The sequence below is a fragment of the Ambystoma mexicanum genome, chromosome 7p (assembly GCF_040938575.1).
Source record: "Ambystoma mexicanum isolate Mex_15411 chromosome 7p, UKY_AmexF1_1, whole genome shotgun sequence".
Classification (NCBI taxonomy): Eukaryota; Metazoa; Chordata; class Amphibia; order Caudata; family Ambystomatidae; genus Ambystoma; species Ambystoma mexicanum.
This window is the reverse complement of record NC_090939.1, coordinates 218730027-218874205: the sequence shown is the minus strand read 5'-3', so window position 1 is coordinate 218874205 and position 144179 is coordinate 218730027. Positions and strand designations below refer to the sequence as shown.

At 47.5% G+C, this 144179-nt stretch overlaps 1 protein-coding gene across 3 annotated transcripts in view; it reads left to right on the top strand.

Annotated features, from left to right (window-relative positions):
* The first annotated feature begins 135800 nt into the window (after positions 1-135800).
* Positions 135801-144179, top strand: part of DYRK1A (dual specificity tyrosine phosphorylation regulated kinase 1A) — a 1390196-nt gene continuing 1381817 nt past the window's right edge. Inside the window, exon 1 of one of the 3 annotated variants that reach the window (XM_069636083.1) lies at positions 135801-135890. The gene's annotated coding sequence lies outside the window, so the exon portion shown is untranslated. Of the gene's footprint in view, positions 136348-136454; positions 136477-144179 lie in introns of those variants that run through there. The other 2 variants (XM_069636082.1, XM_069636084.1) reach the window with 2 other exon arrangements.

Genomic DNA, 144179 nt, shown 5'->3' with positions numbered 1-144179 from the left:
TTCACGTGTCACTATTAAAACCAGCACACCCAGGAACCCGAACTGCCACACCTCCCGCACCCATACAAGTGGGTGAAGAAGCACCAGAATATGAAGTAAAGAACATATTAGATTCCAAACAAGTACGAAAGACCCTGTATTATTTGATTGACTGGAAGGGGTACGGACCCCAAAAACATCATGGGGACCCAGCACGCACGTGCATGCCCCCCGATTGGTGCAGAAATTCCATCGGGAACATCCTGAGAAACCAAAGCCCTCATACAGACCATTGGGAGGGGTCTTGAGGGGGAAGACGGTCATGGGTATCAGGCAGGTAGTTGGGGCAAACTGGGTGGAGGCTTGGCAGGCCTGGCATAGGCACACAAAGAACCCATAACAAATTCCTCCTTTCATTCCTTCCTAGTGTTTGTAGTAACTTCCTGCTTACCACTTCCTGTTGCCAAACAGGAAGTGCATGATAACTCATGAGCTCTCTAGTGTTTGGGTGTGGCTGGCTATATAAGCCACACCCAAGATTCGTTCAGTGCTTCGTGTTGCTTACTGTGAGCTGTATCAGCAATACACTTGCTGTGCTCTGGATCAGCCAGCATCTGATTACCTGCTCTGGATCATCCTGCTTCTGCTTACCTGCTCCGGATCATCCTGCTTCTGCTTACCTGCTCCGGATCATCCTACTTCTGCTTACCCGCTCTGGATCATTCAGCTTCAGCTTACCTGGTTCTTACTCCACGCCGCAGCTATCTCCAGTCAAGAGGGGACTTCTACACCGGCACCTGTAAGAACAAAGAAGAACAGCGTTAACACTCGCACATCAGTAACACTGCGCATACTCACCGAATCTTCCCACGACGCTGGAATCCAGTTTAGTTGCACGAGCGCACAAACCCCTGTAAGAAAGAAGAGACATTATTCATTGCACTTGTTCCAATAACGCAGACACTTATTTCACTGCGCTCTCTCTCTACGCGGTGCATACTTACCAAAAGCCTCTGTGCAAACTTACCTAACCACCAAGTCTCCAGTAGCGCTGAACCCGGACTCGAGGCACTAATACCACATATTTTCTCCTGCAAGGGAAAGGGAGAGACATTACCAGGCGTGCTCGAATTGAAGGTGCTGCGCAAACCTACCAGCAGCTAGCTTCTACATGCAGCGCTACTCACCCACAAAAATACCGGCAAACAAAGACAAAACAGACAATTTTGGACACTCAACATTCTCCGCGCAACGTTCACTTGTGGGAAGGACTTTCTAACAAGTGAAGAAACTGGCGCCTTGAACTCTCGGCCTCGCTGTGAAGGCATAAAACAGCGTGGCATCTGAACTCAGCCTACAGACATTGGCACCAATCACAGGAGTGAATCGCGCCCCTGCGAATGCAGGATGGAGTGCACACCCTACTAAAGATCAAGGTATTCCTCAGGGTGAAACAGGGGAAGTGAAGACTCAGTGTCAAGGGAGGCTTGTCCATCGCTCCTGCAGAGACACAGGTGAGTGTGACACAGTGTGACATAAGGTGAGGGCACAGTGTCTGAAAAAAAGGTGGCCGTCATGGTTAGGGGCATATGTATTTTTTTTCCAATAACTTTTTATTATCATTTTTTAAACAACCAAACTTCTTACAAACTATGGTTTCTCCCCTCTATCCCCCTGCCCCTTCCCCCCTCCGATCCGAGAGCTGTCTTTGCCATAGTCCTCTCCACCAGGGCCTTCGGTTTCAATGGTGAGATCACTATTGCCATCTCTTATGGAGTCCCCCTTTGTGTTGCTGCCACTGTGTGAGCCTTTTATAGCTCGCGCTCTCTTTGCGGATGAGTTATACCCAAATTATCCATGTCCCTGGGACACCAGGCGCGGCGTGCTCCGTCCTTTAGGTTTCTCAGTAAGCTTGACCAGTCTGAACTGAACCTTAAGTGTTCAACCTTGGAACGAGTATGTAAGCCACTCCATAGCCACTATTGACAACATTTTTACAATCCATTCGTGTTCTTGTGGGGGATCTTTATATTTCCATTTACGCGCAAGCACCAGTGCTGCCGACATCATTATGATATAAAGCTTACAGCTTGGCTTTGATGTCAAGCTCTCTAGGACCCCATTCAGTCCTATCATTTCTAGGCCACTGTTCCCACCAGACGTGATTCCCAGGACCTGGCCTCTTGCTTCTTATATTCCTTTCCAGTACTGATCTATTTTTGGGCATTCCCACCAGATGTGGGCCCTGGTGCCTTCCTCCCACGCTCCCACCAGCAATAGCGCAAAATCTCTGGGTACAGTCTATGTAGCCTGATCGGAGTTAAGTGCCACTGAAGCCTCCGCTTCAGCCAAGTCACTCTGATTTGGAGCGATCTGGATAGTTTGGGGATCTGCACCCATAGATTCTTCCACTCCGCCTTCCCTATTGAGCACCCTGTATCCGATTCCCATCTTTCCATATATTCTCTGGTCGGAGGAGCTTCTCCCTCCTTAATGAGTTTGTATACGGATGCCACCACTCTCCTGTCTCTCAAGTCTGTATTGGGTGAGCGGGCGGCACCCCGCTTGCTTCATAGTGGGGTGTAAGAGCCTGTGCCTCAGTTGGACATAGCCGTACCTTTGCTTTTCCCCCAGATCCAAATCTGTTTTGCACTGCTCAAATAATTTGACATGGTCTCCGAACGACATGTCTCTTACCATATGACAACCCCCTTGTTGCCAGACCTCAAAAGTGAATGTTTTGTGCCCTGGGGTAAATTGCGGGTTGCCAAAGAGGGGCGTGTATGGTGAGGGATTTGTAGTGATATATGACCTTGCTACTACGTGGTCCCAGACATCCCCTACTGTCGGGAGTATTTGGCTACTATACATTTGGGGGGTTCTGTCTGCTCTCAGTTTCCACAGAATTCCCTCTAGGTTCCTTCCCACTACTGCCTTGTCAATTGGCCTCCATATCGTCCCCCTTTCATCCCTTTGCCAGTCCCTGATGACTCTTGTGCAGCAATGTAATATGCCCTGAAGCAGGGGCGTTGCTAGGGGGGGGCTAAGGGGGATATAGCACCTGATCTTTTGGTTGTAGCCCCGGATAGAATCTCAGGAGCTACAGCCAAAAGACTAGATAGCCCCCAGTCCCAACAGTTCTGACATCAGCTTAGCCCCGGGTCTTTTCCAGACCTAGCAACTCCCCTGCCCTGAAGTCTGGCTCCCGCATAACCCCACGGGAGGTTGGTGTTCTGATTAGCTTTGTGGCTACGCTTGGGTGTTTTTGGTTCCAGACAAATTGGTTTGTGATTTTTTTGGAGACATCTAAAGAAGGCGGGTGGGATGCCTATTGGGAGCACCGTAAAGTAGTAAAACAGTTGCGGCAAAACCACCATCTTTAGGGCATTGATCCTACCTAGCCATGTTATGGTTAGTGGTTCCTAGTCGATCATTTTAGTTTTAAGTTTCTCGAAGAGGGGTGGATAGTTTGCTTGGTAAAGTTCCCCCACATTTTTGGTCAGTTGTATCCCTAGATACTTTATGGCTTTGTCAACCTATCTGTATTTATAGGCCCCTCTAAGATCCTGCTCTGCCTTTTCTGATTGGGTGAGGCTGATAATTTCGGATTTATTTGCGTTGCCTTTTAAACCCGCCACCTGTCCGAAGCGGGCGAGTTCCCTGCCCACCGTCCTCAGAGAATTCAGGTTGGGTCAAAGTCAAATGCATGTCGTCCGCGAAGGCGGCTATTTTATGGGTGTTCCCGCCGAATGGTATCCCTTTTATATCTTCGCTCGATCTTATTGTTGCCAGAAATGGCTCTAAATGTAGTGCGTATAACAGGGGATACATGGGGCAGCCCTGCTTTGTGCCCCTCTCGACTGGGACCGGCTCTGAGATCTGACCATTTATAGCTAGCCAGAGGAGCGGGTGCTGATAATTAGCCGTGTCCCGATCCAGGTATTTGGGGGCAAAGCCCATCTTGGTCATGGTGGCAAACAGAAATCCCCACTCCGCCCGCTCGAAAGCTTTTTCAGCATCGATTACCAGTAGAAGTGCGGGTATCTCTCTTTTATGAGCTTTCTCGATTAGGTGAACTAACCTTCTTACATTGTCTCCTGTTTGTCTGCTTCTGATAAACCCAGACTGATCGGGTTGTATTATTTTGGGGAGGATCTTGTCCAGCCTGGACGCTAAGATTTTTGTGTGTATTTTCGCATCAACATTTATCAACGCTATGGGGCGATAGGACCCACACTCCATAGGGTCTTTGCCTTTCTTGTGTATTAGTATTACTTTCACCTCCTCCATTTGTGAGGTGAGGAATTAGAATTTCTTTGTGTATTTTATAGAATTTTGCTACATATCCGTCTGGGCCCAGGGATTTATTCGATGGAAGGGAGTTTATTGCCATCCTGACCTCATCTCTTGTGATATCCCCTTTCAAGATTTCTCTCTCCTCATCGGAGATACTTTGTAGATTGATCTTGTCTAGGTAGGTTTTCTGACTAGTGAATGACGGTTTACTCGAGTTGTATAATTTGATGTAAAATTGAACAAACTCCCTTTCTATGTCTTTGTTGCTGGTACTTGTCATGCCACCATCCACCTTCATTTTCAAGATTGTTTTTCTGCTTTCTTCCTTCCTCCACATTCTAGCTAGGAGGCAGTCAGATTTATTGCCTTTGCAGTAATATTTTTGCCTGAGGCACAATAGGTTGCGTCCGGCTGCCCTAGTCTGTATGAGATCTAGCTGCCCTCTTACTGCCCTATACTCTCTTTTAATGGCTGCGGACAGTTTCGTTCCCATCTGTGCCATTATGCCTTTAAGTCTATTCTTTAATTGACTTTCCTCCTGCCTCAGTTCTTTTTCCCTTCTCGCCTTTATAGCTATAATTTTCCCTCTTAATTTGGCTTTTAGTGCATCCCACCATATCCAAGGCGTAGTGTCTTCCCATTTGTTATGTTCTGAAAACGCCTTCACTTCCTCTTCTATTTCGCAGAATGAGTATTACATCTTTAAAGAGCGGGTAGGGTATCGCCACTTCCACAGGTCCGGAGGGCCTCGTGATCTTTTTAAAGAAAGGGTCATTGGGGGATGGTCAGCGATCACGATCGTCCCTAGTGCGATGTCATTCACTTTGCCTATCAGGGCTTTGGGGATCCATATGTAATCGATACGTGAGTGTGATCGATGTGCATGTGAATAAAAGGTGTACCCATCTGTGTTCCCCTGCAGGTCCCTGCATACGTCCTCTATGGCCAGCTCCTGGGTCTTTCTCCTAAGGTCCCCTGAGCACCACATAAGTGGCCCCTGGGATGCCTTGCTCCTATCTTTTGTGGGGTCCCAGGCCATATTGAAATCCCCCGTTTGTATGATGCGAGCCCTGGCAAATTTCTCCAGGCGGGTGAGGTTTTTTTGGATGAAGGCATCCTGACCTATATTTGGTGCGTAGAGTGTCGCAACCGTGTATGTCTCGCCCCTCCCCTCCCCTCCAACGCCACCACTACGTACCTACCCTGGTCATCCTTCTGCTTCCCTTTGATTGTGAGGTCCAATCCGTCTTTTAAGGCTATGAGTGTTCCCCCTTTTTTGCTGGGTTGTGTGGCCTGAAGGATTCTAGAATATCCTCAGAGCTTTATCCTTTGCGTGTCCTGGGTCTGTATGTGGGTCTCTTGGAGTGTCACTATATGCGGTTGTTCCCTCCTTAGCAACCTCTCCACCTTCTTTCTTTTAATCTGAGAGTTTAACCCGTTGATGTTTAATGATAGGAGTCTCACGTTCAGTCTTAGACATTTATGTGACCTTTGTTTAGATCCCTCCGCCTGGTGGCTACAGGGACCCCTGCCCTCCACTCATGAGCTTGTTTGTGCTATCTGCCATGGCATCTCCCTTCCAATGTACTGCTCCCGGATCTCCCTCTTCCTCCACTGGAGCCGCCCCCCGCTTTCCACTTTCCCCCCTGGGTGAGCTTAGCTGGCCCTCGGTCCCACTCGTTTTGTGTTGACGAGAGCTGAGCCCTATGGCATCCCCAGTCTTCCCCCCACGTGGGATCTCCTATTCCCATTCCAAGTTCACGTCCCTCCTCCTCCCCGCCGTTAGATATCTCCATTCTTAATGATATCCTGAAGCACTGAACTTATCTTGTTTTAGCGAGTGCCCACCTCGTCGAGGCTGAACCTCCAGGGGTTTGGTTTCAGTTGGTGCTTTCTGACGGGGTATTTTGGTGTTCTGTCCCAGCTTTCTTGGGTTTGTTCCTGAGTATGGGGTAGTGCTCCCCCTTCTTCGACCATTTGGACCTCCCTGTAGACCATTGCCATGGTTTGTGAGCGGTGAGTTGGTTGGATGAGGGGCTTGTTGTATGAAGATCTTCCAGACCCAACAGGGCCAACCCTTGGTCACAGGTCGTGACTTTGTGTTGTCTGCCCTGCCAGTTAAAGCTCAGAACGAATTGGTGGTGTCACACTCACCTGTGTCTCTGCAGGAGCGATGGACGAGCCTCCCTTGACCCCGAGTCTTCACTTCCCCTGTTTCACCCGGAGGAATACCTGTCAAATACAAGGTGTACACTCAGACCTGAATTCACCCGATTCCCCTGGGCCCTTCCCTTCTCTTTACTGTGTGCTGTGATGTCCACCTATGGGCTTACCTTGATCTTTAGTAGGGTGTGCACTCCATCCTGCATTCGCAGCGGCGCAAGTCACTCATGTGATTGGTGCCAATGTCTGTAGGCTGAGTTCAGATGCCAAACGCTGTTTTATGCCTTCACAGCGAGGACGAGTGTTCAAGGCACCAGTTTCTTCACTGGCTAGAAAGTCCTGCCCACAAGTGAAAGTTGCGCGGAGAATGTTGAGTGTCCAAAATTGTCCGTATTGTCTTTGTTTGCCGGTATTTTTGTGGGTGAGTAGCGCTGCGTGTAGAAGCTAGCTGCTGGTAGGTTTGCGCAGCGCCTTCAATTCGAGCGCGCCTGGTAATGGCTCTCTCTTTCCCTTGCAGGAGAAATTATGTGGTATTAGCGCCTTGAGTCCAGGTTCAGCGCCACTGGAGACTTGGTGGTTAGGTAAGTTTGCACGGAGGCTTTTGGTAAGTAGGCACCGCATAGAGAGGGAGAGAGCGCAGTGAAATAAGTGTCCGCAATATTGGGGTGAGCCCAATGAATAATGTCTCTTTTTTCTTTTACAGGGGTTTGTGCGCTCGTACAACTGACCTGGATTCCAGCGTCGCGGGAAGATTTGGTGAGTATGCACAGCATTACTGATGTGCGCGTGTTAACGCAGTTCTTCTTTGTTCTTACAGGTGCCGGTATAGAAGTCCCCTCTTGACTGGAGATAGCTGCGGTGTGGAGTAAGAACAGAGGTTCTTCCGGAGCAGGTAAGCAGAAGCAGGATGATGCAAAGCAGGTAAGCAGAAGCAGGATGATCCGGAGCAGGTGAGCAGAAGCAGGATGATCCGGAGCAGGTAAGCAGATGCTGGCTGATCCAGAGCACGGCAAGTGTGTTGCTGATACAGCTCACAGTAAGCAGCACAAAGCACTGGAAGAATCTTGGGTGTGGCTTATATAGCCAGCCACACCCAAACACTAGAGAGCTCATGAATTATCATGCACTTCCTGTTTGGCAACAGGAAGTGGTAACCAGGAGGTTACTACAAACACTAGGAAGGAATGAAAGGAGGGATTTGTTATGGGTTCTTTGTGTGCCTATGCCAGGCCTGCCAAGCCTCCACCCAGCTTGCCCCAACTACCTGCCTGATGCCCATGACAGGTGGGTCCATCTGTAACAGATCTGTTGGGCCCTCAAATATGCCAGTAGCGGACCCATTCGCCTCCTTTTAATGAGGGTTAGTTGTGCTAGGTTTTGGTACAAAAATATTTCCGCGCCATTATAGGTAATGTGCTCTGCTTTCCTGGCTTTCTCTAGTATTCGATCTTTGGTCACGTAGCTATGGAAGGCCACCAGGACGCCTCTCTGTCTTGCCCCTGGTTCGAGCCAGCGCGGGCCCACCCTGTGGATCCTATTGAATTGGAGATCTGCTCCTGAGTCCGAGTCAAGGAAGTATCCAAAGATGCTCTTAAGAGTTTCTGCCAGGTCCTGGTCTGGTATGTCCTCTGGTAGAGATTTGACCCATATATTGGCTCTCCTGGATCTATTCTCCAAGTGCTCGACTTGGAGTTCTAAGTTCTGGGTGGCCACAGCAAGAGTTTACAGAAGGGTATTTGCTTTCCTCGTGTCCTCGGTCAGTTCCTGTATGGCCTCTCGTTGGTGTCGACACACTCCTCTATTTTGTTGATGTTCCTTTTTATTTCCTTTATTTGCTCGCTAAATCTTCCCTTAAAGTGTCCATCTGTTTCTGACCCGGCGCTGTGATCTTGTCCACCAGCTCGCCCCATGAATTGCTTAATTAAGGAGTGAGTGACCAGTCTGTCCTGATCGTCTTGGATAGACTCTGCGGCAGGATCGATAGACCAATCTCCCGTGGCTTGGTCTCCGGCTGGCTCGGCCTCCTTTGCCCACATCTTTGTGAGGGGACCTTCCTGCACTTTTTTGGAATTTTTAAGTGTAGCCGGAACTTCTTTCATTCTATTTACTGACATTTCCAGGCTGGATTTATGGATTGTATACTGTGTGCGCTGGGTAGATCTCCACCCCGTTCTGGCTTGATGCTTAAGTGTGTGATGGATCACTTCCAATTAAAGGGCAAGGGGTATCCTCACTATTGCTTGTGCTTGTTCTCCTGTCTCTGATGTACTCTTGTTCTGCACTCCTGCGCCGGGTTCTAGATTTGGTTGGATTCCGCGGTCGCTTCTGATGGGTGGTGGTGCTTAGGCCGGTCTGAGTTGATCTGTGCCCTGCTTGGCGGGTCCTTTGTTGGGGGGGGTCCCCCCTGCGCTACGTTGTTACCTTCTGTGGGTTTTGTTGTCCATGGATGGGTGTCCTCCCGCTCTGCCTCCCCTCCTCGGAAAAGCTGCCGCTGACTACTTCTGGCCGGTCCCGGGTTGTTCCGTTGGGTCTACAAAGGTCTTAGGAGCTGTGCTTTCCCAGGCCACTGTTCTGTTGCAGCAAACCTATTTGCGAATGAGCATGGTAGCCCCGTTCGGTGTCACCTTTTTGATGCTTTCTATTACTAGGGGCTTAAAGCGAGAGGGTCTCCCTGCACCACCGGTTCCTTCTCCTATGTGTTGGCTGGCTTGTGGGGAGAGGGAGGCAGCTCGGGTCCCCTGCCTCTGCTCCTGCATGCCTTGGATCCTTGGCGCGGTTTGTGGCTCGTGATCCCTATGGGGCGGCTGGGAGGTCCGTCGCCGTTGTCTCCGGGCAGACCAAGTCCAGAGAGCTGCTCAGGGGGGACGGATCGTCCGTGGGATTAGGGTGTCCCTATAAGCCCAGGTCTGAGTCTGGCCTCGTTACGCCGCCAGTGTACTGGCCTTTTTCCTTGCCGCTCCGGATCTCCTTTTGAATCGACGAGCTCTGCGGTGCCTTCCCCACTGCGGTTTCGGGGCGCCGCAGTGCCTACCTTTCTCGGGGGGGGGGGGGGACCGGCCTCCCATCCTCTCTTGGTCAATCTGGCTGGTGTGGCGTTCTTGCACCCGGGAATGGAGTATGAGGGGTTCTGGTGTGAGGCAGCAGGCCTCCGCGCAGTGTCCGGATCTATTGGGTGCCGGGCTGTTACTACATGCTTCCACAATGGGAGAAGGACTTCCAGATATGGCGGGCCTCAATGCATGTATAGGTCGGATGGGTCCGTTATGTTGCAGCCTTGTGGGGGAAAAGCGGCTGTTGAGGTTATGGTGGTGTTCGCAGCTTACCCGCTTCCTCTGGCTGTGTCGGCTAGAGCGCCGTCGAGGGCCCCTCTCCCTTCTTATTTGCCGGGGCAACCTCTACTTCTGATCTGAGATGGCTGCTCGTCCTCCTGCTGCCCGGGGTTACCGGCTTGGTCTCGCGTCGCCTGCATTTGTAGCTGTCTCTGAGGAGCAGCGCCTGCCACAGGAGGAGGGGCGGCTGGGTCGTAGGGGGTTCCCGAAGAGACCCTCCCGGTATGGGGTGCTGGAGCCGGGGATTGTTGCAGCTTGGTCGCTGAGCGAATTTCCCTCTGCCCGCTTTCTTCCTTTGAGCGTGGGTCTGTGCCTAGACAGCGCTGTGTGTCTTCACAGCCCTTCGTCTGGTGGGGCGTGGGAAACCCACCTGCCTCTTCTCTCTGCAGTCTTCCCAGGGCCGCCGCGTCTGGTGGGCAATGACTGTCTGGACCAGTTGCACATTTGTTGGCGGGGATAGGCTCCCACGCACTGCTCTGTGTTGCCTCCTCCGAGCCCACTTCGCTCCGCTGTAGTATTCCGTGCTTAGTAGGACCCGGGGATGGCTAATTTCACTGCTTTTGAGGCTTCAGGAGCGACTCAGGGTTCGCCATGCTCAAAGATATGAGGCCATCTTGTTATCTAGGGGCATATGTATTAAACAAATGTCTACGTTCTCCAAGAGCCCCCTTACCAGCACCAATCTGCCTTTATTGTCCTACTTCTGCAGGGTCATCGTGAAGAGCACAGACGAGACTATCCAAATGAGCACCACTCTGGCATAGGCTGAGAAGGGGGCTCTCACAGTGCGCCCACCCCATTTTCGGGCGATTACCGCTTGTTTGTCTGCCGTAAAATGGGTCTACTGGAGTAGGGATATGTCTATTTTGTGTATGCGGAGGTATGCATGGACACGGTTCCTTTTCCCGAAGTTATTCAGCCCGCGACATTCCAAGTCTCCAGCCATGTTGGGCTATTAGTCTGGACGGGATTCCCAATGTTATTCACTCCGGCTCTGTGATGGGTGTGTAGGTGGCGTTCCTTGTGAGTTGACTGGGCTCAGTGCATCAGGCGTGTGGGCGTCTCTCTCTTCCTATGCAATAAAAGCTGGGTGGACATCGCTGTACAGCGTGGTGGTTCCATTTCTGATACAGGCAAGACGGAATAAACTATAACTTCTCCAACTAAGTTAACTAAGAAAAATCGCCCAGCATTGTTGCCTATGCTCAGGCGCAACCGCGTTTCGCGTCTGCCCTCAGTGATAGTACCTGGGGTTTGCGCACTGCAGGTGGGCGCAAAACCAAGTGTCCCAGAAAGAAGAACTTTGTGGGGGGGTTGGCAGCAGCCCGGAATCGGGCCTCTACCTCCTGGCATTGTGGCTGTGTGTTCCGAGTAGGTCCTGCTATTCTTGGCATAGCTGTAATCTCGAATGCCTTCCAGTGTGGTGGGCTATCTGGCCGACACCCGGTGTACCAGAGTTTCCAGCAAAATCCAGATGGTAGTTATTAGGTCGCTGGCAGACGCGGCGGCCTCGGTACTATTGTTAGCCCGTATGAGCTACATCAACTGAGACATTGTCAAGCTACAGCGAGGCGGTGCATGGTTCAGGAAGAGGACTGATTCTTTTCTTGTCCATCCATGTGTGCCGCTTCTGGGAGGTCAAAGAACAGGGCACGGTTCTTGTATAGGCTCTTTAAGCATGCAGGGTATAGCAGCATGTATCTTAAGTCTGCCTTCTGGACTTGTAGAGTATAGTCTGGGTATACCGCAAGAGTCGCTGACGCTCTTTTTATCGTGCCTCCCTGTCTTGAATGGGATAGTATTTTTTCAGTCTTTATAGTTAAGGATTTTCGCTATGATTGGCCTCGGGGGAGCTCCTGGTGGTTGTTTCCGGGTAAAGGTGTCAAAGCTGTCGCTATGGATATCAGAACCGTCGGTCCCACTTCCCTCCTCCGACTCCTCACTTGATGAACTGGAGTCCGTGGCGTATCTGGGAGATTCTCGGTATTGAAGACAGTTGGAAGTTATATCCCTTCTGCGGTGAGAAGCCACAGCGGCCGCTTGTTAACAGTGGCCACTGCGGCCTATCACCGAAGGCGGGTGAATAGGGGAAACAGCCAAATGGCAAAAAAAAAAAACTCTGTAGAGTTCGATGTGCTGAAGAATCGCTGGATGGATTCTGAAGTCCAGGAGCAGTCTGGAGCGGCCAATGATGGAAATCCAACGAGGCAAAGTATACGGAATGAGTGGAGCAGGAAGTATGGGTGGAGAGCACAGGTAAGCCGGGAAACATGGGAAAGTGTGGATGGGGAAAGAAAATGTGATCGAGACCCGAGGAGAGCAGCGAGCGACGCAGCATCGCTAGATAAGTAAGAGAGGAAAAAATAACAGGGAGTGGAAAGAGCTCTGAAAGAGAAAAATAGAGCGATAGAACACAAGCATACCGCAACAAAGTAAGCAAGCGAAAGCTCAAAGTTGCAACGCGCCGTCTGCTGGGAAGACGCTGAGTAAGTCTTCCGGAGACGGTGACGTCACAACGTGAAAAAGACTATACCGCCACCTATGCGAGAGCAGAAAGGCGTGATTCAACCTAATGGCCACTCCACCGGAACCGTCTCCACAGTCTCCATGCAGGCGGGCGCCTTTCCACTGTAAAGGCTTGTTAAGAGGTTCCCTGGACCGGCTTCCTGCAAAAACATATTCTCCACATAAGCTGTGGGGTCAGGTCCCTCTTCGCCTTCTGGCAGGCCGATAATGCAGATGTTGTAGCGTCTGGGCTCTCCCCTCTGCATCCTCGGCTCTGTCTTCAGCAGCTTAACTTTCTGTTGCAAAATGTGAACTTCAGGTTGAATTTCGTGGATCTTGGCAGTGTTTTCTGTCAGTTGAGTTTCCAAGGTAGTGGTCCTTTCAGCCAGTTTTCTGACGTCCTGGCGGAGTAGACCCACATCAACCATCACTGCATCAATTTTGGCGCACAGGGAGGTTTTCAATTCAGCAATTGCTTGTAGTAGTTGGTTGTTAGGCTCATCTGCTGCCATCTTATTGTCCTGTGTGGACGCCATTTGTGCAGTGGGTGGCTGCTGCTAGGCTTTGGCGAAGCTGTCAATGGTAGCTTGACCTCCCTTGGTTTAAGGCGCTTTGGGAGGCATTCAGCCCACTTCAGTGTGCCGTATTTACGTAATGTGGGTTAGCACACATTGCCTCCAGATATTGCTGGTGTATAGGGGTTGAGCCATGGCTCTTCATAGGGTGCGGGGCTTATGGCTCCTGATATTCTAGGTATCACTGGCTCACTAGAGCGGAGACCCTTAAGCTCTTGCGTGGCAGCTGTCTTGCTTTTCTGTAGGTGTAGGGCATCTGAGCTTACCTCCAGTGTCCTCAGATTGGCTCTGTGGGCATTGAGCGAGTTAGTTATTTCCACGTTCTGTGGGTGGATATCCAGGGATTTAGGTGTGAAGTATTCATGCCTTGGACAAGGCTAGTGTTCGCTATACGCTGCAGTCTGGGCCTAGGCAGCTGGTAGTGCGACACGCTCCGCAGTACCCTGCGGGCCGCCGTGCTGTGGCGTGAGCCTGAGCAACTGGTGCTTGACGTGGTGCAGTGCGCTTCAGGTGCAGTGGGGGGACTTAAGTACAGTTTGTAATGTGTCACGTAGGTTCTCCGGGGTCCTCCAGTAAGCACCACAGGCACAGCAGGCGGTGCGCGGGAGTCCGCAAACCTCGCGTTTCACAAACAGTAGCCCGGAGGCTGAATGAAATGGGGTTGCGCTTCTGTCCACCGCGCAACCCCAAGCCCCCAATTATAGAGGTCAGGGAGTGCTCGGAGGGGCTCCCTATGCTCGTGGTCAGGGCAGCCTGCAGGGGGAATCTTCAGGCCGGTGAGCCGACAAGAAGCTCTATTGGCAGGGTAAGAGTTGGGCTTGCTGCAACTCAGGCCATCCGCCGGCAGCATGCACACAACCAGTGTCCATCTGGCATGTGCGTTGTCACCGGACTGATATGGGGCTCAATGCTGCAGGTAGGCCTGCTGAGGAGGGCCCCAGAGCATGCAACACATCCAGGCTACTCAGGCGTTCTGATTTGTGTCCCAGTGCCAGTTCTGGGGGTCGTGGTGATTCGGCTACAGTTCGGCATCCACTCAGTCTCTTTCATTTTGTTGCGCACCGTGACCTCTCTCATGGGCGCCCGGTGCTGAGGAGTGTGGGCACGGGCGCCATCTTTCTCGCACTGCATCAGACTTCAGGCAAGCTCCCAAAGCATCGATCTTGCATACACGTGAAGCAGGGTATTTCTCAGTCTGCCAGCATACGCAGTATATGTTCCGACAGAAGTGCGTTTATTCTTTTGTAAAAACGGTGCGGCAAAGCAGTGATTTCTCCCCGGATCGTTACAGATCAAGCAGGAGCTCTCAGTTAATCTTCCTCACTCCATGGCTGCTGGCCACGCCCTGGCTGTCTTCTTCAATCTTTTTTGACCCCTCCCTCCTGTTGTGGATCTGTTGAGAAATGAAAGAAACACTAGTGGTCATATTTGTGACATAACCATGCATCTCATCACCTAATGTTTTTGCTACACTGTGGGCATCAGTTTCTACTCTAGTAGGAGGAGCAAGGGGTTTGCTCATACGGCATCCAGTCATCAACTCATGAGCAGTCAGATGGTAATCTGAGCCAGACTCGTTTCGTAGTGTGAATAATGAAAGGGGTAAGGAATCTAACCACCCCCTTTTCAAAGTGATTTTAATCTTAGCTATCCTCTCTTTAAGGAGTTCATTTAAACACTCACAGATACTAGTCACCTATGGGTGATAGGCAGAGGAAAATGTATGCCTTACGCCTAATAAAAGAGTAACCTACCATATCTCTGGATGCCTCAGAAACTTCGGAAGTAGAATCATGCCTATTTTGTGTAGTCAAGGGCCATGTTATAGAGATCTGCCCTGAAGCTATAGAGGAAGAGTTGGTGACAGCTCAAGAAAGGGAAAGGAAAATAGAGAGAAAGAAAAGAGAGAACTCTTAAAACCACTCCCTCTGCACGACCTGAACAACCAGACAAGGGTGGAAAGCCCCAGCCATAATAATCTTCAGATACTCAAGGGGAAGACCAACTCGGGGTCTATGCCGGAAGGCTTGGACCTGCAATCTGGATGTTCCACAGAGAAGTCTCTCAGTGAAACACCTCTGCAACCAGCATAGGGGAAGGGTATGTGGGAAGCCTAAGGGTATTCTCCTGAGTAGATCCCGGGAATCCCTTATTCAGGTGGCCAAATGACGAATTGGCCCTCTTTTATCCCAACCCTAGGGTAGACGAGTGGGGAAGGGTCACCTGGATAGGGGAACCCAGGGTTGTGATGGGGGGAATACTCCAGGTGGGGCGCCGTATTTTACCGAAGAAAGGACAGAGGAAAACAAGGTCCTTGAGACTTTGATAGGATGTAACAACTCGACCTGCCTTCCTCCTAAAGAATATCCCCTATTTGAATCCCCTTTGAACCCAAACCCAGTTAAATTTGAAAACCACAAACCCCAGAATCCCTGTTTCCCAGTGGTTTTCTACTAAAATACTCCCAGTCATTCTCCTTCCCATCCCTATGATTATTATTTCCTGCACTCCCAATCTGCTCAGACAAAACCCTACCAATCTCCCCCTTCTGAATTTACCAAATGTGATCACTTGTGTCTGTCCTTCCTGTTGCCACCATGAGTTCCTTACATATGGCGTGAAGTTTGGGATGTGACTCAATTGAAACAAATTGGGAAACCCTACAATTTCAAAAACTCAGCCTCTAACCCTTCCATCCCCACCAAGGAATCAATAGGGTTTGATATCTGCAGGAGTAGGAAAGCTATTATCCCGCCTGGGAAAAGAGGAAAGATTCCTGCAGTCTTGGTCCTGATACCCCCTCTGGGGTGTACGATTGGCCCCAAAATCTGGCCTAGCATGGAAGTTCGGGATAGATGCCCTAGCAGATGTTATTGATTCCGACTTCCGGGGAGATGTGAACGTTTTCTTCCAGAATCATGGTGAGATCCCTTTTGAGGCGTTTTTCCAACCCACATATATAGTTTAATAAACACCTGTGAACTGTGATCACTTGTGTCTGTCTTTACTGTTGTCACCATGAGTTCCTTACATCACCCACTTGCAACTGCCTGGTATGCTCTCCTGCCAGGGCTTTTCACTGGTGAGCTTTTGCTCACACTTCCAGACTTGATAGTCCTCTACGTTTGCCTTATTGGGCAATATATTCTGCTTGATCTATATTGGGCCTCATTACAAGGTGGGTGGTCCGGTAATAATGATGTAAGGGAATACCGGCATCGTTGACCGGATCATTACGACCCTTTAGGGAGTTGTTACCGGCACCGGCACTGGCCCCTCCGTGAGCGGCATCCCTGATACCGGCAGGAGCCTTGGCAGACGCCTGGCATGCCCTCGACACCAGCATGCCGCAGAGCAGTACACATTCCGAGGTGGACAGACATGCAAATACCGGCATGGACATACCGGTAATAAGGCCATAAATGATGCCTTAAATACCGGCATCGCGGGACTGGCGTTAACAGGGATCAGGTGTGCAGAAACTAGCCACAGGAGCACAAAATCAGCCCAGGTGGACACCATTGAAACCTAGGCACAGCATAAAGGCAGCACACCCACACACCACAACCCTCCCAAAGGAAAAGTGCTAGCACTAGCACTGCTGGAGCAGGAGTACATGCAGGAACAGCTACTCTATGAGGAGGCAGTGGGGCAGGCCACGCAACAAATGCGCAGGAGGAGACGGATGGCGAGATGGGCACAGCACATGCCCAATGTGCAGGCCATTGTGCCCTGCAGGCAGCCAACAATACCCCGGCAACGTGTGAGCCGATTTACCCTAACCCCAGCACAAATCCACACCCTCTACTGGCTGGACAGGGACAACATCACGGCAATAGTGGACCTCATACACAATGACCTCGTGAGTGTCATCAACATATGCACAGCCATTCCCCCCCCCTTGCTGAAGGTAGTGTGTGTGCTCCACTTTTTGGCGACAGGAAGCTACCAGCATACAGTCGGCCAACTGCACAGGATATCACAACCCTGCTTCTCCCGTGTGCTGATGCAGGTACTTCAGGCACTCCTCAAACATGTACGTGACCACATCAGCATGCCAAGGACTGCAGCAGAGGTAAACGCTACCAAAGTTGCATTCCATGCGATAGCAGGCATGCCGAATGTAATTGGTGTGATAGACTGCACACATGTGGACCTAGTGGTGCGGCATGCCGTTGAGGCCGTATACCGCAATCGGAAGCAGTACCATTCGCTAAACGTCCAGATGGTGTGTGATGCCATCCAATTAATAACACACTGCTGTGCCAGGTACTCAGGCTCCACACACTACACAGTGGTCCTGCGGAACTCGACGCTGCCCCGCTACATGAAACAACATGCTCGACCCCATAACTGGCTGTTGGGTGAGCCTGACTACAGTGCCACAAGCATTGACGAGGGGGGGTATGTTGCCAGTGCTGGGAACCTGCCTGCTGGGTGGGCCATGTGGGGTAATGATTGGGGGGGTATGTTGCCAGTGCTGGGAACCTGCCTGCTGGGTGGGCCATGTAAGGTAATGATTGGGGGGGGCTATGTTGCCAGTGCTGGGAACCTGCCTGCTGGCTGGGCCATGTGGGGTAATGATTTGGGGGGTATGTTCCCAGTGCTGGGAACCTGCCTGCTGGGTGGGCCATGTGGGGTAATGATTGGGGGGGTATGTTGCCAATGCTGGGAACCTTCCTGCTGGGTGGGCCATGTTGGGCATGTCTACATATCGCATCATTGCACCATCCCGGGGTACAGGTGCACCCTGCACGATTAGAAACCCTGTGCATCCTGGCAAGACACAATTGTTACAACCATGTTGGTCAAAAGATGCAAAACATCACAGCTACCCTTTCTCATGCCAACATGCAGGTGATGCTGGGTATCCGGTATCAGGCGTCCACATAACCGACATGAAGAGGCATACAATCGAACCCATACAAAGACTTGCGTGACTATAGAACAGACATTTGGACTACTGAAGAGTCGTTTCCGCTGCTTAAGCAGGTCTGGGGGTGCACTCATCTATGGTCCCGAAAGGGTGGGCCATATCATGATGGTCTGTGCAATGTTGCACAACATGTGCATCCGTCGCAATGTACCCCTGCCCCCGGACATGGACATGATGCCACAGGATGATGATGATGATGAGGATGCTGGGATCCCTTAACATCACCATGGCCATGATGGACAGGCTACATGACAAGCATTGGTTGCAAATTATTTCTAATGAATTCATCACGCATGGGAATGGAGGTGGTCACACTGGGTGGTGTGCAATGTATAACATTAAATACTTAAACACTCCAGAAAAGAATGGCCAGACAACTGTATTTTTTTGGCTACACAAGTGTATTCATGTAAAGTGAACTATGTACTTTTTTTATTTTTTATTTCATTTAGTTTATAAAAAACTTTTTGAAAAGAGCAGACAAAATCCCATCCTCCTCCCACAGTGTGTCAGAGAAGTCCAGTAGGATCGAATTGCTACCAAGTGACACTGCACTTTGACCACTACTTAGGTACAAGTAACAGCCTCTTCGCAAACTTATTGGTTTTGTTTCCCAGACAAAGTTCAGCTAGGAGGATTTGATTCTTTCATGCAGATCCTTTCCACGATGCCTCTTTGTCCTGTATTCGCATCACAGCTTCCCTGACACACCGATATCTTACTTCCCACTGTTTTTCGTCTTGCCTATCCTACTTTGAGCAAAATTTCCAGATCTTGCAAGAAATTTGTTAGCCCAAAGATGTCTTTCTCCCTTGGGTTGTAAAATTTTCGCCATAAATCTTCTCCACATAAGGTGGTGTACTGTCGTACCAGGTTTCCTAAGTACAGGGATCTCAGATCTTTCAGGCTTTCACAATACAGTGTTAGATGTTTAAGAGTCTTGTGCTGTTTATTACAGAAGCGACAGCTGAGTATTGCTGTCGTTTTCCGTGCTCTTATCGCTTGACTCACTCTTGTGTTGATTAAGTTTAGTTGAAATTTCATATAAATCGTCTAGCGCTGGGAGCCTTGATCAGGTATTGCAGCATTTTCTTCCGATCTTTAGCTTCCGTATGTGTGCGTCCTCTATAAGCTTGTGACGATTTCGATCGTCCACTGTCGTACACCAGTCCTGTTCCCATAACTTTTTCTTGACGTAGGTTGGATTGTTTTGCAGTGTGGCTTGATCAGTGCCGAGTTGCGTTAGCTGGTTTCTGCAGCCGGTTGCCCATTTGCACAATAGGTTATCTGTGTTGCTCTTAAGCGCATCTTGTAAGATCTTGAACTGGGGAGTGCAGTCATCTGTGATTATTTTCCGGTAAATGGATAACATGTTCCATAACACTCGGGTCTGCATAGAGATGAGATTTAATTTGTATCTCACACACACACTCGAGATTCCTTTTTGTATGTGCAGAACTTGCCTCCAATATTGGTTTTCCAATTCTGGCCACAGAGATGCAGACACTCCTAGGGCATTTTCCGCGCCATAGATCAGCGTTGGTATAACTTTTTGGTTATAATGAGCTAGCACTGGTAACAAGGAAAATTTTCCAAACTTTTTATTTATGATTACACCTTGACATGCTAGTTGCCTGCATTTTTGTTTAACATTCTCAGTCCAGGGTGCGTCATTTATGTCACTGTTAATCCACACTCCTAGATACTTCGCCTTTTTCACACATCTCAAGTTATCATTGCACAGTCTCCATTTCGGCTCACTTCTTGCGTTTCGTTTATTATTTCTACTTAGATCTTGGAAAATTATTATTTCAGACTTTGCAGGATTGATTTTCAGTTTGTTTTCTCCCACGTATCCCTCTAACACAGCTAGCTTTCGTGATAATCCAATTGGGGTTTGATCTAGTATTGCAATATTGTCTGCATATAGCAGACAATTTACAGTCAGCCCGTTGATTTTCAGTGGAAATGATTTTACAGCTTCTAGACTATCTCCAATATCTGACAAAAATAGGCCAAACAACGTTGCTGCCAACGGGCAGCCTTGTTTCACGCCTTGATTTGTTTTTATTGGTTGACTCAGTGTTCCACTGGAATCCAGCCTTACTTTAAATTCTGTATCAGTGTGCAGTTCTTTTATAGGTTGAAGTAAATTTTCAGGACAATTCCATTTCTTCAGCTTATTCCAGAGCATCTCTCGGTCAATAGTGTCAAAAGCGCTGGACAGATCGATAAACGCTGCATATATCTTGCGGTTTTGGTGAATTGCTTCCATCTTCATGAAATTCAGAATAGTCAAATTCAGCCCACACCCAACTCCTTTTACAAATCCTGTTTGGCGACTATCATATCTTTTGGAGTCTTCAATCCATTTAAGTAGTTGGGTTTGGAGCTGAGACGCAAAGAATTTCCCAACCACAGCAAGCAGGGCTATGGGCCGATAGTTCTTAGGGTCTGTTCGATCTCCCTTTTTAAAAATCGGTACCACAATAGCGCTCTGCCAAGAAGTGGGTATCTTTCTCGCCTGTAAAATTGATGTAAATAATGAGTAGCAAAATTCTGCCCATAAGTCTGGGTGTTGTTTTACTTGTTGGTTGGTTAAGCCATCTGGCCCAGGAGCTCTTGATGTACTTAATCTAATGATGTTCCTATATATGTCTTCTTTCTTTATTTCAATTGACCATTCCTGCTCTTGAGCTGGTGATGTTGTTGCTTTTATGGAGTTATTGAAGAATGCTTTTGCATAGTGCCTTACCCATGTTTCTTCTGGAATCATGGATTTTATAATTGCGCCTTGAGGGGTTGAGATGTTGTTCAAGTAGGCCCAAAGTCACTAGAATTTCTGTTTGCAAGCGCTTTCATCATATGTTCGGCGTCTCTTTGCAACATTATATGTTTGTGGCTGATTAACCAATTCTTATAGGTTTGTTTCAGTTGCTTTGCCTTGTCTTGATTGCTCACAGCCAACTTGTTCTTGAGCATTCTTAATGATTTGTTCAGGTTTTTTTCCCTTAGATTAAGCTCTGCGTCCCATACATGGACCTGTGTAAAGTCCACTTTAGCTTTACCAGATCTTTTTACTCTATAGGTCTCTAATAGAGTTGTATATTCAATTTGTTCCTTCTCTGATTTTTCTCCCAATAGTTTACACAGTGAGATCACTTTATTCGCATTGAGTCTTAGTCGATTGCGACCCGGTCCCACTTCAAGTAGATTTTTTTCCATGCCCGGTTCATTTCCAATTTTCTGTGACGTCAAGTACAACTTTACTATGCAGTGATCACTTGACTCCATTTCGGTAATTTTTAGGCGAGTGACTTCACTTCTCAAACTTTCATCGGCAAATATATAGTCAATTGTCGATCTTGAAGTCTTCCTTCGCCAGGTTGGCTGAGAGGGAATGTCTCCTATAGTTTGTCCATTCAGCATTTGGAGATTCCACGCTTTCATTTCCAGCAACCAGCACCTTTCTGCATGTACACAGTTGGAGTCTTTCTCGTCATGGTCCATTTGTTTTTTGTTAATCATACAGTTTATGTTGAGATCGCCACATATTAGGATATGAGCTTCCTTTTCATTCCTTTTAATGTTGCAAATGAGTTCTGAGATGGTCTCTAGAAATCGATCAAGTTGTATTGCTGCATGTTGCCAATATATATTTACCAATATAAGTAAATTTCCTTTATTCGTTGAATTCACAGGAAAATTGACTTTGCAGACTTGTATGTAAGCTGACATGTTAGTTGCAGACAAGATACATACGCCACTTTCAATTTTTGCAAGAATAGCCATTCCTGACATGGGGCGTCCTTTATTTCCTTTGATGGCCATATTGAAGGCAATCTCAAAGCCATCTGCAACAGGGGGTTGCATTAACCATGTCTCTTGGAGACAAAATAAATCTATATCTTTCAGTTCGTTTGGTGTATCCTCAAAGAGATGCATATGCCCTCGTGTGTTCCATGAGGCTATGCATATGCTGCCAAATTCGTTGAACTTTGGGCATTAGCTGTTTTTCGAGATGTTGATGGTTTTTGCAACCCAGGACCAGTCAAGATCCTCATTTCGTGGCTTGGATTTCCTCTCAATTTTGGAATCGGATGACCACATCATTATTGCAATTGGTTTGTTTATTATCATCGGAATTCCATCATTAATTGGACTCTTTCCGGTGGCGGATTTGCTCTCTGGACAGCAGTCTTCTACTCCTGGTACAGATCTATTTCTTGTGGCAGCTTTGAGTTCTGGTGACAAACGTTTGTCCGTCAGCTGTTCCGACTCCTTTGGATTCTGAGTCTCGTTTAAGTCGAATCCCAATGAGTTCAGTATGGCACTCGTATTCAATAATGAATCACAAATGATTTTAGACGCTATGTGTAATATCACACAATCGTTGTTTTTTTCATCTTCAAATTCCACGATTTGGATGTCCTCAGAAGCCACGGTTCTTAATTGCGGAATGTGATGTAATAGTCTCATGACGTTTTTCCTATTTAAAAGGAGACCATCTTTTTCTCTCACTATTCGCTCTAGTCACAGCAAGTATTTCCCCATTTTCTTGTTATTTTGAACTTGTTTACCATGTTCCTTTCCGCCAACAGCATGTGCTCTCGCATTACTCTGCGTTTTCGCAGACACTGATTGGCTGGAGTCATAGTGACTCTTTTTGTGCGGTGATAGATCGTCGTTGAGCAGGGGATACATTGGGTTTCAGGGCATCAGTTGAGTTTTAGTTGCGACTTCTGTTGTTTTAATAATACAATCGCTTCTCGCGCTACTTCTGCAAATAGTCGTTTGTCGGTCGCAATGTTCTTAGTGTGCTCCATAATTATCTTCACATTCGCTTCAGATCTTGAGTGTTCATCTAATTTTGCCTGTTTCACTAGGTTTAATTCTTGGTCCACGTTTATCATTTTCGAGTTCAGCATAGCTAAGAGTGGTTTGGTCCTTAATGTTCTCATTCAGTTGTTCGTATAATTTCATATATGGCAACATCGATATAGTGTGAGCAGCCATTATTAGTGTGTTTAACTCTCTTGTGATTTCCTTCGATAGACACTGTCAAATTTTGTGTTTGGGCGCTTGATTTTTTGAAATTGCTCATCCTTGTCCTGCTGATTTTTGATTTTTCTCTCCGTACTTTACATTTCTTTATGAATAGGTCATCTACAAAGGGACCAGCTGAGACTGGTGATAGACTGGAATCATTTTGTGATACACATAGCTGGTCGCTATAGTCTTCATTTAGGGAATCAAATCTTTTCCTTTTCGTCATTGGTTTCAACCACAGGCTTCTTCTTTGATTAGATCCTCGTATTGCGAGTGGCTGACTGGGTGCATTCTCTCTCAAGGGGTTAAATACACAACTCTCCTGTTCATGTGGATTTTGGGGGTCTTGAGATTCGGATGAAGAAAGTTCCACTCTGTTTTCAGAACTCTGTTGACTTCCCAGTCTGATGTTTATTTGAATGAGGTCTTTTATAACCTTGTCAACTGCGGCGATCGAGCTACGCCGATTAGGGCTCCTCTCTGAGCTTATGGCTTGGTCCAAAGAGCTGACTGAACTAGACCAGTCTATTTTGTCTAATGGGCCAGATGTGACCTCAACTTGCAATTCCTTTGAGGAGTTCAAAATATTGAGACCTGTTTCGCGTTCTAATTGCACCAGGTTCTTGTTTTCACTGGCCCTCATTACGACCCTGGCGGAAATCGAAAAACGATGGCGGAAATGCAATACCGCCATCGAATAGCGCTCGGTGCGATTATGACCCGCCACGCCAACGCTAACTGCACCAAGTACGCGTACGCGCGCCATGCGAAACCGTAATTACCACCATGGCGCAACGGTTCGCGAATTCTGACCCTAGCAGACATTTACCTAAAGCCATCAAGCATGGCGGAAAGTACCATTCCGCCATGGTGAGAAGTACGGCATCGCGAACCAACCGTAAATGGCCCTACTGAGTGCCTGTACACCACTCCCTGGCCACATTGCACAACTCCTCGTAGGTGCAATGAAGTCACACAATGCAACCAGTGAAATGTACAAGTCACCCATGCATGCCAACGAACAAATGAATGTAGGGGCTCCAAGTGCCTTGTGAGTGGCCATCCATATTTGCCATGTCACCATTGCCGTACTGATGCAGCACAGGCATGTGAAGGTTCAAGTACAGCAACATGAACTGAAATATGAGACAAAACAACAACAGGCCCCCCATCGCTTGACACCAGTGTAAGGCAACATTCAAAGCAGTATCCTGAGGGAGACTGCACCAGCCCTGTACTCCTGCCAGTAAACAAACCAACCATCAGCATAAGCATGTACCACACAAGTTGGCAGAGTGACTGAGCAGCCAGGCTCATCTCAAGAGGGGCCAATGGGAGCTGCAGGGCACAGATGGCACGAATACAGAAGCTATTCCAATGGACATGACCTCAGTCTCCCTCCAAGAAACGCACGCAAACACAGGCACCTGTGACCAGCCATATTCTGTTAATCACATCATTCCACCAATCCACCTGGCTGACCGGCATCTGTTACACAAAAGCTAATCCCCCGCCCCTGAGCATGACACCATTAAAACAGTCATAATGGCAGCCCCTATCCCTGACCTCACTGGGCTTCGTAGGCAAACGCGCCCAGTACAGTACCACGCAACTATACTCAGAAGCCGGAACCCAATGCAGATCTTCTCACAATACATCGCTCCACAAATAGGAATATGCTACATTACTTGCAAAGAAGAACGCTACACGGTTAATATCAGAATAGAAATTTAATGCACAACAAAATCACCAAGCCCATACAGCTATTAGGTCATGAACTCCAAAATATATTTCATTATTGTGGGCTGCATCCGCAATAAATGACCAGCTTCTTCTTGTGTGACGCCCTGTACCTTCATGGTACACAGGGGCTACATTCACGTTCAAAAAGGCAACATGGAAGCGCCTAGAACCGCAGGGCCGTCCCATTAGGTAGGCACTAGTCCAGCTGAAAGGTCGATATGTTGCTCCTAGCCACTAGTACTGCGTAAGGGCATGTGGCCCATTGGCGATCGTCCCATAAGATCGTAATGGTGCTCCACTGATTAACACGAAGCAGCAGGTGTCGGGAGTAAAAGCCATCTGCAGGAGTGGCATACAGATGGCAGCGGCAAAAGGGGAGGAGATACCTGTCACCCAAATGAAATGAAAAAGAATAGTATGGGCATCAGAACTTCATTTGAATTACTCACTTCAATGATCACACTAAATCCACAGCCATATGCATGCTAGCCCACTCAAAAGGATTATTCCCACCCACAAATCACTTGCGAATCATAACTATATAAATCGAGGTGAAAACACTATTACAAACGAGTGTTTGTGTGCATGCGTCTGTTAAAACAGAATCCATTAGATGGGATCAGTAACGTGCATAGACACAAGTGTTTGAAGGCGCATCAAGACAGGGAGGGTTCAACAAGGGCAGATAGACGATGGTCCCACTATGGCAGCCCTGCATCACATAGCGCAGGGGAAGTGGATATATTCCAAAAAGCCATGTACATGGCAAACTCTCTATTAAATCATCTGTCCATGCATCCATACATCATCCCCTCATCCCGGTATGAAAACGCCTGATTATTTACTCACATAACATGTGAAATTTCCATTGAGTCTGTGCGTAATGCATTCTGCAAAATCCACTGTGCTCCAGCCCGGAATTCCAGTGTTGTGAAGTAACATGTATTTGGGAACGTCCGGCCATATCGTCCACTACGCTATTGCGCATCCCATACTATTCATATCAATCATTGCATTCTCGCCATGGCCCCTGTCCGAAGGACATTAAACAATAGAACTTCATATCTGCAGTCAGACCTGTGGGCATCTCCTCGCCGCTAGCTGAAAACCGAAAGCGCTGTCCTTCGAATTCCTCATTTGCAACATCACGTCGAAAAGGCATCTGTGACCGCTCGAAATCACAAATTCATCCATGTAGTGCGGCAGTGTGTGAAAATGGCAACTGGCTTCACTCAGAAATGGGACGCCCCGCCCGTCGGTGAACCTCGGTACAGTGCTGCATGAGGGTCCACCGTTAATCGAGCACTACATTCCACTGACCCTTCACAAGTTTGTTCGCGACTGTAAAGATAGTATGTGAAACAATGGGACCATAGCAGAATGAACATATGAAGCAATATTTCACTGCCATCGGGATTAAATACATGATTGTAATAGCAAGATGCCATGCGTCAAATTGCAGCGTTGTGTGCGGGACGTGCTCGCCCAAAGGGGATTGCAGCTTGCACAGGTGGAATGAATCACCACAGGTGGAGGCTATACTGCCTGAAAACACATAAATTGCACACCCAACCCCCTCCCACAACCACACCCACTCCAAAATGCTACCGGCAGGACTAGCGATGTTGGCCCTGGGGGACCTGATAGCACTGCAAGTACTCCAACTTCAAGAAGAAGACGAACACCAACTACTACAACAACCGGCCGCACAGAGGAGACGCAGGAGGAGGAGGAGGGCAAGGCAGGGCCAGCAAGGCCCACCAGCACAGCCACTACCACCACGCAGGCAGCCCGCAATCCCACGCCTCCGAGCTCATCCATTCAACCTCACTGATGAGCAGATCCACACCCTCTACCGTTTGGACCGGGACACCATAACCGCCATTGTGGACATGACACACGCTGACCTTGTCAGCATGATAGATAGCCCAACCGCCATCCCACCCCTACTGAAGGTGGTGTCTGTACTACACTTCCTGGCCACAGGCACCTACCAGCACACAGTCGGACAGTTGCATGGCATCTCACAGCCACTGTTGTCACGGACACTATTGCAAGTGCTCGATGCCCTCCTGAAGCACGCAGACGACTACATCTCTCTACCACGCTCGGAGCAGGAAATTACGAACACAAAAGTGGGATTCCATGCACTTGCCGGCATACCGGGTTGCATTGGTGCCATCGACTGCACCCATGTGGAATTGGTTGTCCCACATGCCATGGAGGCCCAGTACCGCAACCGAAAACAATATCATTCTCTTAATGTACAAATGGTGTGTGACTCCAACAGGATCATTACACATTGTTGTGCCCGATTTCCTGGATCAACCCATGATTCTATGGTCTTGAGGAACTCTACAATACCACGCTACATGGAGCGACACGCAGGGAACAGATCCTGGCTACTCGGTGAGTCTCATTTCATGCATGATAATGTGGGGTATGTGATGCGGCAATGACCTGGCAGGAAGGGGTGGGGGATGCGTACGTAGCAATGTCATTCCACAAACATCCTTTATTGTCCACATACAGGTGATGCCGGGTATCCACTGAAGAGCTGGCTCCTTACACCACTCCGGAACCCACAGAACCAGCATGAGGAGGACTACAACCATGCCCACTCACGTACCCGTGTAGTCATAGAACAGGCATTCGGCCTACTGAAGGGTCATTTCCGCTGCCTCAGCAGGTCTGGCGGGGCACTCCTGTACCGCCATGAGAAGGTTGCAAAGATGGTCATGGCATGTGTCATGCTACACAACATGTGCGTACGTAGAAATGTGCCCATGCCCCCTGACGCAGAACTGCAAGCACCTGAAGATGGTCATGATGAGGGTGGGGATGTGGCAGCACCTCAAGGAGTCCGCGAGGCACAGGAGGGCCGTGAAATTCGTCAGATTATCATAGATTCATGCTTCTAGCACTCACGCCTGGTGGCTGATACATGGACACGGGACTTGTGGCACTGTGTGTGTCTGGAACATGCACAATATGGACTGTACGCCTATAAAGGCCTCGTACACAAAGATCAATGTCCACACATCTCATTGGATGAATGTGAAATGTTTATAGCATATGTGAAATTATGTTACACACCCCATCGACCCACCACCCAAGTAAGCCCAACACACCCCCTCCACCCTCCTACCTCCCCCCCGAACACCAGTGTCCAAAGATGCTCATTGTCAGTGGGCAGACGCTATTGCAAGCCCCCTCTCCGGGTATCAGGGGCACCCCTGCCTGTGGAGCGCAGGTTCCTCCCAGATCTACGTTGGGGGCTGCCCTGGACGGAACTTGCAACGGATGATGTCTCTGCCTGCTCACGTCCATGCATGTCCCTAAGGGTTTGTGAGAGCTCAGTGAGCACACGGCGCACAGCGGCAAGTTCAGCACATACGTCTTTGGACGTCGCATGCAGTTCCCCCCTCAGGCTCTCGGTGCTTCTCTCCATTTGTACCCTCAGGCTCTCGGTGCTTCTCTCCATTTGTACCCTCAGGCTCTCGGTGCTTCTTTCCATTTGTGCCCTTAGTGTCTCTGTACTTCTCTCCATTTCTGCCCTAAGTGTCTCAGTAGATGTTTCTATGGCTGCCTTAGTACCCCCACATTCATCAGCATGCTCCTTGAGGAGCGTGGCCAGTTGCTGCTGTTGCACGATCACCTAGTCGAGGGACTGTTGCCTCTGCTGGGCCATGCCCATTTGCGGTGGTGTCACAGAGGGGCTGATCACCTCATGTTGCCTTGCCACAGGGCTTGTGGGGGATGGCCAGTCGTCGTCTTGTGGGTGCACCTGCGTGGTATCCTCATGGTGTACGGGATGAAACAAACAGGGGGATTGAGACAGGTCATGGATGGATCCTACATCGACAGCACCGTTTTCTGTGTCGGAGCATGCTGCCATTAATGCAGTGTCACCTATGGTGCTGCTGCCACCAGAAGCAGTGCCTTCTGTGGCATCCATTGGGGGGACCTGTGGTGCTGCTGTTGTGGGCATGCTGGCTGCTGGGGTGCCTGTTGAAGTCCCCTCCTGTGTGCTGCCACTTGATTTGTGCTGCTGCCGTGTCTTGATCCGTGCAGCTGAGGTGGAGGGTCTTTGGCCGTTGGTCTTGGCCCTCTTTGCAGGTGTGCTGGTAGGGTTGTCCTGGAGTTCGTCGTTTGAATCGGACCCTGTGGTGGAGTAAAGGAGGGCGAGCGTTATTAATGGGTCTGTGGAAATTGGAATGGCAATGTATCACATGCATTGGGGTGGTACCTGAGGGTGATTTGGGTCAGGGCCTTGGAGGTGGTTTCATTTTTGTGTGGATTGAGGATGCAGTTGTTTTGCAGCCTGCAGTTAGGGTGTGCATGCTGCACGTGTAGAGGGTGTTTTTAGGATTTTTTATTATTTATGTATTTAAAGTGACTTTTAAAGTGCGCTATCAGGCCAATGTATGTGGACGTTCTCCTGGACATGTGTTTCTGTTGCACTATGTGGACACATGGTACTTCACATGATTGGACATTGTGGATTTAGCATAGTTTTATTTGGCCCACCTACCTGATTCTTCGGATGTCTGCACTCCTTTCTCCATCCCTCCGACTCCCTCTATACTCTCCATTCCAATGGTGGAGGCACAGATTTCTTCCCAGGGGGTCAACTTGATGGGTGATTCCGATCCTCCCCCGGTAGCTGTGGCAATGTTACGGTTGGCGGATAGTATGCTCCGTACGCGTATCCGCAAGTCGTCCCATCGCTTTCTGCATTGCTGTGGGTTGCGGGGTGCGGTCCCCACCGCACTTACCCGCTGTGCCACCAGGGCCCATATGGCCTTCTTGTTCGCAAGTGCCGTCCTGGTCATTTGCGTCGAGAAGACGATGGCAGCATTCTCCTGGAGGGTCTCTGTGAGCACGGTGAGTTCCTCATGGGAGAAGTGGACCTGCCGCTTGCGGTCGCACGCTTTTTTTGCTACTTTTCCCATTTTTGTTGTTTTCACTAGGGTGGATTTCGGGTTGGGATGTGTCTCAGGGTAGGATTTTTCATGGTTGTGTTGGGATTCTGATTTTATAGGTGTACGGCGTGCTGTTTCCCGTTCCGGGACCATGTTTTTACTTCCGTTTCCGTATATTTACGGTCACCGTATTTTCCGATTGCCGCTCATTACGGTGACCGCTATGATGGGTGGCGGAATTGCACCTAGGGCGCCGTACGCCGGCGGTGAGGGGCGTTTTGGGGACATTTCCGCCATCGCGGACATTGCACTTCCGCCATGGCGTAGTGCTCGTGCCCGATGGGTCAGAATTAGCCGCACTTTACTCCGTTGTGCAATGGCGGAAATGCTATTTACGCTATGGCGGTCAGGTCAGTTACTTTCCGCCAGGGTCGTAATGAGGGCCACTGTGATCAATCACAGCTAAGTCATTACCACTGTCTTCACTGGCCTCCTCGTGAGACGTTGTCGCAGTGTTAGCATCTGAGTTCACACGACCCTCCATTGGGACCGTTTTATGGGCCAATGCTTGGGACACCAGAGCCTGTAGTGTCTTGACATATTGGAGCCTGCCTGCCTCCCCTTGAGTAGAGGCTATAGTTGTTTGTTTTGCATTAATATTTGTACGGCTTTCAACAGACTCATCCGTCTCTACCTCTAAAAATACTTCCGGCACGATGTGACTATAATGATCTTCCAACAAATTCATATCATTTGCCGCGTGCCTTATTAGAGGTGATAGCGGGAAGTTAAAAGCACATTTTGGTGAGTTAATTGCTCGACAGTCAAAAAAGGTCTCAGAACTTATTGAAGAGGAGGAAGCGCAAACCCTTTTACGGGACTTGCTAGAGCTTACAATGGGAGCCGGCCGCAGGTCAGAAGTCTCTCGTCCTCCTGCGGCCAGGAAGCGTCTCTGCTGTCGTGTGAGCGGGTGTCATCCTCCGTCACGGCCATTGCCGTAATTGGCGGTTGTATCAGCGTTGGAGCTGGAGACACAGAGGTAGAGTGTTTGAGTCCTTTCTCTGTGTTCTTGCTACCAGTCCCTGTTACGTGACGCAGCGCAGCTGGAAGTATTTAAACTCCCCGCCTCCGGGTAGTCGCTGCGTTGCAACCCACTTTGGACACTTCCTGTTTCCGGGTTTTCCTCGGAATGCCACTATTTCCTTCCGCTACTCCGGGCGGTACTCCGGTGTGCCTATTTTCAATTTCTCTCTCTTTTCTGATTCCAGGAATCCTTCCCGTTTCTCTCTTCCTGTTGGCACCTCGAGCTGGCTTGCTGCACACCTATTTTTCCTCTTTCTGGAACCATTGCCATTTATTCTAACTGCCACAAGGAGCCTCTGTCTCTCCTGACTCGACGATTGGACTTCTACTCAACAATCAGCCTCGCTCCATTGCTCTCTTCAGCGACTATTCTGGGATTGAAGAGTCTACACTGCTTCGCAGGTTTTTTTTCCCTTTGGGTTTTTCCCTGATTCCGGCTTGGTTCCGGAAAGGGAGTCACGGGACAGCTGTTTATCCAGCGGTCACTGTGGCTTCCCTCCGTGACAAGCAGATTCATCACAAGAAAGAAAGAGACTATCTTGCACGACGACGTCTACAAGGAACCGCCAACTCAGACAGCTCTGGTGAGGAGAGTGTGCTTGTGGGGGAGAAAGAGCTTGAATTGCACCACTCATCACAGCGGGTGGGCCACTTCATCACCACCTTGGTGTACCACAGCTTCTTCCATGTTCAAGCCGGAGGGGCCAGACTCCGGCACAATCATACAGCTTTTCAGTGGAAGTTCCGGGGTGCACACAAGACTATATGCTCGAAATTCCTGGAGTGCCTATAGCGTAGGGGCGTGGCACAGGATGCGCAGACTCAGCACACCGCGATGATTGCGGGCCACTCGCAGCTCGCAGCAAACAGCCAAACAGCAGTTCAATTCCACAAAAAGTAACTCGCCCTTTGCGCGCCGTGCTTAGTGCCGCAAGGGCCGATGGGGCAATGCTTTATGCACGTACTTCCTGGTCCAAAAGCAAGGCGGAGTAAAAAGGGGGCGGAACTAGATCTCGCTGCTCCCGTCTCCCGTAATCGCTGTGATCAGCTGTAGTCCTCTGCTGCTCACCGTCACACTCGCAGCACAGCCAAACAGCAGTTCAATTCCACAAAAAGTAACTCGCCCTTTGCGCGCCGGGCTTAGCTAACTATGAACATTATGAAACAGGTTGAACACGCACATCTGTCCAATCGTGACCAGGTGAACTACCAACACCAAAAGGACCTCTAAATATTACCCAACACACCCTTTCCCTGTGTAACACATTTGCACCCACCCCACATACAACACCCCAAAGTCCAACTCACAAGCAAACATTGCCCCAACATCCCTTCCCCAACAGATTCCCCCCACACTGTAGACCAAGGCCTACTCCCGCCCCCTCTTTTCTGCAGGTGGATGGGCCCCCATCGGATCTGTCAACCTAAGAGAGCGCTGCACGCGGCTCCCATGTGTGGATGGGCTAGGTGTGGCACTGGCAGAATCTACCGGAGGCGTGATGATGTGCCTTTGTTCTGCGATGACAGTCACAAGGAGGTTTATTGTTTCGACCATGGAGGACATGACCTTGTTGCCCTCACGCACCCTCCTAGCCAGTTGATAGACTGCCTCAGTTGTTCGCCCTAGCATCCGTGATGTGTTCCTGGTGCTGTCCCACATGGTCTGCCTCGTTTTTTTCTGCCACAGTGATGTATCACTCTAGTAGGGCATGCGTTGCCACCTGGCGCTTCTCGGTGCGGGTGAGGCGGGCCTTAATTTCACGGATGTGCCGTATTAAGGCAAGGGGCATGCGTGGTGGACTGCAGGGGCCAGGTGGGGTGAATACAGAGTCTGGTTCCTGGTGGTCATCTGCATCATCTGCATGAGCAGTGGCCTCTGCGTTGCCACGTGCAGCTGTTGCATGCCCTGTACTCCGCTTGTCTGGAGTATGTGTGAGTGTACCTGATTCCTCCAGCTCATGCATGCTACTTATTGGCGATAGGGGGTCGAGGGGCATGCTTACTGATGGTGATTGTGGCAGATCCGCAATGTCCATTTGCGGTGATGCCGCTTCAGCTTCTTGTGTCGCTTGCCCCATGCATGGTGTACTGGGCCGGCATGGCAGGTCTGCCACTGAAGTATGGCCGTGCTGCTGCTGGCACTTGCCTGCAGGTGTTGTTGCCTTCTTTTTGAGGCTGGCAGGTGTGCGGTGGTGGCTGGGGGTACGTGAAGTGGAGGCCGTGGACCCATGTCTGCTGTCGCTGTGTCCAGGTTCCTGGATGCTGGGGGTCTTCTTCTGTGTGTTGCGCTGTGCAGTGGTGGTTGGTGTAGTGGCAAGCTCACCCTCGCTGTCTGATGTGGTGCCTGTGGGCGACAATGCAGGCGTACATTATTGTTGTGTCATCAGCCATGTGACAGCCATCGCACTATGTACAATTTTCTGTCATGTACATCTTCATGCTCATGGTGGGGCCCCTATCCTGCGGCACACGTGTGGGGAGAGCAGAGTCGGTACATCCTGATGTGTGTGCACGTTGTGGGATGTGCATGTCGGTTGGGTAGCAGTTGGGTTTTCTCGATGGATGTCATGTATATGCCGGCCTGGATTGTGGACGTGTGTGGGCTGCCTGTGAGGGGGAAGTGGTATGCTTGTGTAGGTGTGGTCATTGGTGGGTTGTGAGCGGGAAGGGGCAAGGGGGGGCCTTTGTGGATGGTGGCAATGGTACATGGTTCTTGCACTGGGGTTGATTGTGCCATGCATAGAGGACATGTGGGACTCGGTGATGTGTGTTGACGCATGTTGCCGGTGTGTCTGTCTGCATTGCACGGGACATGTGGTGTGTGCCTTTGTTGATTGTTGGCATTCTTCATGGTAGGAATTGGTTTCTGTTGGAGGGTCAGGTCGGTGTGTTGCAGTGCGGCAGGTGCCTGGGGACAGTCATGCACGAGGCACTATTGGCCATGAGGGGACAAATGGAGTACATGGGATGTTAGTTATGGACACTCACCTGCTTCTCCAGAGGTTGTGGCACCATGCTCTGCATCTCCAACACCCTCTATGCTGTCCATATTCATGATGGAGGCACATTTTTGTTCCCATGTGTGCAGTTTAAGTGGTGAACATCGTCCGCCTCCGGTGGCCTGCGCCTGGATGTGCTCTGGTGACAATAGGTTTCGCACTCTGAGGCACAGGTCATCCCATAGTTTCCGACAGTCCCTCACAGTCCTCAGTGTCGTGCCCACTGCTGAGACTTTGTTGGTCACTTCAGTCCATATGTCTTTCTTGCGCAGCAGTGCAGGCCTGCGCATGTCCCCTCCGAAGACTTCCGCTGCATTTTCCACAAGGGTCGTTGGCGAGCATGTTTAGTTCAGGCTCACTGAACCTTGGTTTGCGCCGTCGTAGGTTTCCACGATCTGCAGACATGTTCCTTGGTGCTCCTTTACTGCACAACTCCTGTGTGTGGAGGATTGCAATGGATTGTGTTTTTATAGATGGCCGCCGGTGAGTTTCTCGTTCCGGCGCAATGACGTTACTTCCGGTTCCGGTGTTGATGGTACCGTTGTTTACGGGTTGTTGATGCCGGTGTTGTTGTTAACGGCATCGATGGTGCTGTTAAGTGGGTTTCTGGCAGCTTTACCGGTATGCTGATGCTACCGTTACCGGCATGCCGATGCTACCGTTACTGGCATGCCAATTTGTGCGGCATTGCATGCTTGGAATGAGCCGTTGTATCCACACACGGAGCATGCCGGTATCGGTGGCTACGGCATACCGGTATTTTTGGATTTTTACCGGCAATCTCGTAATGAGGTCCATTGTCTTGTTGGGGTTTATCATATACATATACTGCCTGCATTGGCAACTTTGAAAGTCTCTTTCCTGGTTCACCTTCCCTTTGTGCAAAATGTTCTTTTATCCTTTCTATTGCGGGTTTTACAAAATACTCTTTCTCTCTTTCTCTCTCGATTCCATTAGTCGCAATTATTTTAATTTGGTTTGGCTGCCAATTCGCCCCGGTGTTCCCTCTGTCCCTGTAGGGACTCACTGGCTCTTGAAGACATTCCTTGTTTCCACTGCGACCAGCCAATGACATTCTTTTGTTGCTTTCTCTCTTGCAACTGTTTTCCTTTGCGGGTCTTGCAGGAGTTCTCTGATGACTTCTGTTTCCGCAGCATGTCTGCCACCTGGAGCAGCTTTCCTTCTCTCTGCAGATCTTCTTCCAGCCTGTCACCTTTCCATTTCACATTGAGAGCTCCAGCTCTCTCCCACCAGCAGTGTCCTTTTGCTTCCTGTTTCTGTGGTTTAAATGTCCCTGCCACAAGTGTGCGCCCACAGCAACTAGAGCGCTAGCTGTGCTTGTGGCTTCCTTTGCGCTGCATTACTCCACTCCTCTTCCTACTCCCAGCATTTTGGTGGTTATGGGAATGATAGTCCCTTCTTGATAACTTGCATACAAACTCTCTTTCTCTCTCGATTCCATTAGTCGCAATTATTTTAATTTGGTTTGGCTGCCAATACGCCCCGGTGTTCCCTCTGTCCCTGTAGGGACTCACTGGCTCTTGAAGACATTCCTTGTTTCCACTGCGACCAGCCAATGACATTCTTTTGTTGCTTTCTCTCTTGCAACTGTTTTCCTTTGCCGGTCTTGCTCCTCGCGGCTTCAGATCGGCTCGTTTCCTTGTTTCCACTGCGGCCAGCCAATGACATTCTTTTGTTGCTTTCTCTCTTGCAACTGTTTTCCTTTGCCGGTCTTGCTCCTCGCGGCTTCAGATCGGCTTGTCTGCTTCTTATGGAACTCTGGTAAGTGAAACACTGCCTCTCGACACCTGCAAACGCCCAGGAGTTCTCTGATGACTTCTGTTTCCGCAGCATGTCTGCCACCTGGAGCAGCTTTCCTTCTCTCTGCAGATCTTCTTCCAGCCTGTCACCTTTCCATTTCACATTGAGAGCTCCAGCTCTCTCCCACCAGCAGTGTCCTTTTGCTTCCTGTTTCTGTGGTTTAAATGTCCCTGCCACAAGTGTGCGCCCACAGCAACTAGAGCGCTAGCTGTGCTTGTGGCTTCCTTTGCTCTGCATTACTCCACTCCTCTTCCTACTCCCAGCATTTTGGTGGTTATGGGAATGATAGTCCCTTCTTGATAACTTGCATACAAACTCTCTTTCTCTCTCGATTCCATTAGTCGCAATTATTTTAATTTGGTTTGGCTGCCAATACGCCCCGGTGTTCCCTCTGTCCCTGTAGGGACTCACTGGCTCTTGAAGACATTCCTTGTTTCCACTGCGACCAGCCAATGACATTCTTTTGTTGCTTTCTCTCTTGCAACTGTTTTCCTTTGCCGGTCTTGCTCCTCGCGGCTTCAGATCGGCTCGTTTCCTTGTTTCCACTGCGGCCAGCCAATGACATTCTTTTGTTGCTTTCTCTCTTGCAACTGTTTTCCTTTGCCGGTCTTGCTCCTCGCGGCTTCAGATCGGCTTGTCTGCTTCTTATGGAACTCTGGTAAGTGAAACACTGCCTCTCGACACCTGCAAACGCCCAGGAGTTCTCTGATGACTTCTGTTTCCGCAGCATGTCTGCCACCTGGAGCAGCTTTCCTTCTCTCTGCAGATCTTCTTCCAGCCTGTCACCTTTCCATTTCACATTGAGAGCTCCAGCTCTCTCCCACCAGCAGTGTCCTTTTGCTTCCTGTTTCTGTGGTTTAAATGTCCCTCCCACAAGTGTGCGCCCACAGCAACTAGAGCGCTAGCTGTGCTTGTGGCTTCCTTTGCTCTGCATTACTCCACTCCTCTTCCTACTCCCAGCATTTTGGTGGTTATGGGAATGATAGTCCCTTCTTGATAACTTGCATACAAACTTGGGATGAATGTTCTTAATGGCTTTAGATGGCAAGTCCGTTTTAGAGGATTGGTATGTGGAGTCTGGGAAGGGGTTTCCAGCAATTTTACTAGACAGATCAGATTTTGAAGATTGGTCTATGGGTCTTGGCAAAAGGTTTTTTAATACTCTTCGTAGGTGGATAGGGGAAGGTCTGTCAACATGCCATTAGGGAATTGGGGACAGGAGGTTCATCTTCAGAGTGATAAATGGGATGCCATGTCTCACCCGATGAAGTCATGATATCTCCCCGGAGGCTGTCTCACCCCATGTGATCCTCCCTAATATAGCCACCCCCAGTGTCGGGCTCAGGTAGCGGCTGCCGTCCCCTGGCCATATGAGAGCTGGTCACTGACTGGAAAACAGTGATGACTCCGTCAGATTCATCACAGTATGTTCAGGTCATAATAACGGGAAGGGGTTTGGGATTTATAATAGTAAGCGCATGCCTACAATCGTATGCTAAGTTGAAAGTAAGCATTTTTTGCATTTCAAAATAACTAACAGGAAGGGTTTTTCAATGTATCAATACTGCGCACAAACATACTTTTGTATGCTTAGTTCATGTAACTGAGAAGGATTATTGATTCTATAAATGGCAAGTATGGACGTACATCTGTATCTTGAGTTCATAATAACAGGAAGGGTGTTTTAATCTATCAATGGTACGCACATACATAGTATAGCAACATCGCTGCAGTTTGCATGACGCATGCATTTATGTATTGTTTGCACGTGCATATATGAAGTAAAAAATCCTACATGGTAATTTGGTGTTTTTCTTAATAAAAGTTCTAAAGTTCTAGGGGAAATGTAAAAACAAATGTGTCGTGAAAGTATTATTTGTAGAGGCATATTTTTTCATTTCATTTTATTATTGTGTTTTTCACCTGTTTTGGTATTATTCATTATATGCATCCTCAACATGGGTGTAATTAACGTTACGCATGTGCTTTTTGTTCATACGTGCATATACTGTGCAGTGTAATGAGAGTGAACATGTGCACGTTTGTCTATAAGAATGCGTACCTTCTTAATGCTCACACATGAAAATTGACATTTCGGTAGTGGTTTAGTTAATTGAGTTTAAGTGTAAAGTGAAAGAACAGGTAAGTATATACGCAAATGTGTGTATGTGTGAACATTTTGTTATTTGTATTTAATTTGCATGATTTAACATGCACATAAGTGTAGTGTTATGTACTTGAAGGGTGCAGAAGTAAGGCTAGGACACAATGGTGGCATGTTTTTGGATATACACTTTTATTAATTAAAAGTGGGTTGGAAAAATGCATCTCTAACCCTAAAGCTAAAAGGGGTTTCCCTACCTCAAAGGAAACTAGTAAAATTATCAGGAAGTCCGAAACTAAAAAGTCTGTCACTGCCAGGTACCAAAACCTACTTCTATCTCTAACACTCATAATCTAAGACAACTGTGCAAGGATAATCTCTTCTCAAAAAAAAAAATGTTGTTTGTGTTTTCAACCAACAGAAAGGTTCCCAGTTTCACTGAATAAAGTGATTCAAAATAATGTTCCAAAATATCATATTCTATTTTATTTTTTTTAAACAATTTTTATTAATTTTATTTCAACAAACACAAACCAAACTTGCACGGCATATAATAACATTTTGAATTTACATCACTCCAACTGTGTCCACTGCTTCTCCCGTTCCCTTCCCCCCTGTTCGAGCCTAGTCTCCTTCATATTCTATTTCTTTGTTTTGCAGTAGGGATTCCTCTCCTGTGGTCTCTGCTGGGTCCCGATCACTTGACCGGTTTTGCGTGGGCCCAAATAACGTGGCTATTAGATGTTTCCAGGCTATCAAGGTTTCAGCCTCCTCCTCCCCTCCAGAATTACTAGCTTCCTGCCATACTGTGGTTTCAGCTTCTGCCCATTTCTGGAGGTCTTTCCACCATACTTCTATTCTTGGTCTATGGCATGCTTTCCATCCCATAGAGATTCTACGCTTTGCGAGTATGTGTGCCAGGTCTTTTAGTTTACTTAAATGCTTGAGTTTACGTGTTCTAGGAAACCCACCTATCAGGCATGCCCACGCTGTTTCCACCAATAACTTAATCCCTTTTTCTTCCAGCCTATGTGCTACTTCTACCCAGAATCTCTCAATTACTGGACATGTCTAAAACATGTGCACCATTCCGGCGTTTTCTTCGTCACATTTGGGGCATTATTGTCGTCCTGTATTTTTTAATTTGGCTATCCTCTGGGTTGTCATATAAACCCTGTGGGTTATATATATATATATATATATATATAATTGTATCTGTTGTAACCTTGCATTCCTTGGCACTTTCTTATGGTACCCTTGGATTCGCTCGCACATCCCATCACTCATTGGGGCACCCACTTCCTCTTCCCAGTCCTGTCTCAGCTGTACCACTTCCTTACCCACTTTGGACATCATCAGCTCATATATCCTAGATATCTCGTGCCCTCCTTCTGTTATGTCATATATTGTATCTATGGTGGCGTCCGGTTGATCTTCTAGTACTATTTCGGACCATGTCTCTTTGATCCGCCGCACCACCCTATGGTATGTAATATATCCCCCTCCAACATCTCAAAATCTTTTATCTTCCCCTCTTGCCATATGTCTCCCATTGTTGCTATCCCTACCGGTTCCCAGTGATTCCTGATCATCATCATCATTAGTAGTTTTTCTTTTCCCGACAGTGCGACTAATGGCACCTGCGGGGAACACGGGAATGGGTTCTCCATTATCTGACAGGCCCTACGCCATGTCTCCCATCCTAGTATCATCATCTTTGGGCGCCCTTCGATATCCGATCTGGGCAGCCACATGATTTCTTTTAAGAAGAATGGGGCACAGTCCAGTCGAAACAGCCTGGATTCTGGGGTTGGTTCTTCTGATAACCATTTTGCTACATATTGTAGCTGGCTTGCTATATAGTAGATTTCATAGTTTGGCAGTTTTATACCCCCTCTCTCATGTGAGTTTTGTAGCTTCCAAAGAGCAACTCCAGTAACTCTGTTACTGGTCCCATGCCAAAGGAATTCCCTGCATATGCCATGTATCCTAGCAAAGAAACGCCTTGGTATCAGGTATGGGATGTTCCCAAAATAATGCAGTAGTCTTGGCAGGACCACGATTTTCAGCATTGCCCCTCGTCCCATCATCGCCAAGGGGAGCTTTACCCAGGACTTCATACTATTTTCTATACTCTTGATCGCTTTCTCAGTGTTATGTTGGTGCTCTGCCTCCACCGTGTGATAGATGTCTATCCCGAGATATCGAAACGTGCTGACCTCCGATGGTATCTGTAAGACAGGTAACTGATCTATCGGGATCCCTTTGTATCTGCCCAGTGGAAATATGCAACATTTTTTAGGATTCCCTGCTATGCCAGACAGCCCTGCAAAATCGCTCCATCACTTCCAGGACATGTTGGAGGTTTTCTTCAGGGTAACGTAGATACAACAGCATATCGTCTGCATACAAAGAGACTAAGTGAGGTTCCCCTTTTATGGTGATGCCATACTGCTGCCTCAGGTATATCGCCAGGGGCTCTAGGGCTAAGATATACAGCATAGGGGACCACTGGCATCCCTGTCTAGTACCTCTGCTGAGTTGCCACCTCTCTGATATTACTGCTCCCGTTTTAACCCTGGCCAGCGGCGCGCTATATAGTAGTTTGACCCATTTGAGATACCCAGGATCTATTCCATAATGAGTCAGGGCCTCAATCTGCCAGAGCCATTTGACCGAGTCAAAGGCCTTTATTGCATCTAGTGAAATAATTGCCATTTCGCCTGTGTCCCCATTCGTATGTTCAATAACTCGGTGGAGTCGTCTGAGGTTGTTGGATATATTCCTATTAGGGACATAACCGGTCTGGTCGGGGTGTATTCATTTACTAATGATCCTCCTCATTCTGTTTGACAGGACCGCTGTTAGCATTTTGCTATCCTGATTCAGCATTGACAGCGGTCTATATGAGCCGCAATCTTTACCTGGATTATTGGGTTTAGGGAGCGGTATGATGATCGCTTCTCTAAGGGACTCTGGTAGCCTTCTCACTTCGTATGCCTCATTTAACATCGCTAAAAGCGGGGGGAGCACCTCATTTCTATACTTTTTATAAAAATCGCTAGGGAGTCCATCCCCGCGGAGTCTTACTGGTGGGTAGCTGCGCCACTACCTCTTCTAGTTCCTCTAGAGTAATCGGAGCATCCAGCTCCTCTCGCTCCTCTGCGCTAATTTGCGACAACCCTATGTCCTCCATTGTTTCTCTTATTTTCCTACAATCGATTCCCTCTTCATCTCTGTACAGGAGTCGGTAATAGTCTACAAATTCCTGATTAACGCCTTCTTGGGTGTCCACTATGCGCCCATCTTCCTTTGTTATTGTTCTAATTGTGGGTCTAGGGGTCTCATTTTTATATAACCATGCCAGGGCCCTCCCTGGTTTATCCACTCCTGCATGCTGCCTCTCTATGTACTTTTTATAGTTGAGATTACACAATCTCTCCCAATGCCCAGCACATTTCTATTGCAGCCTGAGTATTGCTTCATTACCTTCCTTGGTGTTATCTCCCCTTTCCAATTCTTTTTCTGCGTCTTGCAGTTCGGCTAATATCCCTCCTTGTAGTCCCCTGGACTTGGCTATGGCTAACCCCCTCACTACCACTTTGAAAGCTTCCCAGAGCATACCCGCTGTCTCAACACTGCCAGTATTGATCTCAAAGTAGCTTATGATTTCCTCTCTGAAATCCACCCTGAAAATTGTATCTTTCAGCGCCTCTGCTCTGAGGCGCCACATTGGTATCCTTGCTCTCGGGGGTCGGTATTGCCATACCAGTACCAGTGGTGAGTGGACCCTCGCTTTATATTCTGTCTGCGCTATTTCCGCCATTAGCTCCTGTGTGGTAAACATGTAATCCAGCCTGGTGTGTAAATGATGGTGGGCCGAATAATGCGAATATTGTCTGTCCTGCATGGAGGGTGTGCCATCTGCATCTTCAAACCCGAAATCTGTTAGCAGTGACTGCAACGCCCTGGCGGCTGGGGTGGGTCTATCTATTTTACCATCTGATCTGTCTATTTTAGCGCATTAAAAGTCTCCTCCCCAGATCACCGCCCCCCTAAGCACATGCTGAGTTTGTTGTATAGGGTCCTAAAGTATGCCGTCGTGTCCTGATTAGGGGCATATGTGCTTATAATGTTTATTTCCTTGTTTTCGACCAGCCCTCTTATTGTAACCATCCTCCCGTCTGCTTCGACTGTAGATTGTAGTAGCTGGAATGGGACATGCTGTGCTACCCAGGTAATCACCCCTCTAGCATAGGCTGAGTATGTTGTGCCTACGACGGTCCCCCTCTACTTCTTCCGGATCAACTCCAACTTTTCTTGTGTGAGGTGAGTCTCCTGTATGAGGGCTATGTCTATTTTCTGTCTACGCAGATCCATCATAACCATAGCCCTCTCTAGATAGCTATTGAGCCCTCTAACATTCCAAGTGATTACTTTAAGGTCCCCCATGATGTATTAGGATCCCGCTCCTCCCTCCGCAAGTACAGTCCATATCTAAGTTTTTTCCCCATTACGTATAGGCTTGTTCTCCAACATAAACTTCCCCTAATTATAAAATCTTCAACTTCATCAACCGCCCTCCCTCCCTCCTCCCTTCCCAACCACAACACACTTCCCAACTCCCAACGTTCCCTCTTCTCCGCCCACTTCTCTTCCCCAACACCTCCCCTCCCCTCTTCCCCCGTCCCAACTCACACTTCAACCCCCTCTAATCTTTACCCCCTCCCCAGCTGTTGCCCAGCTCCATACCTGGATCTCAGGCACCCCTGCATCTAGCCCTTTTGCAGCCATTGCCGGTACTCACAGCTCAGCAGGGATATTTCGCCCTAGTGGCGGTCCTACGACTCTAACTCCCGGGGGTAGGTTGTCTTCATCTTGTAACTCCTATTTCGCACATCAAGCTAAGCGCGCTCAGCGCTGCCCATTTCCTTTTTTACAATTTATATTCCAGTCCAACGCGTTCAAGTGTCATATGTTACAATTTCCCCTTGCTATCTTTTCTAGCCACGCCAATGTTATCTGTTCTACAGTCTCTGCCCTCGGCCCCCTCTCCCGCCTCTTATCATGCGTGGTTTTTTAATCACTTATCGTGTTCCTCGCGGCCTTGCTCCTCATCTCGTTCCGGACAGCCATGTGCGTCCAACCATATCGCCACGTCCTCCGGAGTGTCAAAAAAGTGCGCTTTACCTTTGTGTAAAATGTTGAGCTTTGCGGGATACAAGAGCATGTATGCATGCCGTGCATAGTCTCCTCTTGATCGCCACATAGCTATAGCGCTGTCTCTGCACCAGCATGGTGTAATCCGGGTATGCGGTGATGGATGGTCGCAGATGCCATTGTTATCGTCCCTCCTCTCTGAAAGAATTCCAAGATCTTCTCTCTGTCCCTGTAGTTCAGCATCTTTGCCATAATTGCTCGAGGGGGGGCACTGGGTTGCAGTTTCCTCATCAGGGCCCTGTGCGTGCGCTCGATTGCGAACCCTTGGGAGAGCTTGCTAGCTCCTATTTCCTGTATAATCATGTTCTCCACATAGTCCGTGGGGTCTTGGCCTTCCTCCCCCTCCGGCAGGCCGACCATAGTTATGTTATTGCGTCTCACTCTTCCCTCGGCCTCCTCCGCTCGGTTCTCCAGATTGGCTACCTGTTGTTTCAGTATGTGGGCTTCCTTGGCATTAGTTATGCTTGTGTCCGTGTTAGTTTTCACTGTGCTCTGCAGGCCACTCGTTCTTTCTGCAAGCGCTCTCACATCCTGTCTCAGCAGATTGACCTCTATCCCCACTGCATCTATTTTGGTTTCTAGTGCGGTTCTCAGGTCTACCATCGCTATTCCCCACGAGGTTTTCAATTCTGTGATGGCTGTTAAGATCAAGTGGTCCTCTCTCTGTGAGGCCGCGTCTGCAGGTGCAGCAGCCATACCTTGTGGTGGGGGGCTGCTGCAACTTAGCAAAGATGTCCATCGTGGGCTGCTTGCCCTTGGTTTTACCTCCCTTCGCAGACATTGTCCCACCCTGTCTTTATCCAGGATCCGTTTCACCAGCAGTGTGCAGGTCTTTTGCCCCTCCTCAGCTTCTTCTCCGTGGCTGCAGGCCCCTTATTGCACTGTCTGTCTTACATTTGGCGGGGCAGGGTGTGTAAGCCGTTGACTCTGCTGACCTGTTGCGAGACTGTCTCCTTATTGTTCTGCAGCTGTTCCGGCAGTATGGCGTTTTCAGCACACCCCACCGTAGGGTGTCCCTCAGGTCTTCACCTGCCTTATGGTTTGCCCTTGCCATTAGTTTATGGGGAGTGTAACTCTATTTGTTGCACAGCTCACTTTCTGGGTGTCTCCTCTTGGTGTTTCAGAGCCCACCCCCTTCTTTCCACATGAGAGGCCACCTCTCCTGCACCGCTCTCCAGGTGCTACTCACCCCGGCCTCATTTGCCATGGCCCATGTCCTGGGTGTGCTGCTACTTTAAGATGCCCGTTGTGAGCAAAGAAGGCGTGTTGCTGGCTCATCAGTGGCACATAGTCCTCCTTATGGTGAGAGTGTGTTGCTCAGCCTGTAGCTTGCCCTTGTGTAACGTGGGTTTCGCTGATGGGTACTCACGACCACTTAGTTTCTGTTGCGCTGCGCTGTCCACCGGAGCGCCGCTGTGTCCTCCGTGTGGCACATCTGGCAATCATCACGAGCGGGCACTTATTTAATGTGCACCCGCGATTCTCGCGGCAGTATGTACGGCTGCACGCCGTGTGTCCCTGCAGAAGCACACGTTGCGCATCGGCTCAGTGCTGGCTATGTGTTAGCTATGTGCGCTTCTTACCCCTGTCGTGGGGGGGCCCCTGGGCGCTGCGGCTCAAAAGTTTTTGCGCCCCCCAGGAGCACGCGTCCTATTATGCCGCACTCCATGGGAAGCCTCCGCAGCAACAGCCACGCAAATGTACCCGCGTGAGCCGCCCGGCCCCTCTGAGCCTCCCCGCGTACCCACTGGGTGTGTTCCTCCACAGCTGCTGTACCCGCAACCATCCACGTAAACGCTGGCTCCTCTGGTCACCTCACCCTTCGCCTCGGACATGGTCCTCACGGCCAGGGGTTCCTTTGTTCAGGGCACGCCACCATTTTGTCCACAGAGCCACGGCGCTCTGCTATAACTTCAAAGGTCCATAACTTCCGATGTCTTGCATTACAGACTGCCCTTTTTCCCATTAACGTTGTCTGGTTTTCTCGTTCAATTTCGCGGTGAAAAGGCATGCGCCTATCCGGATCAGTAGTCCGATCAAGGAGCTCACTAGAGGAGCAGCCTAGTCCATGGCTGCCAAGCCACGCCCCCTAAAATATCAGATTCTAATGCTAGGGTTATGCTCCTTTCCCCTAGACGACTTCTTATCTGAAGTCACTGGATAATTCACGAGGAACTGTTTCTTGACTTCATAGTTCTTTATCCTACCAGCTTGGTATTATCCGCTACCAAGCATAGGATACCAATGTTATGTTTGTGATCCTTTCCCCTAGTTTGTTTCTTATGTTACTTCCATTCCTTTAGGCTTCTGGGCCCTTTTCCCCTTTTGATATAATGTCACTAAACAATCCAGGACGGGATTTGTCTTGATCTCATACTTCTTTATCCTATCAACTTGGCACAGTCCGCTACCAAGCCTAGGATTCCATTTATCGGCCCTAGGGTTCTTGAAGCTCTTATTCTCAACCTCTCATGTGGGTGCAGGTCCCAAACTCGCAATGATGTACACGGCTTGGTTCACGCTGCCAAGAAAGTGCTCTCTTATGGGTTATCTCTCTTTCTCTCAAAGGGTACCAGACCCTCTTCGATTTAAACTTTGGTTCCTCACATGGGTGCAGGTCCCAGACTGTTAGTGGTGCATTGTATCTGCTTGGTTCACCCTCCTGCCAAGCATACAACTTTCTCTTGTTTTCTTCAGGGTCCCAGACTCTCTTTTATTAGGGTCTCAGACCCTCTTATTCTTGGGTGCAGGTCCCCGACTCGCATTGTATCCGATTGGTCACTCTCCTGCAAGTATACAACCGTCTCTTATTTGCTTCTCTTATTTGCTTCAAAAACTAAAGGAACTTTTTGCATCTTGTTTGTTTATACATCAAGCCCTCTGAGTGGAGAGACTTTTGAGTGGAGAGACTTAGACATAGGGGGTCCTGGTGCTGCAACTGTGTCCTTGTGTCTCAGAAGCCAGAGTGTGTGCTTTTCTCGAGTGAACCGCCTTTCCCTGTGCTGAAGACGCGGGGAAGGGAGGCCAACGGCCCGAACATCCTGACATGTCATTTTGTGAACACTGCTTTCTTTTCATGAACCCACTACCCCCACACTATTTGTAAATTAGCGGTAAGGATTGGCAATAGTTTTTTTAGTATAGGCCCTTTTATTTTGACAAGACTCCACTAGGATTGCATTGTTATTAATTGATGGTCGTGGCTTGCTCCTATCCGTAGATTTAGGTTTAGATAGGCGTTTACTGTAATTGTTTATTTATACATCGCTCATACACAGGTGGAGTGCTTCAAAGTGCTTCAAGGCAGGAAGGGAACAAGGGAATACAGTAATCATTCTTAGGCCTTGAAGTTTCTGAATGATCTTAACAGAAAAACTAGCATACTAGGCCTGATGGCATTTCTTCTAGTGCAAGTGCACATAAACACCCTTGAACTGTGGTCACTTATGTCTGTCTTACTTACTGGTGATACCATGCCTTCCTTACATGGGAGAAGCTCTAACCAGTTATTGAACACTTATTATTTAGATATTTAAACCTGTACACACTTTTTCAAGTATTAAGTGAGGGCCAGGTTAGGTTCAGACACAGACAAAACTTTTAATTTGTACATCCTGACACAGACTTTCCTTAGTTTTTGTTTGGTATAGAAAATTCCCCTTAGAATATGGCAAGTTAGGCCTTTTTCCCCAACTTTCTTTTCCTTTAATAAAAGTGTATAGCCGAAACTATACATCTCTTGTCTGTGTCTACTTCATGATACCTTTAGATCCAAATTTACTAAGGGTGATACAAGTCATAAATCAAACTTATGCCCAAATTGAGTCGTAATGTGCGTGGAGGGAACTTACACCTATTTATGAAAAGGGCATCCAACCAAAACATAGAAAGTCAAGAAAAAGAGCATACGTCAAAGAAGAACTTCCATCAAAGGCAGAGGTTACGCAAAGATGAAATGGCGTAAATAACCCCAAGAAGATATAAAATCAATATCACTACGAAATAATTACCAAAAAATACACAACACCCACTATGATGACAAAGCCAACCAAAAGGAAAATGCACACTCAAAACCCAACAAACATCCCGGAACCCACAACAAAACACATGAAGCACACTATGAGGAACCTCTGGACATAATTCCTAGAGACTGCAACTGCATTTATATTGGTTTCACCTGAATTGAATGGCAACTCAGCCTCCCCGATGATTATTGCAGATCCGAAAGTGCTTGGAGGAGTACAACAGTGCAAGAAGGGAATCAACCCTGTGAACTATTGAGCAGCAAATTGGGATTTAACCCTGTGAATTTTTTGGACACTTGTTCAGGTAATATATTGGCCAGGAGTTGGAATGCGCACCTCACCCCTGCTTTTTTGAACATTGAACTTGTGAAGATCCGGACTCCAGAGGCTGGAGCACCAGGGTTATTTTGCCCCACACTGGAGAGCCATAATCATGGTTTTCCCCACTCCCCCTGCTAAGGGTATGATGTGTGTGTTGGAGGGGAGTCTTTCACTGGTCACCTGAATTGTTTAAATGGGTTCACTACATTGACCATAATTCCTAGAGACTGCAACTGCATTTATATTGGTTTCACCTGAATTGAATGTCAACTCAGCCTCCCTGATAAGTATTCCAGATACAAAAGCGCTTGGAGGAGTACAACAGTGCAAGAAGGGAATCTACCCTGTGAACTATTAAGCATCAAATTGGGATTTACCCATGTGAATTTTTTGGACACTTAGAGGAGCACAACAGTGCAAAAAGGGAATCAACCCTGTGATTGGGATTTAACCCTGTGATTGTTTTTGGACACTTGTTCAGGTAATATATTGGCCAGGAGTTGGAGTGCGAGCCTCGCCCCTGCTTTTTTGCGCTGCTGTGTTGAACTCTTATTTATTTATATTGCGCCGCAAGGCCTCATGCATCGGGGCACACACAAAGACACAGACTTACATAAAGGAACAGGACATCATTGTCTACCTAAATCATGGTACATATCTTCTGGGACTGATTCCTTCACCTAAATACGTTTGGTTTCAGGGCTTTCCTGAATGTTGTGTAATTCTTTTCGTGTCTTAGCTGCGTCAGTAGGCTGCTCCGTTTCTGAGCTGCTTTCACCGGAAATGTCCGGCACAGGCCATTTTATAGTTTAGAGGAGGGACACGAAATATGTCCCAATGCCTCTGATCTTAATGGACACCTTGATACATACTTTGCTATTTTTCTTATTTTTATTTTTTAGGTAGATTGGGGCCTGCCCAAATAGACATCTGTGAGCTATAGTCAAAGTCTTGAAATAGATCCTAGTGGTCAGCTAGTGGAGGGCCTTTCTGTCAGCCGTGATATGCTCTCTCGTGGTTTTATTTCTTACTATTCTGACAGTGTTATTTTGAATAATCTGACACCTTACCATGCACCCCTTGCATGAGCCTATCAGAAATGCATTGCAGTAATTGAGCCGGGATAGTATTGTGGTCCTTGCTATGGTTGCACTATTTCTTCGCTCAAATAGGGTCTGATGATTTAAGAAGACACAGGTAATATTGGCAATTTTTGTTAAGCTACGTAACCTGCGCTTCTGCACCCATTGATGCTACCAAGAATATCCCCAGAATTGTCACTTTCCCTGCCACTGGGATGGGGGAGTCTTTGATGTGGAATGACTTGAACTCTTGACTTAACTTGGCTCAGGCTTGGTGTGAGCCGAAAATCATCAGCTCTGTTTTGCTGCCATTAAAGCACATCCAATTCTTTTCCATCCAGGCTTCAATGATTTCATATAAGGATGCCACCCTGGTACTATCACTGGTGTAACAGCCGCTCAACTCCATCACCAACTGGGTGTCATCTGCATAGTTCGTAAAATAAGCTCCGATGTTATCGAGCACTATGCAGAGACACCTCAGGTAAAGATTGAAAAGAAGTGGAGACAAGCCGGCGCCCTGAGGAATGCCACACCTAATGGGCATTTCCAAGTGGATTTTAGGCCTCCTGTCTGATAGGAATGAGACTACCCATCTGGTGGCTTCTGTGTAACAGTTTCCCACATTTTCCAGGGCCCATTGGAGCTGTTGATGATCTAGTAGGTCAAATGCTGCGCTTAGATCTAGTAGCACCAGCTGGCCCATTTTACCTTTATCCATGATGCTCAGCATATGGGTTTGTAGGTCCAACATAGATGTCTCGGTGCTATGGGCTGCTCTGAATCCTGATTGTTGTCTATGAAGGATGTCCCTAGCCTCTAAAAATGTTTAGAGTTGGGCGGTGGCCACCTTATCCATGATTTTCAGCAAAAAATTGCAGTTGGTTATTGGACGAAGGTGTCTTGATACACTGAGGTATCTTCCCATCTATGAAAGATGCGTTCCCCATCCTAGTAAGGACAGGTGCGAAAATCTCCCTGTTATCTAATATCATTTTCAGGGGGAGTATGTTCTCCGCGCACGAGGTAGGTTTCATGGATGCCAGTAGTCCTTCCATATCCCCTGTGGTAATAAGGCTAAACTCAAATCTTTCCAGATTTTTCTGTAACTTAACAGGACTCGCTGGGCCTGGTTGAACATGTGTTGTTGCTTACGATATTTTTATTGCCTCTCCGCGCACGAGGTAGGTTTCATGGATGCCAGTAGTCCTTCCATATCCCCTGTGGTAATAAGGCTAAACTCAAATCTTTCCAGATTTTTCTGTAACTTAACAGGACTCGCTGGGCCTGGTTGAACATGTGTTGTTGCTTACGATATTTTTATTGCCTCTCTTGCTTTCTTTATTTTACTGGAGAATGCTTCCTGCACCTTTTCGCAATCTTCCTGTGATGGTTGGATGGGTGGGGTCAAGGACTTGGGATTTTCCATGGATTTTAGAATTCCGAACAATTTACTTGTCAAGTTGGATGCCGATACGATCTGATCATTAAAGATGTTTTTCTTCACTTCTATAATACTTTTTTTTATATAGCGTCTCTCTGTGTCCTACCAATTATACTTGTTAAACTTCGAGGTTTTTTTTTAGCCATCTGCCCTCCCTTCTCCTCTTTTCTCTTTTCAGTTGGGTTAACTTGGGATTAAACAATTTTGATGGCTTCTACTAGGCCTGACTAGTTTATCCTTTATCGGTACCACCTGGTCTATTAATTCATGTGCATGCGAGTTATCTTTGTACAATTTCCTCACGTGTCTCCCTCTGTGCTATCCATCATGATCTTATTTAGGCACTGTTCTAGCTGCACTGTTGTAATTTTCTTCAAATTTCTGTTCTGCATCTTTTTGTGTTTGTAACCACTTTTTAACTGAGTTTCTTGTGTAAGTAGTATGAAGTTCACTTTAAAGTAGTACGATCATATGCATGGGATGGTCTCTTCCATTCGGGTCTCTAGGTTGCAAGTTATCACCCAATCTAATTGATTACCATTGGGCGTGGTTGGTTCTGTGTTGGCCACCCTAAACTCAATGTTGTTCAGTGCTTTTTTGAGGTTAATTTCCTCTTTATCTTTATTGTTTCCCCTCCACCTATTGAAATCTAACACTAGGGTTGCAGTTTTAGGGCCCTTAAGGTTGTTTAACTGCTGCAGGATTTCTTCATTGAAGTCCCTCATCAGGGATGGGGGTCTGTAGACCATAATCACATTGATGCAACTATTGTTTGTCAGGGTGTGTTATAGATAGAGTATTTCGCAATCCCGGGCATTGTGTTGTAGATGGAAACATGTGGATAGTGTCTCTTACTATAACAGCCACACCTCCTCCGTGCCCCAGCTCCCTGCTCTTGTGGAAAATTGTATAGCCCTCCGGTACTGCCTTATCGATTGTTGGGCTGCTAGGGTCTTGGATGAGGTTGTGAATACATAGGGCATGCTTGTTCAAGGATCTGGTGTTCAGTAAGCAGATTTGTATCTCTATGTTGTTGTTTTCTTTATTAGATGGACTTTTTCTAGGTGGGGTACTGGTGTCTTTCATTATCTTAGGTTTCCTTTGGGACTCACGCCTTATGTTAATGACATTAATTCAAGCCTGTTCTCGCTTGTGGGTTAAAGGGCTCGAGGGATCCCGAGCTAGTGCTGTTTTTTCGTCTATAGCTTTCTGTACGTGGTGTTGTACAGCGGCCATGCGTTGCCGGCTTTGGATGTCATGCAGTGTTTTCATGGTATTCCTGTATCCCATACTTGCCTCCACATAAGCAGCACTCTGCCCAAGTGAGGTGTAAATATACAGCGATTAGCCTCCAACGCCGCTGACGGCGAGGACCGGCTTGGCCCAGAAGCGCCGGCGCTGAAGTGCCTGGCGTTTCTTTAAGAGCCAAGCCGGGGGCGGTGGAATATGTAGTCCCTAAATCTGAGAAAGCTTTACTGCTGATACACAAAAGTTCTTCATCTGTCCTCTTGGGGAAGGGAACACTGAGGCCTTTTTGGAACGGTTTTGAACTTAGGGAAGGGGAAGCTGAAAATAAGCCAGGAGCCGGAAGAAGCTCAGAACTTTATTTGGGACACTGTTTCTTTTGTTGCTGACATCCCTACACATTGTATATATTTAATTGAGGGCAAGTATAGGTTTTGGACACACACAGACTTTTAAGTTGAATTTACTGACACAGATTATCCTTAGTTTTCTTTAGGCTGGGAAATCCCACCTTAACGTAGGGCAGGTCAGGCCTTACTCCATCCTGACATTTAAGCAAAATAAACCATTTATTTAGAAAATTGAATCTGTTGTTTGTGTCTTACTTCACGATGACTTCACAACACATACTGACACATCGTATGTTGAACCAAAACAACAATCCCATAAAGGAGCAACATCCCCATGCCAAACAAACACACCCGTCAGCAAAGAAGACACTCCTGAACCCCCCCACACAGCGCTGCAGAACATCCCACACAAACAAGAACAAACCAATGAATACAGTGATGATGCACATCAGCATGAACAGCATGACGCCACACATGCAGAAATAAGGGCACACAGCAGCACTCTACGCCCCATTCCAGGAAATGTATACCTGTGATTTGTCGATAGCCCTCTACAGCCAGCAATGGCACAATGCTGCTGTCGCAGCTGCTGCCGCACCCCAGAGGAGGAGGAGGTGACATAGGTAGCTGGTTTTCCGCACCACGGTCACCCTCTTTGGCATATTCAACATGGAGGTCTACAGAAGGTATAGCTTCCCTTCACATGTCATTATGGGCATGTTGCATGAGTGGGAGGTTGCTTTGCACCCCACCACCACCCATCATCCGCTCCTTACAGATGACCAGTGACATCACTAAAGGCATCTCACAGGCCATGCAATCACACGCCCTGCACTAGGTCGTGGCATGCATCACATTGCGCAGCTTACACCAACTCATTGGTGCCATTGACTGCACCAATGTCAAACTATGCAGCCCCTCCCAGACCAATCACACATGTACAGGAACCAGAACCGATGGCACTCCATCAGCCAACTGGTCTGCGACACTGATGGCCTGTTCATGGACGTTTATCCCGATTTCAAAGGCATTGTGCATGACAGACAGAGTTTCTGGGTGTCCAGCATGTGTGCGCAGCTGGAAGCCGAACACTACGGGGACATGTGGCTAATAGGTAAGTACTGCAAGTCCCACCACCTTCCACCACACACACGCATCCGCACACAGATGCACGGGTGCACAGGCACATGACCATCGCAACACGTGTGTGACAACACTGGGTTCACACAAAGAGAAGTAGCACGCTCAGTGCTCCAGATAGAATTTCGGAGTGAGAGTATTTTACTCCCAATTTTTAGAATCGTGAGTAATTCGAATTTCAAGAGAGTAAAACTTAGTTTCCTCCCTCACAAGAGAGAAAAAAGTCCCTGACAACTATCCAATTTGTGCGTAAAATTAAAACATTGTTAGAAAACATTAGTGATAAAACAGCTGTATTTCAAAGTGGTTCTAAATAATGTATTGCACCTGTGGAAAAAAACGAATTCCCAAAAAGATGCTTCATCTTCATGATACTTGCCCACAAATTCTGCTAAGAGCTACTACAGATGCCAGCTAGTTACATCAGGTGATTCATAAAACAAGTCCCTCACTCTATTAGTATCACTTCTCTGCCTCTCGGGCCTACTTTTGCTGCCTGGCACTACCTGCTTGATAGCCACTCCATGTTTTTGCTCCATCTCTCCTTCCATTTGCTACTCTGTTTCCCCTTTCTCTCACTTTCTGGCACTTTGCCTCTCACCCTTGTGTTGCGATGCCATGTTTTGCGGTCTGTTTCTCTCCCATCTCTGCATTCTGTTGTTGCTGTTTCCCTCCTATATCTCGCTGTAACGGTTGGTATAACTCCTCTTCCTCGCTCGTGTCATTATTCTGGCTATATCTGTTTTTTCAATTTCTCCATTGTGGTTGTGACTCCTTTTGATTATCTTTCTTGCACTGTCTCTTATGTTATTGACTTGCCCTTCTCTAGTCTTGGTTTTCTATTTCCATCTCTCCCCACCTGCTGTTGATCTGTGTTTTATATTACTGTCTCTAAATGTCGCTTTTGCTCTGCTTCTATCCCTCACTCCTATTGTGTGTTTGTCCTATTATTAACTCTGTTTCCCTTCTCACTTTCTTTGTTGTCCTATCATATAGCTCATTGCTCTCTCATCCTGTTGCTTGAATTCCTGTTTTGGATTGTCTAGTATGTTCTTTGTCCCTTCTCCCCCGCCCCCTGCTAAGTCTCCTGTATTGCTTAGGTTCTGATTTGCGCTTCCTCTCCTGTTTTTTTGTTTGCCTTTTAACATAGCACCAATAAATATTCGAAAAGCTGAAAATGCCTTTTGTATTGGAAGATCTAGTGCAGCTTTACTATTGGGTGCTCCTTTTCAGATGTGTGCAAACCTTCTTTTGGCCATTAGGCTGGGAATTATAGAGTTAAAGGTTTGTCTGACCAGATGCAGCACTTCCTTGAATGCAGAGGCTTTCCCAACACCGTATGCAATTACAAGTTGTAAGGAACTCATGGTGGTAACAGTAAAGACAGACACAAGTGATCACAGTTCAAGGGCATTTATTGAACTTTATAATGGGTGAGATGAACACCTAATCTAAATCTAAATCTAAATCTAAGATGGGAGCAAGCTACGAAAATAAAATAATAAGCCAGTCCTAGTGGCGTCTTGTCAAATAAAAAGGGCCTATACTAAAAAAAAAACGATTGCCAATCCTTATTACTAAAAGAGTGTGGGATAATGTTCACCAGAAAAGGAAGAAGTGTTCACAAAATGATAAATCAGGATGGTATAGCTGGGTCTCTCTTCCCCACATTTGAAGCACGGGACAAGGCAGGACTCTCGAGCACAGCACACTCCTGAGCCTTGACAGCACAAGGTTCACAGTTCAGTTCAATGATATCAAAACCCCTTCAGAGGCTAAGTCTCTTTCTTGCAAAAGTCTCTTTCCTTAGAAGTTTTGCTGATTTAAAGTAACAAACAAGCAAAGGTTCATTCAGTGATCTTGAACCTTGGGCGATTGCTCTTCACCCCTAGGATCTCCCTCCGCCAGGCTTGGATCCTCCTTGTAAAAGTGGGCCTCCCTACGTAGGGTTTACTACGTACGGCCTCTCAGATATTGCTCATAATCTTTAGGAGCTTTAATGTCCGTTTAGGCGAACAACAAGGTGAATAACCCTGTACCGGATTCACTCGTGTTGAGACACTGTTCTCGGGTGTATTAGTATTCACCATGAACTGGGTGATCTCCAGCCCTTTAAGATACTTAGCAATACCCTTGAGATGGATGGGGATGCAGACTTTATTCATACATCAATAATCAAAACAACTCAGGTAGTTGGCAAAAAGGATAACTGTTTTAATATCAATTATCTAAAGCGGAGTACAAAGGACATCAAAGGACGTCTCAGCGCAAAATCTCTCAATGCATCTTCGAAAAAAGCAGACTTATATAGCAATAAATCGTCATTGATGACATTAACCTACGTATTACTAACGTCATCCTACGTGGCAAACTACAAAAACTTATTGGAGAAAGGGATTGGGTCTAAGGGATCATCTAAATATATGATGCATACTAGTCGAGGGCAGTTGAAGAAAGTAATTGGTTTCTTAACATCAGCAACTAAGCCCTGCCTTCAAAATAGCCACTGTGAACGTCACTAAATACACAACGTCCCAATGGTTCTACAAACTATAGGACCCTTAATTACGTGGTCCCCTACAATTGGTTGGCATTCTAACCTCTGTACTTTTCCACCTACGTCTAGCAGCACGCAGATTTGACCACCGGGTGCTGGTGAGCTTGTCTAAAACAAAGCTTCCCACCAATTAGCATATACATTATCATCACCTCAGTGGTCTGTTGACAATTAAGACATTGAACTTGTCCTTGAGAGTGTTCTTAGCTCTGGAGAATTCAGGGGAGTGAAGGCACACTCTGCCCTCATGCATAGGTGTGATAGTCCTGTTCGTCCAACTTCATCTGTCCACGTGACCGAAGACCATGATTTCAAGCCTCTAGTGTATTAAAATACTATGTTCTAATAGGTCTTCATTGTTTTGTTCATGCCTTCTGAACAGGAGCTTGTTCTTTCACACGATTTTGTATCCAATGTAAGCTCACCCCAGCCTGATAAAACCTTGGCTTCTTGGCTCATCCACCTTCGCCTTTCTGAAATTCACTTGTTTCTTACTGCGGCACACTGAAAATGAGGCCTTCCTTTTTTCGTCCTGCTCTGCTATAACACGTAGTGGAAACATGCATCCTTTACTCTTTATACATATATATTTATATATTGGCGCATGCCGCAATCTATTCACTATAAAGCTAGCCACAAGAATACTTAGTCTGCTTGCGTTTCTCTGCATCTGTACATGTGTAAACCAGCTTGATATTTTTTATAATTTCTGTGGCATAAACTTCTTCACCTTGGTCCCAAGATGTCACTTATTCTTGATACTTTCCTGATGCCTTATAGAATATCTACATTATCTTGTCTCTGCATCTCTTCCATGTACGTCAGCTCGACTCTACATGACATCACAGTTCATCTTGGCCATTCATTTGCTCTGTTTCTTCTGGGATTTCATTCAAATTGCCATCATATTTTCTCATATGTAGGTATGGTTTTCTCAATGGGAACCTTGCTTCCAGTATTCTCTTTGGTATTGGTATTCTTACTGGTACCGCACGTGTCTCACACTCTGGATTCCAACATATAGGCAATATGGGTGTTGGGTTGAGGTGTGGGTACTTGGCTCCTTCCCTAGACTCCCCCCTCTGGGCAATTCATCGACCATTCTCCCATCATCCTTCATATCTAGACATGATTGTCTGAAGAAATGTTTCTTAGGGATCCATATCTTAATGACTCCCTTCAGGCATCCTGCTGATTTCACATACTCGTCCTTGTCCCAAGTCATGAGCATGCACTGTCCACTTGGACTGCAACAGATCCATCTTCCCACATGCTTCTTATGGTTCTTTGGATACACAAATTCCGTTCCTTCAGGTGCATGGATACTGGCCTTCACAAAGTCTCTGATTTCTTCATCTGCCAAGTCTTTGGCCTTCCATCCTGATTCGACATCGATCATGATCTTCATCCCTATAGCTTTCTTTGTTGTCTATTTGCATTGTGTAATTATTATCTTGATTACACATAACCCAAGCAGCACCAACACGATCAAGGCTCCAAGGAACTTGAACATGTCTGCCATCCATTGTGGAACCCAAGAAAAGAGTGATACAAACCAACTGTCATCAGCAATGTCCTCTACTTCGTCTATCATCTGGACGTGTAGCTTCGTTAGCATCTCTATATCCTCTGTCAAGGTTCCATTCTCGTTATCGTGAGAAGGTATGAACGTGCAACATGATTCTCTGATTTTTGCTCAAACACCTCCCTCCATAGCCGTGATCATGTCCAAGATGTATCTGTTCTGGAGAGTCATCAGTCTTATGGCTCATGTCTCCTCACTAATAGCATTGAATTCCTTTATGGTTGGGTTGATCGTTTGTAGCAACTCCCATCTGGAAATCTGCAGCCATTTGCTCCAACTTAAGATTCTTGGCATGAAGATCAATATGAGGATTGACGAGTCTGGCTGAACGGTCTGTGTTCATATGGTATAGAGTCAAAAACTTCTATTGAATTGACAGAGAAATAATGTTCCCTCTTAATTCGATTGATCAGCTCCACAGATCTCTTCTTCCTCAGGTGTGCATCTGCTTTCAGAAAACTATCAAGATTCAGGTCACTTTTAGGAATCACCAATGCTGGAACATGAACATTCACCAGTGTGCATATTCCTCCTCAGTCTGTAGGCAATCTCAAAAAAGCTCTGGCTCCACAGGCCCAATAGCGATCCAGGATCACTGCTGTCCCAAGCTTCATCCTTGGTGATTCAAAGATCCAACTACGCTTCTGATTCCCCAACTTTTCTTGTGCCATTGTTTCTGAAGCACAGCTTTGAACTTTCAAAAGGCACTATCTGCAAGGGTCTTCCTTTGTCTTCAAACCAGGTCAACAGTTTAGCAAGTTTCGGCCACAATGGTTTGCACAGCACCTGTGCATTCCAAACAGTTGATTGTGGACAATCATATACCATCCAGGCTCTGCAGATAACCACTCCTTCTTCCAAGCCATCTGGTGGCAACACTGATCCCCAAATCTGCATCTGGCCTCTGTTCTTCCAATGTCTCATGTCTTCTTCAGTTTTTTCTGGACTCTCAAGTCTTTTGTTTACTTCCCATCTGATTTCAGCTCCTTTCACTCCAGGCTTTTCATATCTGATCACGTGATTCTTGGTATGCGCCCTGTCTCTTGTCTTCGTGTCCTGAACATAGTCATCTTTATCTGTCCATTCAGTTGCCTATTTGAGATGGGCATCTCGGCCCATGAACTGGCCTCTAGTTCGGCAAAGTGCTTTTTGTGATAGACAATGTGCTGTCAGGACGTCTATTTCAATAGCTATGAAGATCTTAGACGTCCTCATGCTATAAGGCAGGAGTGCACACACAAAGCATTCCTCCTTGGATGTTCTTCTTCCCACTTCTTTGATATGCTGATACCATATGTTATTCCCCAAATGTGCTGTACTGTTCAGGTAGTCATTTAACTCATGGTCATCCTCCCTAGCATTTCTCTTGAATCTCGTTCTTCTCTTATGATCTGCTATGATCATGTCATACAACATGTCAGCATAACTTCTTCTTACTGGACCAATCATAGGAACATTTGTCAGTGGACTGGGTGTGTTTATATTTGCTACCTGTGTAGGTTTACTCCTAAGCAATCTCTTCCTCTGTCTCTCCTTTGGAGTTTGTTTCTGCAACACGTTTTGTCAAAGAAAGGTGACTGGTGACATTTGTCATAAACTCAGGTGTTTTGACATTATTTACTCGAACAGGAATGATTACATAGGGCCTTCACTGTCTAGTAGTGTTACGCTCACCTGGTATCCACGGGGACGCCACCCAGCCCTGGTTGGATGATTTGCACTCTCGAACCCTCTCCCGGTCCCTTGGTAAAGCCTCTGGTTAAAGATGGGTCTTAATATTGTAAAAGGTCGATTCTCCGTCCTGCTCCTCGTGGCAGGGGCGCGTAGGAGCAGGACGGAGGGTGGTGTGGGGGGGGAGAGCAACGACCAAGTTACTTCACTGGTGCAAGCCCCCCTGTGGGAATCCAGGCCTGCTGCGACTCCGTAGGTTTGCTGCTTTACAGTCTTTATATGCAGTTCTTATGTTCCTCTTAGTTCGAATAATAATGTCTTGCTTCTTTCCTTTTAGGTATGGAAAGGTATTTTGGTGTTGTCATGCAGTTTGGAGATGAACATGGGCCGGTAGGCGAAAGCGCGATGCTGTCCGGTGAGTAATGCACGGCGCTGTTTCGCCTTTTATATTGCTAACCTGTGTCTTTTCTCTCCTTGCAGTTTGCGATGTTCCTCGCCGAGCGCTGTAATGTTCCAGCAATGATACTGACCAGGAGATGACTACCCAGGTAAGAATTGTGTGGCTTTCTTCATTCGGGAGGAAACGTGAGTAAACGCTTACTACTGCCGTCTTTCTTTCTCCTCTTTCCAGGTTATGGTATTCCAGGATGCATGCAGTGCCGGATGATGGAGTTCGTACCTTCAGGTGAGTGGAACTGAAGTCAGCGATGGATTGAAGACAGGATACTGTTCCAGGTATGTTTCGTAGTGTTCTTTCTCTCTCTGCAGGTCCTTGGTGTCAGGTAGCTGGCATCAAAGAACTGGACATGGTGAGCGTTACGCTGCCCACAGCAGAATAACGCAAAGCATGTTCTGCTGTTTGGGTGTGGTTTAAATAGTCTCAGGTAAAGTAATACAGGTAAAATAGTCACAGGCCTGCCACGCCCAAAGTAGTCCAGGTAAAGTAGTCCCAGGCCTGCCACACCCAAAAGACTAGACCGCATAGCTCAGTTCCTTGCAACTGAGCTATGTGTGTGCCTCCATATTGGCGGAACCCCCCAAGTTAAATAGTCCCAAGTAAATAGTCCCAATCTAATGTTGGTCTTCATGATGGTTATGAGCCTGGCGCCAAAGGCGCCAGGACTGACTCCAAGAGAGTCTTGGATGAGGTTTTAAGGCCTTTGACCTGGCCCCAACTGGAAGGCTGACTTGCCAGTGAGGGCCAGGGGCAAGGGTCATGACAGCATCCCCCCCCCCCAAGGCCCCTCTCACGGTGGCACTTCTGCCTGGTCCTGGTTTGGCTGGGTAATTCTGATGGAACTTTTTAATTAAGTGAGGTGCATGGATGTATTCACTGTCACAAGTCTCTCCCCTTCTCACCTGTCTTTCCTGTTTGCTTGCGACCTTCTTTTGTGACTTCTTGCGCACGGTCCGGGATTTGTATAAGCCTGCGCGCGGGTCTTCGGATTCCAGCGTGCTTCGGTCAGATTGTCCAGGACGGAACCAGGAAGGAACAATGTCTGCACGCGGAGGCACGGGACCCGTGGCTCGAGCGCGGGTGAAAATCCAGGAAAGTTTTGGGTAAGTTGAGGGATGAAAGGAAAAGGAGGAGGAAACAAGGAACCGGGAATAGAGATCAGGAAAACAGCGCCGAGCGAACTCCGGCAGCACACGTCCAGCTACGGCGAGCCGTAGCATTGAGATATGCAGAGCCGCGGGGGTGTGTTCATTTTGTAGAAAGGAAAAGGAGGAGGAAACAAGGAACCAGGAATAGAGATCAGGAAAACAGCGCCGAGCGAACTCCGGCAGCACACGTCCAGCTACGGCGACCCGTAGCATTGAGATACGCAGAGCCGCGGGGGTGTGTCCGTTTTGTAGCGCGTGTAATGCAAAGACTGGTAAGCAGAATTGCGCATCAAGCGGCCATGTTGGAAGGATTACTGAGTTCAATCCCCTATGTGTCAGGGACCGCGAAGTCCACAAGGGACGCAGACAGCGATTCATGACAGTATGCCTCCTCTGAAGTCCAGCTCCTCTGCGTTTGCCTGGATGTATAAGATGGTATCTTCAAATCAGCCTGGGAGCATTCATGTTTGACACGGGTTCCCAGGTGCGCTCACTGGGAGAGTACCTTTTCCATTCGACAAAATATTGTAGCTGACCACGTCGGTATCTAGAGTCACAGATTCTGGAAACCTCATATTCGAGTTGGTCATTGATAATCGCTGGGGTAGATCTTGGAGCAGTTCGAGAGGGTTGAACATATGGTTTCAATAGAGAGGTGTGGAAGACAGGATGGATCCTTTTCTATGATTCTGGTAGCCGAAGTCGAAAGGCCACTGGGTTGATGATTTCTTTTATAGAAAAAAGGGGCCGTAATACCTGGGAGCCAGTTTATTTTGTCGCAGATGTTGAAAAAGGAGTTTCGAGGATAACCAGACTTTATCGCCTACTGAGTAAGAAGGCCCAGGTCTTCTTTTGGAGTCTGCATGATGTTTAACGTCTTTTCGGGCCTTTTCTAAGTGTTCCTTTGCTTCTTTATATACATTAATAAGGGTTTAAATCCAGGAATCAACCGTAGGAACTGGGGTAGGGTGTGGGAGAATGGAAGGTAGAACTGACGGATGAAAACCTTGACTAGAGAAGAAAGGACTGGTGTTGATAGCTGAATGATCCGAATTGTTGTAGGCGAATTCGGCCATAGGTATTAAGAGTGACCAATCATCCTGGACCTTGGTGGCGAAGCAACAAAGATATTGTTCCAGAGTTTGGTTTACACGTTTAGTGGCTCCATTGGTCTGTGGGTGATAACCTGAGGACAAGGCACGTTGGATTCCCAGTATACGACATAATTGTTTCCAGAACTGGGATATATATTGGGGTCCTCAGTCAGAAATGATCTTGGAGGTTAGCCCATGAAGCCGGAATATGTGTTCCAGGAAGATTCTGGCGCGTTCAGATGAGGATGGCAGTTTGTTTAAAGGTGTAAAATGAGCCATATGAGTGAACAAATCAATGGTAACCATGATAATTGTGTATCCCCTGGAAGATGGTATTCCCAGGGTCTTGTTGGTATTGCTGGTTGAAGCAGTAGACCTGCCGGTTTCTTATTATCATGTTTGTTCTGATTGCAGACTGCACATGCCTGGATATGACTCCGGACATCCTCTTTCATCCTCGGCCACCAAAATTGTCTTTGTATTGACCGGAGGGTGTTGGTGATGCCACGGTGTCCTGAATGAAAAGTATTATGACATAGGCTTGTGATCTTTTGCCGCAGTCCAGGAATGGGGATAACCAAGCGATTGTCCTTGAACAGATATCCGTCCCTTGTCTTGAGCTTCCATCAATTGTTTCTCTTAAACTCCTTCCAGGTTTCAGAGGACTGAGTTTGAATTCGAATATCCTCCAGGAATGTGATTGCTTGGGCAACAAATATTGTGTGGGGAAACATCTTAGGAAAAGTCTGATCTTCAAGGGTTTCGTAACCAGGACGTCTGGATAAGGCATTGGCTATTATGTTGTGTGTTCTAGGGACATGATGGATTTGAAACTGGTATTGAGCAAAAAAGAAGGTCCAACGGGCTTGACGACTGTTTCTACATTTTAGGGATTGCAGGACTTGAAGATTTCGATGGTCTGTGCAGACCTGTATCGGCTGTTTGGCTCCCAGGAGAAGATGACGCCAATCAGTGAAAGCCTGGCGGATGGCTAGCAGTTCCTTTTCCAAGACGGAATAATGAGTTTCGCTGGGAGTCAAGGTGCGAGAAAGATAGGCGATGGGGTGTTCTAACTTATCATCAAGTTCCTGTTTTAGGACTGCCTCGATGGCGTAGTTGGAGGCATCAGTTTCCACAAGAAAAGGGCGATCAATGTCGGGTTGAGCTAAGATGGGAGCCTGTGTAAACTCCGACTTCAAGCGTTGGAAAGCCGTATCTTGGGCTGAGGTCCACTGCAAGGGGGTATCCTTCTTTAGCAATGCAACAATAGGATGTACAATCTCCGAAAAGGATGGTATACATTTCCGATAGAAGTTAGCAAGCCCCAGGAAGGATTGAATTTGTTTTACAGTAGTTGGAACGGGCCAGGATAGAATGGAATCTACCTTTCAGGGTTCCATTCCAATCCCCTTAGGGCTAAGAACGAATCCGAGATAGTGAACAGTTGATACATGGAAAAGACAGTTCTCGGGTTTGGCCAGGAGCTTATGTTCACGTAGATGTTGTAAAACTGCTTTTACGTGTTCTTCATGTTTCAGATGGTCCTTGGAGTAAATCAGTATGTCGTCCAGATATACAATTACGAAGAGGAACAGCATGTCAGAAAACACTCAGTCCATAAAACGTTGGAAGACCGCTGGGGCATTAGCAAGTCCGAAGGGCATAACCAGGTATTCAAAATGGCCAAAAGGTGTTTTAAAGGCTGTTTTCCATTCGTCATCTTCCTTTCTACGAATTAGATGGTAGGCACCCCTGAGATCTAATTTTGTGAATACTACTGCACCTCTTACTGCTTACAGGATATCTGAAATGAGAGGCAATGGGTGGCGGTCCTTGAGAGTACACTGGTTAAGGCCACGGTAATCTAGACATGGGGCCTGATCACGACCTCGGCGGTAACCCTTAAATCCGGCGGTAGCGCTATTACCGCCGGATTTAAGGGTCCGCCGAATCAGGGCTGCTGCGGATTTCGCCCCAGCTCTTCGCTGGGGGGAAATCCGCCGAAAATTTGCACTATTACCGCCGGCGGGAAATCCGCCGGCGGTAAGAGCGCGAATTTTCCCCATTGAGCCCAATGGGGAATTCCCGAATGGGCTCAATGGGGAATGGGGACTTCCAAGTCCCCCCAACTCGTGATCCCGCGCTATTAGCGCCGGGGGCTATGGCGGTCGCGCTAATAGCCCCCGCGCTAATAGCGTTACCGCCGAGGTCGTGATCAGGCCCATGGTCTAAGATCCTTGGTATCTTTCTTGGGAACGAAAAATAACGAAGCGCCCGCCGGGAACTTGGATGGTCGTATGGTGCCATTTTCCAAGTTAGTATCCAGGTATTCCTGGAGGGCCCTTTTTTCAGGTTCTGATAAAATAAACATTCTTCCGAAAGGGATCACTGCTGAAGGCTCAGTATCGATGGCACAATCCTCAGGTCTGTGAGGAGGAAGAGCTTGAACTAAGGCAGTCAAAAATACATCTGTGTAATACTGATAGGCCCTGGGAATTTGGATGATGTTAGAGACAGTGACTGGACTCTGTTGGATTTCTTGTGAGTTTTCAGAGGACTTTGGTAATGAATCTAGGAATAAGCAGTGGGACATAGTGTTCAGAACCAAGAAACAAGGAGCCTACTGCGCAATTGATGTAAGGGTTATGCTTCTGTAACCAGGGCATGCCTAGAACCATCGGATAGTGGGCAGATCTTATGATGTCAAATTTGATCCTCTCTCGATGGTGATTTATAGAGAGTAGGATCTCTTTGATTTGAAGGGTTATGGGTCCCGAAGATAAAGGTCTTCCATCAATTGCCTCTACTGGTTGCATCGTCTCTCAAGTTTCATGTGGAATGTTGTGAGTAGTAACCCAATCATGATCTATGAATATACCTATGGCTCCACAATCCACTAATGCCAGAATGGGGTAAGATTCTTTATTGGAAGGCGATAGAAAGGCCTGAAGAATCACAAGCTTGTTTGGTCCAGGAGTGTTCAAGGAAGGAATTGATGTGGAGCAGATATCATTCTCCCGAAACTGTGCCCCATCTAGGATGGGGAGCTGGCGTTTCCCGAACGCCGTGGAGAAGCAATAGGGCACTCTCTGACAAGAGGATGCGCAATACATGCAGAGTCCAGTGTGAATACGGTGCATCCTTTCTTGTGGGGCAATGGGTCCACGGAATGTCCCCAGTTGCATGGGTTCTGGATCTGAGGTCGGAGAAACTGCGGGTTCTGGGCTAGAAGGATGGTCTGTGACAGCTTTTTGGAATGATGATTTCGACTTCTTTTTCTCTGCCTTTCTTTCCTGGATTCGAACATCTATTTGCAAGGAAAGGTCCAAGAGGGCCTGGAAGGAATTAGGGCGAGCTACCCTGGCTAGCTCGTCCTTTATTTCTTCATTCAAGCCTCTGCGAAAGAGAGTGTAGCTAGCCTCTTGGGACCAATCAGCTTCCTTCATAAATTGTTTGAAACGGGTGACATAGGTAAGCATATCTTGGGATCCTTGTCGAAAATCAAGTAGACGTTCCTGAGCGCCGTAAACCTGCTCAGGATGATCAAACATGGCCTTTAGGGCTTCCACGAATCCATTGTAATCATCCAGGAGGGCATCGCCCGAATTGACTAGGGGAGTTGCCCAGGTTAATGCGTTGCCAGTGAGGTGTGATATCATAAACCCCACTTTTGCTCTAGGGGTGGAAAAGTAGTAGGGCTTGAAGGTGAAATCCACCAAGCAAGAATCAAGGAAGGCACAAAGGGTCTTTGGAGAGCCATCATATTTGTCCACCACTCCTCCCAATAATACACTTTCCTTGGTAGCTGAATCACAAGACAATACCAGCTGCTTTAAGGCAGCGTTCTCAGCCTTAAGGTTTTGAACTTCTGTGGTGAGTTCCTGCATGCCTCGCATGAGGTCTTGAACCGCGGCTTCCATCCCGGGATCCGTATCGGTTTTTAGTTGTCTCAATCTGTCACAACTCTCTCCCCTTCTCAATTGTCTTTCCTGTTTACTTGCGACCTTCTTTTGTGACTTCTTCCGCACGGTCCAGGATTTGTATAAGCCTGCGCGCGGGTCTTCGGATTCCAGCATGCTTCGTTCAGATTGTCCAGGACGGGACCAGGAAGGACCAAAGTCCGCGCGCGGAGGCACGGGGCCTGCGAAAATCCAGGAAAGTTTTGGGTAAGTTGAGGGATGAAAGGAAAAGGAGGAGGAAACAAGGAACCGGGAATAGAGATCAGGAAAACAGCCCCGAGCGAACTCCGGCAGCACACGTCCAGCTACGGCGAGCAGTAGCGTTGAGACGCGCAGAGCCGCAGGGGCATGTCCGTTTTGTAGAACGTACAGCGTGTAATGCAAAGACTGGTAAGCAGCGTTCCGCATCAAGCGGCCATGTTGGAAGGATTACTGAGTTCAATCCCCTATGTGTCAGGGACCACGAAGTCCAGAAGGGACGCAGACGGCGGTTCATGACAATTCACTAGGTTCCCATGGTCTGTCTTGAGGGCCGTATCCCTTCCAATCAACTAAGTAGTATAATTTGGATCTGGTGTATTTTGAGTCTAGGATATCCTTTACTTCAAACTCTGGTTCTCCGTCAACTAATACTGGTTTTGGTGGTGTTGTAACCCGAGTACCGGGTTGTACCAGTTTCAGGAGTGATACATGAAACACAGGATGAATCTGCATAGTGGGTGGTAGGGCTAATTTAACTGCCACTGGATGTATTATGGATTCAATAGAATAAGGTCCCAGATATCGGGGACGAAAGGTCTGAGTCCCTTTTATGGGCACATATTTTGATGCTAACCAGACCTCTCCAATTTGATAGTCGGGGGCTTTACTACGATGTTGTCAGCAAATTTCTTTTGTCTGTTCTTGGCTTGGAGTAAATGTTCTGCTGCTTCTTTGAAGGCCTGGGAAATAGTCGTATGTAGGGTTTTAACCGCTGGCATTTCCAAAGGGGTTGGGAGATCCAATTCTGAAGTATGTGGATGTCTACCATATATAGTGTAGAAAGGGGTTTGTCCAGTGCTGGTGTGTAATGAATTATTATAGGCATATTAAGCTATCAATAACAAGTTCTACCAATTTCAATCCACTTAATGTAACATGCAACGTAGGTATTGCTCAAGGGTTTGGTATGTTCCTTCTGTTTGGCCATCTGTTTGTGTCATGACCACAGACCAGGGTTCTAGTCTAGTACAGGGAAAGGATATCTAAGGGGGTTTTCCTAATTGGGAATTGGTTTTAGCCCTAGTTATTCTGGTATTCTAATTTCCCATTTGAAGAATATAGGCTTTCGGGTTCTTTAATGGCCGCCTGATTGTGCCCTTCAGGTTTAGACTGGCAGGTCTAGTCGTTGTCCATGGTAGCCTATTTAAGTCCTGCCCACTTGGAGGCTTGCGCTTCGCGTCTTCGTCTGCTTGCAGATCCGACGCTTACAGCGAATTCCACAGCTTCAGCTATTTCCCTGTCATAGCCTCCGTTCCACAGTTTCTGCTTTATTGTTCCTTATTCATGTTCCCCTCACTGCACACTCTCCTTACTGTTCGAGTTACCTTCATGAAGTTGGAATTCTTTTCAGTCACAGACTTCGTTCCTCAGAGCGCTGAGGTGTTTGGTCACACGCAAGTACCGCTTAGCAGTTTATTCAAGTAATAGCAATATTGCTGCCGGTTATTGTGCTAAGGCTTTCTTTCCCGTTAGAAAGTGTTGCCAGTCACTGAGGTGAAGTTCGTTACTGTTTGGTCGCGTGTGTTTCTGTGCGACTTGTTGCCGTATGATGCTCACGCACTTCAGTTACTGCCCTAATATGGTTATGAGGAAAACGGCACATAGTTTGTAGCACAGTTTATTTCCATATTTCGTTTCCACTACCTTGTCTTGCACACAGCAGTTGTTTGTAAGGAAGTGTATGAGGAGGTTCCACACGCAGTGAATCCGGTGCTCAGTTCGGTGTGCCATTATTTGACATTTTACTGAACACCGTTTTCGCTATTAATTCTTGGGCATTGCCCTTAGGCTACAGTCACTTAGGAATCCTTACTTATCTGTTTTCACCTGCTGGGTTCCTTATTAGGCGCTTTGACTGTAACTAAAAGATAAGAGTAGTGCAGTTCATTTTCAAAATTGGATTACATATATAGACCTGTTAGACATTAGTTGTCTTCCCTCTTTTTCTGACCTTCTTATTTTTCATATTCCTTGAATACAAGAACCCATTGCCTCTAGTTATATTCCCTTCCTCCTAGGTTCCAACTTCTTCAGGACTAGCGCCCCTGTAAGAACAGGATGGATAGCTCATAAAATAAGAATTAAGGTGAGCTATAGTTAGATGGTTATTCTAGAATTACATATATGTATATATATATATATATATATATATATATATATATATATATATATATATTTACACAAGGAAATTGCAATAAGGAAGGAAATATTGTTATTTGTCCACAGAATCTATGCCTAACTATTGAGGAGGTGGGTAGAAGACTTAAGGAGCTCCAGACGGTCCCTGCAGAGTCCAGGTAAGTGTTACAGTTTGAGGATGGTGACTTGTGGATAGTCGAATTTCAATTTGGGCCTTTGAACAGCATTTCCTCCAGAAGTTGGATACAAACTGACTACCTCGATCTGAGATCAAGACCGTTGGAAAGCCATGTAGCCGTACGATTTCCTCCAGGAATACTTTTGCTAAATTGGATGCATTTGGAAGACCCTTAAAAGGAATAAAGTGTGCCATTTTAGAGAACAAGTCTACAACTACTACGATGGTGTTGAATCCTTGACTGGGAGGTAGATCTGTAATGAAATCAAGGAACAGTGTGTGCCATGGTGCAGGAGGAATTTCCAATGGTTGGAGAAGACCAGCTGGTTTCTGCTTTTGGGACTTGTTTTGCGCACACACACCGCAAGATTGGATAAATTGTATGATGTCTTTACGCCATGTGGGCCACCAATAGTTTTGTTTTACTTTAGCTAGAGTTTTGGCAATTCCAGGATGACCTTCAATCAGGGAGTCGTGATAACCCGAAATAACCTGCTCTTGTAAATCTTTACTTGACAAGTATAGACGGTTCCTAAAATATGGTAACTGGTCTTTAATGGTGTAATGTTCTCCTTCAGTACACCACTCTAGTGAGAAAGTGGGATCCATTAAGAGTTGGATCTTGTTTTGGAGTTCACCCTGTGTCAATGTTGTCGTAAGACCCAGGAGTTTGTCTTCTGGAATGATGGCTACTGGATCTGGAGTTATGTATACCTTTTCATCAACACCCATGCGGGACAAGGCGTCAGCCTTTCCGTTTCGGCCTCCTGGCTGGTAGGTGATCACATAGTCCTATTCAGCGAAGAAAAGAGCTCACTGCAGTTGACGGGATGATTGAGCCTTTGCTGTTTTTAGGTATTGCAGGTTTCGATGATCAGTTATGACCGTGACAGTATGTCTAGCACCAAGGAGATAGTGTCACCATGCCTTGAAAGCTGATTTTATAGCCAAGAGTTCTTTGTCTATGATAGCATAGTTCGGGAGGTGAGAGTTTTCATGACCAGAAGGCCACAGGGTGTAACTGGCCAGTTCCTGGGTCCCTTTGTGAGAGAACAGCTCCCATAGCCATGCTAGAGGCATCTGTTTCAACTATATAAGGGAGGTCTGGGCGAGGATGCTGTAGAACTGGAGCAGAAGTGAATTTTTTCTTAAGTTCTTGAAAGGCCTTCTCTGCTTCTTCGGTCCAATGGAACTTTTTATTGTTTTTTCTCAATAGTGAAGTAATTGGATGCACTATTTGGGAAAAATCTGGGATGAATCGGCGGTAAAAGTTTGCAAAGCCCAACATACTCTGGATTCCTTTAAATGAAGTTGGTGACGGCCAGTTAAGAATGGCATCTACCTTGTGCCTATCCATTCTGATACCTTTTGGTGTGAGGATAAAACCGAGGAACTCCACTTCGGTGACATGAAAAGAGCATTTTTCGAGTTTAGCATACAGTTTATGTTGGCAGAGTTTAGTAAGGATGGAGCGGACATGCCTAACATGGTCTTCTTTTGTAGCAGAATACACTAAGATGTCATCAATGTAAACCAGGGCGCAAACGTCGATTAACGACAGCAAAACATCATTCATAAAGTACTGTAATGCAGCAGGAGCGTTGCAAAGTCCAAAAGGCATTACCTGGTATTCATACAAGCCGTATTTGGTACGAAAGGCAGTTTTCCATTTGTCTCCTTTCTTCACTCGAACAAGATGGTACGCCCCCATAAGGTCCCGTTTGGTATAGATTTGGGCATCTTTGACTTGATCCAATAATTCAGGAATAAGGAGCAGTGGATAACATTTTTTTACTGTGATCTGGTTTAATGCGTGATAGTCGATGCAAGTCCTCAAATCTCCTTCCTTCTTTGGTACGAAGAGTAAGGGACTGGCTGCCGGTGATTTAGATGGGCGGATAAATCCATTTGCCAGGTACTGATCAAGATAAGATTTCAAATGGAGGTTTTCTGGTTCAGTAAGTGCATAGATTCGACCACAAGGAATTTGCGCACCAGGTATGAGGTCGATCTGACAATCGTAGGGCCTGTGCTGTGGTAGAGTATTGGCTTGTTCTTTCTGGAACACTTCTTGAAAATCTTAGTATTCATTTGGTAGAGTACTAGTCACACCTAGTACAATCGCCGCCGTACTGGGAGTAGCAGATGTACATAAATCTGTTTTCCCCTTTTCTTGGTAATAACAGTTGCAAGCACAATCATCGGAAAAGGCCAACTTCTTGGCACGCCAATCTATTAGAGAGTTCTGAGCTACCAACCATGGCATCCCTAAGATTACTCGAAACTGAGGAGCTTTGATGAGATCGAATGCAATAGATTCTCAGTGTCCATCCTGGCACAGTAGGGTTAGTGCTGCTGTATATTGGGTTACTGGTCCGGAAGCTATTTCTGTCCCATCAACAGTAGTAATTTTTTCAGTAGTCGACTTAGAGCATAAGGGAAGCCCCATCTCTGCTGCCAGATTTTGGTCTACATAATTCCCAACTGCTCCGCTGTCTATGTAAGCTTCGACAGCATGCATCCGAGACGGTTGTTGGTGATTGATCAAAATTACTGGTAATACAAAGTGTGAGGTCTGTGGCTCATCCTTCTAGCTCGACAAGCGGACCTCTAGGCTTGCCAGGCTCGGTAGTTTTCCGACTCCTTGTTATTATCTTCCTTCTCTGTGGCTCAACAATTCTCCTTGGTGGTTTCACTGGACATTCTTTGAGGAAGTGGCCTGATTTTCCGCAATATAAGCATAATTGCTGTTGCCTTCTCTCGTCTCTTTCAGTTTTAGTTAAAGGGGGCCGTACACCTCTGATTTGCATGGGTTCTACCGTGTTTTCCAATGTACGGGGAACATTATCCTTTGACCGGGCATACACAGCTCGAATGTCTAACCTTATCCAGTCCGCTTTTCGGTCTGTGATCTAATTGCACCACAAGGTTGATGAATTCTCCACAGTCTTTAGGTGGGTTAACCACTTGAGAAAGTACATCCTTTAGTTCCCCTTGTAGACCCTGATGAAAAAGTGTGGTCCTTTTTTCCTCAGGCCACCCAGCTTGAACGACTAGTCTGTTAAAAATGTTGCTATTTATGTAAGCAAGTCTTGACTTCCTTGACGGAGTGACAAAAGTTTGTTGTCTAATGCTTGGCCTTGGGTATGACGAGCAAAGAGTTTTTCCATTTCCATCTGGAAACCCCCAAAGTCATGTAACAACAGGTTATCCTGACTTACCAATGGTACCAACCAATCCGCAGCACTGCCACTCAGATATGACAAGACAAAAGCAACCCGCGCTTGGTTGTTAGGAAAAGCCCCAGGTCTGCAAAGGAAATGAAGACGACCTGGTTCATGAACGTTGCGTACTTCTTGGGGTCCCGTGTAAATCGTTCAGGTGGAGCTAAAGGAACTGCCCCAGGAAGAGTTATTTGTACTGCATTTGTGGAAGAAGTTGGTGCAGGTGCTGGCGGAATGTTACCAGGCAATGGGGTCTGTCCTACCTGTGATTGGAGAAATTGTCCACTCATTTCATCGGTACGATCCTTAGTAACCCCCAATACCCTTCCCCACCACGATTAATAACTTTAATTTAACAGACTTTATTCATACATTAATAATCAAAATGACTCGGGTAGTTGGCAAAAAGGATAACTGTTTTAATATCAATTATCTAAAATGGAGTACAAAGGACATCAAAGGACGTCTCAGTGCAAATTCTCCCAATGCATTTGAAAAAAGCAGTTTATATAGCAAAAAATCGTCATTGATGACGTTAACCTACATATTACTAACATCATCCTACGTGGCAAATTACAAAAACTTATTGGAGAAAGTGATTGGGTCTCAGGGATCAGCGAAGTATATGATGCATACTAGTCTAGGGCAGTGGAAGTCATTGGTTTTTTAACATCAGGTGGGGCAACTAAGCCCTGCCCTCAAAATGGCCACTGTGAACGTCACTAAATACACAACGTCCCATTGGTTCTACAAACTATAGGACCCTTAATTACGTGGTCCCCTACAATTGGTTGGCACTCTAACCTCCGTCAGTACTTATCCAATTACGTCTAGCAGCACGCAAATTGGACCTCAAGGTGCTGGTGAGCTTGTCTAAAACAGAGCTTCCCACCAATTAGCATATATATCTATCATCACCTCAGTGGTCTGCTAACAATTAAGACTTTGAACTTGTCCTTGGGAGTGTTCTTAGCTCTGGAGAATTCAGGGGAGTGTAGGCACGCTCTGCCCTCATGAGTAGGTGTGATAGTCCTGCTCGTCTAACTTCATCTGTCCACGTGACTGAAGATCATGATTTCAAGCCTGTAGTGTATTAAAACATTATTTTCTAATAGGCCTCTGACATCTTCCTTGTTTTGTTCATGCCTTCTGAATAGGAGCTTGTTCTTTCACACGATTTTATATCCAATGTCAGCTCGCCCCAGCCTGATAAGACCGTGGCTTCTTGGCTCATCCACATTCGCCTTTCTGAAATTCACTTGGTGATTCATTTGTTTTCTTACTGCGACACACTGAAAATTAGGCCTTCCTTTTTTCGTCCAACTCTGCTATAACACGTAGTGGAAACATCCATCCTTTACTCTTTACGCATATATATACATATACATATACTGGCGCATGCTGCAATCTATTAATTATAAAGCTAACCTCAAGAATACTTTGTCTGCTTGTGTTTCTCTGTACACATGTATATCTCCGCCAGACAGGCGAAGAGAGCACAAAAAGAGCCTGGCACAAAAATCCCAATTCAATTACTCTTTCACTGTACAAACAAGCAGTGAAGGAATTCAAAACTGCGATTTATCTTTTCCAAATCCACCTACTACAATAACAGGATAAACAACCCCTGCTCTAACATAGGCAAACTCTTCAAGATCCTGGCAGATTTTCAAGATTCTTCTCCTATCAATCAAAGCCCTGTAAAGAATTCTGACTGGCACCAGGAAAGCCATGATGGTTTCCTGACCAAGATCGCTGTCATGATGCCTACCCCCAGGCATCCGGACCAAGCCCATCAGCCCCGGGAGCAGGCATCTAGACATTTAGTAAAACCTCAGCAGCCCCGGCTAGGGGCTATCTGGGTTCAGTCCTGGTGCCTTAGGCACCAGGCTCATAGTAGGAATCAGTCCTGGCGCCTAAGGCGCCAGGCTCATAGTCATTACTTACCTCAGGCAGACCATGCTGCAAATGACTCCAATCCAACATGAAGCCTGAAAGGGACTATTTTTCTACAGGAACTATTTTTACTTAGGTGTGGTTCTAGGGACTTCTTACCTGGGACTACTTTTGAGGCTATTTAAACCACGCCCGACCAGCAACACACGCTTCGCGTTATTCTGCATCCAGCAGCATAACACTCACTGTGCCTGCAGCCTGCATCCTGTCTTCTGCCACGCCCGCCTCGAATCCGGAGTTCCTAAAACAAAGAGGAAAGAAAGGGACAAGGCTAGAAAACAAACTTATTTCTATTCCACACCTGACACTGGATCCATCTTGTCTCCGGACCTGTAAAGAACATCATTTCTGCACACGCCGCAACTCCAGCTGCAGCGCCGCGCCATACTCACCAGTCTTCACAGCATCCTTTGGGTCGGCGCTGCCTCCATCATTTCTTCGCCAAACTTCGGCACCTAGGAGACAAAAGAAAACCACAAGGTGAGCCGAGGGAACCAACAAATATAATTCTTACCACCATATACTTACCTGCTTTACCACCGGAGGCATCCTTTTGTGACTCTCCATATTTTCACGTGCCGCATCTGTAAAGAGAGACAAAACAACATGTTTTCCTCGTGCAACATTTACCAGACAGCGCCGGGTAATACAGACTCTTACCTGAGCGCCATCAGCTGCCACACGATCATCTTTTCACGAGCCAGCTGCAAGACAAGAAAGGAACGGGGGAACAAGAGTGAACATCGGACATATTGAACTCACTCTATGAACTTAATACTTACTGGTCCTCACCAGGAACCTCAGAGTCAATACGCTCCGGAACTCTCCCGAGCCTTCAAACCAGTGAAGTAACTGGAATCAACGCGCCACTGCAAATCCACGCAGGATGGAGAGCTCATCTTTCAAGAATATAAGGTGAGATTGCTGTGAGGGCATTTCGGAGGTGATTAGTTGGGGAGGACTGTGGGGGTGCCATCACTTGAATCCACAAGTGGCTAAATCCATCTCTCCACTTGCAGGAGAATATTTCTACGGGTTAAGCAGACAAGATTAGGAGGGCAGATCCAGTCAGTCATCGCTGCACTACGCATCACGTGGGTGGAGACCGCAGCTGTCCGGGTCCGACCGACGCCCCTGTGGGAGCCAGGTGAGCGTAACAATCGCATCCCATAAGAAAACTATTAGTAATATCCAGACCTCTTCTCAGGAATACAATACTCATATGAACAGCTCCCAAGATCCCATCTCAGAATTGAATAAAGTTCCATGTTTTAACTTCTCCCATTATTCGGAGGAACAAGTTCCTAAGATCATTCGTGACCTCAAACCCACTTCATGCCCGGGTGACTGTTGTCCAGTAGATGTCTTTAAGGACTCACTTGAACTTCTGGCCCTCTGGATGACCAAACTCATCAACCTTTCCTTTGATGAGGGCGTGGTTCCTTCCTCTCTGAAGGAAGCTTGGATTACACCACTGCTTAAAAAAGCCAATCTTGATCCACGTATTACTGACAACTATCGGCCCATTACTAATATGCCTTTTGTCTTAAAGATAATGGACAAATTGGCATATCTTCAATTACAGAGACATATCGAAGACCATAGGATCCTCAGCTCACGCCAATCGGGTTTCAGAGCTCAGCATGGGACGGAAACCGCTATGCTGGACCTTAAATCTATCTTGGCCGGCATGGTGGATAGAGGTCATCCCGCCTTGCTGATGCTTCTGGACCTTTCCGCTGCCTTAGATCTGGTGGACCATTCCCTACTGGTGATAAGACTATGGGAGGTCACCTACTGTTCCAATCAAGAATTCCAGTGGATATCCTCATTTCTCGGCCCCCGGACAGTCCGGGTATCCGTTGGTGAGGAAAGCCCCAACCCCGTTTCTCAAACATGCGGCGTCCCTCAGGGTTCCTGCCTGTCCCCCACCTTATTTAACATATACATTCTGCCTCTCTTGGACCTGCTTCATGCCCTGGATGTCCGGTATACAAATTACGCCGACGACACTCAGGTCGTCTTCGAGCTCAGCGGGGAGTATGAGCAAGACTTGACTGCCATAAATAAAATCTACTACGCCATGCAGGCCTGGATGGCAGGTAATTCACTTGCATTGAATTGTAATAAAATGGAGCTTCTGATAGTGGCATCCAGAGCTCACCTTGGCAAACTAGCCCTGGCATATGCCAACTTTTGCATTGCTGGCAATATTATTCCAGTTTCGAAGAAAGTCAAGACCCTAGGGGTTGTCCAAGATGATGAACTATCTATGAGACCACATGCTCCTTACATTCGATCGTCCTGTGGACGTATTACCAAGCGAATAACTTATATTTGCCCATTTTTCACTGCCAAAAACTACTGCAATAGCCTCCTAGCGGGCACTACACATCTTAACATACAAGCATTGCAGGTCACTCAGAAAAATGCAGTTCAGGCCAATCAGGGCCTGTCCAAAGGTGAGCACATCTCAGACGCCAGGAGGGCACTTCATTGGTTGCCAATACAACACAGGATCACTCATAAGATCCTGACGGTGTCCTTCAAATGTCACTCAAATACTTGCCCTGCATATCTCACTGAATGAGTAAAGCCCCATATAAGCGGAAGGAACCTCTGTCATCCGCCTTTCCCACATTCATCCAGCCCAGATATAAGCTGGTGCTCTTTGGAGGCACCTCCTTTGACACTCAGGCTCCGCTGCAATGGAACCTACTTCCCAGGTATATACGCCAGGCTGATAACCTGGCACTTTTCAAGAAGGAAATAAAGACTTACCTGTTCAACCTTAACCCAAGCTGAACTCAGTCTGTTCTCTTGACCTCTACTGTTTGTTTCTGACTCCTTTGCCCCTTTTTTGTCTGTTTTTGTTTTGTTTTTTGTGCGCCCTGCGGCCCACAGGTGTGTGGTGCTTTATGAGAATTAAAATAAAAAAATAAAAGGGCAAGGGCAATTTCCCCTTCGTCATCCTTCCAGGTCTCACCACTTTTCTCCTCCCTTTGTACTTCGAGTTTAGTGTAGCTGACTCTTCGTGCGTTCGGCCTTGCTCGAAGAGTGCTTTCGTGCTCTTTTATTCCTCTGGGGAAGGTAAAGGGCCATCAGGTGTGCGTGGTTATTGTTAATTGCCTGACTCTGCCTGACACGAGTGTTGGGACATGTCACGTAAACGGCTCTGGTGTTAACCTGTTGTCTGTTACTGTGTAAGAAAGTGTTTGTGTGAAAAAAAGGGGGGGTGTAGAGCTTGTAAATATCCTACTGGGTAGGATGGGAAAAAGGTGTTACAGGGAAGCATAGCCTTTGTATTAGGGTTTTGTGAAACTCAGAAGGGTGAGTTTGGCAGGGTTTGAAAAACCAATGGGAATGACTAGGATTATTATCGAGAAATGAACAGGGAGGATTGTGGGAATGGTAGTGTTTTATCAAAGAAGATTGGGAAGTTGGAAAATAAGAAGTAGAGGGACGGGAAGAAAAATAAGTATGAGTGTTCAGGTAGGATGTGTTAGATTCCCAGTGGGCTTGCACTCGTAGTGTAGCCGAGGAAATCCTCAAGGTAATACAGTTCTTGGGCGATATAAACCATACACACCAAGAAAGGTATTAACCAGAAGATGGAGATCAGAAGATGCAGTGGATCGTCCTTGGATGATTGCAGAGTACCCCAAAACAGTTGGTAAGAAGGCAATGGATCGTACTTGGATGATTGCAGAGTACCCCAAAACAGATTTAATAAGGCAGTTCGAGGAGATATCTGCAGAATAGAATGCAGTTACCACCACTTACAACACAACTATTATCCTAGGTTACAATATGCAAAGACAGACTAATCTGCGCCAGTGGAACAACCGACTAGGTTTTAATCAGGTTGTGGAAATGACAATCTATCCGTCTAGAATAACAGAGATAATGCAAGTTTGAAATCAGGTTAGCATGTAATGCAGAATCCACAGACTATAGAATATGTGACTTACCAGTAGATTGACAGGTGACACCAAGTACCTCTGGTACCCAAGGGAAATACTGCACCGACGAGCAAGAACGCCTAATACTGAAGTGGCAAGTCTCTAGTCCCCGATAGTCACCGGACCCGACGGCACGAGGATGCCTACTTCTAGGGTGGCCAGTCTCTAGTCTCCACAATAGCTACCGGACACAACTTCACGAAGACGCCTAAAAAAGTTAAGTGCCCCTGGGACCAGAGGATGGAAGAAGTCCAAATGAAGCGTGGAATGACAGGGAAGGATTCTTTATCCAGAAGAGTACTGATCCAGAGGTAGTAGATTCTTGATCCAGGTGTGCCGTAGAAACACCAGATGGACGGAATCACACAGAGTGGGTAAGGATTGTCTCAGAAGTGTAGTAAGAAAAAAACTGAATCATGGGCAGAATCATGGAAGGGTTGAGGAGCAGGTGCAGGAGACGGGCAAGGAAAATGAAAATGAGTTATAATTCCAAAATGCCAAAACAGACAAGGTACTGGCAAGGGCTAATCCGAAGAACAGACAAAGGTCAGCAACTAACGAGCAATAACTGGAGCCATGCACGTAGACAATAATGAATCCAAAATACATAGCCAAGAGTCCGACAACAAACAAGGGAGAACCAGACCAGGAGTAGCACAGCGAAATCCTTGGGACGAAAGCAAAGGTCAAAATCACTGTAGTCAACAAAATGAGCAAAGCGTACCATAAGCTCAATCAGGAGCGCCGCTGCACTGTTTCTGCGAGCCTTAAGAAGGCTGAATCACTTGACCCTGCGTGCCGTCGCACGTTACCAGAACGCTGAAAACGCCGTCCCAGTCACCATGGCAGCCTGCAGCGCTCCGCGAAACGGGTCCCGGAGAACGCGAAGAACCGCCTGGCCAGAAATGTCGAGGAGTGCCGGATGGCAGACCGTGCCAGAGACCCCCACGAGGAGCGCTGGGAAAGCAGCTCGGAAGGTAAGCAAAAGCGCCATCGTTTTTCTTAACAGGATGTAGGAAAAGAGGGGTCTTGGGAGATATGGGTTCTAAGCGCAACAGGGTTTGGGCTCCTAGGAGATTTACCAGCTTTGGAGGGTTCGTTAAATTTGGGTAAGGGAAAGTCTTGGGATGGAAGAGAGGCAGACGTGGAACAACCCACAAAGGCCTCCGGGACTTCGTCCCTGGCATAGTACTGCATCACACCTGGGGCACTTCCCCGAGTACAACCCCGGGTTCCCCCATCCAGGTGATCCAGAGTTGGGATCTGAGAGCACCAGTCCTTCCCTGGCCACCTGAATAGGGAACTCTCGAGGTCTGCTCGGGAGAATACCCTCAGGTTTCTCATAAAGCCTTCCGCTATGCTGGTTGGGCGGCAGTGTTTTGCCTGGAGATTCCACGCTGGAACACCTAGGTTGTTGGTCCAAGCATTCAAGCATATAACTGGGACTGTCAACCCTTTCCTGGTTGATTAGGGCGTGCAAAGTAGATAGTTTCAAGAGTTCTCTTACCTCTCTTTCTCTCTCTATCTTCCTTTCCCTATCTTGGCTGCAATCAGCTCTTCCTCTAGGTTATCAGGGCAGATTTCCATAGCATGGCCCCACTCTCCACAAAATAGACATTGTTCAACCTGAGAGGCTTCTGAGTCATTCAGAGATATAGAAGAAGTTGATCCTCTGCTGTCCTTATTCAGGGGACTAAAAAAAAAATGTGTGACTTGGCCATCCTCCAAGTTTTGGCCTTCTGGCTAATATAGGGTTATCCTCGCATCTCCCAGTTTGGGTTTCTCATTGCTTCTCTTATTTGCTTACTCCTTATTATTCCCTCTGAATAGTAAGGATGGATTTCTGGGACTTTGTTTTCTGTAGGGGGATTGTCGGGGGCTCCTCCTGATTTATGAGATATTTACCCCATGTTTTTGCTGGTGTAACATTAGAGCAGTGTGGCTGTTCTTTGAGTGAGCAGAGTGTTGCAGTGGAGAGTGGAGCCTGGAGTCTTTCTGCCATCTCTATCATGCGACTGCTGCTGGCTGTTTAAAATCACTCTGCTTTGTGGAGCAAATGCGGAGTGAGCAGAGAGTTGCAGTGTTTCGGTGTGGCAGCGTGCCGAAGCAGAGAACTTTCTGAAGAGAAGGCAACAGAGATACCAGCAAAGAAGTAAGCTGTCCGCCCCCGGCATAGATCCCGTTAAAGGTGAGGAGGCTCAATGGGTGCGGGAGTGTGGTGCTGCCATGCTAGGATTGGGCTCTCGGACCCGCCTACAAGCAAAGCGGCAAGACCATGCCGAGTGTGTGAAGACTCTGCTGACCTCCCAGATGATCTGCTCCATGACCTCCCGGATGATATGCTCCAAAGGGAGTATATTGTATGGAGTCCCCAACTTCAGAAACTCTAATGGGGATTAGTCCCATACCTACATCTGCCGATCTGGCAACGGAAAATAACCAGGACGCAATAAGGAGGCAGGACAAGCTGCCCAACGATTGGCAGGGAACTGAAAAGTGAATACTGCTAGCTTGACTATGCCACATACAGCTCTTAGCGGTCCTGCGGAAGTGGAGTTCTCATCTGCTAATGACCAGCTAAATGAGAAAAGCATGACAATCGACTTACCCTCTATCCTCCCAATGGGGGCAGACAAGGAACTAACAAAGGAGGGCTTGGTAGAAGATCCCAGTGGGGCTCAACCGGACAGGATGCCCATGGCAGTCTCAATAGAAGTATTGTGGTCGGCAGCTGGAAATTTGACAGTACAACAAGATCTTGTGGAAAGAGATTGGGAGAATGAAGCAAGAGACAAGAGGGTGGAGCTGGAAGGATCAAAATCATTGATGCTAGTGACCCGCCTGTCAAAGGATATTCTAAATCTCACATCCAGAATTGACAATCAAAATGCCTGAGTTTAGCAAGCCTAAAAGAAAGATTTGGAAATTACTCTTGGTTGAGTCCAAATCAGGCAGAAAACACCCCCAACGAAGAGGTCTTCAGCTTTAATTAAAAAGGCCCCATTTCAACAGAAGTGACTGTTGCTGACAATGGGACTGGAAGACCAGAAGCTGATAAAGAGCAAGGGTCCCCTTTTTGACAGTGGGACGAGAGGCACAGATATTCAGATAGTAGTCTATCTTCGGCTTCGATGGATGAAAGGAGACGTGAAGAGGACTCCTATGTTGAGGCCAGAAATTGAGGGGCCCTTATTATGACACATCTGGCCCACCTGAAAAATACCTTAATGGCAACACTCACAAGGTCATTGGTTCCCTTTGGAAAATCATATGAAGCCCTCAATGATTCCTTGAAAGATCAGGCTACCCTTATTGCAATGGCTCACTCTAAGATGAGCTACTTAGAGGGCTTCGTAGTAAAGTTGCAGGAGTGGCTTCATAAGGAAGCAGAAACATCCCTAAACTGGCAAAATCGCCTATGTGACCTAGCGAGGAGAGAAGAGGTGGATAAGTCAACCCTAATGGCAGCGGTACTCGAAGACTGTAAATAGATGTGGAGCAACTTCAAAGATCTGCAAGATCTGAGGATAAAAGTAGACAATGGGCCTCATTACACGGTAGGCGGTAAGGGTTTACCGGTACCGGTAAGGGCACCGGTACCGGTAAACCCTTACCGCCTTACTACGAGGTCCCTTTGCGGGTCCTCCCTTAACGCCTGGTTTTTCCAGGCGTTAAGGACGGGACCCGCAAAGGGACCTCGGAGCTAATTACGGTACCGCAATTTGCGGTACCGTAATTAGCACCTTCCCCATTCCCATTATGCCCTATGGGGCAAAAATGGGAATGGGGAAGGGCCTTGGTGAATGGGGAATTACCGCCCCCGCTCACCTTGGAGTAGGGCGGTAATTCCACCATCCACCAAGGCGGACTCGGTACGGTACCGGCGGCAACCATGGCGCTAATAGCGCCATGGTTACTGCCTACCGTATAATGAGGCCCAATGAAACAAGTGTAAGCATTGATGGTGGTAGAAAGGAAGGGAATGGTGTTAAATTTTAGGAGAAGGATGGGAAGCCTAAGGAAATACCTGGCCCCCAAGACATAGACGACCGGATAATTGCCCCAGAGGCAAATGTTTTCTCTATATTTCAAACCTCAGATTCGATAGGGGGGAGACAGAGAATGCAGAATAGAGTCCCCCCGCAAGAACAAATAAAAGCGAAAGTCAAATGGTTCACAGGCATTTATCAGAAACTTAATAACGCCCCCACCCATGTTGGAACCTTCAAAGGTGAAGTGCCAAAAAAAGTAGGTACTGGGAGAAGGTGCCAGATCGCAAAAAACAAAGGTCCCAATTACGGGCATCACGGTATTGGTTTTATGGCGGTATGATAACCTTCTTGCCAAATGATGGTATATCATGGTTATCGCGGTATAGCAGGTGGAGTTAAAAAATCTTAACAAATATTATCCTAAAAGGTCATAAATTGTCAGCATTTTGAAACTTGTCTCTGCACATTTTTAGCTGATCCTCCAGGAATCTAAGGCGGCTGCAGATTTGGTCTTTCATGGCGCTCACTTGTTGATCGCCTTGAATGAAAGAGTGACTTTTGCAAGTGTTAAAATGCAAATTTTGAGCAATGAGCTTGCTGCTCAGTCACAGGTCATCGCTTTGAAAATCGGCCTCGACCTGCATTATTTTGGAACCACATGGCATGGGCATCATGACCCCTCACTGTGATCAGTCATAAAAGTTTGTTTTGATAACGCTTTATCCCATTAAAGGGAGAAAAGTCACTCATGTGAGGTCTGAAAGCCCATGTCATTGTGTTTCTTTTGTCAAAATGTCATAGCCAGCACACACTCACCGAAAGGTTGCATATTGATCAAATCACTATAGCTTGTTTACCATCTGCCTGGCTCATTATAAAGGTCTGATGTTGGAGTCACCATTGACCCTGTAATCCTAACAGGACAGCATTCAGTGGACGCTGTTGAAATATGGCCTAGACCACCACATCACCACAGCCATATCATTACCATTTTCCCCAGGTCTGTGCGCATTAAGACCCTTGTCATGTGAGTTGAGACAGAGGAATGCTTTCATGGGTGCTGTCACAAATCGAGGATACACCCGATTAATATCTCACCACCATTTCTCTGGATACATCAAATTGAATGTAGAATCTGTCCTGCCTGCTTGAGTCCAGTGCCATATTCAGAAGTCAGGTGAAGGATCAAGCGAAGCAACAACTCTACTGCCAATGTGTAAATCTACACAGAGGACAAAGGGGGGGTTGGTGGGGGAGCAGTTTATATACTAGCACAAAGCACTGATAGGGCCAGTTTTCATATAGTCTAAAGAGCTAACGTTTTTTGTGGACATGCATCAGAAGGGCATCCAGTTCATTGCCCCCTTTGAATTCTGGATTGTGTAGTTCCCCATCTTTCAAATTGGTGGGAAAACTACAAATCGGCTGATCTTTAACCCAACTCTACTGATCACAGAGAAAGAACGGTCACAGCATTAAAGCTGCATTTACTACTGTGGCCTCACTTTCCCTATGCTTTTGTCTGCCAAATGCCACATCCCACAATGCAAGATCCAGAATGCACAGCACTTGCTTACTGCAGCCTTTCCAAATCAGATTGAGAAGCTCACAAATAGCTGCAGGCCCTAAAACGGTACACCGGTATAAACAACGTGATGGTTATTATAGTTCAATTAAGCTGTTCACGGTATCTATAACGGTATATCGTTATACCGCTACACCCCTAGTCCCAATGGTATCATTAGTAGTAAGCCATGAGCAGAGATTACGGGGAACCGGTGATACTGAGGGAATGTCAGACTCCTGTCTGAGTGATCTGCTAGAAACAATTAAAGAAGAGGAAGAAGCTGAGGTATGGAGAAATTTAAGTAGCACAGACCTGGCGTAAATTGATCAGCAGGTGCTGCATATATCGAATATATGGTCAGCTAAGCCCTTGGCAGGTGACCAACGAGTGGGGAAAGAAACAAACAGTGATGAGCAAATTCCCCAGTTCAGGACTATGGAAGAAAAGAGGTTAAGCACTGGGAAAGGACCAAGGGTTGAGCAAAAGGAGATTATTAGACAAAGATAACCAGAGGCCTAATACAATTAAGGAAGCAGGAACGAATTGAGATGCACCAAAAGGTGAGAAACCAATGTTTGTCTCGATAAGATCGGAACGGAGCATTAAGAGGGAATCCAACCGAGTATATCTGGAGCGCCTGACACCTGCAAATGATGATCTGATCCTAAATCATCGGAATGTGATGATCTTATTACATCATATTCCAAGATTAAGAACAATCACTACAGACGACATCCAAGTCGTCCAGTTCGTGCATGAGAGATGTACGGATTGGGTGATCTTGCATTTGACATCTAAGGCCATAAAATCAACGATACTGGAACCCAGTCATTACATGCATCCGTTGGGCTTTGAATAAAGCAACTATCCAGACTTGAAAGGGAACCCGGATCATCTTACCCGGCCCGAAAGAACATTAACTTGGTATTAAGGAGGTCCCTGGTGTCCACCAGTCTGAAGGGCGTAGATCCGCAAGATGAGATCATCAAGTCACAGACCTTCCAGCCACTTTTGATTATGTTTGGACACCAAGCAGCAAGGGAACATAAGCCAGTAGGGGGGGCAGAAACCCTTCTGGAAGAAGGCAACACCCGGAGGGTTGCAGACTCTAAAGATCAAACTAACAAGGCACAAGCCTGCGATCCATCTATGGCCACTATTGGAAATCAGGTAGCTAGGAAGCATCAGATGGCTGGTGGACCGAAACCCTTGCTGGATGGAAGGAATGGCCAATGCTGGGATTGGCTGGCAGCAGCATTGGGGGCCGTGTAATCTTTAGAGCCAGAAATAGGAGAAGAATGAATCCCTTCGGCTAGGCTCTTGGAACACAAGAGGATTTTTGCACCTCTTTGAAAAGGAGAATTTGGACCTAAAGCATTCAACCTTATCTGTCTCCAGGAGACTTGGCTGAGGGCTAAACCAATCTGATAAGAGTACTCCGTCTTCCTGAATGAAGCACGAAAGGGACCTCTAGGGCGCCCCTTCTCTTGCCTGCTGACATTGGTCAAAATGGGCAGAGCTTTTACTGTAACCTCATCCCTAAATCCCTCTCCATATGTCCAAATGATAAGTTTGGAACACCACCACCATGCCCATAAACAACCTGCTATTGTTCTCTTAAATGTGTATTGGAGCCAGAGTGTGCGATCTGACTGTGCTTTTGTGGACTATATTGTTTCGCTAATAGATGAAACTTGCATGATTGGAGAGAACCCACAGACAATTGTATGTGGTGATTTTAATCTGCATTATCTGGATGTTTTGGGCGTGGTAAGGGATGAAATAGTGTCGGGAGAAAAATAGCTACTATGGCTCAATGAAGCTGGGTCCCATGATTTAACTATGCAAACTGGGCAAACAAGAGGGGATATACCCAGGGCGATCACCTGGAGAAGGGGTGCCTTGAGAGCCCTCCTAGATTACTGCTTTGTCTCTGATGAAATTGCTGCTTCAATTGTAAAATTTGAGGTCATAAAGATGAAATCAAGCTATCATAACTTGATGGCAAAGGGTTGGGTCGTGGTGGGAGGTTGGCAGAGTAAAAGTATGGCTAATCCGGTCGAGATAACTGGTGGCGGAACAGACTTACCAGGTTACTCACCGTAGTGACCACCTTACTCCTAGTCCATAGTCCCCTTTCCTCCATACTTATGGGACATCTCTCCGTCCTGTGGGACGGGACCGGAGCACTTTGTAAAAAGCATCCAAATTTCTTTCAAAAATGTGTCCCTCCTCTCTTTCCTGCGCGGGGCCCGGCACGCGGCCGTAACCCCGCCCACCTTGGCTCCGCCCCGCGCATCGTCCATCTGTCCTTTTCTATCGCAGGGTCAAAGACCCATTAGCAATAACAGAGGAACCTTATTAGAGGGGACGGAGGGCGGGCGTATGGAGGAAAGGGGACTATGGACTAGGAGTAAGGTGGTCACTATGGTGAGTAACCTGGTAATACTCCTACGTCCGTCCCCTTTCCTCCATACTTATGGGAGATTCCCAAGCACTCCTTACAGGAACTATGGGTGGATGGAAATACCCCTTACTGAAACAGGTTCTTCAGCACAGCCTGGCCGAACTGAGAGTCAGCTCTAGAGCTCATATCGAGGCAGTAATGCTTACAGAAAGCAGATGGGGAGGCCCAAGTAGCCGCTTTAGCGATGGACTCCCAGGGAACATACTTCTGAAAAGCAACCGCGGCTGCCTTGCCTCGCACCTGGTGTGCATGGATACCTTTAGGAGGTTTCAGCTTTTGGACGGTGAAAGATTCCTTAATACAGGGGGTAATCCATCTGGAAATAGATGCCTTAGACTCCGGCCTGCCCTGAGGCTTACCGAAGGTCACAAGCAGTTGGGAAGAGCTCCGAAGCTCGGGAGTCCTGTCCAGGTAGAACCTAAGAGCTCTTCGGACATCCAGGCAGTGTAGAAACCTTTCCGCCTCCGAGGCAGGGTTCGGAAAAAAGACCGTAAGGGAAATCAACTGATTCAGATGGAATTCGGTCACTACCTTCTGTAGGAAAGCTGGGTTCGTCCGAAGGACTACCTTGTCCTTGTGAAAGACCAAGAAAGAGTGCTCCACCGACAGTGCCTGGAGCTCACTCACTCTCCTCGCTGATGTAACGGCTACCAGAAAGGACACTTTCCAGGACACGTACTTGAGGTCAACCGTAGCCATTGGCTCAAAGGGTTTATGGCACAGCGCCGTCAGGACTACATTTAGGTCCAAAGGCGGGTGCGGACTACGAACCGGAGGGTAGAGGAGTGTCAAGCCTGCAAAATGCCTCTTAACCACTGGGTCACTCAGAGAATAAGAGCATTGGTCTATAGCAAGATAAGCGGAAACTGCTGAAAGGTAAGTTCTGCATGGCAGAACGTAAACACCCGACTCTGCTAGGGAGGACACGAAGGACAGCACCTTGTCAATCGTAGCCACCCTTGGATCCAACCGCTTTTCCAACACCAACAACAGAACCTGAACCATTTACTCCTGTATTGGGATCTGGTCGAGGGTTCCCTGGCTGCCTGGATAATACGCATGTTATCCGTAGACAAGTTAAAATGCTCTAAGACTTGAACTCAGGCACCATGCCGCCAAGCTGAGCGATTGTGGGGTGGGGTGCCACATCTGCTGTTCCCCTTGATGAAGAAGATCTGGGGTTACTGGTAACCTGATCAGCAGAAACACCGACAGGTGTTGAAGTTCTGAGAACCAAAAACTGGCCGGCCACCACGGGGCCATGAGCAGAAGGGAACAGTTCACAGAGTTCTTCAGCTTCCCAATTGCTCGATGAACTAGAGGCAGAAGCGGGAAGGCGTAAGCTCTCATGTTGTGCCATGGAATCTCGAGAGCATCCCCCAGAGAGGAGGCTCTGAGCCTCCCTCTGGAGGCATACCGAGGAAGCTTCTTGTTTACCACCGTAGCGAAGAGGTCCACCTCCGGTGTGCCCCAACGTAAGAAAATCCATGAGAGGATCTCCGCCTTCAACTCCCACTCGTAGCTGACCACTGTCCGCCGGTTGAGGGCATCCGCTGTGACATTCAGCTGGCCCGGGATGTGCACCGCAAGCAGCCAGATGCCATGAAGCATGGCCCACTCCTATATCTGGAGGATGGACAGATCAAGCAAAGGTGCCCACCCCGCAGGCAACAAAAAATTGTGCGGAAGGGGTATCCGAGCATTCCGGTCATAAACTGACCGATAAGGATGCGCACAAGGCCGAGAAACCAGCCCTACACCTGAGGCCGATGGCGCAGCTGTAGGGGTAGCATTCACAATGGCCGCCGCGGTCGTGGCAGGAACGGGCGCCATTTCGTCATCACCTGAGGGGAACTGTGGCACGTGAGGAAGTGAGGCAGGGGTCCCCGTCGATGGATCGGGGTCTTAACTTTAGCCTTAACATAAGGAACCTCCGCAGAGCCGGTACTATGAGGCCTGGAATGTTTCTGTGACATACCAACCGCCAAATTAGCCTTCTCAGGAAGGACCTCGGCGCTGCGGTAAAAGAAGAATTTCCCTTCTTTGCCCCCTCAACAGATCTGGTGTCGCCGCAAGAGCAGGAACGGTGAGAAACAACCTTCAACAATAAGGCCTTGCCAGACCCTCAGAAATGTTGGTAGCTTTAGCCTCTGTACGAGGGACCTCAGACCCAGGTCCGGTAACAGCCTTACTCGCGCGGGCCTCGAACATCCGTTCGGTAGCACCAAGCCCCACCAAGGCCTCGGGGCGCACCCCGGCATAAGATCAAGTTGTCCAAATACGGATACTCATGGATACCCTGGAGACGAAGTTAGGCCGCAATAACCGACATCATCTTCGTGAAGACACGCGGCGCCGAGCTGAGGCCAAAAGGAAGCACTCGAAACTGGAAGTGCTCCTCTCCCAAAGAGAAGCAGAGATATCTCCTTTGTGGGTTCCAAATCAGGATATGCATGTACGCGTCCTGAAGATCCACAACGCTGAGCCAATCGCCCATCTGCAAGCAGGAGCGTATCTGGCCGGGCGTGATCATCTTGAATTTCTCTTGGGGTAGGGAAAGATTGAACTGGGAAAGGTCTAGGATGGTGCGCAGGCCAGCCTGGTTGGGTTTGGGCAGCGTACACAGCCGGGAGTAGAAGCCCTCCCCTCGCTCCCCAAGGGGAACGGGTTCCACAGCCCTGAGGAGCAGAAGTTTCTGAACCTCGGCCTTGAGGAAGGGTGAGCCCGACAGCTGAAAAGGAGGGTTGCTGGGGGGTTAGGGGGTAAAGGTAAGCGGAAGCCGGCTCGAGCGACTGACAAGACCCATCTGTCTTCTGTGATGGCTTGCCACGCCTCCCAATGAGACGCAATGCATCCTCCTACCGGGGTCTCGTGCGAGCGTGCAAAACCCTCATTTGGCAGGTTTATCGGTGGCGGTGCCACCTGAACCTGATGAGGAGGCTGAGGAGTGGGAGAAATACCGTGTACGCGGTTGTCTATGGCGGTTACTCCCTGCAGGAGTATCCACTCTGCGATTTTTGCAGTCGAGGAAGCCACTAAAACCAGAGGAAGGTCGACCTTGCGACAACGTCCTTTGAGCCTTGAAGGGAGGTTTGACCAGAACAGACAATGATTTGGCCGTCTGAGTGCTGTCTTTGGTTTTGGTGAGTTCTACATCAGTAGAAGAGTAGAAAAGCTCCTTACCATCAAATGGAAGGTCCAGAACCTTGTCATGCACCTCCTTCAAGAACTTAGTGGCATGTAGCCATGCTTGCTGCGAGGTATCAACCCCAAGCATCAGACCCCGAGCCGAGGTGTCTACGTGATGAGCCGCAGCCTCTAGGAGATCCTGGGCCAAGACCCTGGCATCAGAAAGGCCTCCTCTGAAATCCTCCAGCTTCTCGACAGACCTCTCCACATCCGCATGTTAGCTCCCGCCAAAATCAATTCTGCATTGGCCTGCCTGAGCTGCAAGGCCGAATTGACAAAGATTTTCCTCCCTAGGGAGTCCAGGAGCTTGTCCTCCTTTCCCAAGACCTGAGTAGCCGTCGCGGAGGAGGATGCTGCAGGTCTGGATTGCAACGTGGCCACAGCCACCACTGTGGAGGAGGGAGGCGGACAAGACGACAAGGCCACTTCTTCATAGGAATGTAGCCTGTACCTCGCGCCAATCTTTTTGTTGACAAAAAGTCCCGAGTGTAGCTTTTCCCAAGCTCTTCGGACCTCGGCCAGAATGTCCTTCTGCAAGAACAGGACGGTACGCTCCAACGGAGACAAGGTGAACGCCCCAGAAAGCACACCCTCCTGCGGAGCAGGTGCCTCGGGCACCGGAACATCTAAGAAGCTCATCATGTCCAGTACCCGGTCATGGAAAGCTCTGGTAGAGCGGGGCAGGTCCTTGTTGTCCTGATCGCCTTGAGGGTCATTTGACAGGTCAGGATCCCGCTGAACCGTGTCAGGCACTGCCTTGTCCACTGGGGAAAATGGTGGCACAGGCGGAAGCGCAGGGGGGAGGCACCACGGGCAAGGGAGTCGCCGGCGGAACCACCGTCGGAACGGGCAGAGCCGGAGGCGCGGGTGGCCATATCTCCTTGAAAAGCCCTTTGAAATATTCCCTCATGGGGTCGGTGCGCATAAGCGCTTGAAATTTACCGAAAAAAGCGTCCTCAGGAGATTGTTTCAGAACCTGAGGAGGCCTCTCATGAGGGGGACAAATCCAGTGACGTAACGGGGAAGGGTGCCACACGGGCCCCTCCACCGACGTATCCACATAAATCAAGGAAGCCGCCCCCCCCCCGCGGGCAACAAAACATTGTGCGGAAGAGGCATCCGGGTGTTCCAATCATAAACCGGCCGGTAAGGATGCGCACAAGGGACCTTGGGTTCACCCGAAGGACCGAACCCTACACCAGGGGCCGATGGCGTAGTTGTAGGGGTAATACCTAAAATGGCTGCCGTGGTCGTGGTGGGAATGGTCGCCATTTTGTCCTCATCTGAGGGGAACTGTGGCACGTGAGGAAGTGAGGCAGGGGTCCCCGTCGATGGATCAGGGGTCTTAATTTTAGCCTTAACGTAAGGATCTTCGGCAGAGCTGGTACTATGAGGCCTGGAATGTTTCTGCGACATACCAACCGCCAACTGAGCCTTCGAAGGAAGAGCCTCGGCACTGCCGGTAAAAGAAGAAACTTTCTTCTTTGCCCCCTCAACAGATCTGGTGTCACCACAAGAGCGGGAACGGTGCGCTGTCACCGACAGGGCCTTGCCCGCCCCCTCAGAACTGTTGGTTTCCTTAGCCTCTGTACGAGGGACCTTGGACCTAGGCCCGGTAGAAGCCTTATCGGCACGGGCCTCGAACATCCGTTCGGTAACCTCAAGCCCAGCCAAGACCTCGGGGCGTACCCCGGTTTTGTTTTTGAGGGAAGCCGAAAGAGCGGCCTCAGAGCAAGCTCCGGTACCCCACGACTCAGTAGAACTGGGTCTACAAACAGCCCCCACAGGAGGGGCCTCGGAGCGTACTCCGGTGTTCACAGGCCCCTTACGGAGACCCTCGGAGAAAACTCCGGTAGAATTATTAGGCCCGACAGGCACCTCAAGGCGAACCCCGGTAACAGAGCGATCAACGACCCTCCCGGCTCGAGAGGAACCCGGGAAGGTATCCCCCGGCCGGTGTGCTCTGAAAATTAAAGAACTTACAGGGCGTTTTTTCTTCTCGTCGATGAACGCCTGAAAATGCGATGGAGGAGTCCGTCCGAACACCTCCTCCCACTGCTCTAACCGACGTTGAAGTGCCTGGACCGAAAGGGAGTCACAGTAAAAACAAGAGTCCCAACGGTATTCCGGACCCAAACACTCTAAACAAAGAGGATGGGGATCCGCCCTCGCGAAGCGACGGTGACACGATGAACAGTCTGGGAAATCTAGTTTAAAAGACATAGACAGACTAGTAAACGAACGATAGCGAGAGCCAGAGAGGGAAAAAAGGGAAGAAAATCTTCTGAGGAGAAAAGGACTGATGGGCGATGCGCGGGGCGGAGCCAAGGTGGGCGGGGTTACGGCCGCGTGCCGGGCCCCGCGCAAGAAAGAGAGGAGGGACAAATTTTTGAAAATAATTTGGATACTTTTTACAAAGTGCTCCGGTCCCGTCCCACAGGACGGAGAGATGTCCCATAAGTATGGAGGAAAGGGGACGGGACGTAGGAGTATCAGGATAAAAACGTCCGAAATCCCAAAGATGACGGCCCATTATGAACAACACGTGTCGGATTATCCGAGTGGAGTAGACTATGGTTGGATTTTGAGGGATTATAAGGAAAAGCTAGGAGCATTTAGAATACAAGATTTTCATCCAGTGTTTGCCACCAATAAAGAGGGTGGGTAGCAAAGAAATAATTTAAAGCAGATATTAGGAAATTAAGGAAAGAAAATCCACCCGACATGCCTAATCAAAAAAAAAAGGAAGCAGCAATACCGAAATTGGCTCCTAGCATCTAGGACAAAAAGACTGCAGCTCGATGCGGAGCAAATGTTGAGAGCAGTGTGCAAGGAGAACACAAGAAACCTATGGGCCTTGTTGAATAATGGTGGTGGCCTTGATCAGGCCCTCATGATCAGTCAGGTCTGTGAGGCAAAGTGGATTGATTTCTATACTAAACTAGTTGAGATGAGCGAGTACAAACCCCATTGTGAACACAGGGAGTTGGTAGGAAGCTGGCCAATTAGTATAGAGCGGGAAGACATTAGGATGATGATTGGAGGGTTAAGCACATCTAGAGCAGCAGGCCCTGATGGCTTGGCCAACCACATGCTAAAAGAAAATCCAGAGTTTTGGATGAATGTCACAGTAAGAGTCTTTGCCCAGGTCCTGGCTATAAAACAGATCCCGGAAACTTGGAGAGAAGCAGTAATAGTTCACATTTATTTTTAAGAAGGGAGACTGGTAAGATCCTAAGAATTCTCGCACGATCGCCCTGTTTGCAACAATCTTGTTGTGAGACTTGAACATCTGGGCTCAGAAGGCAGACTGTCTTGACCCACGCCAGACGGGATTTGTGAAGGGGGTGGGTACAACCCTGAACCCGTTCCTGCTCAACCTCCTGAAGCTGTGATCCATGGAAACAAGATCAAATGTCTATTTAGCGTTCATGGACCTTGAGCAAGCATTTGATTGGGTGAGCAGGGACAGGGTCTGGGACAAACAAATTGGAAGAAAATGTCCGAAAGATCTGGTGGAAGCGGTCAGGGCTCTATATGCGGATACCTCAATTCAGGTGAGACTATCGCCACAGTGTGCCCTCTCGGCAAACATTCTTACATTTAGGCAATTAAGGCAAGGTTGATCATCTCGGGAGGATAGCTCAGGGAAAACATGCTCGTCTTGTAAGCAAAACAACACGGAACAACACAGGTTCGATCCCCGGGTCTGCCCTTGGAAACCTGTGGGTATTAAGCGTGTTATAAATAACCTATCATATCATACCACTTGCCCCAATTTGGTTCAATCAATATATGGCTGATCTGGGAGACTCTCAGAAGTGTGTCCGGGCTTTCCACCCGAAAGTTAATGGCATTCAGGTGCCCTGGGTCCTATAAACAAAAGGTTGTTCAGATTATAACCTTTGGGGCCGAAGGAATGCTGAACCTGTCATGGAAAGTCTGGGACCTTTTAGAAGGCCATTTTTGGTGAAAAGGTCTTAAGACTCCCTACCTGCCAGTGGCGACCATCCAATTTGAGCTGGGGCTCCAATCTATGGAGTCAATTTCAACATGGAAGACAATATCATTGTTTACAAAATGTATGACTGGCAACAATATACCCCCATTTGAAATTCTGAGAGAAGACAACCAAAAATTGGGGGATAAATGGTTTGGGAATTGGAAGGAGAAATGTGTGGTTATACTCAGAAACAGTGATATTCCGCTAGAAATGTTGACGGGGAACCTGTTGAAAGCTAAAAGGAAACTGCAAGAGAGGGATTGGATCCTTACTCAAGAACTTAAGAAGGAAAATAAACTAGCATTTGGACTAGATTGTGGGAAGATGTAAACCAAATCCCCAGGTATTTTCAAAAATTCCCCTCGGCCAACTCTCAGGACCTGTTTATGAGAGCATGCGTCAATATTCTGCCGACAAGAGAGGTGCAGCTGAGGAGAAAACAATTGGGGGAAGTGGATGCCGTTTGAAGACATTGTGGAGAAGAAGGTGCTATTGAGTCACTGCTCCATTTTATGATGACATGCAGAAAAAGAAAAGGTAAGCTTGGTACTAGACGTTATCAAGTCTGTTGAATGCATTCTTTTCCCCAAAAGTGATGGCATACGTTATATTGAAACGGAAGATAGGGATAGTACTATGTGATTTTGTTTTAAAGGAATGTATGATTACTAATGATTTGGTTATGAACTGCAATGGAGATGTTTTGTAATTGTGAAAGGTCTACTTAAAATAAACCAAACACAATAAAAGAAATAATCTTAAAAAACATTCCCCCAAGTTCTCATATACTGGGTTCTCTTTGGGTATTTTGTTTTCTGTACTTCTATACTTCCCAAATTTTCATCTCCCTCTGCCCTAAAAATGTGGGTACTTGATGTATCCCTTACACTTTTTCTTTTCCCGTGGAATATGTTTACGAGTAATTTCTCTAGCGACTGGGTTTTATGCCAAGGGAGATGGTGGGTCATTAGGGCTTTCAATTCTTGCTTTGCAGGATTTGGATTTTCTGGGGAGAGGAAGGGATAGTCTATTTGGGACTTATCAAATCCACTTGGGTTTGTAGTGGTTCCCTTGGATGGAGGATTACACATGATCCCGTATAGGAAAAGTTGAGCAAGATACATTTTAGCTCATCTCCCCAGGCCAACTGGTACCATACACACATATAGATGTAATATTCACTTTAAGAATGTAGAATGTTAACAAATAAACAAGGACACATCTAATACACATTTAAACATGCAGCACCATATGTAATGTGCACAAGGTTGAAGTTTACCTCTTGTGAGGGGTCAGAAATGTGAGGCAGACAGTTTTGTGAAGGTTTTTCAAAAGAGGCCATTTTATTAACTCAAAGGCTGGATAAATGCCTCACTGTCCCTACCCTGATGAGGACTTCCCTGCCTCAAATAAACTAAAGGAACACTATAACAAAAGGTGTATGACCCTCACACCTATTCATACACAAATTCAATAGGGTAATATATGGGAGTTCATAAACAACAAATATAACAGTTAATATCACAATAATAGCTTCTCCTCAGAACCTAGGTGAATTCCCCATACCCAGATTCAAGGTGAATGTTGTTCAGCATCTCCAAAAGGATAAGGAAATCCTGTCTCCAAACATAAAGTTCCACGCTGATAATCCAAAGTTCCAATTTGAATTTCTCCAACAGTTCATAAATGTTTAACAAAAGCTTTATTTTTTTCACTGTGGAAATTCAAGCAACTGTTCACAAATGTTCAACAAACTGTTTCTCCTCCCACTTGTAACCAAGGTCTTGAAACACTTCTCTTCATCAGTTCAACAAAAATGTCATCAATAAAGAATAAGCTTGTACTTCATAAGCTTCAATGAAAACAAAGGGCCTCATTACAAGTTTGCCAGTCCAGTAACTACGGTAGTTACCAGACCGGCAAACTATGAGTTCTGCTCGAGGGTAGCTTTTCGCCTGCCAGGTCAGACCTGGCGGCCGACCGGCACCCGCGAGCAGAGCATGTCGGATGCACCGGCACCATTCACGAATGGTGCTGGTGCATCCGGCCTCCCCATTGCCATTGTGGGAATGAGAAAGAATATTTTCCGGCGCGCAGGAATGGGCAATTACCGGGTCCGCTGGGGTTGTAATACCTCGGTAATTGCCTATTCCTGGGCGTTGGAAAATATTATTCCCCATACCGATTTGAGCCCCATGGGGTTTTACCGGCAAGGCTACCGCCGAACGTGTAATGAGGCCCAATGTCTTTGTCAGGATATTTCTGCACCAGTTTTGAAAAAAACACTTGTTTGACACTCTTCAGTAATTTTGCAGCAGTTCATACTACACTTGCTTCAGAGATAATAATCGGTCAAGCTGTTTCTGTTGTATTCCACAAAAACATGTTAGTAGTTCTTTATCTGTGTCTTTTAGGAATTTTAACCACACCACAGTATTTCAATGAACTTCTACCTGGTCTACTTGCCTGCCAAGCCTACTCGTACAAAGATTACCATAAGGATTCCATGAGATACTTGGCTTAACAGACAAATGGGGTTTTTCAGAGGTTAGATTGTTAACATTGACAGACTCCTCTTCCTTATTTCCCGGATGTAAAGATACTGGTGGGGGGGGGCCTGTACTTCCGCTCTCTATATGGTAGAGGAGAGGCACAGAGGACCCCAGCCAAGATTCTCTATTGTGGTAGCAATGGACGAGCAATCAAGGCCTAGCTTATCAGGAGGTGATGCGGGCTGGTTCTTAAGTACAGTGTAGTCCCCGAACCCCCACAAAGGAATGTCCACACACTGTATTACTGAAAACACAGTCTTTATATAATTAATATTCAAAGGTATGTACACGATCACAATAACGCACTTTGTACTCGGAAATCAACAATGATAAATATATACATTTCTAAAGTGGTACCACCAATGTTATCAAATCTCATTAAAGTGCATCAACTGTACGGTTAAAATGTCACACAGATCAATAACAAGGGAACCAGCAATAGAGATAGGAAGGAACGCAAGAGGGTTAAAACAATGGGCAGAATACTGGCCCCTACCAATAGACACAGTTCTGTGCGGAGATCCCCCCACCTGGGCAACCTGTAAAATAAAGATATATAGCACAAGCCCAGTCCATATATTGTTCAATAGTCTTATTCCCTCCAATAATGTTTTACCCCCCCTAATGTACCTGGTGGAGTAGAGTTCTTCGAAGACTCGTCGAAGGATCCTTCTTGAGTGACTCCCTTTAAAGCAGGAGTCACGGATCGTCGAGAGGCGTCGAAGATGGTGAACTTGGCGTTGACGGCGTGGATGAAAAGTTCAAGGGTGCCGAGACCATGGCATCGATTCAGGCGGTGCTCGTCAGCGACGTCCTGCGAGGATGAGGTGTGCGGGGCACCTCGGTGAATGATTGTTCAGGACCGCAAAGAGTTTCAGAAGAACTGTGGCCCAACAAGGGCGTCGAGTCATCGAAGTCTTTGTGGCCTTCAGGTGGCGGGAAACCCACCGGCGGATTCTCCTCGGCGCGTTGGTCGTCCTCGACTTTCTCCGGCGGGACAAATCGGTCGACGTTGCAGACAAGGGAGTCCTTCGATTCAAATGTTCTTAGGCAAAGGAGCGGGCGGCTCCGGTCGTCAGTGGCACGGTGTCAAGTGGTCCCCACGGCTGGGCAACACAACTTCGACGGGCCTGCAGCAGTTACACAAATAATAATAATTAATAATAATTAGGCATTTCTATAGCGCTACGAACCCTCAGGTATCTGAGCGCTGCCTATTATTACCCACGGTGTGTGGTGCTCATTTATCGACCTTGGAAGGATCAAAGGCTGAGTTTGGCCCTGCCGGGATTCGAACCTGCGTTAACAGGCTCTGCACGGATGTCAAAGCGAGCGCTCTACTCGCTGTGCCACAAACCTGCGAACCCTGGTTGATGGCAATAGACTTCGACAGCGGCGAAGTCCGGGTGCTTTGCTTCGTTCTCCTCGGCAGTCCCGTCTCGGGTCGGCAGCCTTTCAAGGGTCTGACTTCCAGGGAGCTTCGGCGAAGGTTAGCGGTGCTCGATGGTCCCTCGGAGCACAGGAAGAGGGCGCCTTACCAGGTCCTCTCTCGGATCAGTCTTCAACGAATTTGGCAGCTTTCCGATCAGGTCGAAGCAAATGCAACAGCAAGTCTTCTTCTTCCAGCTGGGCGTCGAGGATCAGCAGTTCCAGTTACTCTTCAAGTGTAGACACAGCTTCTGAACAATTTCCAGTGGTGAGAGGTCCCCAGATATACTATCCTGTCTCTCATCCACACTGTTGGGTCACACGCAGCAGCCAATCATACAGAAGGGCATTCATCAGACCTTCCAGGATTTTGCGGCAGGAAACAGCAAATTTTACGGCAAGAAAGAGCAAATTTTGCAGCACATATCTTTATTTATTGCAGTATTTTTGCGGGACATTTTATATTAACTGGAGGGTGTAAGATTGCCACATTGCAAGAAATAGAAAGCCAGGGTATCATTATTATGTATCTTTTGTATTAATTTAATAGGAAGTCCCAGATGTCTCTGGCTTGGCAGGACAGTTTTTGATTTGGCTACATTCTTGGTTTAATGTGCATGCCTATTTAATAGTATTAACTAAATTGATCATTATCAGTTGTAATGCTGAAAATATTCCCCTTCTATGTTCTCCAATCCCCCCAAACACCCACACACCTCTCTCACCAACACACACCACACATCACACCAACTCCCCATCACAACTTGCATTCCTGAACCTCTCACTCTGTCATACAAATACTCACGTGCTATGTCACACTGTCAAGTCACAATATGCACTGCCCATCACCTGCCACACTCCAAATCATACTCCCAACTCGCACCTTACACTCTACAATTCCTCCCGCAATATACAGTCCTTAATTCTTTTGTGATGCTTCTGCATCTTGCATCCTTTCTCCCATTCTATCGCACTCTTCCCTCATCCTTTTTCCCAATCTGCAGATCGCTTCCTCTCTGCTTTCTGGCTCACTGACCATTTTTTTTTTAAATGTAGATTTTGATCCAGACCCTCATAATGGGGCATTTGCAAATGGAGCCGAGGATATGCTATTTTTAGACAACCCATTTTTGGAAATGAGCAGGTCACCTTATTCTCAAAGGAGACCGGCGCATTTCCACAGGCTTGAGCTGTAGCGCAAATTGTGCGCTGGCCAGCTGCCTTGAATGGTGTTCTGGGTTGTTTGACCGAAGTGTAATTATTTGCGGCGGAATTGACAGTAGTCCATTTCGCCGCAAATTGATTTGCACTTCAGCCAAACAACCCAAAATGTACCTTTCACCACCACCCTCTCCCCTACTTAACTGCTTGGTCGCTGCCGCTTCCCCTGCAACCCTGCGTTGTCAGATCCGTCCCTCTAATGCGGGTCGCATCCGACTTCGCAGGGTCCCTTTTTCGTTATTTTTTTTTTCTGTCCCCGCCTCCAATTTTCAAAAGTGGGGAACACCACTTCTACCCCCTAACCCTAATAATACTGAACTTGGGGAGCGGGTGACACACCCGCAACACATGTTCCGTATTTATAATAATCGATCGAATAGTACTGGAGTAAATAGGTCAAATTGGACCATTCGATAAATTTTTGTCATCAAAATTGGTAGTACCTTGAATAGAATCGCTCTCCCCGACAGTGTTCTGCAAGCTCCCAGCGCCTTTCACAGGGACAGGCCCTTTAGGGGCCTGCCACTGTAAAATGTGACCCAAAAAATGCATTTTTATCCTGTTTGAGGAACAGAAATGCAAGCGACACAGCAGCGGTTCATACCTTAAAAGGAATGCATGATAGGGTCAGGAAAGACCCTGTCATGCAGTAGCACCCCCACATCCCGTGCGCGTAGGGTTGCCTACGATTTCTACACATTTAAAAGTGCATCTTGCTTGGAAATGAGTGCTGCAATTTTAAATTGGCAGAAACACCACTTTATTTGATCAAGGAGGTGAAAAAGGCCATCTGAATGGGTGCACATATAAAATGGCCCATTCATGTGTCCCTTGTGGATTGGGCTGCTCTTTTTTTGGGCGCAAGTGATGAAATGTGTTGGCGCATTTCATTTCTTGCGAGGAAAAAAAAAATTGAGAACCTGGCACCCTGATTATTTTTTTTAAACAGTAATTTTTGCAGAATTATTTTTTTAAAAAAAACAAAACAATAAATGTAAAAGTTGCTATTTTTGCACAAAACGGCAATTTTCACGCCATTTTGAGCAAAACGGCCGTTTTCGCGGCATTTTGCGGGATCGCAAAATCGCTATAAACTGGATGGTCTGATTCATGCAGTCAGTCAGCCAATCAGGTACACAGTGCATTCAGGCCACCCTCCTCCCTCTCAAGACACTCACAACAAGGAATGTGGAATGGGACAAGTACCCAGCCATTCAACACTACACTCTGCATTCAGGCCAGTTTCGGGCAGGGCTGTCTCAGTCTTTGTCTCTCATACCAGAAACCAGACAGCCACAACAAGAAGTGCATATTGGTCACACACTCCATTCACCTACGTCCCACCCACAGGGCGTACCCACAACATACAGTCACTGGGAAGGCTCCAGCCAGTCTGGACTGGACTTCACAACAACACCATATATGGAACTTCCACCCAACAGCCAGTCAGGGGGAAGGGACAGAGTCAGGGCTTCCCAGGACTTTGGGAAAACAAGGTAACAGGCAAAAGAAAGCAAGAGGCCGCAGGGGCCATCTTGTTTTCCATCAGGAATCAACTGATTCCAGTGGCAGGGCCTGGGTATCCCAAAATGGAGAATACTCAGAGCACCTGTCAAATTCAGCATGGAGCTGCCACCAGCCCATACCCTGCTCTGCGGCCACCCACAGGTGCCCAAAAACATACACTAGGGGCACAGGGTTGTACCCCCACCCATGGGTGCCGTAAGGGTATCCCATGGGTCTGTTCACCAAACCAAAAGAAAGAGACTGCACCGCCAGGAGTCCCACATGAACTCCTGCGTGGAAAACACGACAGAACACACGATAAATAGGCAGTAAAGGACAAGGATACGGAGGCCCTGTCCCTCCGATGCACTTCCAGCATCACACCGGGCACTTATATGGGCTTTCATTTCTATGGCTGTCAGTGATTTTAAAAGTGCTTTTCTTACTCTTAATACAGGATTGGTTATACCCATCTTCACCCACATTCCCACAGGGAGTTTGACGGAATAAAAGCTCCTTTTGACAGCCTTTGTATATTTCGATATAAATTATTTTCTTTTCCTTGGGGAAGACAAATAATCTGTCTCATCCCACAAAATCCTCTTGTTCCCCTGGGGCCCTTCTCCATCCAGGTGATCCTCCCGGGTAATACCATGCCCAGAATTAGGAAGTGTCTGCCTTTCCCTGGCCACCTGGGAGGAGACTTTAGGTAGGGTTTCTGGGAGGACTATGTAGGATTCATCACATTCTCCTGTAGAAATAAAGTTTGCAGTGCAGTGTGTACTCGCTTCTGGTTCCCTAACGGTAGCTCCTGCTTCTGGATGATGTCTGACATTCAGCAGCTGGTTTTAGCTCCTGCCCATTGAGTCTTAATTTCGAACCCTGCTTCCGAAGAATCAGAAGTAAAAATAAGGTCCAAAGAAGTTCAAAGATTTGTCAGGGGGGACGATTTAGAGAAAAAGGATGATAGGAGTAAAGAAGGGGGAGAAATGCTAAGCTACAGTGAGGAGAGAGCGGAGTGAGGAGAGAGTTTTTCCGTGTTTGGTGGGGATGTGGGGGCGTTAAATCAGGACATGACAGGCCAAAAGCAGCATCGAAAAAGATGCTAATGGATGCCACGCAGGATTCAGAGCCGGGTTGTGTTACGAGTGGAGGTAGGCTGGCGAAGCTCACTTCAGGTGTTGTGATAGCGAGTGAGATTGGACGGGCCACGGTGGAGAAATCGATGACAGCGTACGTTAACAAACTGGGCACAATAATCGACACACCCACATCTACATCGAGGAAGGTGTGTTCATTTCACCAGGAGATGGGGAGTGTGAGGGACAAAGGCTTGCAGCGCCCGACATATCACGAGATGTAATTGCACACCCATTCAAAATTGAAGTTGCTATTGCAGCCAGTACGGCCCTATGCATGGACAGTTTGCAGGCAGGGGCCCCAAATTCCATATCCATCGGCCCCCATTCTATTACAGAGGGGGGTTGACAGTACCATCACAGAGGGACTTCACCCAGCCATTATTCAGGCTAATGCTAATGCATCTATATATCAAGAGCCCACACAGACTTCCGGGATCATGTTATCAGCAGAACGGGTGGAAACTGTGGGAGGTGGGACCACGAGGAAAAATTAAGTTTTTGAGGATTCTACCCATAACAACCAGATCCCCCAGATAAACTATTGTGAGGTTTTTGACCCCGAGACGGGTGACATGACTGGAGTAACGTGGACGTCTCTGGTGTTACCAGAGCCCATGTCACTGTCATCGAGTGGCAACTTCACTTGGAAAACGATCGCACTACCAAAGGGAAAGTGCCCTTTTAACTTGCTGGACAATAGTGCCACATCATTTGACTAAACAGGAGGTTTTACTAAAAAATAAATTGTTTACTTAAAACATTTGGGACAAAGAAAGTTTAAACCATTTAAATATCCGACAGCAAAAAGACAGAAACATATGGAAACCATCAGGACTAAAGCCCTATGATTGCCTAAATGGTCAGATATTTGTTTCCGCTCAACAAGTTAACAAACTGGGAGGAGCGGGGGGGGGGGGGGAGTTAGGCCCTCAATAGAATCTCTTGCATCCGACACCCGCCTTTTTGGAAAATGAAATATCCTATTGGAAACTTGCTTGGTGTTCAAAACAGCCAGTTCGTCGGCCCGGAGGCAGGACCTGAGGGATCCCAAAATATCTAACCAGTTGGGAGATGATGTGACGGCCCCCACCACTCAACGTAGAGTTCAGCATAACGAGGATCTGCAAGGGCTAATTGCAGTAGGAGTTTCTCGGAACGCAGCAGTGCGGTCTGATTAATCCGCCATTATGCCATCTAACTTAAAAACCCCTATAACATCATACAAAAGAGTCAGATTAGACTCAGAGGAAAACCTACAAGAGACAAGAGGAGTGTCTCTGGAACTTAACTGCAAAGTATCCCAAGCAACCCAAACGGATACCTATACGAATGAGTATGAGCAAACGGACAATCTCCCAGGGGTTCCACGAGAACTAGACTTTCTGATAATTTCCACTCTAGCATCTACAATGGCCCCGTTCATGAAATTACATGAACAAATGGGGGACCAAATGAAGGACCAAACGACGATGCTAGCAATGCTCCATTCAAAGATGGTGTTTGTAGAGGGGTTCATTAACAGAGTTCAGAATAACCTGGATAGTAGCAAAGCGAGAGTGTACAACTTGCTGCATTCGATTTTTGAACCAATCATTAAAGACAAACAACACAGAAGAGCATCTAGAGTATTCGACTTGATGGAGTTACAGACGCCAGAAGTGCTGGTGAAAAAAAATATATCCTCTATGGCGACTCAAAAAGAGGTGGAGGATCCTTTACAGGGCCTGTCCCACAACTTGGGGGACATCATCACTGAAGAGTTTCCCTCACAACGGGTATATGCATTGATAAACCTCCAAATACCTAAAGAAGGTGGTTTAGCTCATAGTATATAGGAAGAAGAGCATGGAAAAGTACAGACGACTAACGGGGAAATAATCATCTTGAAAGACAACGGAAACAGTGATTCTTCTGATTTAACAGCTGGTGCAGCTGAAACAGAAAACAACATAAAAGATGTAACTGAAAAAACGAAAAAGCGCCCCGGAAAATGTGTAAGATCTTTTCTAAACCAAAGACAAAGGAAAGCTTAACAACACTAAAAGGTCTCCTGAATGGTGAAAATAAACTGAGAAAAAAGCAAATACTCAAGGAAGGGCCTCTATAAAAAAAGAATACGGTGATGAAATCAAAATATCAACCGCCCCAGCAGAAACAAAGAAGCAACGGGCGACGGACCTTTATTGAAAACATAGCATTACTGAAAACTACTGCCTCTATCCAAATGGTGGCTGTACCCAAGTCCAGTTCAGAGGGAAAGGATAAACCATTGCAGAAACAACAGAGGCCATTAGCTCAAGAAACAATGCAATCTATTGACGACAAAGATGATCCGATTGCACAAGATCTATTAGATTTATCAACCTATACAATCTCGGAGCAGGAATAGGATCATATTGGCTGCACCGAGACTGAAGATCCTACATATGACCCTCCATCATCTGATAGTAAACTAGAGGTGTTTGAAGAGCAAGTCCCAAAATGGAACAAAAGACTGCAAGGTCCGAAGTTCCTAAAACAAACAGGAACCCAATTATCAAACTCCACAACCTGAAAACTATAGCCAGAGAGGTCTCAAACTAACTTGTGTGAGAGTTGGCAAGAAGATGAAATGTCTGAAATAAGGAAGGAACCAATCAATCCTACCAAAAGTAGGATGTTGGGGGCATGTGTGCCAAATGATAAGGGGTTACAAACACCAGGAAATGAACATCCAGTTACTTGTAATGGATACGAAGATGAGAAGAACTCAGTGAGCACCCCATCTCAGAAGAAGATGAAAAATATGATCCGTCGCCACGTAGGATCGCAAAAACCAGAAGAAGGCAAATGGAGACAAAGTGTGAAGAGGCAGAGCGGATCTAATGGCAAACAAGTAAGCAAGGACGGCATAAAGGTTTGTTACGACTTTGAGGAAAGACACACCTCATATAAAAAAGACACATACGAGACAGCGGCCCTAAAAAGGAAGAGGTACAAATAGAGATTCTGAAGCCCGGTACATAACAATACCAACTGAAACAAGACCACTGAGAGAAGTGATCGGACAAGAACTGGCAGGAATACTAATACGACCCAAGGCTTGATATTGGAGAGAATGATCTTTATAAACAATGGTCTAATCTTGAACAGGGCCAATGTGATTCGTTTACTGCATGACATTCCTAGCTTAAGACCTATAACAACGGATGACTTAATCACGATCGGGTTTCCAGAAGAAGAGAGGACTGATAGGGTGATCCTACACCCATCAACTCCATTGATAAAACAATTATTAATGGAAGAGGCATGTCGGCTGAGACCTATGGTATTCGACCTAATACTCCCAAGAAATTCTGAAACTGGAGGCAGCAAACAAAGACGGCATCAGAACGAACCAAGGAGAGTGAGGTTAGTGGAAGAGCACAAGGAGTCCAATGATACAACGAAAGATAAAGAAAGTAGAACAAAAATGTCTACAAAAGTTGGCAGGACATCTGTCCAGGGAAAGGAGAATATATTAAAATATAAAGAAGGTACCGAAGAGAACTGGAAGTGGTTCGCGGGCCTTTTGGCCGAATAAATCAACAAACCATAATGCCAAGGATGCCTCGAAAGTAACAACTTCACCCTGGCAAGTTGGAACACTAGGGGTTTGGGCTCATCTGTTTGTCAATGACGACCTGTGCAGAGGAAACTACGACGCAATCTGTCTACAAGAAACTTGGCTCAGAGAACGTCCTAGCCTAGAGGGCTATACGGTTTATTTAAACCCATCCGTAAAGGGAGCAAGAGGTAGACCTATGTCAGGTCTCTTGATAGCTATTAAGAATAAACTACACTTTCACCTCTTAGCGCTTAACCCCAATCCCTACATTCATGTACTGTTGGGTAAGATATATATATAGGAAAGGAAAAAGCAGAGAGGACTCTATCCTTCATAAATTTATATTGGACCCCAATAATACAGGAGTCAAAGGACTTTCCGGACCTGGTGGCTGACATAATTGGCACTCAAAGAGAAAAATTGACAGATCCATATCTCATTGTGTGTGGTGATTTGAACTGCCAGTCTTGTGATAAAACCGGAAAGGCATTTGAAGACGATCTACTATTAACATCTCATTCCAGAAAAAGGGGACAACTGTCACGCCCCTTAGGAAGCGCTGGTCGATATGGTGCCGTTGGACCAGAAAGTATGCTGCATCCATTTTTTCACCCAAGAGGGCGACTACAGCTTTTGGTAGCAGTCTAGCTGTTGTGTATCCGCACGGCAACCTGACTCCTCCCCCTCGGCCGAACGCCGCATATCAGTCCCGTTTGTCAACAAGCAGGCGCGTTGCTACTCCAGCATATCAACGCTACGTAAATTCGGACCTAGGCTGCGCCTTTCTGTCCTCACAATACTATTGTGTTTATTGACCTTCTCTTCTGTTTCCTTGCCAGATATCCCTATCCCCATGTCATAGGATAGATACCGCTGTACCTTCATCAGCAGATCGAACGTTATCTCCTTCAAAGGACGCTTCTGGGGTTTCTCGGATATCCGAACTGGAACTCCCCTCGGTTACATCCGAGGTAAGGGACCGGGTAGGGTAATTCTGTTTTCCATCTGTTCGGAGAGATTTGTTCTAAATTTATTTTCTTCCTTCCTCAAGCTAAAACCTCACTTCCGTAAAACAGTGATATACTTAGCTGAACCACAGTTCAGCAGGCAATCCGATTCCTCTAACAGCAACTTCTTTTTGTCTGAGACCCACGTACCTTTGCTTCCAGTATCTCAGCCCATATTCACCCCCCTTTTTCCTGTTTAGGGAATCCTTCCGAAATCTGAATCCCCGGTCTTTGGCATAACCATTGCCCAGCCCGCTACAGGTGCTTGCTCCATCTTGCTTCCCTCTTGCATTGATTTCTCTGTTGAGTCTAACTACCCATTACCTTTGCCTAACGTGTCTCTTACTTTTCTGACATTAGACTACACGATACTCCCTACCTTGAGGTGCCATAACTAGAAGACATCGGAAGGCTGACGAGGGAGCAGACGCGCAGGGTTTTCTTCCCACTCGAGGGTTTCCCTGGGAGTTCTCTTCTTTTCCAGGGCTTTAGCCACGGGAAGAAAGGGAGAACCCAGTGGGATTAATTTCAGCTACTTCCTACCTGGTATCCGGTTTCAAGTAGATTCAAGACGCCTTCTTTGCGGGTGAGTCCACTCTAAGGTTTCGTTCCTTGTCACCACCATTGAAGTTTATTGTTCACCATTATAATTTACAGTTGTATAACAACAACTGTGGAGAAATACTATTGAATATAGAGATATTCACATTCTAAACGGCTGTACTCGGGGGGGTTGTCCCTGGAAAATCAACTTGGAAAGGGAAATACAGTAAAATCCTCGACTACATCTGCACATCCCAAAACATTATTACAGCAGTGCAGACATTGGTAGTTGCAGAGACAACATTAAGTGATCACAACCTACGGCACTTAACCTATGGACCTTTGACTCAAACAGAAGGAGATTTGCATGGTTTCGATCCTGATGGGATACAATGTAGGAACAGATTGAGGATCAGAAACAGCAAAATCCCCGGCTTAATTGAAAATGTTAAAGGGGTTATATGCCATGCAACCAACGGAAGGGGAGATAAAATAATGTATTATATTGAAAGCTTTCGAAATTAAGAAGGGGACCGGGCATAAACCAACCATTTGTCATTGTCATGCCTTTCATCCAAAGCTGTTTGCAAAAAAGAAGACCCTTAAACAACACATTTGTAAATTAAAGAAACAACCAACAAAACAGGCAATGATGACAATAGGTAAATTAAGACAACAATTTCGAAACTGGAGGAAATTGTATAGCAAAAGACTTGCTCAGCAAGATGCTGAATTAATGCTCCGTAATATGAGAACAAAAAACACCTCCGAAATCTGGAATATGATTAACGGCATGGATGTGCCAAAGGATGCATTAACATCTAACCCCATTCCTGCCACTTCATGGATAGCGTACTTCTCTAAATGTTTACGATCAGGATGAATCAAACCCAACAGATAAACAAGAAAGAACAACTGTTGGGACCATCTGGGTATTGACATCACATCTGTACTGGAGGTTATCAAAAAATTGAAGAATTTAAGGGCCCTGGGACCGGACGGGATGACTAATGCCATATTAAAGCAGGATCCAATGCAGTGGTCATAATTTTTTTATGATGCTGTTTGATTACATCATGACATCACAATCAATACCATCTCCATGGAAAACGGCAGTGATCATCCCGATCTTTAAAAAAGGGGACAAATCTAATCCCAGTATCTATCGCCCAATTGCGCTGTTGGATGTGGCTGGCAAGGTATTTGCTTCACTGATATTGAAGATCATTGTGCAGTGGAGTCAGGATACCTTTCACAGGGATGAATGGAAAGCGGGCTTCGGAAAGGGCATAGGAACATCACTAAATATCTTCATTATCATCTTGAAGGCCCAGGTGGAGCGGGAAAAAGAGAAGATCTTTATGGCCTTCATAGACCTTACCCAGACATTTGACACTGTAAACAGAGCAAAATTATAGAGTAAGCTCCAACAGTGGGGATGTCCCAATGACGAATTGGAAGCATCAAAGATCTTTACTCAGGCACATTAATAAAGGTAAGGATGGATAGATCCGGTCTCCTTTCAACTGGAATACCCACCAACAAAGGGTTAAAACAAGGTTGTCCATCGGCCCCTGAATTGTTCAATTTATTTATCTCAGATATAGACAAGGCCTTCGGAAACATACAAAGTTTTCCACGAAAAATGTTAACTTTTATGGTAGGAAGAATACTGTACGCCGATGATGTGGTCCTGATGGAGCAGACAACAATAGGCCTACGAATGCAATTAGATGCCCTACAGAAGTATGTGGAGACAAATGGCCCGATTATAAATCCAGCTAAATCCAGGATTATGCCTTTTGGGGCGTCAAATGGGCCTAGCTATAAAAAAGCTAACGCCTGGTATCTGCTGGGGGAAAAGATCCCAGAGGTGAAGTCACTGATCTACTTCGGAGTCTGCTTGAATACAAGCAGAAGTGATGCTCCTAGAGTAGAATCATTGAGATCCAAAGCAAAAAACTTGGAGAGTCAAGGAAGAATAATATTGAAATTATTTTGTTGCTTTTCAATGATTCCCTTGGTTTCGCTCTACGGAATGAAGGTTGTACCAATCGTAACCCACAGAGCGGAAACCTCCTTTTCTTTTAATTCCGACAACTGGGCAAGGATCGAGGGAATATTTTGGAAAATGGTTCTCCAGCTTCCGAAAACCACGCCAATCCAAGCAATTCGAGTAGAAGTAGGCCTTACGTCAATGAAGGCCATTGTTACCTGGTAATCCTTAACCCTTTACAGAAAATGTATGGACAAATCATTGAGAGGTGGTTTTGCAGGTCTAAAGACCACTCTTAGTAAAAGAAAAAGGATACCACATTGTCAGAATGTAAATCTATCTGCCAAGCGATCTTAATTGATTTGGGAAAATCCAATCAAACTTTACGGGAGAATCCAGATAAAATTAAGAGGAAACTGTATACACAAGACTGGATTCTATCCCAAGATGAAAGACTATCCTTGAAATTGCATGGTAACCCCTTTCAGGAAGCAAGAAGCTTAAACACTCTTCCGAAATACCTTCAGTTATTTCCAAATTGGTACTTCAGAGATCAGTTCATGGGATTTCTGCCAACCATGGATATTCTGAGCCAAAGAAACACCTCCAGGAGTGGTAACTTGCAGATTGTATCAAGAGGACTAGTCGTATGAATCGCTAAAACATCTCATACTATTCTGTTCAGCGACTAAAGAAGTAAGAATAACCTTCATGAGCAGCATGACCAATATGTTTAGTTCAAGATCAGCTGAAGACTGGTGGAAGGAATTGCTGTTCACTCATATCCCCCTTACGGTGGCATTGATAAAACGGTTAATACACATTTTTGAAAGGATTAACCTTTTTAATGAAAAACTGAAGAGGACTGGTTAAGTGTTCAATTTGACGGACAATATTTGAAAGCATTCAATTTTATGTCAAAGTGTTAAGCGGCAAAAGGTTTTCTGTATTGTAAACCATATAAAGCCCAATAAAAAAATAAACAAAATAAATAAGGTATAGTGAATGGAAATCAAGATGTAAGTTAAAATCACCAAGAGGAAAAACTTCACTTGACGGCTTCGAAACCAGGTTGGCAAAGAGAAATCTTCACAACAGGCCTGGAAAGGATGCATCCAACCTTTCTCCCAGCCCAGCAGAAGCCTTTTCTCTGACAGCGTAATCCGTTGCTCTCCAATTTAAACTTTCCATAAAGGCAGGACAGTACTTTTCCAGAAAGTGCACCTGTTGCAAGTCTTCACTGACATTCAGCCGAAATGTCAAATAGAAAATTCAAAGAGGTAAACACGTCCCTTCTTCTCATGGGAGCGCAGTTTGCTTTCGGCTCCTGCAACGTTTTTTTTTTTTTAAACAGGTTTTATTGAAGTTTCCATATTAAACGTCAGCATATTACACTATCACACACATATTGATTATAAAATCACCATTGGTACTTGTGAAGTTGCCGTATACCAGTTTTTGTTCACCAACTTGCCCACCCTGCCCTCCCTCAACTCCCCCCCATTTAATTGCCGTCTAGTCTGTAATCACTGAGTTGTCCTTAGCCATCTACTGTGGTGTGTAAGTAACCGTGTCTGTAGGGGTCTTCATACCGTCACCAGTGTTGGTTGGGTGGAGCTAGACAGAGTTCGTATCATGGTGTTCCATGCTGTTATATCTGTACTTGACTCGGGGAGGCCCCTGTGTGCTGCGCGGCTACAGACGTTGGTTTCCGTCGCAGCCCATGTTGGGGCCATTTGGGGACTTCGACGTCATTGCTATCCTACGCTTAGCTATTATGAACGCGAAGTCGTTCGCCTTTGATATGTGTTATGTGTGTTGGGGGCGTGTAAAGCAGCCAAGCATACAGACTGCAGGGGTCAATGGGTTTATGTTAATGCCTCCTCTGCCTATTTTCATTGCTATTTCCCCCCAATATTTCTGTATAGTGGGGCATGCCCAGAACATATGCAACATATCCGCCTCTGTGTTTGAGCATCTAGGGCATTGCTGCTGGGTCGCCCCCAGGAATCTGGATAACCTGAGTGGCGTCAGGTACGCTTTATGTGTCACATACAATTCGATCAATTGTAGCCTAGCATTCCACTCAGGAGAATAATAAATAAATAAATCAACTTGCTAATGGTAACACAATATTTCCGACCAGTCTCTATCTTGGAACCATTGAAATTGGTATTTTTTCCATTCGGATCTTATAGTCGTGTCTATTGGGGGTTGGTTGGTTTGAAGGAAGTTACATAACCTAGATAACTTCTGCATGTCTTCAACTACATCATATAGAGTATCAATTATGGAGTGTGTTTCTATTTGATTCAATTGATTTACAATTTTTACAAAAGAAGAAAAAAAAAACAGGCAAAAAGAATAACCTTTGTATGCTTAATGAAATCCTTCCACCCACCCAGTCTCGAGTGGGTTTCTATTGTCTCACTGTACATTGGCCATATGCGTACAGTCGCCTTCTTTATGGTGCCATATTGCAAATACCGGCCCTGGTGAAGACCTGTGTTGTCCACCATTTCTTGGAAGGGTATAAAAGGTAGCATCACTAACCAAGTCCCCATTCGTGGCAACGCCTTTTGGTTCCCAGTGTGTCTGAATTCTCTTATGGATTTTGGTTGGTGCAGGGAACAGTGACACTAGCGTAATCTGCATAGATAGGGGGTCCTTTATCCCAATGAGTGTTAGCGCCCGGTCCCATACCTGTAACCCCAGCGATGCGAGTTATGCGTGCTGTCCAGAGTAAGGTCTTTTGCGCCATAGTAATTCCTCAAGGAAGTAGTGCGGTTCCGTGGGTTGAAGTAGCTGTGTATCTGAGTTAGGTTCATCTGCCGGCCAGTTCACTACGTATTGTAGTTGCCCCGCCAGGTAATAGCGTTCAAAGCAAGGCTCTCTGATGCCGCCCTCCTCATGTGGTCTTTGCAGTGAAGTCAATGCTAATCTGCAGCTGCCATTTTGCCACCAGAATTCTCTACATAGGGAGTCTATAGTTTTAAAAAAGGACTTGGGTATATAGTATGGTATGTTAGCGAAGTAATGTAAGAGCCTCGGGAGGGCAACCATTTTCAGTAGCGCCGCCCTGCCCATTAGTGAGAGCGGCAGCTTAGTCCAGAACCTCATTGAACTCTTTATGCCACTGAGGGCTTTCAGGGTATTGTTATTATGTTCCTGGGTGGGGTCATGGTGTATGTCAATCCCTAGGTAGCGAAATGTGGAAACTGACCATTTCAAGGCCAGTATTGGGAGTTTGTGTTGTTGTATCCTGGCCATTCCTGCTATTGGAAACAGGGAAGATTTTCCCAAACTGTTCGTAATGACAGAGTCGTGAGAAGTGTGTGAGGGTTTCTAGTATAAGTTCAAGGTTATCGTCAGGGTTTTGCACAAATATGAGCGTGCCATCCAGATACATGGAGAGCAGATGGTGCGTTCCGTGAACTAGTATACCTGCTTCCCCATATTCTGTCCTCGTATATGTCGCCACTGGTTCCATGGCCAGTATGTACAGTAGCGGGGATAAGGGGGTGCCCTGCCTCGTACCTTTCTCTAGTACCGAGGGGCCTGAAAAGTGTCTACCCGCCTTGATTCTGGCTGTGGGTTTAGTGTATAGTAGTTTGTCCCATATTTGATAGTTCGGGCGAAGCCAATCCTGCGCAACGTGGCATATAACCATTCCCATTTGATGGAATTTAACGCCTTCACTGCATCTAATGTTGCGATGGCGCATGGTGTGTCCCAGGAGGCGGTGCTATACATGATGTGATGTAGGCGCCGTAGGTTCCACAACATATTCCTGCCTGGTACATAACCAGTTTGGTCCGGGTGCACCAGCGTATGCATTATTCTTTTCAATCTGTTGGCTAATGCCGTCGTGAGGATTTTGAAATCTTGATTGAGCATGGACGGGGGCCTATAAGAGCTACACTCTTGTTGGGGTTTATTGGGTTTCAGAAGATGTATGATCACCGATTCTCTTAGGCTTGGCGGAAGAATGCCCGATTTATAAGCTAAATTCAATGTGTTTAAAAGGTGAGGGGCCAATTCAGTGGCAAATGCTTTGTAAAGATCGCTGGGCAAGTCATCGGTGCCCCGGGTTTTACCAGTAGGGAATGTTCTTATTATATCTACCAATTCTTCAACCGTGATTGGGGAATCTAGTTCTCTTACCATCTCCTCGTCTAATCTGGGAAGGTGTATGTCGCCTAGCACTTCCTCAATTTCCGCCCTGTTAGGTTGGGTGTCTTCACGATATAGGTTGTAGTTGAAGTTTTGAAATACCTCATTTATGCCCACCTGTGTATTGCATGGGGCGCCCTGAGGTGTGAGGATTGAGTATTGAAATAGGTGTACGGTGTTCTTCGCTCTTGTATAGCCAGGCTAGTAACCTTCCTGGCTTCTCCCGCCCTTCGTGCTGTCTCTCTATGTATTTATTATAACTGTGTTTGCCCAGCATGTCCCAATTATCTAGGCATTGTTGGCACAGTGCTATTTCTTGCCTATCTTTCTTTTCGGGATCTAAGTGGGATTGAGTGAGTCTTTGCAGTGCCTCATCCGCGGAAGTTAATTCCCAACAAATTGTGGCTTGGACACTCCCTGAGCGAGCAATGGCGGTACCTCTAATTACCACTTTCAATGCTTCCAAGAATGTACCTGCACTAGCTACACTACCTTCCTTGTGTTGGAAGTATTTCATGATGCTGTCCTTAATGTATTAACAAAAGGGGGTACCCTGTAGGGCTTTGCTCCTCAGCTTCCACGTTGGGATTTGGGGCGTTGGGGATGCATATTGCCATGTCAGCAGCAAGGGGGCATGGTCTGACAGAACAGAGCTTTTGTATTCTACCTGTGTCAGCTCGTCCAGCAGTTCTCTACTTCCAAAAAAGTAATCCAGCCTGGTTTGAACATTGTGCGGAGCAGAATTACCAGAATAATGCCTAGCGTGCGTGTGCAAGATTCTCCAAACATCAACTAGCTCAAAGTCTGTCAGGAGTGTCTTTAGGGTTCGAGCTGGCGGGGTAGGTCTCTGGAATTTTGCATCTGATCTATCTACTTTGGGGTTCAAGACACAATTGAAATCTCCCCCCCCCCATATGATATGACCATTCCGGTATGGGCCTAATCTCGGGTACAGCATTTGGAAGAAGGCAGCTGTACCTTGGTTGGTAGCATATGTGTTTATTAAGTAGGTTTCCACATTCTACAAGAATCCCTTTATAAGTATCTTTCTGCCCTCATCATCAGTTGTACTCTTAGTTACCCTAAAAGGTACTGAGGGGGCGATCCAGGTCAGTATTCCCCTTGTATTTGCTGAATACGTGGTACCCCAAGTCTGCCACTTCAATTTTCTAGTCATTAGTGACTGCTTCTCCATGTTGAGGTGGGTCACCTGTAACAGCGCTATGACGATTTTGTGTCTACGTACGTACGTGTAAACTCTGTTCCTTTTGACATAATTGTTCAAGCCTCAGACATTCCAGGTCAATACTTTTATGTCATTAGCCATTGCTATATCCCTCCTGTATCCGGTCCTTGCTTACAGTAACGTGTGATTGTCCTGTCAATTCCTTCCTACGGGTTGGGCTAACAATTGGTGAAGCATTTAACAGTTTTATAATCGGCACGGGCAAAACAACTTCCCCAGTAACTCCCTCAACCCATAACAATCGCCCAGCATTATTACCCATGCTCAGGCGTAACCACTGTTTGCTTGCAGGTCTCTGGTCGTATGCGCAGCGGGTAGATGCAAAAACAAGCATCCTGTGAAGAAAACAAACTCTGTGGGATGGGCAGCAGCAGCCCGGGAACCGGACACTCCTTCTGGACTGTGGTATAGCCATTAGGTGGGTCCTACACTCATTTAAAGTTGAATAGCTGCTGCGGTCATTGGAAACAGGCCATTGCTCTGCACTTCCATCTCCTTGGGTCAACCGCTGGGTAGTAACAGATTATGCATTGTACAAAGTACTGCGTAACAGGTCTGCTCCCAAAGCGTGTGCTTCTCTAGCAACTGAGGAAACCTAATTTTGAGGTGGGATGGTGCATTCTGCTGCGCGAGGGTCGATCTGTTCCGTGTCCATCCATTTCTGTGCCTCTTCTTGGTGGTCGGAGAATAGGGTGCGGTTCTTCTACAGGATCTTTAAGCACGCAGTGTACCTTAACATATATTTCAAGCCTGCTTTCCCGAGCATGGCTTTGACCGCGGAGAAGTGCGCTCTGTTCTTCTGCACTTGAAAGGTGTAATCCGGATACACCGCCAAGTTTGACGATGCCCTCTCTATCATGCCTCTTTGCCTCTACCAACAGAGGATCTTCTCCCTGTCTTTGCAGTTCAGGACTTTTGCAATAATAGGGCTTGGGGGAGCACCCGGTGGTGGTTTCTTCGTGAGGGCTCTGTGCGCTCTTTCTATTGTAAAGCCTTGGGAAAGTTTCTCTGGTCCAATCTCCTGTAAGAACATATTTTCGATGTACATTGTGGGCTCAGTCCCTTTTTCTCCCTCCGGTAGGCCGACAATGCGAACATTGTTCCTAGGGGCCCTGCCCTCTGCGTCTTCCGCTCTATTTTCCAGCAGGTCCACTTTTTGCTGCAGGATGTGGATTTGAGCATGGTTCTTGTGGGTTATTGCGTTATTTTCAGTCAGTTCTTTTTCCAGTACTGCAGTCCTTTCCGATAATTTCTTGACATCTTGGCGTAACAAGCCCACGTCAACAATAACGGCGTCTATTTTTGTGCCTAGGGAGGACTTTAGTTCTGCAATAGCCAACAGGATTTGGTTGTCCTCATTGTCGGCTCTGGTATCCTTGCTCGATGTTGCCGATGTGACGTTTGCAGGGTCTTGCACAGGTTTAGCGTAGTTATCCATCATGATCTGATTTCCTTTGGTTTTAGCTGCTTTGGAAGGCATTTGCGCCAGGAAGCTCCCTGCTGTGGGGTGTTGGAGTTCGCAATGTTCGGTGGGCCTGTCTGACGGTAGGTGGTGGCACACATCTGGTTCGCAGGGCTTCTGGTCTTGGTTTCCCTTTCTATGGTGCAGTTAGCACTGGGTGGTAGTTATCGTGTCACTGTTTCACAGGTAGCAGTCTGCGTAGGTTCCCCAGCCACTAGGCACTACCCCGAGCTTTGGATGAACAAAGTGTTCTGTTGTCGCAAATGTCTCTGGGTCACAATTTCAGGCTTAGCTGATGACTACGGGCATTCCTCAGGCTCTCCGACCTCCTGAACCCCCGGGAGCAGAAAACATGTGCATGATGTCCTCTGAGTTGGCGCCCCATCTGTCAACCCTCTGCTGTGATAGACTGGTGACATACCTCACATAGGCACGCCACCACTTACAACATTATAAGTAGTGTGCTGGGGTCTGAAAGCTTTCCAGTAGGGTCAATGGTGTAGGTAAGGCTTCCCGCTTATTGGACACCCCCAGTCCACAGCATGTGCTGAGGGACCCCAAGGAGTCTGGGGCCCTCTCCCCTTCACTGTAACATGTGCAATACTGCAGGCTAGCCACAGATTACTGTGAGGCGTCCTCGATGTTGATGTCCACTTTGTCATCTAAGCGTGTGGGATGGACCAAGAGCGGGCTTGGGTGTGGGCCAGTAGAATGCGTTCCTCAGCTGCAATCGACCCAGCAATGATTAAAGCACACCACGCAGGACTTATAAGTAAGCTTACTCCAGCAAGGAGTATTTCGAAACAACGAGACAAGCTATTTCATCCCGATCATAGAGGATTAGGCAGGAGCTCACACTAAGGCAGACTTACTCCGTGACTGCTGGCTACGCCCAGCAGATCCTGCAACGTTATCAGGCAAAACTGTCCTTGAAGCACTGTAGACTAACAGACGGTTTCTAGTGAAAACAGTATTCAGAGTTCACATTAAAATGCAGCTTTTCACTGAGGCCTGATGAACATGTCCATTTCTGAGAGCACCCAGGATGCATTTCCAATAGACTCCATGTTTTAAGATATTACATTTTTAAAAAGCATTACATAGCCCAAGCCAATATTAAGTTGTTCAATATTCTGAGAGATGCAACTTATACGATTTCCTCCCCCGTTAACTTGTAGACCAATTGGACCACCCATATTCTGAACATACAATTCTATTTCAAAATAGGCTTTTAAAATACTATGATCACTCCAAGAATTGTCTGCAATGTTAAATTCAGCACAACTTGTTAAAAGTGCATGATCCACAAAATAAATAGTCCAAGGTGGCTTTACTCTGTCCTCTGTGCCATGTACTCTGGTCCTTTACAGCCCCTTTGACCTGCCCATTCAACACAGTTAACCCCAACGAGACAAGAGAGGTAACCCACTTGTGTCCTGCAATGGTTTTCATATTGGACTCAATCGTATTTGTGGGAGAAAGTCTAAAATGTCCCCTTTCAGATCCAGTGTCGTACAAGTGGCATTTAAGTCTCCTGCCAGGAGTATCACACCATTCAGAGTCTTCAAGCGCCAGGCCATAATACATTCGGTAATAAACTTCAAGAACTCATTTAGCTCACCCACCTCTTTGTGCCAAAAGACATTGATAATCGGCACTTTAATATTTACGGATGGTCTGGAAATAACCACTGCCAACTGACCAGAGGGAAGTATCAGAATCATGTTAAAATGTAGGCCAGAGACTGATCGTATGCCCGTTAACAAACCCCCAGCTGGTCTACCCTGACTACTAAATCTTGCAGGTCGGCAAAAAACATGAAACCCATCAAGAATAGGGGCCAAGCACATCCAATTTTCCTATAAATGTATCCACATATTATTATTAATATTAGATATGAACTCTGGGTTCGTGAGTAACTTAAGACTGCCCCTTGAATTCCATGAGACTACCGAAAATGATTGGTTCTCTTTTACAGTTATTTCCTTACTGTGTTTTTTGTTTGTTTACTAAGGCAGTTATAATCGTGCTTGGTCGGAACCCTCTTACTCCGTGTGTCACCATTTTGCTGGTCTCCACAAAGAAGATGTGACTGCAGACCAATTCACTTTCTTAGAGTCCGTTCAGAGTCTATAGTTGCCATCGACTTGCCCCCCTTCTTTACTCAAAGCGTCCAAATATTTATCACATTCTTACTCATATACGGCTTATGAGTAGTTAGGTCCACCGAGAACCCAAGATTGAATAGTTTTTGCCTTTCAAAATAAATAAGATCGAATACCAGCTTTGAATTAAAATGGAGGATACAGCCATTTGTGTCTTCCTTGTTAAGAAATTCAGCTCTTCATCGATTGGACATCTCTGCAAAAATCAATAAAACATTGCTTCTATTCAAACACAAATTCATCCCATTACCCAACCTATTTGTGAGCCTAAGTTGATGTACTAACTTAGTCTCATTAATAGAACCTAACTTCAAATCCGACTGATACCTCAAAATGGTACACTAAATTGTGTTCCCCTCTATAGGATCTGAGCTCTTCGCATTCCTCAGTATACTAAAGGTCTTGTTAGTACCATGCAGTTTTAATTTCTTGCTAGCATTGGGGGCACTCTGTCGATCGAGGGTACTAGAACAGGATATCTCTGGTTGACAAGGCAAATGAAGAGGATTGTAGTCTACCCCTTGTGGTTTGTACATACGTTCCAAGCGTTCATTCCAATTTACATTAGTGTTGTTACTCTGGCATTGTGACTGTTCATTCTGTGAGGAAAACTTATCAGTACAGCACTCCACTTTAGATAATTGTTTTATCCCCCAAATTACATTGAGTAGCATGTTCTACATAATTGCCCTTCCCACTCAATGGGAGTATAGCAGCGGCTGGATTTATCGTTGATTCTAGTTTCTCCCATCTTAAAATGTTCCTGACAATTATTCATCTGGAAGCTCACACTGCTTCGCTTGGGGATTGGGTGATCTAAACTTTGGTTGGTTTCACCCATAACAACTAGCAATAAAGAATTAGAGTTCCCTTTAACCTCATTGCATATATGTTTATTGATGTTATTTTATACCACTCTACTCAGGATCAGTCTGTGTTCCCATATTTAAAGCCACATGGTTGTTCCTTCCCATCTTTGCACCGTTGGCAATCACGTTAACACAGTACGTGAGTAAATGTACCCCAACTGCAGTAATAGTACAGTTTTTGCATATTGTCTGCACAGCCTCCTCGGATGGCCCCAGGGCCCCGTAGAATCCTTTACCGCCCCCTCAATCAGTGGTGATAAGTGACCAGCCTCTGTAGTGACATGAAGGTCTTTCTTCCTACCCTTCAGTGATTCCAATACTGTTAACTTTTTTAGAAATGTACGAGTGGGAGAATTCTTTCTATTCATCATTTTTTGATTTTGGGATTTTTTGACACCTATAATCTCTGTGTCTGTCCTTTTTGTATCCATTTTACTCGGCCTCTTAGGCACTATGACAGAGCTATCAGAGACCTTTATTTCCTCATGAATCACCTCCTAATTGACCATATTTTTAGTATTCACTTTATTCATCTTGGGAGAAAAGGCCACTTCTTCTTCAGAGTGCAGAAAGATAGGGGTACGATTATGATTCAGCAAATTGGCCCCCTCTGAAATGTCCTCGATATTAGTAAACCCCTGAGCCAGAAGTAGACAGTTGTATAAAGATCCTCAATCTTCACATTAATATTAGCGAGCATGAGCGTATGTGCTCCCACCTCATCCCATACATTATCATAAAGGGTAATGAAAGAACTTAAAACTATATTGAGACCTGATAGTGTAGGTGAGGTTAGTCGTATGCGTTCATCTACCTCTTTAAGTGTGTGATGTATATTATTCTCCACATATGAACCATCACCCCTCATTGAATTAGCTGTTGAATCAATCTGAGCCATATTTTGAATCAAATTTGTGAGTTCAGTCTATGACCCTTAGAGTGATGTAACGCATGTGTGTTGCAGAACACTATTACTAATAAGTCTAACATTATCCACCATTATCGAATCAACTTGTCCAATTAGACTAAGGTCATTCAGTTCATTCATATGAGAGCAATCAATGGAAGCAATTGCTTTAGGACAAGGGAACCTATTCATTGTATTAACATCAGCAACTTTAAAAAAGTCTGTAATTGCTTGTCCTGCTATGGGATCTGAGAAACCTGAAGGTGTCTCGCCTGCTAGTCCACAGAGATTTGTCGTCCAGGTGGCCAGGACCAGGCCATCGCTATTGGATCCCCCCTTTTCCCACATAAACACTTTCTTACACAACAAAGAAAATAATTCAAAATGGCAGGCTGCTCTTTAGCGTGGGCTGAGGGGCCCCTTACACCGCTGTAGAATTTTCTAATGTGAAGGGGGGTGCACCTCTCCACCCCCACCCCAATCGGAGGGGCGGCGCATCTCATGTAGCCCTCCCCAGGGGCAGATAAGTTGGGGGGCTGTCCTGCACTCCTCCCTGGGCGCAGGCGTCCCTTCCTAGGAGCAGATATCTGGTCCCAGGGAGGGCTGCATGACATGGCACCCACTCCATTGCGGGTGGAGGAGACGGGGTCACTCCCTGGGCCTCCTACAAACGGCTGCGTGAGGTAGACCCCCCCTCCATTTGGGGTGGGGGGAGAGGGCCCCCCAAAATGGTGGGACAGGCCCCCCAGTGGGTGGGGCAGTAAGGTTTGGGCACCCCGGCGCCAGATGTGCCCCTCTGCGCCAAGGCAGGTTTTGTGAAGAAAGAAATAAAATGAAAAAGGTACACTACACTTTAGGGCAGCTGAGGGGCACCCTAAACCGCCAGGTAATTTTCTAATGTAATGGGGGGTACCCTCTACCCCCCCCCCCCCCCCCACACCAAATGCAGGGTGGGGCATCCCATTCAGCCCTCCCTGGGGGCAGATAAGAGAGGGGCATCTCATGCAGCCCTCCCTGGGGTCAGATGCCCCTTTCTAGGAGCAGATATCTACCCCCAGGGAGGGCTACAAGGGGTGCGCCCATTTCCCTTGGGGTGAGGGGGAGAGGGCCACCCCCCTTTTCTGTAAAATATATCCCTGGTGGCTAGTGGCTCACCCAATCCCATCCAACATTCCCTTTCGTTATTTTCATTTTTTTTGCCCCCTTCCCTGGGGGCAGATGATCAGCCATCTGCCACCAGGGAGGGGCTAACCTGGAGGCCCCATCCTTTGGGGGCCTGCACACTAATTTCTGGTGGCCCTCCCCTTCACCCCCCAATTGGATGGGGGGGCTACCTCATGTACTCTTGCCTGGGGGCAGAAATCTGTCTTCAGGGAGGGCTACAAGGGGTGGCCCCCTTTCCACTTGGTGTAGGAGGGGGAGGGCCACCACCATTTCATGGGGGCAAAAAAATCCCAGGCCCCCTACCCCCAACCCTGTTCTATTTATTATTATTTTATTTTTTTAATTTTTATTTTTGTCGGCAGAGGTTCACAAGGCACATACGTCAAGGCAACAAATAATTAAAGCAAGCATAGCATAAAACATTGTAATGGTTACAGAATACAGTTCCAACAGTGGATATAGAGCATCATCAATACAGAAATACACAGCAATAATCACAGTGCATGAGTAGAGACTGGAGATAAGCCGGAACCGGGCGTGTTCTCACTTTGATTGTTGAGATATGTGTTAAATTCGCTCCAGATGTTCCTGGGGCGAGACTGGGCGGGCAGCATTGTCAGGTATTCCTCCTTACAGTTCCGCGACCATGTGAGCATACCCAGCCATTGCTGAGAGGCCGGTGGGGAGGAGCGCTTCCAGTTCTGAAGTATACATTTTTTGGCAATCATGCAGCTTATATTCAGAAACTTTTTCAAACGCTTAGTTTCGTCAGACTCCCAGACCCGAAACAGAACCGCCAAAGGATCGGGATCAATTACAGTTTCAGTTACCGCACTCAGTGTATGGAGGACACTGTCCCAGAAACCGGACAATTTGTTACAGGTCCAGAACATATGCAAGTGATCAGCATCCACCGCCCTACAGCGCGGGCAGAGGTGCACCTCAGATCGAGCAAACCCCGATGTCCTGCGTGGCGTATAGTAAAGCCTATTGAGGAGCTTGTATTGCATGGCACGAAAACAGAAATTGAGACACTTTTTGTGTGTGGCAGCACATATCCTCCCACAATTCATCAGAAATTTCTAGACCCAGTTCAGCTGACCATCCGTCGCACGCCCTAAGAGTAGGAATGGGGATGATATCTAGTAGTATTTGATACAGCGAAGAGACAACGCCGCGTGCACCGCCCGAGTTGGCGATGTAGGCTATCGCTGGGTTGTCTGGGGGCTCATCCGGAAAGGAGGGCCACATGGTGCGAAACGCGGCGCGAAGCCTGTAGTATTGGAGAGTCTCTAGGGGAGATCTGGTGTGCCCCGGCCTCCAGGTCTGGGGGCCTATGAATTTGCCCTCGGGATAGAAGTCGGACAGTGCCCGATATCCCAGCGCACCCCAGTGTCGCGCCAAAGCGATATCAAGTGTGGGTTCCAGGCCCGGAAAGGCCCACACGGGAAGCCATTTGTAATATGGGGAGGGCCCACTTGTCGAGTGTAGGAGACGTGACCAGGCATACAGGGTCGCAGCAATGGCGTCAACGGGGGAATCAGATGTGTAGCGTCGGTGTAGTATCAGGGACATTAAGTTGATACCAGCGGAGGCAAGCCATTCCAGTTTGACATGTGGGCGCACTGGGAACCAATGAGTAGCATGCTGGGCCTGGACCGCGATCCAGTATAGTTCCAGGTCCGGAGCAGCAATACCACCCCGTCTGTATGAGAGTGCCATGTCAGTCCACTTTTTGCGCACCGCACCGGAGTGCCAGAGAAATTGCGCGTAGAGCTTGTGCAATTTAGTGAAGTAAGCCCTCCCGGGCCATATAGGACTGTTGCAAAAGGTGTATAGGAGCTTGGGGTGCAAGATCATTTTAATAAGGGACAGACGACCAGCGACGGACAACGGGAGGGTGCGCCAACGTGAAATTTTTGTCTCAACTGTTCGTGCTACAGCTGAGTAGTTATCGGCAAGCAGGGTGGGCTTAGTGAGGGACATCTGCACCCCAAGATATCTCACACCCTCAGTGGCCCAGCGCAGGGGATACTCGGTGGTGGGCTGCCGTGTAGCTTTAGTGAGCGGGAAAATCTCCGATTTGGAATAATTAATCGTAAATCCGGAGTGGGTGCCAATCCGGGTGATGTCTCTCAGTATGGGATCCAGATGGGCTGCGGGGTCTCTGACGTATAATAGGACATCGTCAGCATGCAGGGATATTATTTCAGGCTCGTCAACCAATCGTACTCCTTTACGCGCGTGCCGTGCTCGGATAAAGTCCGCCATCGGTTCTATCACCAATGCTAAAAGGATCGGGGAGAAGGGGCAGCCCTGTCTGGTGCCTCTGAATAGAGTGAATATCTCGGATGTTAGTGAGTTGACTCGTATCCGCGCAACGGGGGAAGTGTACACGAGTTTAATGAACCCTATCATGTTAGGGCCGACGCCCCTTGTTTCGAGGACCAGCCACATATATTTCCAGGAGACCATGTCGAAGGCCTTCTGAGCGTCCAGCGTAACCGCTGCGGCCTGGACGTCTTGGTCTATACGGGAAATGACATTAAATAGTCTCCTGATGTTATGGGAGGTGGACCTACCAGGGACAAAGCCTGCTTGGTCCTCTTGTACCAAGTGCATCATGATGGGCAGAAAGCGGTTAGCAATGATTTTAGCAAAGATCTTTGTATCTAGGTTCATGAGGGAGAGAGGTCTATAGGACCCACACTCGTCCTCAGGTTTACCTGGTTTGAGCAGTACCGTGATGGCCGCTTCCCGTATGGAAGGGGGAAGGATAGTGGCTCGGAGTGCCTCATTCCATACCTCCAACAGCCGGGGGACCAGAATAGCCACGTGCTCTCGATAGAAGTCCGCCGTGAGGCCGTCAGGTCCCGGCGCCTTGCCTATGTGCAAGTCTGAGATAGCCAATACTATCTCGTCTAGCGTGAACGGGGTATCCAGCTGGTCTCGGGTCTGTGGGGATATTTCCGTGGTGGGGATCTGGTCAAGGAGTTCTCGCATATGTTGTTCAGTGTGCTCTACGGGCTGGGAATAAAGGGATCTATAGAACTCAGTGAATATATCAAGTATTCGATGGTCCGCCCATTGAGCGTCACCGTTCTGATCTTTTATGGAAGTGAACTGCGTGCGGCCCAGTTCCCCCCTCACAAGTGTCGCAAGTGTCTTGCCGGGTCTGTCCCCCTCTCCATATTTCCTAGCGGCCTGCGGGCAGCTGAAATAATGAACCTCGCTGGTCGCTAAAGTGTTGAACACCTGGAGCTCGTCAGAGATTTGGGCCAGAGTAGTGGGGTCCGATCCGGAGGAGCAACATTGCTCCAACCTTTTCAGTTTGGCCTCAGATCGTCCAAGGGCGGCCCTAATAGCTTTCAACACCCCTGCCACTCGGGAAATAGACATGCCCCTAATGTAAGCCTTAAATGCCTCCCATCTGACCGCGGCGGTCGTGTCTTGAAGAGAGTTAAGCTCAAAGAAGGACTCAATGTCTGCTAAAATCTCAGATTTAAACACAATGGCCCTCATTACGACCCTTGCGGAAATCAACCGACCGGACCCCCATAGCGTAAATAGCGTTTCCGCCATTGCACGATGGAGCAAAGTGCGGCTCATTCCGACCCATCGGGCACGAGCACCACGCCATGGCGGAAGTGCAAAGTCTGCGATGGCGGAAATGACCCCAAAACGGCCCACACCGCCGCCGTACGGCGCCCTAGGTGCAATACCGCCACCCATCTCAGCGGACACCGCAGTGAGCGCCAACCGGAAAGTACGGTGACCGTAAATATACGGAAACGGAAGTAAAAGCATGGTCCCGGAACGGGAAACATCCCGCCGTACGCCTATAAAACCACAAATTCCACACAACCATTAAAAATACTACCCTGAGACACATCCCAACCCGTCATCCACCCTAGTGAAACCAAGAAAAATGGGAAAAGTAGCGAAGAAAGCGTGCGACCGCAAGCGGCAGGTCCACTTCTCCCGTGAGGAACTCACCGTGCTCACGGAGACCCTCCAGGAGAATGCTGCCGTCGTCTTCTCCACGCAAATGACCAGGACGGCACTTGCGAACAAGAAGGCCATATGGGCCCTGGTGGCACAGCGGGTAAGTGCGGTGGGGACCGCACCCCGTAACCCACAGCAATGCAGAAAGCGATGGGACGACCTGCGGATACGCATCCGTAGCATACTTTCTGCCAACCGCAACATTGCCACAGCTACCGGGGGAGGATCGGAATCACCCATCAAGTTGACCCCCTGGGAAGAAATCTGTGCCTCCACCATTGGAATGGAGAGCATAGAGGGAGTCGGAGGGATGGAGAAAGGAGTGCAGACATCCGAAGATTCAGGTAGGTGTCCCAAATAAAACAATGCCAAAACCACAATGTCCAATCATGTGAAGTACCACGTGCCCACATAGTGCAACAGGAACACATGTCCAGGAGAACTTCCACATACATAGGCCTGATAGCACACTTTAAAACTCACATCAAATACATAAATAATTAAAAATCCTAAAAACACCCTCTACACGTGCAGCAGGCACACCCTAACTGCAGGCTGCCAAACAACTGCACCCTCACTCCACACACAAATGAAACCACCTCCAAGGCCCCGACCCAAATCACCCTCAGGTACCACCCCAATGCATGTGATACATTGCCATTCCAATTCCCACAGACCCATCAATAACGCTCGCCCTCCTTTACTCCACCACAGGGTCCGATCCAAACGACGAGCTCCAGGACACCCCTACCAGCACACCTGCAAAGAGGGCCAAGACCAACGGCCAAAGACCCTCCACCTCAGCTGCACGCATCAAGACACGGCAGCAGCACAAATCAAGTGGCAGCACAGAGGAGGGAACTCCAACAGGCACCCCAGCAGCCAGCATGCCCACAACAACACCACCACAGGTCCCCCCAATGGATGCCACAGTAGGCACTGCTTCTGGTGGCAGCAGCACCATAGGTGATACTGCATTAATGGCAGCATGCTCCGACACAGAAAACGGGGATGTCGAAGTTAGATCCATCCATGACCTGTCTCAATCCCCCTGTCTGTTCCATCCCGTACACCATGAGGATACCACGCAGGGGCACCCACAAGACGACGACTGGCCATCCCCCACAAGCCCTGTGGCAAGGCAACATGAGGTGATCAGCCCCTCTGTGACACCACCGCAAATGGCCATGGCCCAGCAGAGGCAACAGTCCCTCGACCAGGTAATCGTGCAACAGCAGCAACTGGCCACGCTCCTCAAGGACCATGCCGATTAATGTGGGGGCACTAAGGCAGCCATAGAAACATCAACTGAGACACTTAGGGCAGAAATGGAGAGAAGTACAGAGACACTAAGGGCACAAATGGAGAGTAGCACCGAGAGCCTGAGAGTAGAAATGGAGAGAAGCACCGAGAGCCTGGGAGTACAAATGGAGAGAAGCACCGAGAGCCTGAGGGGGGAACTGCATGCGACGTCCAAAGACGTATGTGCCGAACTTGCCGCAGTGCGCCGTGTGCTCACTGAGCTCTCACAAACCCTTAGGGACATGCATGGACGTGAGCAGACAGAGACATCATCCGTTGCAAGTTCCGTCCAGGGCAGCCCCCAACGTAGATCTGGGAGGAACCTGCGCTCCACAGGCAGGGGTGCCCCTGATACCCGCAGAGGGGGCTTGCAATAGCGACAGCCCACTGACAATGAGCATCTTTGGACACTGGTGTTCGGGGGGGAGGTAGGAGGGTGGAGGGGGTGTGTTGGGCTCACTTGGGTGGCGGGTCGATAGGGTGTTTAACATGATATCACATATGGCATAAACAATGCACGATCATGCAATGAGATGTGTGGACATTGATCTTTGTGTACGAGGCCATTATAGGCGTACAGTCCATATTGTGCATGTTCCAGACACACACAGTGCCACGAGTCCCGTGTCCATGTATCAGCCACCAGGCGTGAGTGCTAGAAGCATGCATCTATGAGATGCTGACGAATGTCACGGCCCTCCTGTGCCTCGCAGACTCCTTGAGGTGCTGCCACATCCCCACCCTCATCATGACCATCATCAGGTGCTTGCAGTTCTGCGTCAGGGGGCATGGGCACATTTCTACGTACGCACATGTTGTGGAGCATGACACATGCCATGACCATCTTTGCAACCTTCACATGGCGGTACAGGAGTGCCCCGCCAGACCTGCTGAGGCAGCGGAAACGAGTCTTCAGTAGGCCGAATGCCTGTTCTATGACTACACGGGTACGTGAGTGGGCATGGTTGTAGTCCTCCTCATGCTGGTCCCGTGGGTTCCGGACTGGTGTGAGGAGCCATCTCTTCAGCGGATACCCGGCATCACCTGTATGTGGACAAGAAAGGAATATTGAGGAATGCCATTGCTACGTACGCACCCCCCCCCCCTTCCTGCCAGGTCATTGCCGCATCACATACCCCACATCATCATGCATGAAATGAGACTCACCGAGTAGCCAGGATCTGTTCCCTGCGTGTCGCTCCATGTAGCGTGGTATAGTAGAGTTCCTCAAGACCATAGAATCATGGGTTGATCCAGGGAATCTGGCACAACAATGTGTAATGATCCTGTTGGAGTCACACACCATTTGTACATTCAGGGAATGAAATTGTTTTCGGTTGCGGTACTGGGCCTCCATGGCATGTGGGACGACCAATTCCACATGGGTGCAGTCGATGGCACCAATGCAACCCGGTATGCCAGCAAGTGCATGGAATCCCACTTTTGTGTTGGTAATTTCCTGCTCCGAGCGTGGTAGAGAGATGTAGTCGTCTGCGTGCTTCAGGAGGGCATCGAGCACTTGCAATAGTGTCCGTGAGAACAGTGGCTGTGATATGCCATGCAACTGTCCGACTGTGTGCTGGTAGGTGCCTGTGGCCAGGAAGTGTAGTACAGACACCACCTTCAGTAGGGGTGGGATGGCGGTTGGGCTATCTATCATGCTGACAAGGTCAGCCTGTGTCATGTCCACAATGGCGGTTATGGTGTCCCGGTCCAAACGGTAGAGGGTGTGGATCTGCTCATCAGTGAGGTTGAACGGATGTGCTCGGAGGCGTGGGATTGCGGGCTGCCTGCGTGGTGGTAGTGGCTGTGCTGGCGGCCCTTGCTGGCCCTGCCTTGGCCTCCTCCTCCTCCTGCGTCTCTGCCGTGCGGCCGGTTGTAGTTGGTGTTCGTCTTCTTCTTGAAGTTGGAGTACTTGCAGTGCTATCAGGTCCCCCAGGGCCAACATGGCTAGTCCTGCCGGTAGCATTTCGGAGTGGGTGTGGTTGTGGGAGGAGACTGGGTGTGCAATTTATGTGTTTTCAGGCTGTATGGCCTCCACCTGTGGTGATTCATTCCACCTGTGCAAGCTGCACTCCCCTTTGGGCGAGCACGTCCCGCACACAACGCTGCAATTCGACGAATGGCATCTTGCTATTGCAATCATGTATTTGTACCCGATGGCAGTGTAACATTGGTTGATATGTTCATTCGGCTATGGTCCCATTGTTTCACCTACTATCTTTGCAGTCGCGAACAGACTTGTGAAGGGTCAGTGGAACGTAGTACTCGAGTAACGGTGGACCCTCATGCAACACTGTACCGAGCTTCACCGACGGGCGGGGCGTCCCATTTGTGAGTGAAGGCAGTTGCCATTTTCACACACAGCCGCACTAGATGGATTAATTTGTGATTTCAAGCGGCCACAGATGCCTTTTCGACGTGATGTTGCAAATGAGGAATTCGAAGGGCGGCGCTTTCGGTTTTCAGCTAGCGGCGAGGAGATGCCCACAGGTCTGACTGCAAATATAACGTTCTATTGTTCAATGTCCTTGGGACAGGGGCCATGGCGAGGATGCAATGATTGATATGAATAGTTTGGGATGCGCAATAGCGACGTGGGCGATGAGGCCGGACGTTCCCAAATACATGTTACTTCACAACACTGGAATAACGGGCTGGGGCACAGTGGATTTTGCAGGCTGCATAACGCACAGACTCAATGGAAATTTCACATGTTATGTGAGTATGGAAACAGGCGTTTTCATTACGGGATGAGGGAATGATGTATGGATGCATGGACAGATGATTTGATACAGAGTTTGCCATGTACAGGGCTTCTTGGAATCTATCCGCCTCCCCTGCGCTATGTGATGCAGGGCTGCCATAGTGGGACCATCGTCTATCTGGCCTTGTTGAGCCCTCCCTGTCTCGACGCGCCTTCAGACACTTGTGTCTATGCACGTTACCAATCCCATCTGATGGATTCTGTTTTAACAGACGCATGCACAGGTACACTCGTTTGTGATAGTGTTTTCACCTCGATATAGATAGTTATGATTCGCAAGTGGTTTTTGGGTGGTGATGATCCTTTGGAGTGGGCTAGCATGCATATGGCTGTGGATTTGGTGTGATCATTGAAGTGAGTAATTCAAATGTAGTTCTGATGGCCATGCTATTCTTTTTCATTTCATTTGGTTGACAGGTATCTCCTCCCCTTTTGCCACTGCCATCTGTATGCCACTCCTGCAGATGGATTTTACTCCCGACACCTGCTGCTTCGTGTTAATCAGTGGAGCAGCATTACGATCTTATGGGACGATCGCCAATGGGCCACATGCCCTTACGCAGTACTAGTGGCTAGGAGCAACATTTCAGCCTTTCAGCTGGACTAGTGCCTCCCTATTGGGACGGCCCTGCGGTTCTAGGCGCTTCCATGTTGCCTTTTCGTACGGGAATGTAGCCCCTGTGTACCATGAAGGAACAGGGCGTCACACAAGAAGTAGCTGGTCATTTATTGCGGATGCAGCCCACAATGGTGAAATGTATTTTGGAGTTCATGGCCTAATTGCTGTATGGGCTTGGAGAATTTGTTGTGCATTAAATTTCTATTCTGATATGAACCGTGTAGCGTTCTTCTTTGCAAGTGATGTGGCATATTACTATTTGGGGAGCGATGTATTGTGAGGAGATCTGCATTGGGTTCCAGCTTCGGGGTATAGTAGCGTGGTACTGTGCTGGGCGCGTTTGCCTACGAAGCCCAGTGAGGTCAGGGATAAGGGCTGCCATTATGACTGTTTTGATGATGTCATGCTCAGGGGCGGGGGATTAGCTTTTGTGTAACAGATGCCGGTCAGCCAGTTGGATTGGTGGAATGATGTGATTATCGGAATATTGCTGGTCACAGGTGCCTGTGTTTGCGTGCGTTTCTTGGTGGGAGACTGAGGTCATGTCCATTTGTGTAGCTTCTGTATTCGTGCCATCTGTGCCCTGCAGCTCCCATTGGGCCCTCTTGAGATTCATTTGTTCGTTGGCAGGCATGGATGACTAGTACATTTCACTGGTTGCATTGTGTGACTTCATTGCACCTACGGGGGGTTGTACAATGTGGCCAGGGAGCGGTGTACAGGCACTCAGTAGGGCCGTTTACGGTTGGTTCGCGATGCCGTACTTCTCACCATGGCGGAATGGTACTTTCCGCCGTGCTTGATGGCGTTAGGTGCATGTCCGCTAGGGTCGGAATTCGCGTACCGTTGCGCCATGGTGGTAATTACGGTTTGGCATGGCGCGCACGCGCGTACTTGGTGCAGTTAGCGTTGGCGTTCACTACGGTGTCGCTAATGGCATCGTACTTTGCGGTGACGGGTCATGATCGCACCGAGCGCTATTCGATGGCGGTATTGCATTTCCGCCATCGTTTTTCGATTTCCGCCAGGGTCATAATGAGGCCCAATGTCTTTTAGAGCTTCGGACTTAAAGCGCCAGGTGCAGAGTGTTGGGATGGGAATAACCAGCCCTAAGGACAGTATGATCGGAGAATGATCCGAGAATGTGCGGGGCAAAATGCGTATATCCTCAACCCTACCCATAGCATCTCTCGAGACCAAAAACAGATCTATCCTGGACGAACTATCATGTACAGATGAGTAATAAGTGTAGTCTCCCTGCTGGGGGTGAAGTGTTCTCCAGGCGTCGCAGATATTAAGCGACTGCATGAGGCCATTCAGCCTGCGCGCCGCGCTAGACAGGGCTCTGGGTGTAGTGGCAGTTCTGTCCAGGGCTGTGTCGAGTATAAGGTTCAGCCCCCCCCCCCCATATGATCTGCACGCTCAGCAGTATGGTAGTTACATTATCAAAGAATTCCGGAGAATCTACATTGGGACAGTAAGGGTTAACCAGCAAGTACTCTTTATTGACCAGTGTGCAGTGTATTAGAACATAACGGCCCTCGGGATCAACATAGCTTTTAAGCAGCACAAACTTAATTGATTTGTGGATCATTGTGAGAACTCCCCTAGATTGTGTGGAGTAAGAAGTAAAGAACCTGGCAGAACCCCATGATGGGGCAACAGCTCTCGGAATGAGGCCATCGGAGTGTGTCTCTTGTAAAAGCAATATCTTACAGGTGTCTGTTAGCATATGCAACAATCTTGCGGGCCTTAGTGTGGTTGCTCAGCCCTAGAATGTTCCAGGACATTATGACTGTAGCCATGTCAGAGGTAGGTATCACAGACACAGTACCCATAAATCAGTGAACATCCCAGCTCCTGTGATGGTATGAGCTCTCAGTGTTGGAACAGCAAGTGGGCGTGGGGCCCTTCAGCATGCGCGGTGCGAAACCTTGTGTGCCTTTTTGTAAAACAACCCCTTTCCCACCCCCCACCCTCACCACTAACCGTGGATCAGCAGTGTAAAGATCACCCACCCCTAACAACGCACAGTTGGACCGTCCCCAACCTGGCCCAATTTTCCCCGAGGCCCAACTGGGGCCAACACACACCAAAAAAATGAGAAAAAACAGTGCAATCGCAATGGGGTGCGCCGTTGCCGTGCACCAGCACGCTTGGAGCCAAATGGCTCAGTTGCAAAACGAGCAGTGGTGGCGGACTCACGGCGCAAGCCCCGCCCGCAAGGGGGGTAATCGGGGACCGCGCACGAGCCCCCGCGGTTCCGAAATAGACCAAAACAGTTTCGACAGCTAAATATCGTACATCCCCGCATCTCAAATGCAGGGAACGGAGTATACAACTGAGAGATTAAGGACCTGAACGATAGGAGAACAGAAATTGAGGTAGGACAACAGAACAGTGTGAGACCAGCTCTGTGAAGTGCGTTGTGAGGACGTGTGCACAAGCGCTGCAGCACCCAAGGACTGCAGGGGCAGAGCGTCACAGTAAACAGAGCAGCCTTACCAGTACCATAGTGCAGATCGAGTAAACAAGTTCAGTAAGTGTCCACAGACCACGCCAATCACAGTTAAGTAGCGTCCACTCAGCCTTCTCCAGGGCCCTGAAGCGGTATTTGCATCTCAATGAATTTCACCGCCTCGTCCGGGACTGTGAAAAAGTCCAATTTGCCATTATGAGTGAGCTTGAGACGAGCCGGGAATAAGATGGCGTACGGTACATTGCGTTCCCTGAGCATTTTCTTGACGGCAAGAAATTGGCGTCTCTCCTGCTGTACCGCCACAGAAAAGTCTGGGAAGATCCTGATGACATGAGACTCCAGTCCCGTCTCCCCTTTCTCCCGCGACAGGCGAAGAATGAGGTCCGTCACGATAATTAAGAATCTTGGCTATAATGGGTCTGGGGATGTCGCCAGGTCGGGGTCGCGGGGCAAGGGCCAGTGAGCCCGCTCCACCATGAAGTAAGGGGAAAGGTCTGGATCCCCCAGCAAGTCCTTGAGTAGTTGTTCGACTGCATCTTCCATGCGCCCCTTCAGGGCAGTTTTAGGGACCCCAATTATGCGAAGATTGTTTCTGCGGGAGCGGGACACCAAGTCATCGCATTTTGCTTTAACACTCTTCATGTCGCGCGATAAGGTGGCTACTGTGTCCTGAAGTACGTGTATCGCATCTTCATTAGTGGAAATCCGGCCTTCGGCCTCAGTGATTCTCGATCCAGCCTGGTCTACCCGGGTCTTGAGCGAAGCAACATTTGCGTTGATATTGTCAAGCTTCTCATGAAAGGAGGCAAAGTTCTTAGCCACCGATTCCATCATGGCAGTGAGGTCCGGCGCCGCCACCACCGGATTAGGGTCGTTGTCATGTTCTTCCTGCGGGGGCGACGTGTGGCTCACCGCCGGTCGAGGGACTGTCTTAGCGAATTTGTCCATAGCACCCCCTTTAGCAGCTCCTTTGGGCGACTCGACATGGCCGGCACCAGAGGGCACGACAAAGCTCGGTCGATGAAGCCAGTGAGTCGGGTATGGAAGAGATCCCGTGAGGGCACGATAGCAGTCCCCGCCGGCTCGCACCAGGCAGCCCAGTCCAGGTCCCCCGCGGTCGCAGATGGGGCGCCGGCACGCCTCGGTCATCAGCGGCCTAGGCCCCTAGCGGAAAGGACCGTCCGGCGGGACCGGGGCAGGAGCGAGCCGGCCCACGAGTGTAGTGTGTGCCCCAGGTGTCAGGGCAGAGCAGCCAGCAGCGAGTCCAATGAGGGTCACCCGGTCAGGTCGCGATGAGAGCAGGGCCCAGTGTAGGCCCAATGGCGGCGAGGCACGGCGTGACAAGGATCTCCAGTTCCGAGTTCGATTTCTCCCAGAACTCGATGTGCGGATAGGGCTCGATGGCCACAGTGCAGGGATCGTAGCAGGTACACAGGATCGAAGGCAGAACCGCAGATGTCAGCGGATAAAAGGCGGCTGGGCACGGAGCTCTCACGCTAGGCAGCCATCTTGCAGGCTGCTCAACAGCGCCCCCCCCCTTTTATTTTTATTTTTGCCCCCCTTCCCTGGGGGCAGATGATCAGCCATCTGCCCCCAGGGTTGTGCACATATGTGCCCCCATGGTTTGGGGGAAGAGGGCTGCTTACTTGAAGCAGCCCCCCCACGTCACAAACTAATCCATGGCGGTCCAGTGGGTTGCTGGTCACGGATCGAGCGCTCTGCGCTGATCCGTGACCAGCAATGCGTCATATACTTGTTGTCCTTGGAAAGGGGACAAGCTCCCCTTTCCAAGGACACCACTTTTTCCTATATCCCTGGTGGCCTAGTGGGCCCCAAACCCCCTCCTACCTCCCCCATCCCTCGATTTTTTACATTTTTTTTTTATTTTCACCCCTGGGGGCAGTGATCATCTGCCCCCAGGGGTCTCCAGCGCTGTGGCCCCATGCTTTGGGGCCACAGGGGGAAGGGGGCCGCTTAACTAGTAAGCAGCCCCCCCGCGTCACAAACGGATCTCTATTGATCCGGTGACATTGCTGCTCACCGATCGAGCGCCCTGCGCCCGATCCGTGAGCAGAAATGCCACACAATGGGTATCGTTGGAAAGGGGAGAATCTCCCCTTTCCAACGACACCCGCCTCAATCTCCGGCTTGAAATGCCGCCGGAGATCAACGCGGAGAAAGAAGGGCTCTTACCTTCTTTCTTCACTGCAGCCGAAAACGGCTGCTGCAGTGATTTTACTTTCAGTTTCACAGCGACATGCTTTACGCACGCCGACGTGAAACTGAAGGTAATCCAGCCCGCTGGCAGTGAGGGGGGACCTCCCCCTCACATAGCCGGGGGTTGGATTACTGTTTTGTGTGATCCCTGCTTGCCAGGGATCACACAAAACAAGGTGCCAAAAAGGACGAGCTATCTCGTCCTTGGCACTGCGTGTGCAATTCCAATGACGAGATATCTTGTCCTTGGCACTTAAGGGGTTAAGTACCAGCCTGCATCACCTCCTGTGAAGCTAGGCCTTGATTGCTCGACCATAGCTACCATAATAGAGAATCTTGTCTGGGGTCTTTTGTGCCTCTCCTCTACCATATAGAGAGCAGGAGTCCAGACACCCCCCTCCAGTCTTTACAATGAGCGAGCTACATTGGAAGAAATGGAACAGGAGGATGCCCTGGGCCGTGTAGCAGAATGGGCCTGCAATGGGTGGCCAAACGAGAGAGCAGTGCCGGAAGGTCTGCGACCATATTGGAAAGTCAGCGAAGAGATCACAGTAATGGATGGTCTGATGATGAGAGGCGACTGCGTGATTTCCCCAAGAGGCATCCGCAAAGTAATATTGTGCAAAGCGCATTCAGGTCATTTGGGCAGAAATATGACAGGATGCAGAGTATGCGATGCATACTGGTGGCTCGGCATGGACCAAGACTTAAGGGCAGTGATCAAAAGATCCCATGAATGTGCAAACAGTGACAAACGACTGAAAGTGATACAGGCACCCATGATACCCACGGAAATCCCACACAGTGTCTGACGCAAAATAGGACTGGACTTCATTAGCCCGCTGGATGGCATGTCGGCTAACCACAGGTACAGAGTAGTCATGGTGGACTACTTCTCCAAGTGGGTTGAGATTAAATGTGTTGCAAACATCACCACGAGCACAGTTATATAAGTACTCTGTGCCGTTTTTGAAAGGGAAGGGCTTCCCAAAGAGATAGTAACGGACAATGGAGTGCAGCTAGTCTCCAGGGAAATGGAAAGTTTCCTAAAGAAGCACAATATCCACCAGTTGTGAGCAAGTTTGTACCACCCACAAGCCAATGGACTGGTAGAAAGGGCAAACCGTTTCATCAAAGGCGCCTTACAACTGGCATGCGCCTCAGGCATGAATCCACACAAGATCGTCAAAGAGGCAGTTGTAGCTCATCGCCTTACACCAAATGCCATCACAGGAGTATCTCGGTTTCAATTGTTGAGAGGGCGAAGGTCTGCATCCACGCTGGTGCCACCGTGGCTACACCAAGTCAGAGAAGACGAAGACATAGACATGAGCGACATTGTGTTCCGACTGCAAAGGAACAAGGAGATCATGAAATCTCAAGGTGACGAACGCAGAGCCGCACATCGCACAGAGGTCAATGAAGGGGACTTGGTAAAAATACGCCTATCCCACAAAGATGTCAGCACGGGCTCCAAATACAGCAAGGCCATAGAAGTCACTCGGAAAGGGACAAACCATGTCCACAACAGAGACGGAAGACAGTGGAACCTGGAAAGAGTGGCTGTGTACCGGAAAAGAGTGTCCTCCACCTACCCCTCCATGTAAGCAGGCGATGACCATGAACAATGGGTATCGGCAAGCGACCCTCAACAACCAGAGACTGATGTCTCAGGAGAAAGGAACCAACAGGAACATGCCTACATGAGCCCCACACCCCAGTCCAGAGAACCACACTGGGAAGTAACACAAATGGACCCCACCCCACCTAAAACACCCCGCACAACCACCCAATCACCAAGCGCCATCACCAACCAGAACATGCCCCCAAAGGGAGAGAAGAAAGCCAACCAAGTTCACTGACTTAGTCAGTGAACTTAGCAACCATCTTTTCCCACAAAAGGAGGTGTGTGGGGAATCCTCCTCGCGAGATCCCACCGCCGTGATCTTGCGAGACTTCATGAGCGTGAAGTGCACAAACAGTGCGATCTGGCAAAACTCGGCGGGAGGCTGAGGAATGCAGATCAGCCCAGGCGCTCCTCCTGTTGAGGGACTCAGCTACCATACAGCCTACAGACTCACCCAACAGCAGAACGTAATTCTAAGGTTGAGGGCAGCCTCCTGGGAGTGGAAGCTAGCTCTAGCTGTTGAAGGGGTCAACACCCATGGACAACTGGCATGCAGTGAAATCAACTGCATGAGCCAGAGGGACAGAACAGTGAGTACCGACACCATCCCTGCCCTGGACTCAATATCCCCTCTCTCCACTGTTTCTTTACGTCAGGTGTCTAAATAAACACCCAACTAAACCTTAACAGTTTCCTGTCATTTGTCCAGGCCACCACAGTTGCTTGCATTCCGCTGTGAAGCTGCTGATAGTCTCCGGATACTACACCAGTTCGTCGCCACTCTCTGATGTAGTTAGTATAATATTCTTCTTGCAGAAATGAAGCCAAAAGAACTACTGTTTCCTACGGTACGTGTGTCCACACCTCCTCCGCAGCCCCTACGCGCTCCTCAATATGGTGACGCAGCGCACCTGTGGGGACATCACATGATCGCGGGAGCGTGTTCTCGCGAGATCTCGGCATAACGTGATCTCGCGAGCCCACGCTCCGCGGGAAAACGTTCCCGCCAGTGCTGATGCAGCAGCAGACCAAGCAGGTCATGCCACAGCGCTGCTCCTGATAAGGAGGCAGTAACAGGAGGTTCCAGCAGCCTCCAGTCACAGCTTCTAGGGCATAAGTCCACAGCCACAGGAGGCTACATGGGGGCCCTAGAAGCTTGCAGCGTGCCATCATGGTGCACACCCTTCCCACAGTGAATTAACTGGGAAGTCATGAAACTGAACTAAACCGAACTGTGAGTAAATGCTTGCATAGCTCTCAACCATTTGTCTCGCAAAGGCGGGTGAAATCACCCGATTTTGTTTTTGGCGGGTGAGACGCCCATTGGAATGAATGGGCGTGCAGGAGGCTTGGCGGGTGAGTCAGCCCTTTGCAAGGCGGGTGACACCCGCCAAAAGCGGGTGAGTTGAGAGCTATGTGCTTGTCCCGAGTTAAGGCAGTTTAAGGTCCACCCGTTTGTCTTACAATAAAGACAGTTGGAGCGTCCTGTCATCCTTTAAGGCCACAACAGCACCATACCGTGATTTTATTTTAAATCCTATTTTCTACTTTGTAAAAAGAAGTGTTTTATTACACCACTGATGGTGTATTCTATTAGATTGTTATGGCTGAGCAATACAGAAAAATATGCAAACTATAAACTGGTGGTGTGCGACCCAACTTCAAATAAACATACCTACAATTACGAGATTATTCATTCATCGAAATAATTATTACCTCATAGCGGCAGTCACTTTCATTTTTATAAATATGCCGTTCGTATCAACGACACATCTTGAAAACACTTGTCTGGAGAATTTTCTAATAGGTACAAGACGTTGCAGTCTTTCTTTAATGTCTATGTTGCCTGTCTGTTTGTACACGTCACTCCGGCGAGGGTTCTCACGGAATTCCAACCAAACTGTTTTCCTCCCGAGCCCACTCACCCCCACCAACATCTACCGTCACCGTCACATGGTCGGTAGTCGCCATGGGCTACAAGGCCCGCCTTCATTTTTTTGAAACGTCAGCGAGCCATTGGCAGAAGGAGAGGGAGGACGGTAGTCTGATTGACAGTTACCATAGCAACATGTCAGTTCCACCGCCATTTTGTGTCGCTTTTTTTAAAAAAAAATAATTTTTGCTTCCCGCCCGAATAATAATAAACAAGAACGGTTCAAGAGAGGTTTGTTTGCAACCCCCCACCCCTGTCCCCAACCAATTGTTCGTGCTAAGGTCTACTACAGGGTCCCTGCTTATCCTTTGAACGGCGCGTACCCGGCTGGCGGTTTCCCGGTTGCTGGCCCCCCACCTTTCCTCCGGTCTCCGCTCCGCCGGGCCGGCTCGCTGCGCAGGTTTGGAACGCGCGCCATTTTGTGAAATTTACAAAATCTCCCTTAAGGAAAACAAGCGGTGGATAGCGCGGGGGAGGCGGGCCGCGGGGGAGGACCCGAGGCTCTACGCAGCCCGTGACACCGCTGAGAGGCCTGGCAGTACCCGGCCAGGGGAGGGAGCCGGGGGCTGCCTGTATGTGGAGAAAGGTGCCTCGGGCTCTGGACACCGGCTCCCCGGGGAGCCCTTTGGTGAATAGGACAAACCGACTGACTGACATAGAGGTCCTTCCTACTGGTGGTGAGAGGCGGGTAAGTCACGGGCCCTGTTGCTGGGCAGGAGGGCAGTGCTGTTGCTGTGCGCCAGGGAGACATTGGGCTAGTCATTCCATTGAGCCTTGCTAGTCTGTTGGAGCGACTGACACGGCGCCCGGCTTGAAGGTGCGGGATCGGCGCTGTTGTGACATCTTGTGTTTTTGTGTGCACGGGTTTGATTTAATTGTTGACGAAGGATGACGGCACACCTATGCCGTTCCATCCCTTATGGGGCCGGTAAATGGTATTCTGCTCGTAGAATGTCATGAGCAACTGAGTATATTGTCTCCGTCTAAACGCGGTTTTCCACCTGCTGGGGGAAGCATGACTCCGACCTGTCAGTTGTATTACAATACCTTGACACTGGAATGCCCAGACAACTCACGCATCAAGACATACGCTCATGATTTTGACTGAAATGCAAATGGGGAGTTAATTGCTGTGGCAAAGAATCTTATCTGAAGTTGTTGTTCCAGGCCAATGAAGCCCCCGCCTCAGTAACACACTTTCCTATCCGATGCTTCTCCTAATGTTTCATTATGGCTGCGAATGAGTCACGTTGAGTCGCTCCTGTCAAATATTTGTAACCTTCTTCCTTTAAGTAATTCTTGGTTTGCTACCACGCGCGGGATGCCAAATGGCTGTCTGTACTGTGATAGTGCACGATACCTCTATTGGTCACTCCCCCAAACACCCCAGGCCCTCCCCTACCAAATACCCATTTCCCGAGTCAGTAGCGGGACAGTGGCCTACGGATTTCTACTGGTCACGGCGCAGCCTTTTATTTTTGATCAGATGGCGTGAATCAAAACAAACCCCACACCCCTCCTTCCTGCAGCTGTCAAAGTTTATTCTCCAAGCATTTGCGCCCTTCTTGCTCCGCTCAAAGATGAAACTGAAAGGCTCCATTGGGGACTTGCTTTCATATTTTTTTTTTTTTTCAGTTCCTTAATTTTGGTTGTCAACTATATCAAATAGATTGTTGGATACGTCCCTAAATAATCCATCCAAAGTGCACGAAACAAACTACAACATATATTTGGTTAAATCGTTTGTTCGTTGCCTGTTTATCTCCAAAACGTAATGCGCATGTTACATTAAGAAATACCATTCCATTTAATGTTTGGATTGCGAAACCGACTTTTATCAAGTTGTAAAAAATGTCTCGACAATATTGTGTGAAGTGGTACATTTATTTTCAGTGGCAGATGTGAAACCTAACATTATTTTCCATAAATATTTTCTTGGGTAGCATGAGGCTCAACTAAAACCTTTACAAGTTTTTCCACCTTGTATTATTATTATTATTTTTTTTTTTTACAGCTGCTTTCGATACTAACTTTTGCCACATTTGTTAAGTAACAAAGGCCAACGCGTTGCCTAGTTTGTGTGTGCATGTGTTTATTTGTATTTCTGTTTGTTTGGATATACAATTGACATACTGCGCCTAAAGAACTGTTTTAACAACTTTAGTTTACGAGTTCACACCGGTATTATTTGGAGTCGCCTTTATTTGAATACAAATACACCTATACAATTTATATTCGTGATAATGTGTACACTTGCAACTCGGAATCCATATTTGCGAGATAGGAATAACACAATAAATAACAGGCAAACGAGACTAATTCTGCAATAGACGTCGTGCTTGTGCTGCAAATTTCGATTTTAAGATTGCATGTTATGAACTTTTCTTAAGATATTAGTTTTTGCTTCTGTTCAAGGACATGTCGGGTTGATGCAAAGAGTGTGGTCTTGATGCATTAGTATTGAATCAATTGCAATTCTAAAATGCCCTGAAGTACTTATGTTTTTCTCGTCTCTGCTATGGTGTCGTATTTTGTGGGTGTGCTTTTTTTTTTTTCCCCTCAATTTAATTTAGTTCCTGCCCCCCCCCAGCGCTTTCCTATGAAACCGGGGCATGAGGGGCTAGGGAAGGTTTTGCTGGAGCCACAATGCGGGACAGGAGTGCACGCCTTGCACTAGTGGCACATAAGCCATTTGAATAGTAGCAGTCGTGTTGGAATCTGAGTTTCTCACTCAAAGTGTATGCAGGTGGGAATAGGTTGTGACTTGGACACTGGTAAGGAAGGCCAGAACTGCAGAGTTTCATAGACCCTTCATTGTATCATGTTGCCAACATCTCGGATCCCAGAAGAAATGCGCTCTGCAAGGAACAATGGGGTTCAGAGCTTACTGAGAAAAGCGATTCCCACGAGTATGAGGGCATGAGCCTCTAACCTTCCCTGGCCTAAGTAATTGCACTCCTAACATCCGAGTCCCAAGACCCCCAGCATTCCAGGATACCAGCTGGTACCACAACCCACAGGAGAATGCCCCACCCCTGGCCACAGCATGGTTTTAACAATGGAGAAATCAGAAACGCGTTCATGTGCTCCAACAGCTAAGTATAAGGGTAAACAATTGCAAAAGCGAAGAGAGACGCCGACTAGCTGTATGCCGCGATGCAAGGCTAGTGCCCTCCCAAATGGTGTAACCACAATAGTGCAAGAGGAAGCACCACGGCTTGCGCTTAGAGGGGCTCTATCCACTCATTGCCCACTGTTAGGCAAGAATTGAGGTAGTAACCCTGTGGGAGACGACACAACCCTTGTCCTCTTGGTATTAGGTAACACACACCTTATGGTATAAGCTTGTACTACACAACTGGTAGTGTGACTGAGTAGCCAGGCTTATCTCAAGAGGGGTAAATGCGAGCTATAGAGCTGTAGCAATGAAATCCACAAATGCAAGTGTTAGGGAGAATTCTCATTTTATGGCTAATTTCCCTTACCTATAGAGTCCCCTAGAAGCTTTGCTGGATTTGAAGGGTGTTTTTTTTTCTCCTAAGAGTGAGACTCTTTCCCACTCTAGGCTATTTTTGTGCTTGATGTCTATGGGGTTTTTCTCAACTCCATAGGAACCATCTTTATTCACAGGGGTTACACAGCACCCTCTGTGCAGTGACCCAGGGGTGTCGTAGCTACCCCCAAACATAGACTCCATACCCTGGGACTGACTACTGTCTCCCAGGGCATGTAAAGTCCCCATAGACTTTACTAGTCAATTTTTATGAACTAAACCAGTACAACCCATCCTACTATGGAGGTACTGGGAAGGGTTAATAGTTTTTCCCTGGTGTTCATTTTTGAGAGGGTACCGCACAGTCCCTCTCTCAAAAGTTTCTGGCTGGTGGCAGTGGTTACTACCAAAAATATTCGACCGCAAATATTTCTCTATGGGATTTTCCCATTGTTCGAGGCTACCGCATTTTCTGACAGCCTCTAACATACCGCCGGTTTATTCTTATATTCACTTTACTCCGGTAGGTTTTATTTGCCAGAACTTTTATATAAATTCTTTCTCGTGCCTTTCTCTGAACTCCTAACCCAGGCTGGGGATCCTTTGTTTGTCCTTTTGGTGCGCTTCTGCCAAGAAACACTCCTTTCGGCGCCACTGAGTCTGGGGTGGGTCCGCTGTGTGGGTGGGGGGGGGAGTAGGACCCCTGGACAGAGTTGCCTCAGCAACCCATGTTGCACTCTGCCCTTATAGGCTGGAGGGTCTCCCACCAAGATGACCACTCCACTGTGTGAGTGACAGCTAGGCTGTATGAATGGGGATCATTTTGCATAAAAGCAGGGTCCTTAGGACTCGAAGAGCAAAACGTCGCCGCTGGAACTGAGGAACCGAAGAGGAGAGAAGCCAAAGACATCTGCAACGACTGAACCACTGGTGAAGCCCTGCTGCAGCGTCTCACCACTTTTCTCCACACGACGAGAGGAGATCTTCATCTGAAAGAGCCTTCTTCCTTTGAGCTGGTGGTAGTTTTCCCCTTATGTTAATTTTCGAGAGGGTACCGTACAGTCCCTCTCTCAAAAGTTTCTGGCTGGTGGCAGTGGTTACTACCGTAAATATTCGACTGCAAATATTTCCCAATGGGATTTTCCCATTGTTCGGGGCTACCACACTTTCTGACAGCCTCTAACATACCGCTGGTTTATTTTAATAACTTTACTTCGGTAGATTTTATTTGCCAGAACTTTAATATAAATTCTTTTTTCGTGTCTTTCTCTAAACTCCTAACCCAGGTCGGGGATCCTTTGTTCGTCCTTTTTGGCAGGCTTCTGCCAAGAAGCCCTCCTTTCGGCATCACTGAGTCTGGGGTGGGTCCATTGTGTGGGAGGGGGAGTAGGACCCCTGGACAGGGTTGCCTCAGCAACCCATGTCACACTCTATCCTGATAGGCTGGAGGGTCTCCCGCCAAGATGACAGCTCCACTGTGTGAGTGACAGCTAGGCTGTATGAATGGGGATCTTTTTGCATAAAAGCAGGTTCCTGAGGACTGGAAGAGCAAGATGTCGCCACTGGAACTAAAGTCGAAGAGGAGAGAAGCCAAACACATGTGCAACGACAAGCCCTGCTGCAGCGTTTCACCCCTTTTCTCCACACGACGAGAGAAGATCTTCATCTGCAAGAGCCTTCTTCCCTTGAGCTGGTGGGGCTAACGAGTTTGCCAATCGCCTTCCCGGACCTGCCTTGGTCGACGCCAGTACCCTGTACTCGGAGGCCGGATAGCCAGGCACCAGTCCACCCGGACTGCGATTTAATGGAGCGTACCTTTTATTCGTCGGGCAGCACCGCGGCTGGTTTCATCTCTGGGTAGTGCAGTAACTCAAACCTTCCTCCACGACGAGAGCCTCTCTTCCTCTGCTGGATCCCCCGAACTGCAGGACAACCGCCACCGCAGGAGCCACTTATTTTTAAAGGTACATTGTTCCGCCAGGCCGCCCTTTCTGCGTGGTAGTGCTAAAGGTGTTTTAAATCCTTTACCTACCTGTTGGGTTGGCCGCCCCTCTCTTTTTTAACATTGTCTTTCACCTTCTGCATCCACCTTTTCAAAATCGTTAACCAAAGACTTGACTGCAGCTACAAGAACATTTTGCTCCTGGGCCCTTTCCCTGTACCACTGACTCTGGCACAGGCCTACTGACTCTGGCTAAATTTGTTAGAACTGCCTTCTCTAGATTGCTTCTCAACTAGAACTGTCCTGGTGCACCTACTTCTTATAAACCCATTCCTCCCCATTTTTTTACCCTGTGAAGTGCCATTTTGCTCAGTTTTCATTTAAGTATTTTCTATACTGATGTACTGCCTTGCTTAAACTGGTTCACAAACTTATGGGAAGTGTTGCGAGGGTGTGTAAGAAGATATTTCTGTATAACTTGTGCTTTCCCTCCCTTGTGAGAAATTTCTAGATTGCCAGTTGTTTGGTTTTCACTGTGCCGTTTTGCTCAGTTTTCACTCTTGCTCAAACTTGTCTACAATTTAACTACAGAGTTGTGTATACTATCTTTGAACAAATTTAACTTGCTTAAGAACTGTGATAGATGTGTTTAACTGGAAGTGTATAAAATAAATATACTTTTTACTACAAAGCTTTGGTCCATGTTTCCTTGTTCCATAGTACTGAAGGCCTATTGTGTAAACCCTGAATACTGCTCATCTCCCTCTTGATAAGTCTGACTGCTCAGCCACAGCTACCAACTAAATCTTTGTGGTACAGACCGATACCAAAGCGGATTTATTGCTCTCACCTGTAGTCCTAATCTTCTGTAGTGCTCCCTAAGGGAACTGCACAGGATTCTGCCTAACAGCAAGTAGCCAAGTAACACTTGCACTCAAGGTTTTAGGTAAAAATAGTTATTTATTTTTAAAAGGGCAATATTGGTAACAAATATACTTTTCCAGAATCAACACAAAGCTGGTAGATGCTTTTTACACACTCCTACACCCTGAGGTGACAAGGACAGTAATGGCAATTATGTATCACTAGTAAACTTTGTAGATTCTGAGGTTGGTGGAAAGGAAAGGGTAAGGGAAGGAAAAAGGTTAAACAGCTTCTTGGAGCATGTGAGCACTTAATCTTCCATTAAAGTCCAGATAAAAACCTTTCCCATCAGTAATAGTTTAATACCAATGCATCTTCTATGAGGGACAATAAATATCAGTCAAGTGGACTAGAAGAGTCTGCAGGGGAGCCAGGACCGCCAAAGTCAATTGGAGCACAGTCTAAAGTCTTGCACAAAGTTAGTTGAAGAAAAATCACTGTAGGGTCACAAGCTGTTACACTTGTGAAGGGTAGAGTGGAAATCCACTCTGGAAAAGAAGCTACTGCAAGTCTCAACTGAGAAGAACAAAGCTAAACACACCGAGTTAGTACCCCAAGTCAGAAACAGTGTCCATATTTCATGGGCACTCCCTCCCTTGCACACCTTAATGTACTGAAATGGATTATTCAGTCAATTAGAACAAATATGCATCTTATTATGCAATTATACAGTCAAAAAAATTGAGTAAGGCAAACTTTTAAGAATATTTATATTCTACCATATAGGGTAGTTTATTCACAAATGTCTAATCTTTAGACCTATGTTTTTGAACTGTATCCCATATACTATTGGATCTATAAACAATTTATTTGTTAAATCACTTTGTATAACATTTATTACATCAAAGTTAACTATTTAAAAAAGAAAGCTGATGGTTTTGAGAGAGTTCTCTCTTCAGGGACAAAAATTATTTTCTCTTTTAGATTCTTTTTCTATAAAGTAAATTACAACATCTCACATATTAGTTTGGATTCTCCATGATGGACAATGGGCCAACTATAGCTATAGCTAATGTGAGTTAACCAGTACTCCACCTGAAATGCTTGTTCTTTAGGAATCACTGGTAAAGTCATGCAATCTTTAGATTAACCTGTGGAATACACATTCATAATATTTTATGCTATTCCTTATTATGATGGACAAGTAGGTTTACATAGAAAAACGATATTACTGTACAACTTTCTTTCTCTCCTGTTAAAGATGCCTAAATGTGCACCCACTTGATTCATATATTTGTGTGACTCCTTTCATTATGAGTGGTACATCTGGTTACCTAAAAATACAGGTTTATCAGTTTGAAGCTGCTCGTCAGTTGACTTTAATGACTTTATTAAAAGGGCGCAACGATAGCCTCTAGGTCGGGTACTCGCCAACATATGCTGGTGTAATGCTGATGAGCGTATGCCATATAGACATGTTCACAGATATCATTCTGGGTGTCACTTATTCAGATTGATTCAAACCTGTTGGAAGAATGTACACATTACGAATGCGTAACATTTTTCTATGTTCACATTGCATGCTTTGAAATCTATTTTAGATATATATGCGTATACATTTTAGAATTATGAGCATCTGCCCTGTGGTTTCAATAGGAGTATCAGTGCCGTTACCCCTAGTTCTATTATCACCTTTGACTGCTCACTATTAGCGCTGCGCATGTCCCTCGGGGCAAGTGTTCATGCTATGATTAGGAAAGACTTAAGGTCTAATTCTTCACACCGTACGATATGTGCAAGGTTTCTTTTGTTATTCTTACCTAATTACTGTATGAGATTCCAATATGTTGCAGTATCATGACCCAAACGTCTTTGCTGCAGTCATTCTTCGTGTTGAGATGTTGCTAAGCAACATTGCTTTTTCTATTTTACATGCAACGCATGTAACGTTGCCATGTTCTGCTCATTTGGCATTATGGGATTTGAAGTACTAACAGTTGCAGTTTATCCATAGCATAGAGAATTGTGATCTCATTGTTTGCATTATGTAACGCGTGCAAAATCTATCTTGATTTGCTTAGCTAAATTGCTGTTCGCAATTCCAACAAGTTCGATTCTCATGATCCGAGCGCATTTGCCGTGGTCACTATTTGTGTTGATGCGTTCCTAAGCAACGTTTCTTTAATTTCATACATGCTACATGTACGACGTTGCTACGTTT